The sequence below is a fragment of the Xenopus laevis genome, chromosome 1L (genome assembly GCF_017654675.1).
Source record: "Xenopus laevis strain J_2021 chromosome 1L, Xenopus_laevis_v10.1, whole genome shotgun sequence".
In the NCBI taxonomy this organism is placed as follows: domain Eukaryota; kingdom Metazoa; phylum Chordata; class Amphibia; order Anura; family Pipidae; genus Xenopus; species Xenopus laevis.
In genome coordinates this window covers 23,021,164-23,136,186 of record NC_054371.1, presented here as the reverse complement: position 1 = coordinate 23,136,186, position 115,023 = coordinate 23,021,164, and the positions used below count along the sequence as shown (strand labels likewise).

Here is a 115,023-nt window from a genome sequence, read left to right as displayed (position 1 = left end):
CTGAACAAACAAAAATACGTTCAAAAAACATAGTTGATTCACAAATATAAAGAGTTAGTGGTGTCATCAGCCTTGTGTCTTTATATGGTCACAGAACCCCTCAGTGACTTCTAATATCCTTATCATTTACAGTAGGGGGTACATTATACCTTATAATACATGAGGGATACTCAGAGTTCCCTGTATAACTCAGCCTGCAGCCTTGTGCCTTTATATGGTCACAGAACAACCCCTCAGTGACTTCTAATATCCTTATCATTTACAGTAGGGGGTACATTATCCCTTATAATACATGAGGGATACTCAGAGTTCCCTGTATAACTCAGCCTGCAGCCTTGTGTCTTTATATGGTCACAGAATCCCTCAGTAACTTCTAATATCCTTATCATTTACAGTAGGGGGTACATTATCCCTTACTCAGAGTTCCCTGTATAACTCCTGCCTTTTTGATTTTCTGTTTATTTTTGTGCCCCTGATGAAGACCCTTAAGGTCTCATTATGATTTTGTTTTGTGTATTTTTTTCTGTTAGATATTTTTCTTTTTTGTAATAAATTAATTTTGGCTTTTTCAAATCGGGTGTGCTATCCATTCCTTGCAGCAGTTATACATTACATGGAGACCCTTATGGGTAGTCACCTATGGATTAGCACCCTGTAATTTAATTTAAATGGGTGTGCGCCTTCTTTCTCTATTTATGTTCACTGTATAACTCAGCCTGCAGCCTTGTGCCTTTATATGGTCATAGAACAACCCCTCAGTGACTTCTAATATCCTTATCATTTACAGTAGGGGGTACATTATCCCTTATAATACATGAGTGATACTCAGAGTTCCCTGTATAACTCAGCCTGCAGCCGTGTGTCTTTATATGGTCATAGAACCCCTCAGTGACTTCTAATATCCTTATCATTTACAGTAGGGGGTACATTATCCCTTATAATACATGAGTGATACTCAGAGTTCCCTGTATAACTCAGCCTGCAGCCTTGTGCCTTTATATGGTCACAGACCCCCTCAGTGACTTCTAATATCCTTATCATTTACAGTAGGGGGTACATTATCCCTTATAATACATGAGTGATACTCCGAGTTCCCTGTATAACTCAGCCTGCAGCCTCCTGCCTTTAAATGGTCACAGAGCAACCCCTCAGTGACGTCTAATATCCTTATCATTTACAGTAGGGGGTACATTATCCCTTACTCAGAGTTCCCTGTATAACTCAGCCAGCAGCCTTGTGCCTTTATATGGTCACAGAACAACCCCTCAGTGACTTCTAATATCCTTATCATTTACAGTAGGGGGTACATTATCCCTTATAATACATGAGTGATACTCCGAGTTCCCTGTATAACTCAGCCTGCAGCCTCCTGCCTTTAAATGGTCACAGAGCAACCCCTCAGTGACGTCTAATATCCTTATCATTTACAGTAGGGGGTACATTATCCCTTACTCAGAGTTCCCTGTATAACTCAGCCTGCAGCCTTGTGTCTTTATATGGTCACAGAACAACCCCTCAGTGACTTCTAATATCCTTATCATTTACTTGCATATTAATTGCATGAAACTGCAGGAGAAGGACGAGTTTCCAGGGTGGCCCAATGAACGGGTATTGTTGGGAGCTCAGTCACCAATAGGAAAGACAACTTCCTGCACGTGCCAAAGCTTTGTCCTTAAAGGGATTCCATCATGATTTTTATGATGTCGTTTTTATTTCTAAATTACACGAACACTGCAAATAATTCACTCTACAATATAAAATTCAATTCCTGAAGTGTATTTAGTTGTAATATTGGTGTGTAGGTGCATCTCAGGTCATTTTGCCTGGTCATGTGATTTCAGAAAGAGCCAGCACTTTAGGATGGAACTGCTTTCTGGCAGGCTGTTGTTTCTCCTACTCAATGTAACTGAATGTGTCACAGTGGGACCTGGATTTTACTATTGAGTGTTGTTCTTAGATCTACCAGGCAGCTTTTTTCTTGTGTTAGGGAGCTGTTATCTGGTTACCTTCCTATTGTTCTGTTGTTAGGCTGCTGGGGGGGGGTGATATCACTCCAACTTGCAGTACAGCAGTAAAGAGTGACTGAAGTTTATCAGAGCACAAGTCACATGACTGGGGGCAGCTGGGAAATTGACAATATGTCTAGCCCCATGTCAGATTTCAAAATTAAATATAAAAAAATCTGTTTTCTCTTTTGAGAAATGGATGTCAGTACAGAATTCTGCTGGAGCAGCACTATTAACTGATTCATTTTGAAAAAAACATGTTTTCCGATGATAGTATCCCTTTAAAGGATCTGTTGACTTTTAAGTTAACTTTTAGTATGATATACAATGGCTAATGCTAAACTAATTTTCAATTGCCCTTTGTTTTTTCTTTTTTATAGTTTGAATTATTTGCCATCTTCTTTTGACTCTTTCCAGCTTTCAAGTGAGGGTCACTGACCCCATCTATAAAACAAATGCTCTTCAAGGCTACACATTTATTGTTATTGCTACTTTTTATTTCTCATCTTTCTATTCACCTCTCCTATTCATATTCCAGTCTCTTATTCAAATCCATGCATGGTTACTAGGGTAATTTGGAGCCTAGCAACCAGATGGCTGAAATTGCAAACTGAAGAGCTGCTGAATAAAAAGCTAAATAACTCAAAAACCACAAAAAATAAAAAATGAAAACCAATTGGAAATTGTTTCAGAATATCACTGTCTACATCATACTAAAAGTTAACCCAAAGGTGAACAACGATTTTAAGCAAAGCAACGGGTTTAGTGGAGGAGATTTCCGCTAGTCAGCACCGATCCTGAGACGGCTCCTGCAATGCCGCCGCCCCCCCCTCGCCGGCTTACCTGTTGGGAGGGGAGGCAGGAACTCTAGTGTGGAGAGCGCAATTGCACTCTCTCCCAATAGTACAGCCGAATTTCCGGTTTAAAAAAATGCAAATTCAGCTCTTAAAGGTGCAGGAACGGCTTTTTGCCGCCCCTGGAATCCTCTCTGGCGCTGCCTCATTGGCGGAGCGCCCCTGCCGCTAGTTGTACCGTGAGCTGCGCGACACAAATGAAGGATTTACAATTGTAAGAAAAGAAAATCATCGGAATCCAGTGGGAAAGTTGAAAGGATTTTATTTGTGAGTAAAGTAACAGTACAGTAAGGTAAGAAAGGGCAAATAATAACAAGAAGAATATACTGTGTAACCTTTTGTATATCCATACTTGACTATACTTCATACAAAGACCTGAAACAAATAAAGAGAAATCATTGAATAAGCAGCAACAAGAGAATAAAGGGCAAATCTGCCGATGAAAAACCAAGCAAAGATTCAGAACGTCCGTGACAAAAAGCATTGAAAGGAATATTGAAAGGAATATTGAAAGGAATATTGGAAGGAATATTGAAAGGAATATTGAAAGGAATATTGAAAGGAATATTGGAAGGAATATTGGAAGAAACAATGGAGTGTTGCTGGGCAGAATGTGAGTGCTGATAGCTGCATGCAGCTCAATGTAGTGATCACTAGTGATGAGCCGTACAATACTCAGGCTACACTACATGGACAACGGGTGACAGTTGCATTGGGCAGAGATATAAGAATTGCCCCGTCATTCACCTTAAGGCATTGGTTAGAATGATGTAGCTCTGTGACATCACAGTTAAAGCAGTAACGATCGCGAAGTGCATAACTGCCGGCCAACCATAACCATTCCTCTACTGTGGGACATACACTGGGCCCAAAGCTCACAATCTAATGTACAATGTGCATGCTGCCATAGCGTAAGTTAGTAATGTAGCCCCGCGCATTTCATACATTAAAGCACAAAGAATGGCCATGGGAAGGGGGCCTCACTTTGTTCCACAATATCTTATTAAAATATCTGACAGCGGTAACAAATAAAACACGGCTGTTATTGCCTTTATATTCTCCTCCCTCCTTTCCATTTTCTCCCGACTCATTCACTGCAAGTGGAAAGTGTTCTGAGGCTCACGCAGCTGCTTTATATACAAACTTCACATTTGTCCTCAGAGGAGGAGGAGGCTACAAAGTGCCAATGGTGTCCCCGTGCCAATGATTGTGTGCATGCAAGGGCCTGTGTAATAGAATAGGAAAATAGAGTGCAAGCTCACGTGTGTGTGTGTAGCCAACACATGGATGTACAACTTCCAGTTAGTGAAGGCAATAGAGATTCCATTAGAGAGATGAATTCACCGGTCACATTTACACTATAGGATTTCCTTGTGTCTGTGTGTGTGTCTGTCTGTGTGTGTGTCTGTCTGTGTGTGTGTCTGTCTGTGTGTGTGTCTGTCTGTGTGTGTGTCTGTCTGTGTGTGTGTCTGTCTGTGTGTGTGTGTGTCTGTCTGTGTGTGTGTCTGTCTGTGTGTGTCTGTCTGTCTGTCTGTAGTCAGAGATGTAATGGTGCAAATAGTGGTCACATGCCCCTCTGTAGAATAAAAGCTGCTGCTATTGGAGGGATTCTGGGCACAGTCACAATATCATTCAGTATACAAATAAAGAGACGTCTATTCTGTGCTGCTGCCCCGGGGTACATACAATATATTGTCAGGCCACCGCCATAAAAAGAGCTGTGATTGGGGGGTAGAAAACAACTGTATCCAATCAGGCCCCCAGTTATCCCTGGCTTGGCACTGTAAATCCATGGAGCAGCCAGGACAGAAAATCAGGAAATAAAACCAAATTATATGTATATGTATAATACACAAAAGCCATGAATATCTTTTATATCCTTATAAATGGTTCTAGTGATGTCATTTCTGTCACACGACTCAGTGAAACTTGTGTATTATAATAAATAAAGTACCCCCTGTTGTAAAATATGAGGATATTAGAAGTTACGTCGGAGTTCCATGACCTTCGGCCTCATGTTTTTATATGGTCATGGAACTCCTCGGTAACTTATAATATCCTTATATTTTACAATAGGGGGTACAGGCAAGTTGGCAACACAGACCCATAACACTGCGGATTATTAAGAGTTAAACCATAAACTGGAGGAAAGTTTCTGATTTGATGAGAATTTGCTCCAATTGTTTCCCATACAAGTTTCTTTGTTCCCAAAGCTTCCCAGAATTCAGCAGGAGTGCTGGTCCCATGCAACAAACAATTCAGCACAAAAGAATACATGGTAGAATTCTGAGATATCGGATTAAAATCATCTTTGCTTGACTGGATTACACAGGCGCCTCATGCTCCTCCCCCAGAGCGGTGGTGGGCAGGGCTAGAAGACTCCACTGTTGCACCCAACTCTGATTGGCCAGTGAAGCCATTGATACAGTGATAAGTGTAACACAGGATCTAATGGGGGAGGGACATTAGTACTAAAGCTTGTCTAGCACAGGGTGAAGCAGAGAGATGTATATACAAGACAGGAGTGTGAGGGATCAGTATATATATATATATATATATATATATATATATATATATATATATATATATATATATATATATATATATATATATATATATATATATATATATAGCATGTGATGGTTTATTGGTCAGTCAGGTACATGATTAAAACAAGGGGTTGGGGCTATAGGCTTACACTGAGCATGTGCAGTTACGTGACCCCACATTATCAGCTGAACTCATCAGTTAGCACCTAAAATGCGAGTGGATTTCCCGGATTAACCAGGAGAACGAAGCGCTGACTAACGAGGAGGTTCAGTTGCATTCCTTTATATAATGAGAGATACAATGGGGTACAATGTAGCGGCTACGAGCAGACCCTCAGAAACATGACAGTGCGCCTGCACATCCTCACGACTCGCTCTTCTTTTTGTTCTTTTTCAGGAAGGAAGGGGTACGGAATTTCTTTTTCTTTTTGGAAGGAGATTTGCCTGGGGATTCATCGCTACCGGCATCTACTAGGGATGCATCCGCAGGGGCGGGGTCTGCCTGCACAGGCTCCTCAGTGGGTGTGTCTTTGGGCTGGGGCTCCGCCTCTTCCTTCTCTTCAGGGGCGGATTCTGTAGGGAGCTTAGTTATGTCTCTGTCACAAGGAACACTTTGTTCATCCCCTTCTTTTGCTGAAATTGGGGTGGCCAGTTCCTCAGATGGCTCGTCTGGGGTGAGGTCTGGGAGCGTTTGCTTGAACGTTGCAGCATCACTGTCATCTTTGTAGGTTTGCTCCTGCTGCGATTCTGTGGGAGGGGCGGAAAGACAAGGGTAAGTGAACAGTGTCTGGTCTTACCACATTCTCACATAATAATATTACACACTTGTTACACCAACAAACACCGCCATGTTTAATACACTCCTCCAGTCGTCAATGGACTGTGGGCGGAGCCATTCCCAGATGGGCGGGATCAGTAACATCTATGTAACTCTGTATCTAGCCAAAAGTATTCTGGGACACCACAGAGAGAGCACAGAAGTGATCACCTGCACAAGTGTGTAATATATTCACGTGAGATTAACCCTGGTATGAGGGGCGGCGGTTTATATGTTTAAGGAAAAAGCAGGCGGAAATTGAAGTTAAAAAGCAGTCAAACACTCAGAGACTCGTCAAAGGCTGAACAGCTTCAAATAATAATAATAATTATAAAAAAAAAAAATGATGACGACATATTGAATATTAGAATGTTGTCAGATGACATTGAATCGTTAGCAATGTACTAAACTTTCCAAATGAGTCGTATCCCCACCAGCAATGAACTGATTTGCCCTCACCAATATTTAATTTCCTCTTAAAGGGGTTGTTCACTGTTGAGTTAATTTTTAGTATGATGAAGAGAGTGATATTCTGAGGCAATTTGCAATTGGTCTTGTGGCTTTTGAGTTATTTAGCTTTTTATTCAGCAGCTCTCCAACTTGCCATTTCAGCCATCTGGTTGCTAGGGTCCCAGTTACGCTAGCAACCACACACTGATTTGAATAAGAGACTGGAATATGAATAGGAGAGGCCTGAATAGAAAGATGCAATAAAAAGTAGCAATAACAATATATTTGTAGCCTCACAGAGGATTTGAAATCTGGAAAAAGTCAGAAGAAAGAGGCAAATAATCAGGGTCAGACCAACGGGACACCGGGAAAAAACCTGGTGTGCCACCTCCGGCCCAGACCCCCTCCACCGATATGCCGGGCCCCCCCCCCCACCGAGAAAACATACTGAGGCGGCATGCACCAGCATTTGTGCATGGAGGGCCCGGAGTTGGCGCATGGGCGCGGGTGCCCTGGAGTTCACGCATGTGTGCTGGGGGCCCCTAGAGGTTTGGAACCCGGTGGGCCCCTAATGTCCAATCTGACCCTACAAATAATTATAAAACTATGAAAAATAAATAATGAAGACCAACTGGAAAGTTACTTAGAATTGCCATTCTAGAACATACTAAAAGTTAACAAAGGTGAACCACCCCTTTAAGTACAGCTGCATTACCGTTGTGTGTTACCAACAACTATTATTTAAACGTATGGGCAGGGCTTCTGAGCATTAATCATTTAACCTACTGATTACTAGGGGGTAAAACAGCCGGAGCAGCTACGTTTGTCAGCAGCATAAAGAGAGGGAAGAAAACTGGGTATGAGGAAGAAACGGTAAGAGGAATAAATGAGAGGAGAAAAGTTTGAAAGCAGGAGAAAAGACAGTTCAGGAAGGAGGAGAGAAAGATCAGCACAAAACAGTTCATAAAAAGAGAAATAGAGAAGAGAGAGAAGTAGAAGAGTAGAACAAATTAGAGAAGAGAGAGAAGAAGAAGAGTAGAACAAATTAGAGAAGAGAGAGAAGTAGAACAAATATTCAAACAGTAATAGGATATAGGATCCCACCTGGTTGGGAGGAGGCAAGAGCTTTGCTTTATATGTACCTCCCCTCTCTATGAAGTAGGACAGAACCTTTCAGCAATATTCTAGTTTGCTCCATGTCTTCCAGAATGTTCTATACGTATCTATACAACGGGGCAGATCTATTACACACCCAACCACAGTTGGCAGTTAAATCTATTTTTCCAATTATGAAAAATTTTCTGAAAGTTATCCATATAGGTTATTAGTGCTTGGTGCAGCTCAGTGGCAGCATTGAGCACTTACACCCTTTCAAATCATTAATCGCTGCTAATCCCACGTGGGGATGAACCATCTGGACAAATTATTTTGCACGTTGCAGCAAATTGTTCCAATGCAGAAGGTAAATGTTTGTGTAGAACTACTCATCTGTACGGCTTGTCAAACAAAACGACGGCTGATAAATCAATCCATATTTATTTTTTTGCCAGTACTGGAGATAAAATGGAAATCACAGTCTGATTTTGTAAAAGATCTGTCTGATGTGACCCTCAAAAGTATTTCTAATGGCCCACTGTCTACCTATAGGCTCCATGTGCATCCTCATTTCAATATAATCTGGCTAACAAATATATATATATATATATGTAATCTTGATAAAGACCCCATTGAGGGTCGAAACATCAATTCTGAATAAAGTTTTTTAATGTTTAAGTCCCTAGAGTGCAACAGCACTCTCTCTCTTATCAGTTATAAAGGATGAGTAGTGATGTAATTTCTGTCACACGACTCACTGAAACGTGTGTATTATAATAAATAAAGTACCCCCTGTTGCAAAATATGAGGATATTAGAAGTTACCTCAGAGTTCCATGACCTGTATAAAAAACACTCAGCCTTCAGCCTCATGTTTTTATATGGTCATGAAATTCCTTGGTGACTTATAATTATTATTTATTCACTATATAATACACAAAAGCCATGAATATCCTGTAAATTATATCCTTATAAACGGTGACTAGTGATGTCATCAGTTATAAACGGTGAGTAGTGATGTAATTTCTGTCACATGACTCACTGAAACTTGTGTATTATAATAAATAAAGTACCCCCTATTGTAAAATATAAGGATATTAGAAGTAACCTCGGAGTTCCATGACCTGTAACCTCGGAGTTCCGGCCTTGTGCTTTTATATGGTCATGAAACTCCTTGGTGACTTATAATATCCTTATATTTTACAATAAGGGGTACTTTATTCACTATATAAAGCTCTGGTTATAATCAGAGCTTAGTAAAGTCATTTTGGTCACATGACTCACTAAAACGTGTCTATTATAATAAATAAAGTACCCCCTGTTTCAAAATATGAGGATATTAGAAGTAACCTCGGAGTTCCGTGACCTGTATAAAAACACTCGGCCGATATGGTCATGGAACTCCTTGGTAACTTATAATATCCTTATATTTTACACGAGGAGGTACTATATATATATATATATATATATATATATATATATATATATATATATATATATATATATATATATATATATATATATATATATATATATATATATATATATATATATATTTATATGTATAAATATATATATTTGGGCAAATATATATATATATATATATATATATATATATATATATATATATTTTTATATTTGCCCACTACATGGGAAAATTGGAAGGAAACAATCGTATCGTAAGGTATGTGCAGAGACAAGAATGATTTTGTCTATTTATCATCACCACCAAGTACTAAACAAAATAGAGCTGTGGAATCTGCAAAGGATAATAATGAAATGTAACTCCCAATTAAGCCCTATTGGATGTTGAATGCCATGGCTACACAGGAACTTGTTTATAATAAGTATATAAGTATAAGTATATAAGTATATCAACTTGGTACATGTGACAAGGCAGAGGTTTCCATTTAAGGGCCCACTCTAATAAAGTATAGGGCTGACCTCTGCAATTTCAATTTCCCACTCTCTGTCGAACCCAGGAGAAAAAAGCCTGGATTGCTGTGGTTAGTAAAACTGAAATAAAGATGTGATAGAATGAAGCAAAGCACAGAAGGATTCGGGGATAAAATAAAGGAAGCGGAGAATGAAATGCTACTTACTATGGTAACAGGTATTCTTTAGCATATCCGTCTCCTGTTTGCAAGGCAGCCACAAGAAGAAAAAAAGCACAAGTGGAAAAAAAAATCGAATGCATTCATCGAAGTTGTTGGGCTAAATGTCAGCTGAATGGCTGGTGCCACTCAGGAGATGACAGCGAGACACGTGATTGTCAGTATGAGGAAGGGAAATAGAAACACAACAGAGCTGAGAGCATAGGCAGCTGAGCCAGAAATAAAACAGATGGCGAACTGTAGGGTCACTATTCACGCCTAACGCTAAATATTCTAATAGAGAAGTTCACACACACACAGGGGCAATTTGTATGAACACGGGGCTTGCACCTTCAACATGGGACAAACTGGCGGTACAATTCTTAGGGACAGATGGCAGTTGGATACTAGAACATTCCATGCATAGTTTCTGGCCAGTTTTTGGCCTTATTGCACAATATTAGTTTCTCAGACGTTACCCCAAACCAGGATCAATGAAAACGTGTTAGCTGCCCTGCTACGATTTTACACACTACAAGTAAATACATTGCGTTCAAGTAGAAACACGGTATCGCTTTAAAGGGAAAGATGTTACATTTATAGGAAAGAGGCTTATCAAAATCCCTGACTACAGGGTATAGGATCTGTTATCTGTAAACCTGTTATCCAGAAAGCTTCGAATTACAGAAAGGCTGTCTCATATAGACTCTAATTAATCCAAATTTTAAAAAAAATTATTTGCTTTTTCTCTGTAATAATAAAACAGCAACTTGTACTTTATTAAAACTAAGATTTAATTAGTCATTATTGGAAGTAAAAGCAGCCTATTGGGTTTATTTAATGTTTATATGATTTTCTAGTGGACTTAAAGTATGAAGATCCAAATTACGGAAAGATCCATTATCCAGAAAGCCACAGCATTCTGAATAACAGGTCCCATGTACTAAGATATAATCCTTATTAGTCCCCCCCCCCGGGGAAATGCCCCATACTTTATACTTACCCCTCGGCACAAATTCAGGCATCACAGTTCCACGCAGCCATCTTCCGGGTCTTCGTCTTCTTCCAGCGCTTTGGCAATTCTCGCGAGTTTCAGCGCATGTGCAGTTGTTGGTAACCGCCAAATTGCTCCAACTGTGTATGTGCCGACATGCCGATCTCCCACTCCGCTTGCCGAAGACCCGGAGGATGGACGTGTGGAACTCGGATGCCAGAAACTGCGCTGAGGGGTTAGTATAAGTATGGGGCATTTTCCCGGGGGGCAGTTAGGCTGGAGGGAGGAGGGTCTACGTGGGGTAGGGGGTGCGGGTTTATTTCTTAAAGGGTTGAATTTTCCTTTAAGGTATGATGGTCAAAATTACGGAAAGATCCATTATCCTGAAAACCCCAGGTCCCAAGCCTTCTGGATAACAGGTCCCATACCTGTATTCCCTACTCCTTTATTCCAGATAGGAAGCACTTGCTCTGAAGGGGGATGTTCTGCTCAATCTAAATGAGCACTAAAAGAAATCATATGAATAATGACATTTAAAGCCTAGAATGCATTATATGGGCAAAGGCTGGACAACCAGTGGCTAAATGGGGCACCATTAACTTGTATGGCTATGGAAATGCAACAAGTCTTCCCAGGTGATTTTATTTACAGGGATACATGTAGCCAAACATACTGGTCACTTGGCACCGTATTACACACCAAGGTACAATAACGATTCAGTTGTTAAGAGAATAGAAAAGAACAATGGAAGAAGAATATAAAGCTACTTTGGGGCATGTGTATCAATAACAAAAGAACACTGGGCGGCTCCAGTATGAGTCTCTTGTGCAGTGGGAGAAACATTCAGTTTAAAATGTCCTTACTGTATATGATATATAGCTTTGTATGACAAGTACTTTTCCATTATCCAAACCTACCAACAGCAGCACATGTACCCAGGCCTGAGTGTGTGTAACATTTAGTGCAACACCTACAGTTAAACACCAACGTACCTTCTGGTTTAATGGGTGTGCTTGGGGGTGTGCGAATGTGTTCAGCTGGCGCTTCCTTCTCATCTGCCGGCTCTTCTAATTGTTCTGCACAATTAAACATAAAAGAAGACCATCAGAATGCAATTATAGATGTATTTGTGGTAGGGATGCACCGAATCCAGGATTCGGGTTCAGGATTCTGCCAGGATTCAGCCATTTTCAGCAAGATTCGGCCGAATCCTTCGGCCCGGGTGAACCGATTCCAAATTTGCAAAGGCAAATAAGGGGCGGGGAGGGAAAGGGTGTGACTTTTTGTCACAAAACAAGGAAGTAAAAAATGTTTTCCCATTCCCACCCCTAATTTGCATATGCAAATTAGGATTCGGTACAGTATTCAGCTGAATCCAAATCAGTGGATTTGGTGCATCCCTAATTTCTGGTGCTACTACTGTAAGGGGCAGATTTATCAAAGGTCGAATGTTAGAGTTTTTTTAATTCGAATGAACCTAGAAATACGAATAGTATCATATTTAAGAAAAAAAACTTGAATGTCTAAAACCTGTAAGAAACTTACCGAAAACTCGAATCGAATTTGATTAAACCAGAATTGAGTTTTTTCTCCAAAAAAACTTGAATGTCAGGAAGGCTATTAACATCTTCAAATGGGTCAATCGAATTCTGCCACTTACTCCTACATGAACTCGGCAGGTTTTAGGTGGAGAATAGTCAAATTCGAGTTGTTCCCAGGGTCGAGGTATGATAAATCTCGAATTCGAATTAGAGTTTGGATTATCCCCAACTCAAATTTGCCAAAAATCCAACTCAAAAATGTACATTTCCAATTCGAATTCAAATATCCAATTCGAACCTTAATAAATCTGCCCCTAAATGTGTGTTACTCCTCCCAAAAGAATTTAAATACAATCAGAAAGTCTAAAGCCTGCCCAATCATTAACCAACGTTATAAAAGTTGTCTGCACCAATCAATGCTAGCTTTACCCCAAGAACCACCTGTGAGGTATCTTTGTTCAACAGTTGGATTTTAAACCAGAAGCCCTGTGTTAGAACAGCACCACAACACCATACGAGCAGGAAGAGAGATTTCCAGAGAACCTTATATATAAGAGTGATCATAGAGGTAAGAAAGAGACAGAGCTGATTAAGGAAGGATGGTGGAAGGCTTGATTGTGGAGGTTTCTCATTGGTTGGAGGGTACCTGTGGTACTAGCTATGAAGTCAGAGCTGAAGTTAAGGGCACGGATGACGGCTGAATGGAATTCCTTATGGGGTGAAAGAATCTCTTCTGGCTTTACTTCTGCATTTAAGACCCCTGTAATAGGTAACTCAGAGTGATCGTGTTCTGACGCAGCTATAGGTTCCTCACCATTGACTTCAGCTAGAGATGTTTGTATCTGCTCAGTGCCTTCTGCCTCACTTTGGGACTTTACAGCTTCTCCATTTGGCCCGTGAATGGAAACTTCTTGTAGGGACGTCTTCTGCACAGCAGTCTGGGACAAGTCATCTAGGTGGGACACATGTTGCACAGTTGTACACACGAGCAGATATGCAAACGCACCAGGTGATTAGTGCAAGAGGAAGAATGCTCTGATGTTTCACTAACAGCTTTGTAACATACAGGATACTTACCCAATAAGCTGCTAGTAATAAATGTTACAAGAGAACACAAATGCAGGACAGAGTGTAATCTGCAGGATATTACAATGTTTACTAGATACTCTATGTTGCCCTGCATTAGCTAAGGGAAATCACAGCTCCGTGTCAATGGGAGAGACAATTAAGTCCAACTAGAGGGTGAATGCATATATGACAAATGATGATTATCACTAACTATAACAGGCCGATTTAAGACCACATCACTGTTATCTAATGGTTTAGTGCCCCTTTAAAGGAGAAAGTCTAGGATGGGGTTAAAGAATAACTGAATAAATTAGGCTAGGTTATATTTAAAGGATTAGGAAAGTTAAACTAAAGAAGTAGCTAGAAATGTTGTACATTATGTTTTGTGCTTCTGTACCAACCCAAGGCAATCACAGCCTTAAACAACGTTTACTACGAGCTAAATTACTAATCTGACCCAAATCTGAATTGCCCTGGAACAGAGAGGTGCCACTTGTCTGACCCCAATCGTTTTTTACCTCTCTAATCCTCTCACACAGGCTCTTTCTGATGAGACTATTTGGTCCATTTCTTTCAATGCAGCAGGACAGCCAATAGAGTAAGTGCTAATGTCACTGTGTAGGTATTGGAGGATTATGACTACGATCTATTAACATAAAGGCAACAAACCTTCAGTGTCCTTCTGTTTCCGTTCAATTTCCTTGCGATACTCTTCCAGTTCTCGGTCTGAGAATTTGTTGAATGGGTTTGGGCCAGTGGTGCTGACAATCATTTTGGGCTGATATTCCTTCTCAATGATAGCTTTGGATGCAGTCACCAGCTCTCCCTTTTTAAAGGAAAACAAAAACAAAACACAGGTATTGTGTAAGCGTTCTATACAAATACACACAAAGGCATTGTGCATTAGTCACCATGAAAGAATAGCAGTTTTTATATTATATTTATGTTATATATATTTATAGTTTTGTTTACAGAAGCCTGTGGAAATGCTTCCCCTTTACAACCCTTTAGTGGACATGACCCACTTACAATTTGTTTTTTTCCCCTCAAATATGAACAGTTTTAATATGGTAAAATGCTGAAAAATAAGGCTGCAAATGTAGAACCTACAGCAAGGTGGATTTATCTTGCATATGATTTACCCATTGAAACTGCAGAGCTACAACAGCTTGATAGCAACAGCTCTGAGTCAAAGGTCACAACCTTAACAGGCTATTTTGTGTATACGCCGAGAAGTGGTGTATTTTGTAAATGTTTTCCCCCAGGTATGTGGGGATCCCAGTGCACAAACTGATCTAACGACTAAGTAAGTGTTTTCAAAACAGACAGCACAGGCCTGTTGTTACTATACCAGGGGTGAAGTTGTAATGATAATATGGAAAATAAGGGTTCAAAAATTCTGGGAAAAGGACACAACCCAAACCAGACAAATTCCCACAAATTTGCAAGATTAAGGGTAGAGACACACGGTCAGATTTGGGGAGATTAGTCGCCCGCCGACAAATCTCCTCTTCTTCAGGGCGACTAATCTCCTCAAACTGCCTTCCCACCGGCTAGAATTAAAATCACAGTAAGGATGGCACTCTGAGCGATTCGTTTTCCGAAATCGCCCGAAGTGTCCTCGAGAGGCGAGAATGCCATCCCGCCGGTGATCTTCATTCTAGCCGGAGGGAAGGCAGTTCGGGGAGATTAGTCGCCCTGAAGAAGAGGAGATTTGTCGCCGGGCAACTAATCTCCCCGAATCTGACCATGTGTTTCTGCCCTAAAGGGAATGTAAACTCAAAACTTGGGACAGGCCTAGACCTAGTCCATTCCTTCTTTTAGTCCATACCAACACCTTTATGGGGTTAGAGGTATTCTTCCCCTTCCTTTGAGATGCAGAGGCTTGCCAGAGAGAAGGTTATCAATTAAACAGGTGAAAGCAACCAGTTCTCCCTAAATCAGTTAATTTTTTGTGGAAATGATCAGTTTAAACCCTGTGTTAAGGCCCGAAATTTGTCCAGGGCTCCCTTTGGCAATGCCATAGACACAGGACAAGCCATTTCCTAGCATTTTTCCAAGAACTTTTAGGTTCATTGCTGCCATACGAACTGGACCTTCCACTTGCCTCTACTCTTCATTGCTCCCCCCTGGGAATCCAGGCACCCCTAAAGCTGCTGCAGTAGGAAAAAGCCCTAGGTTCCTTATAGAGAAAACAACCTGTCTAGGACAGCAAGTATGTGTTCACCCCTAAATCTCACTGACACTTCAGTCAGGCTTCCACGAGTATCTAGGAGAGCAAATTATTTGCCCATTATTTACCACAAATCTCAATACACGGCCTCTCCAACAGACCCAGAGTCTGGGAACACTGCTCCATTGCTGTTGGACTGCACTTTCCTGGGATGGTGAGAGTTGGGCTACATATACTCCCAGAAAAAAACACCCACCCACCCACATTCTTGTGCAACAAAACCTGCATATCCTTCTGTATAAACCTGAAGCAGCACATAATGAAGCATTCAAGACACTTCCCAGTAAGGAGTTAATAATGTGCAATTAAAGACAGATGGGAGTCGTTATGCAAATAAGACTGAGAACGTCGTTTGTTCGTCTGCTTTCCATCACTGTCAGTAGGGTTGCTCCACACCTTTGATCACTTCAGCAGAATAAGGCTGTTATTTATCACATGGCAAAGCTAGGGAACCTTGAAATCCCATTTACACTTTCTCCCACTCACTGTAATGGGAGCCTCCTGACACTGCTGGTACAGGCTCTGACAACTGCCTGTAGTAGTGCTCTAGTGAGGAGGAGGAGGGGGAGTGCCCACTGAAGTCAATGGGAGGTGGTACATCTGGTCTTGAGCATTTCAATGGCTGAAATTGTCCTCCATTCCAAAATCAGCTTATTGGGCAGTGTATGGGGCCCTCAGACAGGTTTCCCCAATACATATCTGGCCAGGTCGATCAGGTGGGTTTAAAAATCCCGTTGGATCAAGGACTGTGTCTGTTTGTTGATGTGGTTCTTAATTCAACCACCCATATTCTCCTTGTTGTGATCCGATCCGTCCACGAATGGATAAGCCCAATATCGCCCACTTCCAAGCGGATCTCCATATGTATGGCCAGCTTTAGGGGCAGATTTACTAACACTGGGGAAATATTCTCAATCTTTATCATTCCCCCTGACCTGCTAAAACAAAATTCACCTCCCATTTTTTCCCCAGCAAGGAAAATTAAAAATATTTTCAGGCAATTACTACTCTACCAGGTGTGATTTCCCTACACATGGCCATTATAAGAAACTTAAGCTGATGTGGGAAAAAAATGTCAGACTTTGCCAAAGTGATATTGTGACAATTTAGGCAACAGATTATAATATTTTTAGCCATTATTTCCTTATACTACTGTGATATGAAGATCAGATGATAGATAGATAGATAAACAGATACAGGCAGACAGATAGATAGATAAACAGATAGATATATTGATAGATGATAGATAGATAGATAGATAGATAGATAGATAGAGATGATATTCCTTATACTACAGTAATATGATGATAGATATATAGATCGATGATAGATAATATCTCTGCTTAAATCCTCAGCCTTGTAACCCAGAATCCCTACTGTGCTTTCAGGATTGCCATAGAAACCAGAATGTGTAGGCGAAAGCAAGGAGAAGAAAAGCAGGAATAGTGCTGGGGAGCAGCTCCTCTTTTTTTGTAACTGGATACGGGTGGGTCTTGCTGAAGAGACCATTAGCTAATACACAGAGAATGCCTGCCAGGGAGCTGCTGCAGACTCTATATCTCTTTCTTACATTTTACAATATATATATATATATTTTTTTTTTTCATCTGAAAATTAAGACTCTGAAGTCTCTATTTTATTTCAAGTCAGGGATCAGTATATGTCATTAGCATACAAACACAGTGTCCTAGGGCTGCCACGTCTCAAATATTTTTTCTTTACCTCATTTTAACCCCCAAACGGGATTTAATATTCACTTCATCTCTAGATTCTTTCAATACCAATTTTGTACACGTCACCCCCAGCAGTCATTGAATCCCTCCTTTACCTTGTTCCATGTTGAAGTGATGGATTTTGGGATTCTGCCCATTGTAGAAAGCTGAATCTATTTCTCAAGACTTTTCATCAATGGGGGGAGCTTTTTCCCCATCAAGACCAGTGTGTTTTGGAAGCTGCATACTCTTAGAAGTAGCTGCTTTAAAGGGTGGTTCACCATTAAGTTAACTTGTATTTTGTTATAGAATGGCCAATTCTAAGTAATTTTACAGCTGGTCTTAATTATTTATATCTTATAGTTTTTGAACTATTTGCCCTCTTTCCAGCTTTAAAATGGGGATTACTGACCCCATTTAAAAAACAAATGCTCTGAAAAGCTAAAAATGTATTGTTATTGCTACTTTTTATTACTCGTCTTTCTATTAAAGTCCTCTCCTATTTATATTCCAGTCTTTTTATTCAAATCAGTGCATGGTTGCTAGGGTAACTAGCACCCAGATTGCTGAAGCTGCAAACTGGAGAGCTGCTGAATAAAAAGTCAAATAACTCAAAAACCACAAATCATAAAAAATAAAAATCAACCACAAATGGTCTCAGAATATGACACTCTACATCACACTAAAAGCTAATAAAAAATATTTGGGCACCCCCATGGGACATGCACAAGGACTACAGTTGAACTAAGCATAAACTCCCCCCCCCCTATGATCTGTGTACCTTGAGTCAGTTTGTTTTTTTAAATAAAAACATTGAGTAAAAACAAAACCAAACACACACCGTTCCTATAGAAACAAAGATGAGCAAATGTTTCTGGAAACATCCAGAAGTGATTATTTACATTCAACAGCAGGCCAATTCTAAATGGGGATATTACACAGGCGACACTTTGCCCGAGAATATATAAGGCATGAATAGCCGGTAAAATATATAGTGAATAATGTACCCCCTCTTGTAAAATATAAGGATATTATAAGTTACCGAGGAGTTTCATGACCATATAAAAACACGAGGCCGAAGGTCGAGTGTTTTTATACAGGTCATGGAACTCTGAGGTAACTTCTAATATCCTCATATTTTGCAACTGGGGGTACTTTATTTATTATAATACACAAGTTTCAGTGAGTCATATAACAGAAATGACATCAGAACTCACCATTTATAACTGATGACATCAGAACTAACCGTTTATAAGGATATAATTTACAGGATATTCATGGCTTTTGTGTATTGTATTGAAAGACTTACAAAAAGAAAAATACATACATCTATAATGTACACACGTTGAAAGACAAGACACCGGCTGAAAGAGATTTCATGCTGGGCAGATGATACACTATATTCTACTATAACAGGGAGCACAGCAAGAACACTTCAATGCTGGAATAGATCTGTATAAGCCACAACAGGAAACACATTAAACTTTTAAAGCAGCAGTGACAAGGGCCCTGCCAGCCAAATATAGGCAGTAACGATTTAGGTCACTGAAAATGACATTTTTAGATCCTCCTCTTTCTGTGCCGAACGTGATCCCGTGTTACAATCCGTTTTTGTCAGTAGTAACGTATCACAGAATAGCAGATCTGATGCGGTATATCTGGTGGCCATAGATGCACCGATAATATTGTACAAAACTAATTTTCGTACGATATTCGGTGCAAGACGTTTATCAAAGAAGACTTGGATATCGGTTGGCTCATTAATCGGGCTTCCCGGAAAATTATGATCGGGGGCCTTTGAAGGTACATCGCAAATTGTTAGTGCGGAATCATCAGATACAGGTAAAATTCTATTGTTTCTAATAAACATATAGACAATGGTGTGTGGCTCTGTCTTAGAGCAAAAAAGAAAAAAAAGAGACATTAAAAAGAAAGTTATAAAGTGGTCTCTTAACAGGGAAACCCCCAGTCCAAGGGTTGGCAATCATTTTTTTACAGTATGCAGAAAATTCAAAAATAGGAAGAGACCAACTACTATTAAAGCAGTAGCCCAAGTATTTCTAAAGTTAAAGGGGACCCGTCAACCAAAAAAATGCTATGTTATCATGTTAGTCAAGCAAATTTAACTTAAATTATACTGTATAAATTATTTGAATCTTGTTTCCATCAGTCTGGGAATTCATAATTATTACAAGCAGGCAGGAGCCATTTTGTGGACACTGTTATTAAGACAAGTCTTGTATCATCTCAGAATCTGTTTGTGCACCAGAATGAGGGACCTGATGTCCATCCCCATGTCCTGTTACACAATTAAATGGTTAAGAGAACTGGGGGAATGTGGGAAGAGCAGTGACATGTAGGAAGTGCTGAATGGAAAGTGAAAGTAATTGCTTGCCCCGCCTCTATGCCTAAGGCATAGAGGAGTGGCATGCAATAGTTGATTGACAGCTAAGATTTTTAATTGCATTAACAACAACTATGAATGCTATAATAAAAAAAGAATTTGGATTTCATGTTTAATTTGAAAAGGACTTTTATGATACAGCTTTTTATGTTTGGGTGACAGGTCCCCTTTAAAAAGACTTTATTAGGACATACATAAGCCTAACGCGTTTCATGTCTAAAGTGAGCACTTACTCATAGGCTTTAAGAATTCTATTCTGTTGTTTCTACCTGTACATCTGACTATTCAGCTCTACACATGTGTATTGAAACCAACAATATTTCTTGGAAAGATCGTAATTGTCGTGTGTATGGCCAGCAGTCACAGACCTCAGGAGGTAGAGGGCATCATGCCACCGCTGCTTTAGTGCTACCAAGATACAAACAGAAATGACATGGCTGTATGTACCTTTCTAACTGAGAGGGTTTTAGCAGGACTAAAGGTCTGCTCTGTAAGATCGAGCCCTTCAATAGTTTCCGAACAGTCTGAAAGAGGCGCATCCTGTAACAGTAAATGGAGTAAACAGAGCAAACTGACCTCACATTGTTATGAGCTGGATAGAAACATGCAGATATGTGGGCATGACAAGAGATGGGTGAGGCATGCATATAACACAGCGAAAATGAGGACTACTTGTAACGGCTTGTGTATTAAAGGAGAAGGAAAGCTACCAAAGCATTTTATTGCCAATGGATTAACCACAATAGTGCAAGCTATAACACTATATTTTTTCACAGAATACTTTACCATACCTGAGTAAACAGCTCTAGTAGCTCTGTTTGTTTAGGATACAGCTGCCATATTAGCTTGCTGTGACTTCACTTGCTGCCCAAGTCTCTTCCTCTTCTGAGCTATGGGCTCAGATTACTGGAGGGAGGGGGAAAAGGGAGGGGGAGAGGAGCAAACTGAGCATGCTCAAGCCCTAGCCCTAGAGATTTAAGCTGAAAACAGGAAGTCTGATACAGAAGCCCATGTGTACACAATAGAAGGAAAGAAATGCTGTGTTTCTTTTGACAGAGGAGCAGCATTACTGGTATATTTATATAGACCTTTCTGATAAAGCTTACTTAGCTTTAGCCTTTCCTTCTCCTTTAAGCGTAGAAGGTGGCTCCCTTGCATGGATAATTGTGTGTTATAAGGGTAGGCAGCATGTCAGGATGGAAATGAGCAGCTAACATATAGTATTGACTTTATCGGAGGGGGATATATTTGTATGGAAGCCTTTTACTTGCTGAATATACATTAGAGCAGAACAAATTCAGTAAATACTATAATAATAAGAAACACAAGTATATAGAGCAAAGACAAAAGCAATGTAATATATTAAATATTTGTTCTATCGTGAGAAGTGTAAAAGTTCAGTTCCAAATGACCACAAGGGTTCAATTATGAACACTGGGCAAATTTGCACCTAGGCAGTAACCCATAGCAACCAGAGATTTTTTTTTGCCCAGGTGCAAACTTGCCCAGTGTTTATAAATGCGCCCAACAGTGTTTAAAGCAAGTCGCCATATAGAAAGAAAAGGGGTACCGTTGGATCATAGTATGATAAATGGTAAATAGCAGGATAATCATTATTTTAGTAGTCCAAGATATGGAAGTGTTCTAGTGTAAGGCTACGGAGTAGTTCAACCACTGCCCAATTTAAAGGGGTAGTTCACCTTTAAAGTAACTTTTAGTATGATGTGTAGAGTGATATTATGAGATCATTTGCAATTGGTTTTCGTTTTTTTATTACTTGTGGGTTTTGAGTTATTTAGCTTTTTATTCAGCAGCTCACCAGTTTGCAATTTCAGCAATCTGATTGCTAGGGTTCAAATGCATTGATTTGAATAAGACACTGAAATATGAATAGAAGACTGAATAGAAAGAGGAGTACAGGTATGGGATGCGTTATTTGGAAACCAGTTATCCAAAAAGCTCCATTACAGAAAGGCAGCCTCTCATAGACTCCATTTTATCCAAATAATCTTTATGGGATGCACCGAATCCACTATTTTGGATTCAGCCAAACCCCTGAATCCTTTGGGAAGGATTCGGCCGAATACCGAACCAAATCCTAATTTGCATATGCAAATTAGGGGTGGGAGGGGGAAAACATTTTTCTTCCTTGTTTTGTGACAAAAAATCATTCAATTTCCCTCCCTGCCCCTAATTTGCATATGAAAATTAGGATTCGGTTTGGCCGGGCTTAAGGATTCGGCCAAATCCGAATCCTGCTGAAAAAGCCCGAACCGAATGCTAGATTCTGTGCATCCCTAAAATTTTTAGAAATAATTTGCTTTTTCTCTGTAATAATAAAAAGGAAATCGTGTACTTGTTCCAAACTAAGATATAACAAGATAACAATCCTTGTTGCAGGCAAAACCAGCCTATTGGGTTTTATTTAATGTTTACATGATTTTCTAATAGAATTAAGGTATGAAGATCCTTCAGAGTCAGAAGAAGAAGGCAAATAATTAAAAAAATATAATATAAGAAAAAATGAAGACCAATTGAAAAGTTGCTTATAATTAGTAATTCTATAACATACTAAAAGTTGACTTGAATGTGAACCACCCCTTTAAAGATAATGACTGTCCTAACACACATAGAAATCCAGGCTACAGCTAAACAAATGAAACAGAGCAAGACACTATTCCTCTGAGAATATATAAGCAGTTTGTGCTTCCCGTCGACACTTCCTTTTATGAATCATGACAGCTGGCTTCCTACCCACCTAAAGAATACCCATATCAGAGTATACATTGTCCATGTGCAACTATGTGTACGTTTGGATACTTGTGATACTTTAAACCAAAACAGCTCGCTGAATATTTGCAAATGAACATATTTTTGGTTGATACAGTTTGTTTTGATCAGTTAACACTGTACATTTCCAGCTCACTTCTATACTGAACAAGAATTATGGAGCTTAGTGATGATGGAAAGGTGTGATCCCAACTAGACAAATATCATGGAGACACAAAATCATTAGGGAAAAAGTTAATTTACACAGGTCATAAATCTATTAGGTTGACTGCACTGCACACAGAGCTTTTTGACAGAGAGTACAGCAAAATTCAACTCCCTCTTCCTGGCATTCAGTGTGAACGAAAAAGACTCTGCCTATGGCAGCAGCTGGCACAGTCAAGCTGAGATCACCCGGAAACGCACGATTAAATGGGAAATGACTGCAGGCATGGAAGGGCTTTCTGACGGACTCTGTTCTCCCAGAAAGTACTGCAGTGGTCAAAAATCCTGTTGTGCAGTAACCCGTACATTTTAAAGGAACAGTTCAGTGTAAAAATAAAAACTGTGTAAATAGATAGACTGTGCAAAATAAAAAAATATAGTTAGTATAAAATGTAATGTATAAAGGCTGGAGTGACTGGATGTCTAACATAACAGAACAGAACACTACTTCCTGCTTTTCTAACTCTGAGTTAGTCAGTGACTTCAAGGGGGCCCACATGGGACATTTCTGTTCAGTGAGTTTGCAATTGATCCTCAGCACTCAGCTCAGATTCTAAAGCAACAGTTATGCCCCATGTGCCCCCTCTCAAGTCACTGATTGGTTACTGCCTGGTAACCAATCAATGGAAACCAAGAGAGCTGAAAAGCAGGAAGTAGTTTTCTGGATAATATGTTACACATCCAGTCACTCCAGCCTTTATACATTACATTTTTTGGCTAACTAACTAACTAAATTAGAAACATTTTTTATTTTGCACAGCCTATCTACCCAGTTTTTATTTTTACACTGAACAATTCCTTTAAAGAAAATGCTGAAGTATGAATTAAAAACAAGTTTCTTTGTGAGCAGGAATTCACACATGTCCAGATGGGACTGCACCTTTAGAAGCCAAAGCAATGTTTAAAATTCCCAAATTCTACAGATTTCTGGTGGAGTTCTAGCCAGATAGAAAAGAACTGCATTTTTTTTAATAAAAAAAAAAAAAAAAAAGATCTTTGCATTTAGTGTGGAGGTACATTTAGAATGACTGTTATTGCGCCCAGAAGCTTACCTAGCCTGCTGCATAGAGAAGCATTGTCATGCAGAACATTCAGAGATGGAGCAGGGAGCGTCTGTAACTAACATGCGTGTACCACACACTAAAGCCTCTTTCTGCCAATTGTTAATACCTGGGCAAATCTGCACAGGCACAGAAGCTGCCTTAAAAACTTACCTTATACACAGACAATCTCTGTCAATTAAAGAATACGATTAGTGAAACAGAACAAAAAAAAACTAACAGACTGTAATTAAATGAATGAAGGCACTGTCCACTGACCTGCACAACGCTCCTGTCCACAACAACTCCACACAAAACTTGCGACTGAGGTCCAGCAGTTTTAATGTCTTGCAAATTCTGGTCCCTTATCTATGGCATAAGGAAGAAAGATCAGTGTATAGAATCCTTTCCAGTCTGATGCACCATTTGCAGGGAGTGTTTTCGTTGTTTAGCTACAGTTTTGATAGCAACCATTTTCTATCATGGTACCAATCGTCCCAAGACTCCATGCTGCCAACCGGTTTGCCAGTGTTTTCTGTTTAACAATGTACACACACCAAATCAAATCTTATTACCCACAATTTATAAGTTTTGCAGCAATTAACCACAAAATAGCCCAACCTTTAAAGCCTAGCCTATGGGTGACTTATTGAGTTTCACCTGTACTGACAAATTCCTGCATTAGCTCATCAGAATGGGGCCATGACAGGTATAACCTGTATGATCAGAGCTCAGCAAGTTATAAACTTCTGTCCTAATTCTTGGTAATTCCCCCTGACTCTATAAATGTGGAATGTAAACACACGACGTGTTACTGTTAACGTTAAATGGCACCAACTCAAGACTAATAGGATGATGAAGGTAAAAGCAGCTGTTCAGTGTGTCCTTCCAGTACACCTGCATAATGCTATAAAACTTAATACCATGTTAAATATATAGTGAATAAAGTACCCCCTCTTGTAAAATATAAGAATATAATAAGTTACAGAGGAGTTCAAAGACCATATAAAAAACACAAGGCCGAAGGCAGAGTGTTTTTATACAGCCACTCCAAGGTGACTTCTAATATCCTTATATTTCGTAACATGGGTACTTTTTTTTATTATAATACACAAGTTTTAATGAGTCATGTGACAGAAATGACACTACTAAGCTCTGATTATAACCAATGGCATCATTAAGCACAGTTTATAAGAATATAATTTACAGGATATTCATAGCTCTTTTGAAGTATATACTGTACCTATATGATTATTAGATGTGGTATAACTAAGCACCGACATATTTTTCTTACCTATTCTATAAAAAAAAAAACAAAAAAAAAAAACAGGTGATCCAAAAAAGCAGCTGCACTCATGTTTCCCAACTGTTGGGCTGGCACAGAGGGAGCCACAAAAACATAAGGATGGGGCTATAAGAATGACTTATAATATGATCTTGGACATTCCAACAAGGATAGGAATTTGTATTATGACTATATAATTCTATTACTGTAGTATTATCGTTCTGAAGCCACAAAAGTCTGTATGCTCTTGAGCCTGTCACAAGTATCTCCTGTAGAACTATTACATGCAGAGGTGGTCTTGTGCTAGATATTGTGCTAGATTATTTCAGAAACGGTACAGAATTTTTAATCAATTGTATTTAGAAAGTTTCGTATTTCAGTATGCTGAAGCTTGTATTAAATTTTCATTTTCAAGATAGTTACCCTTAAAGGAGAACCAAACCCATTATATTAAAATCCCCTACCCTACATAGACCCCCTCCCTGCTCCCCCCAGCCTAGGTGTTACCCTCGGTAAATGCCCCAAACTTGGTGTTCAAGGGCGCAAACTTCTTCTCTTCGGTAATCTTTGGGTCTTCTTCCGGTGCTTCGGCAATTTCGGCGCATGCGCAGTTGTCAGAAACCTGAAGACTGCTCCAACTGGGCATGCAGCGATACGGCACTTTAAAGAAGATGACCGAAGAGAAGAAGATGGCGCCCATGAACTAAAGAGTTAAGGGCATTTACAGAGGGTAACACCTAGGCTGGGGTCTATGTAGGGTAGGGGATTTTAATATAAAGGGTTTGGTTCTCCTTTAAAAGACCAGTAACAATTTTTTTTTTAAAATTCGTTTCTACTTAACAAAAAAAACCCCACCAAGGCAGTTTTAACTTTCAATTCGCGAAGTATTTATTAAGAAATTACTTACCGATTCTCTGCCAACGATCCATTGTGCGGCACTCAGTTTCTCCTCCCTGCCTTTTATAGGAGATGGCCAGGGAGGAGAAAACGAGCGTCACACAATGTCGCCGTTTCTGAAGAGGAGAGCAAGCAGAGAATCGGTAAGTAATTTCTTAATAAAGACTTTGTGAATTGAAAGTTAAAACTACCTTGTTTTTTTTTTCCGTAAGTGGAAACTAGTTTTTGTAAAAAAAATTTTTATGTTACTGGTCCTTTAAGCATTTTTAGTTCACAATTTGAACAGAGCTAGATTTTCCCAACACAAAAACAGATTAAATGCAGAGCAGTACCTTGTTCCTCATCTCTTGGACTTCCTTGGGGTCTGTGTTCAATGGAACAAACATGTTTGGGACTGCAGAGGTGGCAGATTTCATTCCATCCTCTTTAGTCCACTGCAACCAAGAACAATCAGAGGGTTACATTAAAATCATCAGTACAAAAACAACAGATATGCAATGTACAATCATGCATGTTACATAGGGAAATGAACCAATGAATATTCTGCAACGATTTCCTTCTGCAAATCTGCAGCTGAACCTTTGTATTGCTACTGTAAGTTATAACAGGTAAAAACAAGGTCATGCCGATGGTTCCATTATTATGAATATTACTGTAATAGACAAGCTTAATATATCTACATACAATAAAAGCCATTGTACATGGACAATACAGAGCAAAACCCTTCTGAATAAATGATTGAGGCAGTTGAAAAGAACATAACAAAAAGAAGTCTGAAAATAGACCGGGAATTCTGTACTGGTACGACAGAACTGGCATTAATATAAGAGGGTTGTCTTTAAACAGATATCATTGATTCAATCCTCCTAGGAAAACACCAAAGCAAATATGAAAAAGCGGCTTTATGCATATATTAACACACTCACCAGACTTTAGCCAACCCTTTTGCACCTGCAGGGGGCTGCAAGCAAAGCCCTCTTGGCCACAAAAGGGTATAGCCAGGGATTATTTGCAGTGAGTGGGCATAACCAAAGTTTTTCATAGAAACAAAATTAAAGAAGCTACAAAAACAAAAAAACAGCAACGGGTATTGGCTTTTGGCGGGAATACAGCCAGAGTAGAGCAACTGAAAGGAAATTTGAGCTGAGTCAAATTTACAGCCTTAGCTTTAAATTAAAATAAAAATGGAAGGTTAAAAATGGGGGGGGGGGTCAAAAAAAAAATATCAAAAGGGCATAGTAAGCAGCAGCAGATTGCAGCAAGGAGTTATTATTCCATCAATGGAATCATCTCCCGGCAGCAGTTGCTTTGAAGCTTTCTGTAGTGGCGCTGAGCATTAAAACAAATGGGGAGACCAGAAGCAATGATTCATTCATTCCCTCCGTCGGAGCTTCCCAAGGTTATGTACATGGACGGAGTCATATTCAGCACAAGGGAAAATGCTGGCCAGAGGCGAGAGGAAACAGACCAATGCAAAATGGATTATGGTAATACTCACTGTAAAGTCTTCAAAAAAATATTACTGTGTCCTAATTTTTTGTGTTTGTGTAAAAAGACAGACAAATAAGCAACTCTGGGTACTCTCAGATATCGATTGCCTTCAAGCCAACAGCTTCTCGATTGATTTGACTCATAAAAAAACCTAACCAAGAATATTTGCTCAAATCCTGCAACGGTGGATTTGAAGCATCCATAGAATACAGACATATGCATCTCAGAATGCAAATATTATTGTACAGGAGAAAGCCTAAGGACAGGCTTGAGGTGAGAAACATGGGCAAATACCAAGTGAGCCACTTCTACATAAATCAAGGGGCTGTTAAGTCTCCAAAAATACATATTTATCTCGTGTGTGTGCTATAGTACTACAAGCCCAGCAGGGATATATCAGGTTTGTTTTATTCAGCCAGAGGTAATTCAACTGCATAGAGTTATTTTAACATTTTTGGTAACATGTCTATGAAAATTTTCATTTATCAGGGTCATGGTGTATCTAGTAGAAGTGAATCTAGAGGAACGGGTAATGGTTCAGATTGCTGCTGTCCTATTAAAGGGGTTGTTCTCCTTCCAAAACACTTTTTCAGTTCAATTGTTTTCAGATAGTTCTTGAGAAATAAAGACTTTTTTTCAATTACTTTCTAAATTTAAAGTCCTCTATCTGGCAGCTCAGTAATTCAGATGCAGATTGTGTTACTATTTTGCAACATTAGTCAATACATTTCTCAGCAGCATCTCTGAAGTATTAGCAACTATTGTATCAATTCTAACAGCTGCCTTTAATGAAATGCAGGGATTCTGCTCAGCAGGGACAAAGATAACAAATGTATCAACTAAATGTATCAATTCAGAACAAATTACAGGGTCAGTGACCCCCCTCCCAGAGCTGCTGTAGAAGGTGAAAGATGACACATTACACTTTAATATTAAAAAACGGTTGCACATAAAAAATAGAAAGTAATTGGAAAAAGTCTAATTCTGGTGAACTATCTAAAAACAAATTGGTGTTTGAAGGTGAAAACCCCCTTTAAAAAGAATGGCAATAAATAAATAATAATATAATAATAATTTGAATATGCAAATTAGGGGCGGGAAGGGGAAAACATTTTTTTACTTCCATTTTTTGTGACAAAAAGTCACGCATTTCCCTCCCCGCCCATAATTTGCACATGCAAATTAGGGTTTGGTTCGGCTTGGCAGATGGATTCGGCCAAAATCCTGCTGAAAAAGGCAGAATCCTGGCCAAATCCCGAACCGAATCCTGGATTGGGTGCATCCCTAGTTTCATTAAATGCAGCTGTATACAATAACTGCCAATATCCCACAGATGCTGCTGAGAAATGTAACAACTAGCACAGCAAATTATAAAAGTTCAGAATCTGAACGTGAACTACTGAGCTGCCAGACTCAAACACCAGACATTTTAAACTTTAATTTTGGAAAAACTGTGAAAAATAAAAGATGGAAAGCAATTGGGGAAAAAAGTCTATTTATGATCAACAATCTGAAAACAACTGAACTGAAAAAAAAAAAGTGTTTGGAGGGTGAACAACCCCTTTAAACATTCTAGCTCTGAGAGTGCCATCAAAATCCTTTGCAGGATAAGACTAGGGCGGGAGGTAACTAATGATCAACAACAATGCCGCACTAATCCCATCATGCATTGCTTGGTATATAAAATGCTTTTACATGCGTCTCTGCAGGGAAGGTTTACCACAATCGATGTCCCACAATATACCCATGACTATTATGCAGGCTTATTGCGCTTGGTTGAATCAAAAGAATCCTGGAGCTCCCCAGGGGATGTCCTACCATTCCAGCATTTTCTTATCCTTTAACAAAGGTGATTTTCCCATTCTTTCTAGAATACTGATCTCTTCTAATTCAGCTAAAAAGATATTGCTGGTACAGTATCACTCATACGCAGTAAGTAATGCATCTGTTCATATATGATAAATATTCACAAGCCTGATACGCAAGGGCATATTCAAGGGCAAGCAAACTTATTTAATGTGTCCACTAAAATAAAATGCAGTTACAACCACTGTATATTGTGGCTTAGATTTGGGTCTGTAAATTGCCCACCCGCTTAGATTGTAAGCTCTACGGGGCAGGGACCTTGTCTCTTAAACACTTAAATCTTTAATGTAGCTATGCTTTGTATTTATTAATGCAAGGTCTGTTCTATTGAAGGTGTGTTCTACTGTAGATATATATATATATATATAGCTCTATACAACCAAAAATATACATACGTGTTCATAATACAGCACACATAAGTCTCTTACTATAAAAGCATTGCACCTGATGTAATATTAGCAATGTTGTTCTTTTTCAGTATTTAAAATCTCAGGTACATTTCTTCCAATACTTTTTGCAGTTCTGTTGGTTTCAGACAGTTCACCAGAAATAAAGACTTTTTCCTATTACTTTCTATGTTTTTCTAATATTGAAGTGTAAAGTCTAATTTTTCACCTCTAAAGCAGCTCTGGGAGGGGGAGGGGGGTTGTCGCCAACGTTATAAACTGTTCTAAATTCATCCATTAAGGGGGTTATTTACTAAACTCTGAATGCAAAAATCACAAAATATTTGTGTTTTTTATAAAATCTGATTTTAAAAAAATCTGGAATTTTTCAGAATTTATTAAACCCTGAGGATGAAAAAGTCAGAATCTGAAAATACAGCATCTCAGGCCTGTCGGGGTTGCATATAAGTCAATGGGAGCAGTCCCAATGATTTTTTGACGTGTGCTGGGTTTTGTGCAATACCCTGAATTTTTCAGAGTTTTCAGGTGAAAACTCGGAAAAAATCTTAAAAAAACGTGAAAATCCGGTGGAAAAATCCGAAACAATCGTGAAAAATAAATAAGCGTAAAAAACCCGAGCGGATTTGATCGGAGTTTGTAGCAGAAAATATTGAGATAAATTCGGACTTTGATAAATAACCTCCTAAATTGATACACTGCTTATATTTGTCCCTGCTGAGCACAGTCCCTAAGTTTCATTAAAGGCAGCTGTTAGAATTGATACAATAGTTGCTAATATTCCACAGATTCTGCTAAGAAATGTAGCAAAATTGTCACAAAATCTGCACCAGAATTACTGAGCTGCCAGACTGAAACACCAGAGACAGGAACATTAAACTTTAAACTTACGAGTTCAGAAAAACATTAAAAAATGGAAAGCAATTGAAAAAAGTCTATTTCTGGAGAATAATCTGAAAACAACTCACAAAAGTGTCTGGAAAGTGAACAACCCCTTTAAACAACAGCACTCATTATAATTGGTATTTAGTTCATTTTTCTAATTATAATCTGATTTTGGCAAGTGTGATTCATCTACAAAAGGCAATGTGCCAAAACTTACCTGGAAAAAAAAGGAAAAGACAGTATTTACATCAGAATGCTGATACAAATGATAAGTGGAATGGGAAGGGTCAAAGTGGATGGCCAAGTTAATAGAGAAAACACATCAAAGGGCAGCAATTCTGTTGTGAGCTTAATTGGCAACAAATTACATTACCTGGTCGTATAAATATTTTAGGGGCATAAAACAATGTTCTAAAAACTGTATTCGCTGAGCAAAATGAGGAAAAAGTAGAAGAGATAAAGGGCATGTTCAAGCTATCAAGAAAAACAGCAATTGCTGGAAAAGACGAAGATTAATTATTACTAAAATAATTCATTGTGTGTAAAGTAACACATATCAATTGTGACAAAGAAGCCCATCTTCCCTCAGCAAGAAGTACAAGAGGGGCCAATTAAGGACACCAAGACAATACAGACTGAATGGAAAAAAGCGACAGCCTAATGGAAGTACTAGAGCGATAACAAGGAAAAGCTAAACTGACTTTTTACTTGGGCAGAGTCAAGTTATTAAAGCCTATATATTATTAATCTGCTGTGTTAAAGCAGGTTATAGAAATCATACATTTTCTAGGGCAGGCGAATGTGGTGCAGATTATATACCAGAAGGAAAAACAGTACAAAAGTGATATTTTTATGGCATCCTACAAAGCAGATATTTTGCAAGGAGTGAAACCCAAGTTACGTTACTTTTTATGGGCGACACATTTTCCAGCGTTATTAAATTGTAGCTGCTACTAGAGCAACAAATAGCTCAAAGCACACGGTGCTCACACTATAAACTGCACATGAGACATCAGTATGGTCTAACAAGTTACAGATGCAACACAAGCACCTTTCTACTGAAGGGGGTAATACACAACAGAATTTAACACAAGGGGAATCTATGGGACTTGTATGGGATGTTGATTCTGCCTATTCTTTTAAAGGGGAACTATCTTGAAAATGAAAATGTAATACTAGCTTCAGCATACTGAAATAAGAAACTTTCTATATACAATAGATTAAATATTCTGTACGGTTTCTGAAATAATCAAGTTTATCTTCACTATCCCTCTCTCAGCATCTCTCTCCTTATTCTGCCTTCATTCAGGAGTTGGGTGTCAGATGAATGATCCAATGTATCTTATAGGGGGGCTCCTTTTGCCTAGAAGATGTATTAGAGCTCACTCTATTAAAAATACCAGATATCCTGTCTCTCTACATGCAGGATTTGTGCAAAAGGCAGTTGTTTTGTTAGACTTTGTGTTTGTATTGGAATCAGTTATGTGAGTGAACTCTAATACATCTGCTACTAAAGGAAGCCCCCCCTATAAGATATATTGCATCATTCATCTGACACCCAACTGCTGCATGAAGACAGAATGAAGATAAACAGATGCTGAGAGAGGGATCGTGCAAATAAACGTGATTATTTCAGAAACAATGCAGAATATTCAATTGATTGTATTTAGAAAGTTTCTCATTTCAGTACCAGGAAGCTTATATTAAATTTTCATGTTTGCAATAGTTCCCATTTAATGAAAAATATATATGTATTTGTTACTACTTTTACTAAACAGTGCACAAAAATTACATTTTCTGTAAACCTGACAAAGACTACTGCTGGGGAAAGGGCGACTTGTTTATACAGAACCTATTAGCCGATTGCACAGGCACAAGGGAGCTAGCAAGCATCCTAACAAGATCATAGTAAGATGAACTAATAAAAATATGTATTTTTTTCATTAACAGAATAGGCAGAACACATTTTCAGGTCAAGTCCTTTTTAGCTCGTGCTGAATTTTCTACACCTTTCATACATGTGCGGTAACTAATATTGCACAAACACACAGCTCCATCTGTACGCTGCTAAATAAGAAATGCTTTAACCACTCCTTCATCCTCACCTTTACACAAGAAACAAACACAAAAGCAGTATCTATTAGTTAGTGCCAGCTGAGGGCTTGAGCTGCACTTTAGTCATGCCACACCCAAGTCGTACTGATATCATTTATGGCCATCTACTGGCATGCAACAATCCATGCATTAGGAAACTGACTTTTAAAGCTTAAAGGCTTTGGGAAGTTGAATTGTATAGATAGAACGGAAAAATAATCAGCACTAGCAAAGCAAACTGCTTAAGAGGTGAAGTGCGAACATACAGGTTATTATTACTAGAGATTTGAAGGACCTGCAGTATATTCTAGAAGGGAAGAAATATTTTCTAAACGGGTTACATTAGCAAATTATTAGTACTCTAGTGGGCAGATTTATCAAGGGTTGAGGTGAAAATACGATTTTTATTTTTTTATGGCCAAAACTGTCAAACTTGACTAGGGAATTGTTAAAATTCAATTTGAGGTTTTTTTAAAAAAAAATTCTAATTACATTTTCCAGATTAATCCTCTGGCCCTTTAAGAACTCGCATTAGATTATTCGCCACCTAAAACCTGCCAAATTGCTGTTTTAGTCAATGGGAGACATTCTACAAAAAAAAAAAAAAGTAGCAAGTATGGAGAGCTCAAACTCCCAAAAGAACACCCAAATTGTGGGATCAGGTGGTGTACTGGAAGGCCCATTACCTTGTACCAAAAAGAATTACCAGCAGCACACTGTGTGAGTTGTAGCTGTGCAAAATCAATTGATTTAGCCCAAAAACATACAAAAAGTCAACGTTTCCGGCCCTCAATACTCTTTATCAAGCATGGGAGATGTCCTGGGATCAATTTGGAGTTGTTTGCTGCCTTCCGAAGTTTTTAAAATTTGATTTGAGTTTTCGGGCCGATCCTATTAACTTGAGTTTAGAAAATTAGATTTTTTTAATGGATTTTGATTTTGTTGATTTTCGAGTTCATGGGAGTTTATGAGAGATTTTTTAAAAAAAAAAACCTCCCATGAATTCGAAAATCGACCCTTGATAAATCTGCCCCTTAGGTGTTGTAACTAGTGTTAGGCTTAAGCAGTTTCAAGCAAAGTAGAATCATTTTTTCTACAGATTTTCTAGTGTAGAAAGAATAAGCAGAAGCTTTTTAGGGGACAGCAAAAGCAAAGATTACAGGCAGAGATTGTGAAACTTTCCCAAAGCCTCCAAGTGCCAGCTACCTGGGGTTGCTCTATATCAACTATGAACAGTAAGGTAGGCACAGACCAAGCAGTTGGTAATACAGCTTGGCACGCAGACACCGGACGAGAGAGACTGCAGCAAGGGTTTCACGTGATCGTGTGTAATGTTCGTCCACACCTTAGTCTTCGACTTTGGGCTGCCACCGTTCTGCCCATCTTCTGATGTATCATCTGCTCTACCAGAGTTCAGCCACTTGGTCTTCTCACGCTGCTGTTTCTGAAAACTGTGCCTGAGAGGTGAACAAGTGCCTGAGCCACCATCATTTCCTAAGGAGTATCCAGTAACACTAGCAGGGATTTCAACATCACTGTACTTTTTGGCCTTCTCTCGCAGGGCTGGACATCGGTAGGGATAGCCAGTTCTGTAACCCTGTAAAAACAAAATGTGTAAGGTGTAAACATTACTTGTATGTAGAACATGCTGGTGACTAATCATTGCTGCTGGTGACCTGCAGAAAAGGGTTCAAGAAGATTGATGTAGCATAGCCTCATTTATACATCTAGTCAAAGCAAAAGTGACAACACATTCGAGCTTGATAAAGGGCCATTGTTTGGCTTGAAACGTTGTAACTGTCCTGATCATTAAGCCTAGGAAAAGCAAAATAAAGGCTTTCTAAACAGATATTTCTGTTGGTGCTGTCTGCTACAGTGTGTGTGTGGATTTTCAGAGTGGGTTGGAGTGGACACCGAATTACATGCACCTAACTACTAAATGAGACATTTGAGTTCCTGGTGAGTGCTGGCTGAATAGTATTTTGCTTGCAAAGATGTTTAACATAGTTACAAGATGATGATCCCCTGCGACCAAATTTGAAAGCATAAATCATTTGTTTTATTAGGCTTCTGGTGCACTAAGTTCATGTTTATGTTTAGTATACAAAATACAGCATTTGCAGCATTATTCTATTTTAAACTTTAGTTCCCCTTTAATCACTTAGAATTCCTTCTCCTCCTCTAACCCACTCTACCCTCCCTTAGGATTTCACTTTGGCTGTTGGCTAATGAGCATGCTCAGTTCTTCTCAGCAAAGATTACTAAATACACCCTCCAGTCTAACAGCCAATGAAAAGATAGCAGCACTGGTTCCCAAAGAAACTCTAGCTGTTTGATCCTATTTTTTTCTCCTAACCACCTCTCCTGAGCTCAGCTTAAACATTACAGTGCTCAACCTCAGCAGAACTTTTTATCAAAGTATGTTGTGCCTGTGTAAACCTGCATTCTGCATTACATGAACTTTACAGCATACATGTACTGTTTGCTGATGTCAATCTTACTGATGATGTGTCAGAGGGAAAATGGCCACCTGGTGACAGCTGCTATTTATTTTAGGAAAATGTGATGGCGCTAACAAATGGAGGGGGTATTTGCAGTACAAATGATGTAGATTGGGTGGGGAAGACATGCCCAACTTATATACAATGTCGGTTTTACATGTCCTTTAAGGACATCCTAAGGTTGCTGTCAAAGGAAAGCTAAATCTTACCAAGTTATCCAGCATTCGCATGAGTGCCTCAAATTCCTGTTCCCCAACAAGCCACTTTGGATGAAGTCCACTTCCTTCCCCACTTGGAGCTTCTGGTGAACGAGATTTTTTATATTTTGCAGGGTCTAACAGTACCAAATTGTCTGGGCCTCCTGCACTGGCTAGTGTGCGTACCTGAAATATTTAACACAAATATGGAATAAAATACAATTTTATTTCGGCTGTAACAGCTATATACAGAGCACAAATCACATGTGCTTTTACAGGTAAAGCTTACAAGTGTAAAGTAGAATATTTTCACAGAGCAAAAATAATTTAGCTTCCCTATAAATGTTCATGCAAGCTATTAATTACCTGAATTTCACAAGCAGACATCAGATTGTGTATATAATAAAATGCTTCCTCTACAGTTTCACCCATTGTCACCAAACCATGATTTCGTAGAATGAGCACCTACATGGAATGAAAACATATTGCTATAAAAAACACTTATTAACTCTTAGCAAAGAAACAGAAAAATATAAAGAAGAAATACTCACTTTGCTTTTTGGTCCCAAGTTTTTTTGAATTAGTACTTTTTCTTCTTCATCTACCAAAATGCCATGGTAGTCATGATAAGCTACTTCACCCAACAAAAGGGCTTCTGGAGAAAGTGGCAACAGACCACATTTCATTGCAGACACCTATACAAAGCTCACAAAAATTAGCTTAAGAAACCAACTGGAATAAAATACAAGCATTTTAATGGACTAGAAGTCAAAATGTGGTAATGCACATAACCAACATAGAAACAAAAAAATAACTCTCTGGTCCATCTGGTCTACCTAATAAATGACTGGTGTTTAAAATCATCAACATCATCATCATCCCAGGCACATTTGAATTCCAACACTAAATTTGTCTCCATCACTTCTGCTGGGAGGCTGTTGTATATTTATAAAAGTGTTTCCTCGTGTTAACCTTTCCAGTTATCTTCTCTCCAACTTCAAGGGTTAGAAAGTGTTAAAGAAGATTTTGAAAGGGTAAAAAAACAGCACATACTTATGGCATGAGCTGAATGCAGATCTACAAACAATTCTACAGAGCTATGGTAAAAACGACAAAATCATAAGAATAAAACTTTTATTAGCATATCTCAATTAGACAATTATAAAAAAGAAACAATGTTCTGGAAGGCTGTGCCTTCCAGAAGAAGGGGCTTGGCATTGTCAATTCCAAATGATTTTAAAAAAAAACAAAAAACACAAAACCAATCTGTATGCCTTAGACAAGGACATGGATAGACATCAACAAACATAACAAAAGTACAATACTCACTGCTGCCCCAGCTGGTGTATGTATATGTACAATACATTTTACATCAGGCCGTGCCGCGTAAATTGCAGAGTGCAACGTAAAGCCAGCTTTATTTACTCCCAGGTTTGTGCTGCCACGATCTACCAACTCTCCTTGCAGATTGATCTTCACCTACATATTAACAAACATATGTTTAATAGAATTATTGCCGATACAAAATGATATCCCATGGGTGGCAATGGCAAGACTTTTACCCAGAATGAAACAGCACCAATGCTAAAGTTTCATAGAAATAACAATATTTTACTTAAAGGGGTTGTTCACCTTTGAGATAACTTTTAGTATGATGTAGCGAGTGAGATTCTGAGACAATTTGCAATTGGTCATCATTTTTTATTATCTGTGTTTTTTTGTTATTTAGCTTTTTAGTCAGCAGCTCTCCATTTTGCAGTTTCAGCAATCTGGTTGCTATGGTGCAAATTACCCTATCAACCATGCACTGATTTGAACAAGAGATTGGAGTATGAATAGGTGAGGCCTGAATAGAAAGATGAGTAATAAAAAGTACCAATAACAAAAAAACTGTAGCTTTACAGCAGGGATCCCCAACCTTTTGAACCCATGAGCAACATTCAGAAGTAAAAGGAGTTGGGGAGCAACACAAGAATGAAAAATGTTCTTGGGGTGCCACATGAGTGCTGTAATTGGCAATTTGGTAGCCCCTATGTGGCTTGTCAACCTACATTGAGGCTCTGTTTGGCAGTGCAGCTGGTTTTTATACAACCAAAACTTGCCTCCAAGCCAGGAATTCAAAAATAAGCACCAGCTTTGAGGACACTGGAAGCAACATCCAAGGGATTGGAGAGCAACATGTTGCTCATTATCTACTGGTTGGGGATCACTGCTTTACAGAGCATTTGTTTTTAGAATTAGTCTATGACCCCCATTTGAAAGCTGGAAAGAGTCAGAAGAAAAAGGTAAATAATTTAAATAATTTAAAAAAAACAAAAAAAAAACGAAGACCAAATAATTATAATTTACCATTCTATAACATACCAAAAGTCAACTTAAAGGTGAATCACCCCTTTAACATGACAAGTTATCCGGGTAACTGCTAGCTTGGTTCTAAGGCTACTGTAGAGAGGATAAATCATGACTCGAAATAGGTTAAAACCAGCAAACAGTAACAGTTACCAGACTTGATGCAGTCACTTCACTGTACAGTAGTCCAAAGGGAACAATCAAGAAGTGTTCCTGTTCTGAATTTACTCTGACCTACACATAGAAACAGAACGGAATGTTAACACAGTTTACAATTACAATCAATTGATCAAACTACACACACACACACACACTGTTTAAGAGGTATGGCTTGAAAGAGTTAATATAGATAGAGTAGCTATAGTTCACAATGAATATATTTGAACAAGGACTGTGCTAGGCAGCTATAGAGTGCACTGAAATATGTTCATTGGGCTTGAAAAAAGAATTCCTACATGGAACATTGAAAGAAAAACTTGGGACCTATCTCCTCTATAAATCAAGCATGGGAGTTTTTGCCATGAGGCAAGAATTGACACAGCAATCAAACGCTTCACAGAACCTTCAGTGATGCTGCAGGCAATAAACTGGCCTTCACATTCTACTAAACTGCAACCGCTGCTGACTTTTACACTTCTTTATACACTATATATGATAATATCCTTTTGAATACATTTTAAAAAATAGTAAAAATACAATAAATGAACACTCACTGTAATATGATTGTAGATTAGCTGTGACCATCCAAACAAATCTGCTAATCTATAAAATGCTGCAAGTTTACAGCGCAGGAGCTTTTCTCCCTTTTCGTAAGCAATAGAATCCGAACCCCTAAGGTCATTCACAGGCGTCACCATTCCAAGGCCTTAGAAAAGAACACAACAGAAGAAGAGATACTGTGTTAAGGCATAATAAGCATTACCTATTCTGCTGCTCACACAAATATAGTAATACAGATAAGAGTAAGTTTTTGTTGATGTATCTGTAAAGATATCCGTTAACAAGCAACATACCGCAGGGGGAATTTAACCTACTCTTGGACAAACTGCTAACTATCCAAATGCCTTCCCCTTGCATATTTATTCTAAGCTTTACTGTTGCTCTAAAAAAGCAACTTCATATTTTGACATACATTAGCAGTTAAAAAAAAGTGCTTTTTGGCCTATGTCCATTTTTTCCCCTATACCAATACGGACGGCACTCATTATGCACATTATCTGGTGTTTTAGTAGAGAAGCCGCCAGATCCACCACTACTGATTCCCATTCACTTGAAAAATATGTGTGAGTATTGATATCTAGCACAATTTAGCGCATAGATGCTAAAACAAGGGATTTTTGTTTTGAACAAGTCAATTCCTGACCAAAAGAAATGTCTGAAGACAGTGAAGACTCAATTCATGAAGATCATAGAATTATTAGTAGAGACGACCCCATAACTTGCCATACATGCTTGGGAATCATGGTCAAAATCTACTAAACTGCTTAACCAAATATGGGAATGAAGGGTCAGTATATAAAAGTTGTATACTCTCCCTTTAGGCATTTTGATTTAAACTGCCATCAATCTACCACCACTGGCATCTACAGGAAGCATGAAAAAAGGCTGGAAGGATTAAGTTTTCACATTATACTTAAAAAACCTTAGTTATTGTAGTCCCCCCCCCCCCCAACTACTTACTCAGGTTTAGAGCTGCCATTCCACCTTGAGGAGCTGAAGGGTAGACATTTGGTACACCTGTGGTCATAATATCAGCAATCTGCTGTAATGCTAATAAACCCGTAGGATTTTTGCCTTTCTTAAATTGGTCCTGGATCAAAGTTTCAAGTTCATCACAAAATGCCTGTGAAAAAAATTAAACAGTTGAATTTACGTTTCCCTTTTGTTTTATGGAGTCTTATATGAAGTTGAAGGATTTACCGCATTTCGTTCGTTCGAACGATCGAACGATCAAATCCTTCGAATCGAACGATTCGAAGGATTTTAATTCATCGATTGAACGATTTTCCTTCGATCAAAAAATGCTTAGAAAGCTTATGGGGAAGGTCCCCATAGGCTAACATTGGTGCTCGGTAGGTTTTAGCTGGCGAAGTAGGTAGTCTTTTTAAAGAGACAGTACTTCGACTATCGAATAGTCTAACTATTTTTAATTTGAATCGCTGGATTTGAAGTCGTAGTCCAAGGTCGAAGTAGCCAATTCGATGGTCGAAGTAGCCAAAAAAAAAAAACTTAGTTTTTTTTCATTCGAATCCTTCACTCGAGCTTAGTAAATGTGCCCCTTAGTATGTTATAGACTGCCCAATTCTTAGGAACATTTCAATTGGTCTTCATTTTTTATAGTTTATGAATGAATGCTTTCAAATGGGGGTCACTGACCCCATCTAAAAAAAACAAATGCTCTATAAGGCTACAAATACATGATCATTGCTATTTTTTATTGCTCATCTTTCTGTTCAGGCCTCTCCTATTCATATTCCAGTCTCTTATTCAAACCAATAAATGGTTGCTAGGGTAATTTATACCCTAGCAACTGGATCACTGAAACTGCAAACTGGAAAGCTGCTGAATAAAAATGCTAAATTACTCAAAAAAACACAAATAATAAAAAATTTAAACCAATTGCAAATTGTTTTAGAATATCACTCTCTACCTCATACTAAAAGTTAATTTCAAGGTGAACAACCCCTGTAAGTGCGAGATGACACTGGTATGGGTTGGGTGCGGGTCCTACAATGGCAACATATTGTGGTTAGGGTTGGGTGCAGGTTGAGGTTTTGTGGGTTGAGTTTTTCCTGAAGTGAACAGACAGCAATTTTCAAAGACAATTTGTGATTTTGTGCTGCTATTATGTGTTTAATTAATGTTAGCAACCAGGCAAAGGTTTAGAAGTAATGAACATTAACAGGAGAGGGGCCTGAAAGTAAAGACAAGCACTTAAAAATAGCAACAGCAATAAAGCTGAACTCTCACGCTCAATCCAATTTGTTGCTGGGGTCAGATTCTGGCTGGAAATAGACAGAAAATGATCCCTACTATATGCTGCTGTTTGGACAGGGTCCTCTTTACCTCTTGTGTTGGATGTTGTTTTGTTTTTGTATGTCATCTGTATGTTAATTTTTTCCACTCAAAGTGCTGGTGAGCTTATCAAGTGGAAAAACAACGACACCTGCACTTAGGAAGCAGTCACAGGCATTCCACTGCAGGAGGCAAATCTGTATGTTTTAAGCAAAAACATACACAATAAAAAATGAAACCAATCCGAAGTGTTTCAAATCGAATCCAAATTTGCATATGCAAATAAGGGCCAGGAAGGGAAATCACTTAACTTTTTGCCACAAAACATGGAAGTAAAAATGTTTACCACTTTTTCCCTTCCCACCACTAATTTGCATATGCAAATTAGGATTCAGACAAATGATAACGGCCGTTCGATCGCGGGACTGCATCAACGAACAGATGCGGCCGCGATCCGACGGGATTTTTACTCCCATCCGATCGAAATCTGGCCGAAAGTCGGGGAAGCCCATCGGGGGGCCCCATACACGGGCCAATAAGCTGCCGACTCGGTCTGTCTGCAGCTTTTATTGGTCCGTGTATGGCCACCTTTAGTCTGTCTACAATAGGGATGTACCGAATACAGGATTCAGTTTCGGAGCCAGGATTCTGACTTTTTCAGCAGGATTTGGATCCGGCCGAATCATTCGGCCCAGCCGAACCAAATATGAATCCTAATTTGCATATGTAAATTAGGGGCGGGAGGGAAGTCACATGACTTTGTCACAAAACAAGGAAGTAAAAAATGTTTCCCCTTCCCACCCCTAATTTGCATATGCAAATTAGGATCCGGTATTCGGCCAAATCTTTCGCGAATGATTCAGGGATTCTATGCATCCCTGGTCTACAATATACAAAAATGTAATTTAAGTGTGAGCATCCCCTTTAAGACCATAACAACAATGTAGAGCTTCTAGTATACAGCCAGTCAAATCACCTACAGCCATATTAAACTTTTTTTTTATTATGAAGTTGAACACGATTTAAAAGACATTTGTCAGATCAGGACCAGGAGAAGAAGAGACCCCGGTTGTGCTTTTTCCACCTCCATTACAATCTATATAATCAATCCAGAGCCTGTTGGCATCTTTCAGCAGAGGCAGCACTATGTATATTGCCAGTGATCCAAGCCTATTTATTTTCTGTCCTTAGTAGCAGCATGCTGCCAACTTAACAACATTTAAAGGGACAATTTATATAAATCCCTCAACACCCCCAAAAAAACCTGCAGCACTGACTGATATTGCATGACACCTGATAGTCCAGTATTTCAAAGTGCAGTACAGTTACATTTAGCTTTGGAAAATATGAACAATGTTGGGTGGGTGAACCAAGGGCTTCTGAGTGTGGTCAGGGCGAACGTGGCCATGCCATTTTGTGTAGGGATGCACCGAATCCCCTATTTTGGGTTCAGCCGAATCCTTCACAAAAGATTCGGCCAAATACCAAACATATCCGAATCCTAATTTGCATATGCTAATTAGGGGTGGGAAGGGGAAACCATTTTTTACTTCCTTGTTTTGTGACATAAAGTCACGTAATTTCCCTCCTCGCGATTCGGATTCAGTTCGCTGGGCAGATGGATTCAGCCGAATCTGAATCCTGCTGAAAAAGGTTGAATCCTGGCTAAATCCTGAACCAAATCTTGGATTTGGTGCATCCCTAGGTTTTGTGGAATTCAAGGTTGAGGGTTTAGATATTCTAATACACAAATACTGAAGACCAATATTAGTCTTATAAAAGACTGCACAGGAGAGGATGATATTTGGTTCCAGAGAAGGACTAACTCTCAAATTTCCAATTTTTGGAGCTCCCCATAGAGCCTCTCTGGTTGTTGTCTGTTACATACTTGTGTATGTTACACAACTGTCCTTGCCCAGAAGTCCTGTAGGATGCAGGTAGCCAATCATGGTCCTGCTTTAGGGAAGATAGATTAGTAGACTAGAGTACCCTGTCAGATCCATTATGTTGCTGATTGGCTGGCAGCCTACAGTGCAAATTGCAAAATGAAGAGTACTGCTGGCTCTCCTGAACAGCCTGGGAAATAATAGCACCATACAGTCACTTCAGTTCTGGCTTTGCTTATTTGCTTAAGTTTTCTGGGAACTTTTTATTGAAACGCTACAAAAAGCAACTTGTACAAGGCTAGTTCTATTTTGGAGGTGTATAATACAATGGTAAATACGTTTTTTATGGACACCTCATTTCCATAATCAACATAAATCTGAATGAATTAAGAACAGAATACTGCATCATCACTGGTTACCCTGTACGAATATAATAGGGGAAAACCATAATAAATAATTGGGGTGTCTCGACCAGCATTTGGCCTCTGTGCAAATTCCAACAGGCCCCCCAATGTAACCTGCTTATCTCTGAGCAGGAGTACCTGGGGGGCTGTAGTCCACCCCTGAATAAAGGGAGAAGAACAGCATTTTAGGAAATCATCATAAAAAGAATAACACAAACATTTTTGGAAAAGCAACGTTAAACAAAATGGGGGGGGGGGATTCTAATCAGTAAACTGCTGTATCAGTTTTGCTAATTAAAAAGCTACTCACAAATTCAGTTTAGATCAAATGTAAAAGTACAGCCTCTATTTTTTTCCCCATTTCCAGTAGGAACTTGTTCCAAGCAATTACCCTGCTGAATGGACAAAGAAGCAGCTTGCAGAATGTTTGAGCACTAAATTAAGGTGAACAGAAGCTAGCCAAAGCCAAATTAGTAATGCTTGGAAGTGAAATATTAATAGACTAACATCACGTACTATTTCACATTGTTAAGTAAAGGAATAGAAGAAACTAAAAGTAATAAAATAAAATAGGGATGAACCAAATCCAGGATTCGGTTCAGGATTCGGCCAGGATTCGGCCTTTTTCAGCAGGATTCGGATTTGGCCGAATCCTTGTGCCTGGCCGAACCGAATCCGAATTTGCAAATGTAAATGAGGGGCGGGTAGGGAAATCACATGCCTTTTTCATCACAAAAGAATAATTTTTTCCACTTTTTCCTTTCCTGACCCTAATTTGCATATGTAAATTCGGATTCGGTTCGGTATTCGGCCGATTCTTTTACCAAGGATTCGGGGATTTGGCCGAATCCCAAATAGTGGATTCGGTGCATTTCAGTCATCTGAAATTAGCACAGTTAATATTCCTGCATCTTCATGTACGAATAGACACATTCTACCTAGAACACATTATGTGACAAATTTTGGGAGTCCATACTTAAAGGGGAACTATCTCCAAAATGAAAATTTAACATAAATTTCATCATACTGAAATAAGAAGTTTTCTAAATATAATCAATTAAGAATTATGTACTGTTTCTGAAATAATCATGTTGATTTTCAATCCCCCTCTCAGCATCTTTATCACTTTATTCTCTCATCATGCAGGAGTTTGGAGTCTCATTTTGAATGTCAGTTAAATCAATATATCTTTTGGGGGGCTCCTTTTGCCTAGAAGATGTATTAAGAGCTCACTTTATTAAAACCAGAAATCCTGTCTCTCTACATCCAGAATGTGTGCCAAAGTCAGTTATTTTGTTTGTACTTGAATCGGTTATTTGTGTTAGCTCTAAGGGTAAGGTCACACTGGGAGATTTGGGGAGATGCATGGCACTTGCGGTGCTGCGTTTTCCGAAGTCGCACGAAGTTTCCTCGTGAGGCAACTTCGGAAAACGAAGCGCCGCGAGTGCCATGCCACAGGCGTTTTTTCATTCTAGCAGGCGGAAGACAGGGGGTAGCAGTTTGGGGAGATTAGTCTCCCCAAAGAAGAGGCGATTAGTTGCCAGGCGACTAAATCTCCCAGTGTGAGCTTACATCTGCTAGGAAAGAGAGCCGCCCCCATAAGCGATATTGGATCTAACTGTCAATGATAATCTGACACCCAACTGCTGCATGAAGACAAAATAAAGAAAAACAGATGCTGAGAGGGGAATAGTGAAGACTTATTATCTAAGGTACAACAATACATTTTGAATTCATCGTATTAACAGAGTTTCTTATTTCAGCATTTTCATTTTTATAATAGTTCCTCTTTAAAAAAGGCAGAGAGCAACAATAATAAACCCTGGGAGTTAAAATCAGTTGAGGAGCACAGGCTGATGATCCATACTTTAGGTTCTAAAGCTACTTATGCAACGGGCTATTATACCAGATCCTCCAAGTAAACGGCTCTTTCTATCTTTACTGCTGGATCCAGAGAGAAAGCTTTGATTAGATCAGTGTCTCCCGTGACATTCAATGCTTGTCATGTGGTTCCTGACTTTTGCAAGAAGTCAATGGGACTGTATTAGAGAGAGAAGCTACACACAAATACACATTATGCTAGATCTTACAGTGCAGAGAAAAACATCTCAAAAGCACGGGATAGCACTATAAAAGCCACAAGCACTTACAGGACTTTGCAGTATCATGGAGACCCTTTTCTTTTGCTCCATCATGTTGAAATCCTGGCGAAGGTCTGGAGCCATGTTCCTCTCTCGCAGATACTCAGGGCTGTTTTCATCAACTCTGTCAAAGTATTTCTCCTTGTGAGGGGGATTGGTTGGGGGTGGTGTGGTCACCACCTCTGCACTGGAATCACCATTCATAGCAGGATGCTAATCTGCCCTTTGGAATAGATGGGAGAAAAATAAATAGATATAACTTTGATGAAGATAATGCAGTGGAACACATTAGCTGTCAAACAATGTTGAAGGGAATAGTGTAAAACAAAACAAACACCTTATCAGCAAGGTTTTTAAAATGCAGAAATGTCTAAATGGTCACCCTGTGCTTAAAGGAACAGTAACACCAAAAGAATGAAAGTGTTTTAAAGTAAATCAAAATGTAGTGTAGTGTTGCCCTGCACTGGTAAAACTGGTGTGTTTGCTTCAGAAACACTACTATAGTTCATATAAACAAGCTGCTGAAAAGCAATGGCGGAAAAGTTAAATAGTGGATAACGGATAACACCATTATGTTCTATAGAGCTTATCTGCTGTGTAACCGGAGCCATTTCTCCTTTGAATGGCTGCCCCCATGGCTACACAGCAGCTTGTTTATATAAACTATAGTAGTACTTATCTGTTATCTACTGTGTATCCTGTGCTTGAATGGCTGCCCCCATGGCTACACAGCAGCTTGTTTATATAAACTATAGTAGTACTTATCTGTTATCTACTGTGTATTCTGTGCTTGAATGGCTGTATATAAACTACAGTAGTGTTTCTGGGCAACACCATTATATTTTTATTACTTTAAAACACTTTAATTTTTTGATGTTCCTTTAACCAAGACAGAGAAGGTTACATCAGTTCCTCCTTCCGTTCTTAGGCCGTTACATTGCCCAAATTATTTTAACCAACTTTTTATCTTCTTTTTCAGATATGCATGTCCACAGTTAAAGGCATACACTCCAGCAGAATTCTGCACTGAAATCAGTTTCTCAAACAGGGCAAACAGAATTTTTTTTATATTTAATTTTGAAATCTGACATGGGGCTAGACATATTGCCAGTTTCCCATCTGCCCCTGTCATGTGACTTTTGCTCTGATAAACTTCAGTCACTCTGTACTGCTGTACTGCAAATTGGAGTGATGTCACCTCCTCCCTCCCCCCAGTAGCCTAACAACAGAACAATAGGAAGGTAACCAGATAGCAGGTCCCTAACACAAGATAACAGCTGCCTCGTAGATAATGAACAGCACTCAATAGTAAAATCCAGGTCCCACTGAGACAGATTCAGTTACATTAGAAGGAGAAATAACAGCCTGCCAGACAGCAGTTCCATCCTAAAGTGCTGGCTCTTTCTGAAAGCACATGACCAGGCAAAATCACCTGAGATGCACCTACACACCAATATTACAGCTAAAAAAAATACACTTGTTTTGTTCAGGAATGACATTTTATATTGTAGAGTGAATTATTTTCAGTGTAAAGTGTAATTTAGAAATATAAACTGCACCATAAAAATCATGACTAATAAAAATCCCTTTAAGGACTGGAGCCCAAAACTGCACTGCATACTCAGTTGTGTAGTGTGTTAAGGATGGGTGTGGCAGAAAATAAAAACACATTTCTACTTTCTAAGCCTCTTCACAAACTTCCTGCAAGTCTTAAGCAAACTGCAGAGCTGAGTTTACTGCAGAGACATAGATGATATTCCCCTAAAAGAGAGTAATCTCTCTCAATTGCAAAATAAAAGCCTCAAAATCCAATGAAAGCAGCTTGACTGCCTAAGAACGCTTGTGGATCAATATAGTTTGTGGACGAGGGAATAGAAAATAACAGCACACATGTATATAGTGATAACACTATGATGCATGGGAAGGCTATCAGCCTGCTCAGTAGAGGCGGGAAGTCTTCCCCCACACCAATGAATCTGATGAGTTCTTCCAACAGTTATCAAAGGGCCCTTTGCAAGTATTGCGTCCTGAAAAGCACATTTGGAATTATTATTAGCATTGAATGAATGGAACGCTCATTGAAAGCAGCTGCGCTCAGTGACAAGTGCCGTGTGCCAGCTTCATCCAAAGATTCTCCCACTCTGCACACAAATTCATGGTCTGATCCATGCTTTATGTCTGCCATAAAACACATCTACAGTATCACTTCTCCATTTACCTCTATGCTATATAACAGTCAATATTCTATTACAACACTGCAAACCTGAGCTAGGGCAACAAAGTAAAGATGGCCACACGGAACAAATGGATAGAAAATTAGTGCAATTCCATAATCAGAAAAGCCGGTGTACAGGGGAAGTTGCTCAGAGCGAAAATACATGCCCCCAAGTTCCAGCAACTGACTTTTATGCCCCCTTCTACTTGCCCCCCCCCCCCCGGCAGTTTGCACCTTCTACTTTCCCCTCCCCCCGGCAGTTTGCACCTTCTACTTTCCCCTCCCCCCAGCAGCTTGCGCCTTCTACTTGCCATCCCGCCAGCTTGCGCATTCTACTCCCCCCCCCCCCCGGCAGTTTTAGCCTTTTACTTCCCCCCCACCCCGCAGCTTGCACCTTCTACTTGCCCCCCGGCAGCTTGCGCCTTCTACTTGCCTCCAGCTGGTTTGAGAGCATTGTCATGAACAACTTTTCACCAAATCCTCCGTCCCATTAGTTTAGAGTCCAGAGTCCAATAAAGAACACTAAGCTAAATCTAGGGGTTGATACTTCCCATTAAACTATCTCAGATATATCTACAGTCATTAAAACAATCTCTTGCTACATTCACCAGTGTCTAGCATTTTTGAAAAATATTGCCATTTAGTATTAATATCCTTGTTCAGTAAAGGAAAAACCACCACACCACATATTTATATTAAAACAGATCCTTCCTCCCTCATCAGTGTAACAGACACTGCAGAACATAAGTGTCACTACTGATCCTCCTTATCAGAAAAAAAAAAAAAAAAAAAGGATTTGGCCTGACTGACCTGGATGAAGCTCAAATACAACGTCTGAGAGAAAGAGTCAGAACAAAGCTATAATCATTGTCTAATGCAAACCAGACTATGCGCTGATCCATTTATTATGGATTATGCATTATGGACGCTAATGGGTTCCAGCAAGAGATGGGATCGCAGGCCCCCAGCCCAGCGTGACTGAAACAAGTATACAATTCTAAAGGGCAGATTTACCAAAGTGTGAGATATGAGCTCACCCACTTTCTATTCATTCCTATGGGATTTTTAGAAGAATTTTTTTCAATTGGTGAACTCTAAAATGTACCCATTGATAAATACGATCTCTCATCTCACACACTGATAAATCTGCCCCTAAGGGTAAGGCCACACTGGGCGTTTTGGGGAGATTTGGTCGCCTGGTGACTAATCGCCTCGTCTTTGCGGCGACCAATCTCCCCAAACGCCTTCACTCTGTGCCGGCTAAAATGAAAAAACCCTGGCGCTAATCACATGCGGCGGTTCGTTTTTTGAAGTCGCCTCACGAGGAAACTTTGGTCGACTTCGAAAACGAATCGCTGCGTGTGATTAGCAGAGTGAGGGGAGGCGTTTGGGGAGATTGGTCGCTGCAAAGACGAGGCGATTAGTCACCAGGCGACCAAATCTCCCCAAAACGCCCAGTGTGGCCTTACCCTAATGTAAATGTGAGTGTGAATACGTGCAAATTTCGAAATCCATGTAAACTTCTACCATTTGTACTCAACACAAGCCCTCCCTATCTCTTTAGCCATCATCAGTCTTTCACACGACCACAAAACCACGCTTCTCACCCAACTCAACTCTCTCCAACTAGACATCTCTAAAATTCCCTACTGCATAGTTAGAGAGAATTGTATGTACAGGCTGATGCTGTACAAACCAACAGGACTTTTAAATATGCTAAATCCCTAGCAGACAGACCAATGGTTTGGGCCCATGCACATTTGACCTGCTCTGGAGGGTAATATTAGCACACGTATGGCCAGCTTAATTAATAAATTTACTTAGGGGGTTATTTACCAAACTCGATTTGGGTTTTCGCTCAATTTAATCCAGTTTTTTCACGATCCATATAAATAGTTTTTTCATGAATAAATAAGGTAAAATCAAGTCAAGTTTTTTTTATCAATATTATGAGATAAATTAAGTTTTAGTAAGTAACCCCCTTAAAGTATCCCATTTTGGGACTCTATGGTTCTGATTTGGTAAACTGGCACTTGAGAAACATCATTTACCCTTACTAACAACATATAACCCATACATATTACCAATATCCTTGCTGCTATCATTTTATGCCCCTTGTGCCAGTAAACTCCCCTCTACCACAGATAGTACCCACATAAAATCAGGGGTATAAGGAAGAAAGGGAGCTAAAGAAACAGAGGAGCTGGGATGTGTAGCAGATAAGATAAGGTAGAATGTGTTTTGCACAACCAGAAGGAAAACTGCACCATTGAGCAGATAATCAAGCCATTCCAATACTTTACTCGCTGCAGGTCTACAAATAGATTCAATACAATAAAGGTGGCCATAGAAGTAACAATTACGTTCTTTCTTGGAAAAGATGTTTCCAAGAATGATCGTTCATTTCAATAAACACGTGTAGAGCTGAATGGTCAGATATACAGATAGAAACAATAGAATTCTACCTGTATCTGATGATGAAGCACTAACAATGGCCGATGTTTGGGTTCCTTCAAAGGCACCCAATCAAAAATGTCCGTCCAGCCTGATCAACAAGCTGATAGATATCCAAGTTTTCGGTCGATACTGGTCGGCTCTTTTCCCACCATACACGCACCGAGTATTGTACGAAAATTCGTTTTGTACGATATTTACGGTGTCTATGGACTTACACAAGGCAGTTCAGTCATCTTGCCTTGGCTTTCAGTGAGCACAGAATGAGTATGTGGTGGGAATAGCTTACATTATCCTATTACATAACAGGACTTGGAAGTACTTTGAAAAGGACACAATAACAAAATAAATCTACTGTGCTCGACACAGGCAAGACCTGCAGAGAAGCATACAGCCAATGGAACAAGTCACCACATAGCATGGAAACAAAGCATTTGAAAAGCTCCATTGTTAGAAAACTGCTGGCCAAGGGACAGTTTCTACTCGTACCCTCTACAAACGGTCATCGAAGCTCGACAATATTTCCACTTCAATGCTGCATTGGCAGCCACAGTATATTATTTAACTGTTCAGCCCCAGAAAAGGGAATATTCACTCTTCTTTGCTAGCAATATCAGCGGCATCCAGAACTTCTCTGAAAGATGACTTCAGTTTCAGCAACAAAATGTGAAAATGTGGTATAAAAAAAATTGCTTTAATAATAGTTTCAGCATATAAATTCATTTTATTACCTTTTTTTTCTTTGAAGACTTGTGATAAATTATGCCATTTGGTTTTGTATAGAGGACAAAACAGCCCCCCCCCTCCCCAAAGTGCAGGAATGATTAGATTACAACTAATTTGATTGTCCAGACCTTATTTGTAATTCTTCTATTTGCTGTAATTCTATTGCAAAGAGTTGCATAACTTGCTGGCGCGGTATAAATAACTGTTAATGATGATCTCAGACATCTGGATTGCCTGTACTTTAGCTGGCCCCATGGGAAACAATGAACCTTCAAGCACACTACGGGGGATATTTATTATAATCTGACTGCTAAAAACGAGAAAAATTCAAGTTGTTCTTTATTATCAAATCCAAATTTTTTGTGGGAAAAAAACTTCTTATGCCCCAATGCTGCAAAACAAATCCAAAAATCCCCCATCTCAGACCTGCCGAGGTTGTATATAAGTCAATGGGAGAGGTCCTTATCTTATTTGGAAGATTCTGTGGTCTGTGCTGGAATAAGCCAAAAAAAATCCAACTATTTATATCATACAAATCAAGTTTTCGCTCGATCCGATTAAATACATTTTTTTAATAATAACTAAGGTCAAATCGTGGATTCTAGTTTGGGCAGACTTTTTTCATTTTAAAAAATCTGAAAAATTCGGATTTTGATAAATAACCCCCCAGAAGTTTTCCACCTACATATTACTCATGTAACTATATAGTCAAAGGATCCGATCGCTCAATTTAAAGGGGTTGTTTACCTTCAAACACTTGTTTTCAGTTCAGTTGTTTTCAGATAGTTCACCAGAATTAAAGGACCAGTAACATCAAAAAAAAAAATATTTTTTTAAACATTTGTTAGTATACATAAAAAAAAAACACCAAGAGAAATTAAATTATAAATCACAAAGCCTTTATAAAGAAATAACTTACTGAAACTCTGCTTCCGCTCCCCTTCAGAAAAGGCGACATGGCGACGATCAATCGTACCGCGCTCAATTTCTCCTCCCTCGCTATCTCCTATAAGGAAGGCAGGGAGGAGAAATCGAGCGCCGCACAATGAATCGCCCGATCACTTTCTGAAGAGGAGCACAAGCGAAGTTTCGATAAGTTATTTCTTAATAAAGACTTTGCGATTTTAAAGTTTAATTTGTTTTGGTGGTTTTTTTACGATCTATACTAAAGAATTTTTTAGAAATTTTTTTGATGTTACTGGTCCTTTTCCCAATTACTTTTTATTTTCTGTTTTCTATGTTTTTCTAATATTGAAGTGTAAATCAACATTTTCACATTTCTAAAGCAGCTCGGGGGGGTTGTCGACTCTCTAAATTGCTACATTTCGGGCAGGGGCACACGGGCAGATTCGGGGAGATTTAGTCTCCCGACGAGTAATCGCCTCTTCTTCGGGGGGACAATTTTCTCCGAACTGCCTTCCGCCTGCTATAATGAGAAAATGGCAGCACAATGGCACTCGTGGCGCTTCAATTTCCAAAGTCGCCTGAAGTTGCCTCATGAGGAAAATTTGGGCGACTTCAGAAATCGAAGCGCTGTGAGTGCATTGCTGCAGGCGATTTTTCATTTTAGCGGGCAGAAGGCAGTTTGGGGAGATTGTCGCCCCGAAAAAGAGGCGATTAGTTGCCAGACGACTAAAGGTGGCCATACACGGGCTGATAAAAGCTGCCGACAGACTGTGTGGGCAGCTTATTGGCCCGTGTATGGGGGCCCCCGACGGGCTTCCCCGATCGAGATCTGGCCGAAAGTCGGCCAGATCTCGATCGGATGGGACAGAAAATCCCGTCGGATCGCGGCCGCATCTGTTCGTTGATGCGGTCCCGCAATCCGACCGCCCGTTTGCCGAATGCTAGGATCCGATCGTTGGGCCCTAGGGCCCCCCTCAAGGTGGGCATATCGGAGGGAGATCCGCTCGTTTGGCGACATCGCCAAATGAGCGGATCTATCCATGTATGGCCACCTTTAATCTCCCCAAATCTGCCCGTGTACCCCTGCCCTTAGTTGATGCATTTCTTATCTTTGTCCCTGCTGAGCAGAATCTGAGTTTCATTAAAGGCAACTGTTAGAATTGATACAATAGTTGCTAATACTCCAGAGATGCTGCTGAGAAATGTATCAATGAAATGTTGCAAAATTATAACAGTTCAGAAAATGCACCTGAATCTGCCAGACTCAAAACACCAGAGACACAAAAATTCAACTTTAAACTTAGATTTTGTTAAAACGGTAAAAAATAAAAATCAGTTGAAAAAAAGTCTTTCTTTCTGGAGAACAATCTGAAAACAACTCAACTGAAAAAGTGTTTGGAAGGTGAACAACCCCTAAAAGTTACAGCCTTTCAACCCCATCTCATAGAAACAAATGCATATTTAAAATAATGAAGCCTGAACAAGCTGAGCAATAAAGAGACTTATAGATGCTGAGGAGATGTGAGAATCTGAAACTTGTATCGTTTCTAAGGGGAGTGAAGGTGAAAGCTCTGAAGCTTTGGCTCTGATGGATCGCTTGTTCCAGAGCTCCAGCTGTGCCCTGTGCTTTACACAACGCATTTCAACCTATGTGATTTGTCACAAGAGAACTAGGGCAAGGAAGGGCTAAGAGAAGAAGCTAAGTCTGAACCTCAGAGAGAAGACAAACATCATATTTTTTTGGGATGGGGTATTCATATAAAAGGTAAATTTGAAGTGGTGCTTAAATAGACATTGATAATTGTATTATTTTAACAAAAGGAAAATATATCTAATCTAGTAAAACGTGTAGACATATTCCAACACAGACAAGAGTACAGATGGCCTGCCTAAAGACTAATGCAATACAACAGATGTAGGAGTCTTAACTAGATAAGTATCAGCCCAAATTCCTTGCATTACAAGTAGCAGTATAATTAGCCCAGCAGATAGAAATCTTCTAACATAGACTCTTCCCACACCAGTCAGGAGTGTGAGATCAACATGGAAAATGCCGGAACACCGTGGGGCACATTTACCTAGGGTCGAATATCGAGGGTTAATTAACCCTCGATATTTGACCGTCGAAGTAAAATCCTTCGACCTAGAATATCGAAGTCAAAGGATTGTGCGCTATTCCTACTATCGAACGAATAATCATTCGATCGAACGATTAAATCCTTCGATTCGAAGGATTTTAATCCATCGATCGAAGGATATTCCTTCGATGAGGAAATTGTTAGGAAGCCTATGGGGACCTTCCCCATAGGCTAACATTGGCCTCGGTAGGTTTTAGGTGGCGAACTAGGGGGTCGAAGAAAAAATCGAATGATCGAACGATTTTTAGTTTGAATCGTTCGATTCGAAGTCGAAGGTCGTAGTAGCCCATTCGATGGTCGAAGTAGCCATATTCGACCATTCGAAATTTGAACTATTTTTCCTCTATTCCTTCACTCGAACTAAATAAATGGGCCCCTGTATGTGCTTGGGCTGATGATGAACACAGGTTCGTATGGTGGCCAGTGGAGAAATGCCCAAAGTAGCCTTTTTATTTACTTGCACAAGAAACATCGGACGCAGCCAGTGCTTTTTAACCACAAGGTGCTCTGGTGAGCGTTTTGTCTCGAAATGTCAAAAATGTCCCATTTAAGTGAGGGGCACAGAGTTTTGAGTACTTCACTAGTGGTGGAGAAAATTCCCAGGATGCCAACAAAACATCTGACAAACTCTTCAGTCAAGGGGCTAAAATAATTTAGTCGATAAATAAAAAAAATATATAGTATAGTTTGTAGACGCCAAAAAAAAATTTTTTAATGCTTGTATGTGCTCCCTAACTCTTTTTACATCTGAATGTGGCTTACGGGTACAATGGGGTGGAGATCCCCTTTAGAATAATTGGGTTGAACCCAGTCAGAAAATTGGAATTAAAGGGGTTGTTCACCTTTGAGATAACTTTTAGTATGATGTAGAGAGTGATATTCTGAGACAATTGGTTTTCATTTTTTACTATTGAAGGTTTTTGAGTTATTTAGCTTTTTATTGAGCAGTTCAATTTGCATTTTAATTGATCTGGTAGGGCCCAAATTCCACTAGCAACCATGCATTGATTTGATTAAGAGACTGGAATATGAATAGGAGAGAATCTGAATAGAAGGATCAGTAATAAAAAGTAGCAATAACAATACATTTGTAGCCTTACAGAGCATTTGGTTTTTTTTTTAGAAGGGGACAGAGACGCCCATTTGAAAGCTGCTAAGGACCAGAAGAAAAAGACAAATCACTATAAAACACAAATAATGAAAACCAATTGAAAAGTTGCTTAGAATTGGTTGTTCTATAACATAATAAAAGTTACCTTAAAGGTGAACCACCGTAAGGGGCTATGTAATAAAAGGCATTACGTTTGCTCAGGAGCAGTAACCCATAGCAACCAAGCAGCAGAAAAAATGTATTGGTCACCTTTTTAAAAGTGAACATCTTATTGGTTTCTATGGGTTACTGATCCTGGGCAAACCTAGTGTATTTTATTACATGTGGGAGTTACTACCTTAAAGGAGAAATAAACCCTAAAAACTAATGTGGCTAAAAATGCCATATTTTACATACGGAACTTATTGCATCAGCCTAAAGCTTGAGCTTGTCAATAGCAGCAATGATCAGTGGGCTCTGAGCAGCTGTTGAAAAGCTAAGCTTAGGGCTCGTCACTAATTATCCAGCAGAAAATGAGCTTCCCCTGTAATATAAGCTGATGCTACAGGTTTGCCGATTATTAAATTCTGATGCTAATTGCACTGGTTTCTGTGCTGCCATGTAGTAATTATCTGTATTAATTACTAATCAGCCTTATAGTGTGCTATTTCTATTCTATGTGTACTGTATTTTGTGAGTGGGCCCCTAAGCTCAGTAAGTGACAGCAGCACAAAGCATGCTACTGGGGCATCTTTAAAGACACAGATCTTTACTGCTAATGGGCTGTGATTGCCTTGGACTGGTACAGAAGCACAAAACATAATGTACAACATTTCTAGCTACTTCTTTAGTTAAGCTTTAGTTCTCCTTTAATTCCAAACATAATGTAAACCAGCAATCATTGTACTTTGGTTATATTTACCACATTCTACCACACTGGTATGACTTTATTAAAGGTAAACTGGCTGACACGGGACACGGTACTCACATTTATCATGTTATCCCTAGGAACAATGTCAATTTCAAACAAAACAATAAATACCGTAATAAAGTGATTTAAAATTAAGCTATTTAGATCATTGCTGACTAAACCTCTGTCTGTGACAGCACTGAGGAGAAGTGGGATGGAATGCATCAATAAAGGATTTTCCAGCCCAGGAGAATAAATATATCAGAAAAAAAACAGTTTGTGTGCGAACAACAAGGAAGGAAGGAAGCTCCTTAAATCTTGTAGTTCACATCCTCTCTTGACATGATCACTTTTGTTTTCCAAATTCTTGTTTTCCTTCCAGCAGGCTTTTCATACTGATAAATGGACAGAGAGGCAACAATGGAAAGAATATCTAGCACAATAGATAGTACAGGGATCGTATTCACAGAGATAACACTAACACGCACATTCCTGTATTTTTTACGAACACTACGCTATTTTTATTGAAACAACTACACCCCATATGACCACTTCAAGCAAATGGAAATATTTATAGTGAAGAATGTTAACACTCTCATGAAATGTTAATGGCTTACGGGGAACACAAAGACAAAATTTAATGCACTGTAAATGAAAATTCTGAGGTTACAGTTAGATGGTTTGCTTTTAGCTCTCTAGTCCTTCTTAGAGAAGTCAAGTCTCTGAGTCAGATACAAGTATAGGACCTGTTATTCAGAATGCTTGGGAGCTGGGGCTTTCCGTAATTTGGATCTTCATACATGAATACCACAAGTCTACTAGAAAATTATGTAAACATTAAATAAGCTCAATAGGCTGGTTTTGCTTCCAATAAGGATTAATTATATCTTAGTTGGGATCAAGGAAAAGCTACTTTTTTATTATTACAGAGAAAAAGAAATCATTTTTAAAAATTTGGATTATTTGATTATAATGAAGTCTATGGGAGAGGGCCTTTCTGCAGTTCTGAGCTTTCTGGATAACAGGTTTCCGGATATCAGATCCCATACCTGTACTTGGATTTTGAGTCATAACACAGTGCTGCTCTCTGGTGAGCTTGCTTTGTGCTTACCAGCATACTCAATAACCAAAGCATAAAAAAAAAAAAAAATCAAAACAATTTATTATGTTTAAGGCACTTTGTTTTAACCTAATTAAATGTCACATATCCAATCAATAGCTAAAGTCCCTGTTGAATATTTCTAAGATAAGGGTATAGTATCCATTATTCGGAATTCATGGGACCTTTAACTTGGATCTCAAAACCTTAAAACAAAAAATTCCTAGCACTTGATGCTGCTATCTACTATAAAACTATATTGGTGACAAATCAATGTTATTTAATGTTTTATTATTATTACAGAGAAAAAGGAAATCATTTAAAAAAATCTGAAATATTTGCTTAAAATGGATTCTGTGGAAATGCGACCCCATTTCTATTTTACCATTAGTAGCATTCTACGGGGGGTTCATTTAATGTTTAGATGATTTTCTAGTTGAAAGATCCAAATTATGGAAAAACCAGTTATAGTGAAAACCCAAGGTCCTGAGCATTCTGGATAACAGGTCCCATACCTGTGGGTAGGGATTTATAAACATGTTGTTACCGCAACTGGCAGGCGATGCATAAACAAGATGCATCATTTTATTTCAGATCAAATGAAGAAGGTTCCATCAGAAAAGATGCCTTGCTCAAACTCATTCCATACAAACTGTAGCACAAATCATTGGTGCTGTTCTGTTGAAGAACTCGGGAAGAATTTGGCTAGCTGCTGCAACTGGTGGAGCAAGTCCTTCCACAGCTAATAAATACTTCTACCCTAATTTTGAAAAAAATAAATAAATGGAATACCACCTTATCTTGCCTTCTTTTGCTCAGCAGAAATAAGCCTGCAATATTCTATTTCATAAAATATACATTTTGGATAAGATTCTATGGAACCCCAACCCCTTTAAAGTGGTTGTTCAACTAATATTCACTTTAAGTATGATGTAGAGAGTGATATTCTGAGACAATTTGCATTGGTTTTAATTTTTTACTTGAGGTTTATGGAGATATTTAGCTTTTTATTCAGCAGGTTTTCAGTTTGCAATTTCAGCAATCTGGTCGCTAGGGTCCTAATGACCCTAGCAACCATGCACTGATATGAATAAGAGACTGGAATAGATAACAATACATTTGTAGCCATACAGAGCATTTATTTTTTTTAGATGGAGACAGTGACCCCCATTTTGAAAGCTGAAAAGAGTCAGAAGAAGGCACATATTTAAAAAATAAATAATGAAGTTCAGTAGAAAAGTTACTTAGAATTAGCCATTCTATAACATACTAAAAGGTAACTTTAAAGTGAACTACCGCTTTAAGTATTAAAAAAAAAAGCAGGCAAACAATACACCTTACAATAAGAAAAAATTACACAAAGTTGCGCAATATTTCACAAGAGCACAGAAGCATTTATACTTGTGAGCTGAAAGCAGTTATTTGAACACTGCCAGCTAGTTATCACATTTCGATAAACACAAAAACAGGATTATACCACGCAACAAGGAATGTGGGAGGTTTATACCAGATTACATTTACACCCCAGGAACTATGTATATTTATGGCAACAGAATAACGGCTATTACTACAGGGAAAAAGGACTATAGTTTCATTACCAGAATAGCAACTTGTAAACAAGTCACATCCTACAGAGTTTCCTCAGCACAATGAGATTTATGGGGACTCGTTAAAATAAAAATAACTATCATCATGTAGGGGAAAGAAAAAAAAGACGACTGCAATACAGATACAATAATATCAGTTATTTTCTCAATCACACCCAGTAAAGTACACATTTCTCATAACATACAGAAGGTTCAAAGAATGAGCAGTAAGGAGATAAAATAACTTGCCCAAGGCAATAAGCTACTGACACTGGAACTGCGACCTGAGCCTCGCCAAATCATTTTCACACTCCATGGGTGCAGGTTGTAGCTCACAGCTGGGGGAAGTGCTATGCCCTAGTGCAGTGATCCCCAACCAGTAACTCGCGAGCAACATTTTGCTCTCCGAACCCTTGGATGTTGCTCTCGGTGTCCTCAAAGCAGGTGATTATTTTTGAATTTCTGGCTTGGAGGCAAGTTTTAATTGCATAAAGACTATGTATAGTGCCAAGTAGAGCCTCCTGTAGGCTTCCAGTCCACATAGGGGCTACCAAATAGCCAATCACAGCCTTTATTTGGCATGCCACAGGACTTTTACATGCTTTTGTTGCTCCCCAACTCTTTTTACATTTGCATGTGGCTCACGGGTAAAAAAGGTTGGGGACCCCTGCCCTAGTGGCAGGTACCACTGGTATTTGGCCATCAATGAGGAAAAATTAATAAAAATACCAAATGAAGCAAACCCAACACCCAACAGGTGTTTTTCTGCCAGCAAAGAACAAACCCATGCACTATGTGTTTTATAATCTAGATTAAAGGAGAAGGAAAGCTCCAAGACAATTTATTGGCAACAGATTAGCCACAATAGTGCAAGCTAGAATGCTTTATTTATTCTGCAGAATGCTTTACCATACCTGAGTAAACAGCAGTAGACACTGTCTCTTTTTGTTTAGGATAGAAGCTGCCATATAAACTTGGTGTGACATCACTTCCTGTTTGAGTCTCTCCCTGCTTACTTACAGCTCTGAGCTCAGATTACAGCAGGGATGGGAGGAGGGAGGGGGAGAGGAGCAAACTGAGCATGCTCAAGCCCTGCCCTGGAGGTTTAAGATGAAAACAGGAAGTCAGATACAGAAGCCCATGAGTACACAATAGAAGGAAAGAAATACTGTGTTTCTTTTGACAGAGGACTCAGAGCAGCATTACTTTGAGGGTTTACTGGTGTATTTATATAGACCTTTCTGATAAAGCTTACTTAATTTTAGCCTTTCCTTCTCCTTTAATCTAGAATAATATACTTATTAAAGAGTTACAAAGAAGCTGAAGATAAAATATAGATGTCTATCAAAGTTACTTGGACAAAGTTAAACCTTTGTCCAAGTAAAACCTATTGAACATCTAGCTGAGAGGAGGGTCAAAATTATTAAATCTTAACTAAAGAAGGAGCTAGAAATGTTGTACGTTATGTTTTGGGCTTCTGTACCAACCACAGCCCTTTAGCAGTAAAGATCTGTGTCTCCAAAGATGCCCCAGTAGCTCTCCATCTTCTTTTCTGCCTATTCACTGCACATGCTCTGTGCTGCTGTCACTTACTGCAGCTTCGGGTGTCTTCGGAAAACAAATTGCTGCATGTGATTAGCGCCGGCGATTTTTCATTTTAGCCAGCGCAGAGTGAGGGAAGGCGTTTGGGAGATTGGTCGCCGCAAAGACGAGGCGATTAGCCGACAGGCGACTAAATCTCCCCAAAACACCCAGTGTGACCTTACCCTAAAATTAGCAAACGGTGCACCCTTGGATCAAGAAGGATCATCAGCTTTCCACTGATCAATTCATCCCACACCAGGTGAGCAGGAGTCACAGAGCTTATGTCGGTCAGGCTATTATCTATGATTTTATCAAAGCACTCAAGGGTGTATCCCATCAGGCCCCACAGGCTTGGCCAGATCATATCTGAAATATTCTTCACAGGGAGGATTGCAGTGAGGAAACAATCATACATTTGCATATTCAGGTTCAAACCCACCCCATGTGTGCAGCGAGAGATGGATCATATTCACTCCTGTCACTACACACGTGGATCGGATCTGCTTTTTCTTCTTTAGCGTTTTTACACTGGGGGAGAAAACCAGATGGGAGCGGATCGGCCCTCCATTTCTGTCTTTGCAAGTGCTGCAATTCATCCTTTTCTATTTTTTGCCTTTTTGATTGTTGCTTTACAACACTTGTAATATTTATAGCCCTAAATGTTGTTGTGTCTATCCCTCTGACTAGCGGATTTCAAATGCTTTCTTCTTCTTCCTATTAACTTCCCAGCCTCTAACTTAAGCCACATACATTGGTCCTTAATGCTTTTACATTGCTCTCCCAAGTGAATAAACTGAGAACAGTAATGGTTTAATGGGTTTTAAAAATCATCCCTATGCATTTCCCAAGACCATCTTTCCAGGGGATGGCAAAAGAGTCTATTTTGGGAGGTCCAGCTGTCCTGTCAGAAAACACTGTGTAGGGAGGAAACAGCTACTCCAAGCCACAGATTGACAGACTGATGGAGGTTGTTTATTATTATAGGTCACTTATTCCTAAATAACCTAACTTGCCTACTGTCTAAACTAGGGATCCTCAACCTTTTTTACCCATAAGCCACATTCAAATGTAAAAATAAAGTTGGAGAGCAACACAAGCATACAAACAAATTCCTGGAGGTGTCAAATAAGAACTGGCCATTTGGTAGCCCCTATGAGGACTGACAGCCGACAGTAGGCTCTGTTTGGCAGTACACCTGTTTTTACGCAACCAAAACTTGCCTCTAAGCCTGGAATTCAAAAATAAGCACCTGCTTTGAGGCCACTGGGAGCAAAATCTAAGGGGTTGGCGAACACCGATTAGTGTGTTTCACAAAGTAGTGTATTTGCACATCAAGTTCTGAGGCAGTCGCATGACAGCAGATCAGACAAAACAGCAGAGGTAGTGATTGCTCCCCCGCGTCATATAAAACATTATGCCGGTATATGACAAGGATGTCGTTTAGCATAAAATCCTAAAACTGCCCAGAAGGCTGATAAACTGGATGAATGAGTTTGCTTACCTGAAACTGAAGTACAGAATATCTTCTTCTATGTACAACCAGTTTTCGTTACATTTGGATACAAATCCTTTCCTCAATTTTTATCTCTGGATTAGTGATACGTTGGTCAGGAAAACCTTAACCTGCAAAAGCTTAACCCACTCCCAACCCTAACCTGCACAACAACCGTAACCTGCAAAATCTTAACCAAAGCCTGACCCTAACCTGCAAAAGCTTAACCCACAAAAGCTTAACCCACGCCCAACCCTAACCTGCAACCATTAACCCACTCCCAACCCTAACCTGCAAAATCTTCACCAAAGCCTGACCCTAACCTGCAAAAGCTTAACCCACACCTGACCCCAACCTGCAAAACATTACCATTGTAGGACCCACACCCAACCCGTTCCCATGTTTATCCACATTACTTCTGCGTGTGCCTCTGTTTCCAAAACAGGGAATCTTCAGGAGCAGAGGAGGAGTGTACTTCCTCAGTCGAACCTAAACTCACAACATTTGCCCAAATTTCACCCTATGGGTTCAACCAGCACATCACTACTATGGATGGTGGGTTATTTTAGCCGCCAAACAAGTGATGGCAAAACAAGACCAACTCCAGTTTTCAGAATTTTTGCATACTTATCCATGGGAAAAATCACATAACAAAACTCCAGAATAAGGTCCCTATGCCATTACATTGATGTCCCAAATTCAAAGAACCCTGAAACAGCCCTGTTGCCTCCCATTCACTTGAATAGGAAACGGCTGATCAGTACAGGCCTTTCACATTCAAGTAAATGGGGGCTTTTTTTTAGAACTCCCTGTATGCTTTCAGCCTCAGTAACTGTGGTTGCAGGTGGTTGTTAAGCACACTATGTACGAAGCATATAAATTAAATACACGTTATATATTTGGTGCAAGTTTTTAGATGAATTCAGAGTCTATATAAAACACAGAAAAAAAAATGCAGCAGGACATACCAAGCAAAGCGTCGGATTGCAATACTAATCACATCTTACCCAGAAACCCCTGCTTCTGTCAATCAGCACCTCTTATCTAGCGACCCCCATATTGCCAAGAATGGCTTTGCAAACATAGTATATGGGAAGGGCAGAGACACCCGTCAGTTTACTCTCCGTCACGCAGTGTCCATGCCAACCAGATATACGAATGACAGACGCACCCACAGCAGTGGCCCACTCATGAATTTTCAGCCCACTTACTATTACTGTATTATTCTGTCAGGGTGGGGGATTCTGTCACCTCAATCCTATTACTGCTGCAGAGCAACAGGTTGTAAATCAGGCATATGGCCCTCCAGCTGTTATGGAATTCAAAGCAACAAATGGTAATCTGGTGTTTGCTGAACTACAACTCACAGCAAGGTGGAATGCAAGGGGCAAAATCTAAAGGACCCTAGGTTGGCAACAGTAGGATTCTGGGAGCTGTAGTCCAACATTTGAAGAGTTGCAGGTTGAGAAGATGGACCCCTAGCATTACAAAATGACTAGGGTCCACATGGGGGGCTGCAGGGAATACATTCAGTAGATCATCAAACCTGCAGCAATTCCATATGTTTCATTGCAACTCCCAGCATCCCACAGGCAGCCAAAAGCTGGTGCCACTGAAAAGCAGCAGCAGGAGGGCAGCAGGTTGGAGTTGAGCAATGTATGCAGTAACAACTTTACACATGTATGCAGTAACAACGTCTCACATGTATGCAGTAACAACGTCTCACATGTATGCAGTAACAACGTCTCACATGTATGCAGTAACAACGTCTCACATGTATGCAGTAACAACTTTACACTTGTATGCAGTAACAACGTCTCACATGTATGCAGTAACAACTTTACACATGTATGCAGTAACAACGTCTCACATGTATGCAGTAACAACGTCTCACATGTATGCAGTAACAACTTTACACTTGTATGCAGTAACGTCTCACATGTATGCAGTAACAACGTCTCACATGTATGCAATAACAACGTCTCACATGTATGCAGTAACAACCTCTCACATGTATGCAGTAATAATGTCTCACATGTATGCAGTAATAATGTCTCACATGTATGCAGTAATAATGTCTCACATGTATGCAGTAATAATGTCTCACATGTATGCAGTAACAACGTCTCACATGTATGCAATAACAACATCTCACATGTATGCAGTAACAACCTCTCACATGTATGCAGTAACAACGTCTCACATGTATGCAGTAACGTCTCACATGTATGCAGTAACAACCTCTCACATGTATGCAGTAACAACGTCTCACATGTATGCAGTAACAACCTCTCACATGTATGCAGTAACAACCTCTCACATGTATGCAGTAATAACGTCTCACATGTATGCAGTAATGTCTCACATGTATGCAGTAATAATGTCTCACATGAATGCAGTAACAACGTCTCACATGTATGCAGTAACAACGTCTCATGTAACAGTGTCTCACATGTAACAGTGTCTCACATGTATGCAGTAATAATGTCTCACATGTATGCAGTAATAATGTCTCACATGTATGCAGTAATAATGTCTCACATGTATGCAGTAATAATGTCTCACATGTATGCAGTAATAATGTCTCACATGTATGCAGTAATAATGTCTCACATGTATGCAGTAATAATGTCTCACATGTATGCAGTAACAACGTCTCATGTAACAGTGTCTCACATGTAACAGTGTCTCACATGTATGCAGTAACAGTGTCTCACATGCAGTAAAGGATGAAAGCCCTCTCTGGTGAAGCCTATAGCCGGCCCTGGGCCCACAGGCGGGATGCTGGCAATACGTAGAGCAATATAAAGTGCTACACGAAGATGTACAACACATTGTCGCTGCAAATCGCTGATGTTTAACCCCCTGCCCCACAAGGCTCCCCAGCTGCACGTACCAGATCAGTCCCAAGGCTGCAGCGATGCTCCGGCACTGAGATGCCCAAATAATGTTTCTATCAGGCGCTCCCCTAATGCGTCCGCTCCTCTGGCCTCCGCTCCTGTGAGATTGTCCGGGACTCCCACCCGATGCGCATGGACACCTCCCCGGCTCCTCCTTCCAAGCCCTTCGCTATCTCTCTCCAGGGTCACCCTCCGCTCTCACGCCTCTTCCAGGCCCTTCATGTAAATACACCCGCCCCCTCAGCTCCGGCCCTGACAGCTCGGCCCAACAGCGCCTCCTTCTCTCCTCACAGGAACATACACCGCCTCACTATGTCGTACCAACACCAGCCCTCCTCACTCCCTCAGCCAAAGGCGCGGCTTTGCGGGGAAACAACAAGCAAGTCGCTGATTGGTAAACGTATAGGAAAGAGGGAAGTAAGGCATTATTTCATTGGTTACTGTACAAGAGCGAGGAAAGTAGGCGGGGCGAGACAGAAGCTGAAAAGGCGGGATGTTTGAATAGGGACTTGTGGCGTATTAGTAGCAGAAGAGTAAAGCTTGCTTGCGCGGTACATTTCTTTAGGGCCCCACTGGGCCGTGTCTGTTTTGAGAGGGAAACCAATAAAACGCTTTGTTTTGTCTTCTGAGCCACTGCGGGGACTTGTGTGTAAATTATGTCCGAGTGTCCTAATGAATAGAAGAGACAGACTTGTCCCCACAGGAATGTGCAGTCAGGAAAGAGACAGTGAGGGAAGGATTCTGGGAGCTAATGGCAAGGCCTGTAATGGCGGCAGTAACAAAGCCTCTGCCCTTATGTTTATGTACAGATATGATTTCTGGTTTCAGAAGGAGACCTGGCAATGTTGTGAAAGTTACACAAACGCCGTAAGTTACATATAAAATTACATTTAAATCCTTTAACTGCCAAGAACGTAAGCACAGGTATAGGATCTGTCATCTGGAAACCCATTATCCAGAAAGTTCTGAATTACGGAAAGGCTGTCTCCCATAGACTCCATTTTATACATGTAAACTAAATCTTTAAAAATTATTTCCTTTTTCTCTGTAATAATATAACAGTCAGGGTCGGACTGGGAGGCATGGGGCCCACCGGGGCTACTGCCCCAGGGCCCCCTCCAGCCGCCACTGCCGCTCCGGAGTGCTGCAGGCGGCTAGTGCGCATGCGCGCGGCGCCGCGTTTGTGCGCATGCGCGCGGCGCCGCGTTTGTGCGCATGCGCGCGGCGCCGCGTTTGTGCGCATGCGCAGCCCTTCTATTCTACCGCGACCCCAAACAAAGTGGGGTCGCGCCGCCCCACTAAGTAGCGGATCTGGGCCGGCCCAGTCCGACACTGATAACAGTGTATCTCCAAACTGAGATATAATTAATCCTTATTGGAAGTAAAAACCAGCCTATTGGGTTTATTTCATGTTTACATGGTTTTGTAGCAGACTTAAGGTATGAAGATCCAAATGACAGAAAGATCCGTTATCCGGAAAGCCCCAGGTCCCGAGCATTCTGGATAACAGGTCCCATACCTGTACTATGTTCTGGCAGGAAAATGCTCAAACTGCCAAACACATAGTACCTAGGTTTTTTGCAGTAAATTTGGATTCAGGGGAATGTGTACTTTACGAAAATATATGGTTATCTGGGGTGAACCTACTTTTTTTCTACCTTTGCCCCCCAAAAATTGCTGTAAATGTATTGATTTTGCAGTATAGGCAGGGCCGCCATCAGAAATCACGGGGCCCCACACAACAAAATTTTCGGGGGCCCCCCCTCACGACACCTCCCCTAACCACGCCCCTAACCACGCCCTCGCCTTAACCACGCCCCCTCACCACAAAGGTCACATTCACAAACCGTATGGTGGCCCTGCAGTATGGGGCTCAGGGGCCCTGCAGTATGGGGCTCTGGGGCCCTGCAGTATGGCGCTCTGGGGCCCTGCAGTATGGCGCTCTGGGGCCCTGCAGTATGGGGCTCTGGGGCCCTGCAGTATGGGGTTCAGGGGCCCTGCAGTATGGGGTTCAGGGGCCCTGCAGTATGGGGTTCAGGGGCCCTGCACTATGGGGTTCAGGGGCCCTGCAGTATGGGGCTATGGGGCCCTGCAGTATGGGGCCCTGCAGTATGGGGTTCAGGGGCCCTGCAGTATGGGGTTCAGGGGCCCTGCAGTATGGGGCTCAGGGGCTACATTGCTGGTTCAGGGGCTACATTGGTGGCTCAGGGGCTACATTGGTGGCTCAGGGGCTACATTGCTGGTTCAGGGGCTACATTGCTGGTTCAGGGGCTACATTGGTGGCTCAGGGGCTACATTGGTGGCTCAGGGGCTACATTGCTGGTTCAGGGGCTACATTGGTCGCTCAGGGGCTACATTGGTGGCTCAGGGGCTACATTGGTGGCTCAGGGGCTACATTGCTGGTTCAGGGGCTACATTGGTGGCTCAGGGGCTACATTGGTGGCTCAGGGGCTACATTGCTGGTTCAGGGGCTACATTGGTGGCTCAGGGGACTTACCTGCTTGTGCTGGCGTCTTCTTCTTCCTCCAGGAGGGTCTTCTTCGTCGTCTTCACCGGCCGTTCGCTGTCTCCAGGAAGCACGTCCTCCTGCAGCGAAGTCCTCGATCTTCTGACTGCAGGCGGCGGCGGCTTAAACAGAGTTGCGCCCGTGCGTACTGACGTCACGCGTACGCAAGGGACGCAGCTCTGTGAGGAAAAATGCAGGGCAGAGTCAGGTCGCGGCCGGGCCCCCTGGAAGCGGGGAAATCCACCGGGCCCGGGAGGACTGTCCCCCCAGTGACCCCCTGATGGCGGCCCTGAGTATAGGTATGGGATCTGTTATCTGGAAACCCGTTATCTAGAAAGCTCCAAATTACAAAAAGGCCGTCTCCATTTTATCCAAATTTTTAAAAACAATTTCCTTTTTCTCTGTGATAATAACAGATTGATTATGTTAATAGTGGCAACACACGCTGCTACATAATTTGAAGATTACACTACCCCAATTATGGATGGTGCATGAGATAAGTAAATTCAAAATTGTACCATAAAAAGTATCTATTTCTCGCACACGGTAATTTTTCTTCAATCGTATTTCGATTTTATTTTTGCTTATTTCTTATTCATACCTATTGTTTAGGATCTCCTAAAATTCATGTATATTACACTAATCACAATAATAAATAGAATATTATATGGCACATTTAGATGTCTCTGTTGTGTGAGCAGAGTACACTATTAAATATTAATTCATGATGTGTGGAAATTAATTATCACAATTCATGTATTATAAAATTAATGTGAAATCACAAATCATGTGATACAATCCAATTAATTACTATTAAAAAACATCTCATGGAGGTATATATTAGCCTGATCTATATCCACTGTGACCTTATATATTCCAACTTAGAGCAGTGGAATACATAACGTCACAGTGGATATATATGTATATTTCACACATCATGAATTAATATTAATAAGTGTACTCTGCTCACACAACAGAGACATCTAAATGTGCAATATAATATGCTATTTATTATTGTGATTAGTGAGATCTCAAACAATAGGAATAAATAAGAAATGCGAGAAATATAATTGAAGGAAAATTACAGTGTGCGAGAAAGAGATACAATATCTATGATAATAAAACAGCGCCTTGTACTTGATCCAAAATAAGCTATAATTAATCCTTATTGGAAGCAAAAATTATTTCCTTTTTCTCTGTAATAATAAAACATTATATCTCCCAAGTAAGATATAATTAATCCTTATTGGAAGCAAAACCAGCCTATTGGGTTTATTTCATGTTAACATGATTTTCTAGTAGACTTAAGGTATGAAGATCCAAATGTGTCACTGAGGGAACGTCTGACAGGGGCCTCGGGAGAAACGCTGCAGGCTCTGACAGGAATCTATTCCCTCTCCTCCAACCAGCGACAGCGACACAAACCGGACCCTCCTCAGGCCGCTCTTTTCCCCCTCAGAACTCTCAGTGGCTGGTTCCTAGGGCCGATTAGTTCCCCATGATGTCACGGGGACCAGGGTCGGTCTGGGACTCCAAAAGAGCCGGGGCCCACCTGTTTTTTTCCCGGTGTCCCCCCAGCCCAGTCCGACCCTGCGCCATTACACCTTGGGCATCAAACTGTTCAGTGGACTCCTGGCTTTCATATTAAGGGTGTTTTACCTTGGGAGCTTATGAAATATGGGAGACATGATGCTGTAGACTGGAAGCTTTGAGGTAATTTTTCAAAATTCACAATTTTTTATAAAAAATGATAACTTTAGGAAAGAATTGCAACTTGGTAGTTTTGAGTACATAAATATATTAACCCATTTCGGATTCGCCAGAATCTGTACTTTCTACTAATGTGACGTTTTCTAGGATAAACCTACTGTTAGTGGAATGTCTGGCCTTGAAGCCGTTTTGTGGAGCGTTGCTTTGGAAATCTGTTAGTGTACTGCTTGAAGTTTTTGATCTATACAAGTGAGAAATCTCCATATAACTATATAGATTTGGTATTGGTGCCTTCAGGAGACATAGAACTTTCCAAATCTGTTGTGTTCTTGTACATAAAATAAATGACGCTTCTGATATTTGTGTTTGTATTAAGGGAAACAAGGTTTCTTTTTTAAATTTTTAGGCACTTAGAAGCCTATATCTTTTTACAGCAGTGGAATTACATCTACATCTAACATATTTTGAAAGCTTAGGTTGTCCTGAAAAAAACAATATATTGTTTAACTGGGTAAACTAAAAGACCCTCCCAGGACCCTCCCAGGACCCTCCCAAGGCTCTTAAAGTGAAAGAGTGCAAAATGTTCAAAAATGGTCTGGCGATAAAAGTACCAAATCGATTGTCGGTGAAAGGGTTAAAGGGGTGGTTAACCTTCAAGTTAACTTTTGGTGTGTTATAGAATGGCAAATTCGAAGCAACTTTTTAATTGGTCTTCCTTATTTATTTTTTATAGCCTTTTTTCTTCTGACTCTTTCTGGCTTTCAAATGGGGGTCACTGACCCCTTCTATAAACAAATACTCTGTTAAGCTACTTAATGTTATTGATACTTTTTATTGCTCACCTTTCTATTCAGACCCTCTCCTATTCATGCACCAATCTCTTATTCAAATCAATGCATGGTTGCTAGGGTAATGTGTGCCCTAGCTACCCGATCGCTGAAACGGCAAACTAGAAAGTTGCTGAATAAAAAGCGAAATAACTCAAAAACCACAAATAATAAAAAATGAGGACCAACTGCAAATTGTCTCAGAATATCACTCTTTACATCATACTAAAAATTAACTCAAAGGTGAACAACCCCTTTAATTAATTTATGTAATTTCCAAGTTCCTGACTTGCCTAGGAACGTAACGCAACTTACAGAGCGGCCTACATAATTTGCGTATTAAGCACAGACAGTGCAGAGAACGGCAGCAGGAGCATCAAGTAATGACAGCGCAGATATTTGTTATTATGTAGTCGGATATCTCTGCTAATTTGCTGCTCGTCAGATATGGAGCTTCTGTCTTTAATGAAAAACAAAGCCCACTTGTACTTTCTCAGATTCCTTTCCCATAGAGAAGAAAGCATCATGGGAGTCATGACGTGGGATTCTGACTGCTGCCCCACAGAAGCTATAATATTTGGGAGCTATCCTAAGTTCAACCACAACTGCACAAACGCCAATGGTACCGCTTCTCCTTTCTATAAACTTTATATATATATATACACAGGTATATAGGTGCATTCCACATACAGAGTGTAGGACCTTTGTGCCAAGTAACAAATATGTAAAGCAAAATATAAAGACTGGCACATTCATGGTTTTTATATTATGCAAAAAAACGAGAGTTTATTCAACGTTTCAGGTCCTAAGCCAGGACCTTAGTCAGGAACAGCAAACAAACCTTTGTTGTTTTTTTGCTGTTCCTGCGGAAGGTCCTGGTTTAACTAATGGAACTATTTATATGAACTAGTTATTGGGCCCCTAAAAATTGGCAATAAGACATTTTCCATGAACATATGTGGCAACTGCTTATCAGTTCCATGGGACCCCCCTATATTTCCTGGGTCCCCAACAGGGGTCTGTTTCCTCTACAGTTACACCCCTGCTTTTCAGTAAAATGTTTGGTTGCTTTGTATCTCAGTAGCTGTGGTGAAAAAAAAATTCATCCAACAATTTCAACCTGCTAGTTGATCATTTGTGTTGCACGGGCAAAAATGTTAGTGCTGCACGCTTGTGTTCATGGGGCCTCCATATAAATAACTTGTATGGGGATGATTTTTAGCCAAAAGCCACAAGCAATCTTACAGTTTTCTTTTATATAAAGTGTAAATGTAATATATGTGTGTTACACACTCCACATGCATTTTTAACTGCACAAAAAGTGCTGTGTATAAGAAATAACTGTACAAGAACATGAGTGTAATATATACAAAGAGGAAATAAACTGACATTATAACATTATGAGCCATTGACTAATAAAGTGTTTTTGCAGGCAGTGAATCTGGAGGTGGAAGTCCTGTGGACATTGTGTGAGACATGGACAACATTGTGCTGGGGAGGATAAGCTTAGGCCAGGAATCCATGCTGTGTGGGACTAAGCTGCGCTGCACATGTAGACCGTTACCCATTGGAATGTTTCTTGGTGCACAAGTATCATGAGTAAACTGTACTGATCCTGACCAAAGCATCTGAGTGTTCCATTCTGAAGTTTTCCAGGCCTACCTACATGATGTGTAGACACTGTACCAGGCTGAGCTTGGGGAGAGGAGAAGGAAGACATCAAGCTACTCAGGCCTTCTGAGTGCAAAGGAGCTCATTGGCCAACACACACAGTAACATTGGGTGGGAGAGACCAGCAGAGGTCCCCATGCAGAGGTGGTGCAGAGCTGAAATACATAATTTTCTATAAAATATTATAGTTCAATTAAAAGAGAAGGAAAGCCATGCTATACTAGGGGGTGCCAAAAGTTAGGCACCCCCAAGTGATTATATCTACTTACCTGACACACCAGGCTGGTGCTCCTATCACTGGCCCGGGGTTATACCAGCGAGCACCACGGAGCAATAGTCTTCCTGCTTCTTCTTTCTTCTCCCGGCTGCCTGTGTGCAGTAGAGTTCAGTAAAGCTGAATGTTAATGAAAAAGTCAGCTATTTTGTTCTACTGCGCATGCATCTGCCCCGGGAAATTTGAAGAAAGAAGAAGCAGGAAGACCATTTCACTGCTATCCCTTGTACTTAAGCTAAATTGGTTTAAAGGAGAACAAAACCCTAAACGACTAAACATACTGAGGCTCATTTATAAACACTGGGCAAATTTGCACCTGGGCAGTAACTCATAGCAACCAATCAGTGATTAGCTTTTTACTGTCAGCTGCAGGGTGAACACTAAAAGCAATCATCTGATTGGTTGCTATGGGTAACTGCCCAGGTGCAAATTTGCCCAGTGTTTATAAATGAGCCTCAGTGAGGCTCATTTATAAACACTGGGCAAATTTGCACCTGGGCAGTTACCCATAGCAACCAATCAGATGATTGCTTTTAGTGTTCACCCTGCAGCTGACAGTAAAAAGCTAATCACTGATTGGTTGCTATGAGTTACTGCCCAGGTGCAAATTTGCCCAGTGTTTATAAATGAGCCCCAGTTGTATTTTATATACTGAACTTCACAGGGCTAGGTGTTCAGCAACCCCATAGTTATATTTAGGCTTTCATAGTTATGTACAGGAGCTCACTAACTTGGATTTTGTTATGTCATTTTATGCCAGTGGCACCGTAGTTAAGCATAGGGGTCGTCATAAGTCATCAAGCAGAAAATGAGGTCTGTCATAGAAACTGATGCTACTTAATGCACCAACCCCATAAGTTGCGTATGTTAAACTTAGAGAACCGTATCAGAGATGGAGAAATTCCAAAATGTAGGGCTCAGACCAGAAATGAATGAACAATAAATAGTAAAATCCATACTATTCAAATAAACACATACAAAGGCCACTGCAGTGAGAAACATACGCATGTTTATGGCAGAGAGAGGTGTGTTATTACAGCTTCCACCCTTAATCTGGCCATAGACGCAAACATCCGTTCGTACGAACCCTCGATTCGTGCGATTTTCGGACCGTGTGTGGAGAGTCCCGACATTTTACGTGTCACGCCGATCGATCGTTCAGTTAATCGGAGAGGTTAGAAGATTTCTGTCAACTGCCGATAATATCTCTGCGTGTATTGCTAATTGTACGATTTTCAGTGGGAGACTTTCAGTACGATTGCTGTCAGGGGCAGAACATCGGTTGATCTGTTCTTTTACTACTTTTTTATTACTTTATTTAAACTGAAGGTTAGTGGAAGGTCGGGAGATGGGGAAGTCCGACCGTTCGTCTGATATTGCAGGTAAACCAGCACATCTATGGCCACCTTTATACGTAAATACAAGTTATGGCCTGTCAGCAGGAGAACTATGGCAGCTCCCACTTCTATTATAAATATAAAGAGATGGAATGTTTTGTGTGCATAGTAGCTGTAACTTTATTACTATATTGTCTAAGGGAAACACTATGGCAACTCCAACTAACCTGTATTAATACAAATAAATAGCCAAGGGGTGTTTCACGCTTTGTAATAGAATTTATCAGAAAGCTGTTGGGCACAGAGTAATAAATAATTACACATGTATGGAAAATCATTTTTAGGTATAAAAAACAGGAAATGAATTAAAAATGGAAGTTAAAAGCACAGATAAACTCCTATATAAAGGCAGAAAAACACAGGGAATGAGGACTGATATGGTCGTGTTTAAACTGATGTGGCCCTCAAGCCTCCCTTATTTTCTGCTGATATCGTCCGTTTTGTATGTGTAACAGTCAGTATTTAATAAGAGAAAAACATTTGAGCTCATTAGAAGCATCAGGGTAATTTATATGATGTGCAGTTAAACAGCTGTTTGCAGCTTTGGGAAGCTGGACATCAAGTCACATGATGCGCCATTATGACATCACCAGCCACCGTGTGATGTGAGTAAATAAAACACACACATTAGGGGATGAGTTTTCCTGTAGCTTCAAACTGTATTTGTCTTGTTTCTTTCTTTTCTCTTTTTATTGAGCAACGTGATCTTTGCACAGTAATAACTCTCCTTGCACAGTTTATTAAAAATTCAAATTGAATCCACAGTGAATTACATTCAGTTGCCTTACAGCAGTCCCACTGTGAGGTCATCAGTTAGCAAGTAAACACTATCAGAAAGTAGGTCAGTGTCATTGTGACATCACCAGCCACCCTGTGATGTCGGTTAAAAACATAATAGGAATCAGTTTTCCTGTGACTTCACATCGTGTTGCATCGCAGGAAAGCTTTCCCCTAGTTTTCCCCATTTTTTTCAGATTTTTACTCTTTTTACGAACTAGGTAAGTGAATAAATCTTAAATTTTAATACATTTGAACATTTTTCAATAATGAGACCGAAGAAAAATATTTTTTTAAGCGTTAAAAGGATTTTCCACTTAGACTCACTTTCCTGTTTGTTCGTTTGCTTTTTAGTATATTAAGATGAATCAAAAAACAACATCAATGGAAAAAGTCCAAGCTACGCTTGAGTATTCATTACATCTAGAGCAATTCCAGAATCCGATTTCTCTGCGAAGTGGGTAAGTGTGTCTTTAAAGAGTCCCATTAGGTTAAATTTATGAGTTTAGATGAAACCAAATCTTCCAAAAAAATCCTAGGACTGAGCTGAATCTTAGATTTGGAGCATACTTCAATATGGCAGCTTCTAAGGCATTGCTCTTAGATACTTAGGGGCAGATTTATCAAGGGCCGAAGTGAATTAGAGGGAATTTTCAAAGTAAAAATACGAAATTCGAAGTAATTTTTTGGATACTTAGACTATCAAATGGGATACTACGGGGCCCATTTACTTAGTTCGAGTGAAGGAATAGAATAAAAAAAACTTGAATTTCAAATGTTTTTTTTGCCTAATTCGACCATCGAATTGGCTACTTCAATCCTTCGACTACGACTTCGACTTTGAATCGAACGATTCGAATTAAAAATCGTTCGACTATTCGACCATTCGATAGTCAAAGTACTGTCTCTTTAAAAAAAACTTCGACCCCCTAGTTCGCCACCTAAAACCTACCGAAGTGAATGTTAGCCTATGGGGAAGGTCCCCATAGGCTTAGCAATCTTTTTTGGGTCGAAGAAAAATCGTTCGATCGATGGATTAAAATTTGCGGTAAATCCTTCGATATATGAAGTCGAAGGATTTCCATTCGGCAGTCGAATATCGAGGGTTAATAAAAACCCTCGATATTTGACCATAAGTAAATTTGCCCCTACGACTTCGAATTCGGTTCGAAGTAATATAGTTTGAATATTCGACCATTCGATAATCGAAGTACTGTCTCTTTAAAAAAACTTCGACTTCAATACTTCGCCCAATAAAACCTGCCAAAGTGCTATGTTAGCATATGGGGACCTTCTAGAGCAGCCTTCTAAGTTTTTGGAAGTCGAAGAAAAATCATTAGATCAATCGATGAAATCCTTCGAATCGTTCGATTAGAAGGATTTAATCGTTCCATCGAACGATTTTACTTCGACCGCAAATGGCCAAATTCGATGAAAAAAAACTTCGATTTCGATATTCCAAGTCGAAGTAATTCAATTCGATGGTTGAATTTCGAAGTATTTTCAACTTCGAAATTTGACCCTTGATAAATCTGCCCCTTAGAATATCCATTGATATATAAAAGCATTCAGGCAAATCAATGTCCAGCGATGGATGAATTTGTCCCGTTTCACTGAAAAATTTGTGAATTTACAGCGAAATTGGCGAACATCAAAAAGTTTGCGAAACGCATTGAAGAAATTTATTTTGACCCCATCAATTTTGACGCCCGCGACAATTTTTATATACCCGCCTATTGTGTCCAAATGTATTAAAGTCAATAGGCGGCCAAATAATTTTGATGCGCAATCATTTATATCCACGCGACTATTCTGACGCGCACCCATGTTTTTTGACACTGCGAATTGCACCTGGCGAATTTATTCGCCCATCACTAGTCCCCTTTAACAGAACGTATTTATGAGGCTCAGAGAGAGTTGCATTTTAATGTCACATTTTAAATATTGATATTGAAAACTTTGTTTTTGTTTGTAGATGTTGGCAGATTAAGACATCCTTTGAGGTTCAGACGATCATCCCTCACACAATTGAAGCAAGGATTTTTCATACTAAAGGTACTTGTTACTTATTCCCTCGTTACCTAGTTCTGCATATGGAGTTTACAGGTCCCGTTCAATGGATTCAGGTGCTTCATACGGAAAGATTTATGTTCCTCTTTCCAGGCACTGATTCTGATCAACATTTAGACCCAGTTTTCCTAAAACAATGACTATCCCGAGTGTTGTTTTCACAAATATTATGCTTTGGGGCAGATTTATAATGGGTCGAATTGAAAATGTAAGTTTTTCTATGGTCAAAACTATAAAATTCGACTAGGGAATTATCCAAACTCGATTTGAGTTTTTTTAAGAAATTCAGATTCGATTTTCGATCTTTATCGCCCAGGGATCAATTTGGAGATGTCTGTAGCCTTCCCAATCCTGACATTCGAGTTTTGTTTCGGAGAATTAAGTTTGGTGGTATTTTATTCAAGTTTTTCAGTCTGTAAAATTCATCTGAGTTTTACATATTCAATTCTAATAATAACTAGTCGAATATTCAAATTTTGAGTCAAATCGAATTTATATAAGTTAAAAAAAACACATGAATTTGAAATTCGACCCTTGATAAATGCGTTTTTATTGTTGACATGCGTTATTATGTTGTGTAATCATTTGGTAATTGTGCAAAACTATTCTGTTTTAGATGATCTGGCATATCCGGCTACAGTCGACGGCAGTGTCCTCTCCAGCAGTGAGTTTAAAATATTTACGACCAAACACGCTGTTACAATTGACGACGTTGTGATCTACAGAGTTAATATCCTCCTGGATGAGAGTAAAGTAAGTGATAAAAAGTCTTTTAGATCAGGTTTGTGTTTCTGGGTTCCCTATACCGTATCTTACGTTTCTTTTATTTTCTCTGCAATGACAGATTGAAGAGACTCTGAATTCCCTGGAGAGCAAGATGAAATTTGACATATACTATGCAGAGTAAGTAACTCCTTTCTTTCCCATCGCTCTAATGTTTTTGCTTTTCTGGAAAATGTTTAGATTACTCCTTGCTAAATGATGGGACTTCACCCAACCACCCTTGTATTAGCCAGTTAGACTTACATATAGAAATAGGTTTTCTACCTGAGCCGTTAAAGGGTTGTTCACCTTTAAGTTAACTTTTAGTTTGTTATAGAATGGCTAATTCTAAGCAACTTTTCAATTAGTCTTTATTATTTATTTTTAATTTGTTTTTTTAATCATTTGCCCTTTTCTTCTGATACTTTCCAGCTTTCAAATGGGAGGTCACTGATCCCATCTAAAAAAAACAAATGCTCTGTAAGGCTTCAAATGTATTGTTTTACAATTTTTTATCACTGGTCTTTCTATTCAGGCCTCTCCTATTCATATTTCTTATTCAAATGCATGGTTGCTAGGGGAATTTGGACCCTAGCAACCAAATTGCTGAAATTGCATACTGGAGAGCTGCTGAATAAAAAGCCAAATAACTCAAAAACAACAAATAATAAAAAATTAAAACCAATTATAAATTGTTTCAGAATATCACTCTCTAAATCATACTAAAAGTTTATTTAATTGGCATGAATGATTTTTTTGTCCTGACACAAGGACAACAGAGAACAGATTATATAGTTACATAATTAATTTGGTTAAAAAAAATACAATAGTTCCTAAGTTTAACCCTATTTAGTGATCCTCAGGGCATATATGTATATTCATACACACGTATATAGATCTAGCAATAGACTTGGTTAAGTGGCAATACTGTTCCATAAATTAGGATATAATTCATTCTAATACAAGAAAGCTAACAAGACTGATGGGTTAGTCAAATCTGATTTGTGTTTAATACTTCGATCTTCTGATTTTATCTGAACAGATTAAACGAACGTAAGAATTTGACACCAATCTGCAGCGAGGACATGACACTGCACTTTAACCTGCATCGAGGGATTCATGGCCACATGAATATAGTATTTAAGACACTTTCAAAGCTCTCCGTCAATGTTCATGGCCTGTTGGTTGTATTACAACCCCCACTGAAGAAGTAAGTACACGGATTGTTATTGTCAGATATAGATGATGACATTTTTTACTATTCGATTAAGAAATCATATCAAATTCAAGATAATACATCCATCTATATTTGTTATTTTTATAGCTTTCCCGAGAAAAGCTCAGTATTCACAAGGCTTCTTCCTAACCGGTGGACAAAGGCTAAAATACCCACGTTGGAAAGTGTCATTTTTGGCAAAGACTTCAAAACGAAATTGGCAGCAGACGTAAGTAAAAAACATGAATTTGTATTTGAAACTTCCAGGGGGTAAAAACAATTATGTGAGTGAAATTTTAAATAAGAACAAAAGCTCACAATCAACCCCAGGCCCCTCTAACAGCCAGGGCCGGAACTAGGGGTAGGCAGAGTAGGCACGTGCCTAGGGGGCAAAGCTGAGGGGGCACCAGGCACGTACCTGCTCTTTCGCCTACCCCGTGTCCGGTCCTGTGTCTCCCTGGCTGCCGCTGGTAATTTGCATTTAAATGCGAATGTGCGTCGTTTCACGCATGCGCGCTGGCGCGTACTTTTGCGCATGCGCGATTCAGCACACACTAAGCCGGCTCTGCTAACAGCATTCCTCCCTCCTCCTGAACCCCAGCACTTTGCACTTATGTCTGTAACTGGCAAAAGAAAGCAGAGTAGTGCTGTGGGGTAATAGGGCACCATATTGTACTGCTTTGTGTCCTCTGCTTTCTTTCTTGCTTCATGCCTCTGTTTCTCTATTTTAGGGTAAAAGCTTCGTGATCGAAGAGAAATACTTGCAGCATGCATACCGTTTCCTCTCAACGCTACGATCCTGCTTGCTGCTTTCCTATGATGGACTGTACAGTTATTTCACCTCCATATCAGAAACGCTGCCTTCCTCACTCAAGCTGGAGCTCGGTATGTGATTGCTTCTACTTTGTGCCATGTATTTGGCCTGTTAGGTTTTTTTCAACTTAGTTCATTTAAACATTGATCTTTCTCTGACCGCCCGACATCCCAAATTTATAATAGATATTGATGAGTCAATTAACACATTCTTTCCTCTTGGAAGTTTAAAGATTATGGGTATTAACATACAAAGTGCACATTAAGGTGTCCCAAAGTGACTGTTAATTTACACACTGGCCTTTCTAGTATCTTCAATATTAGATCAGTGGTGAATGGGGCATTTTGGTTGTAAAACTCATCTCAGGTAACTCACCATCATTAGGAAGCACTGCGAGTAGCTGGGCACCTACAATTATTGCCTACAAATCTAACAAGACACTTCTTATTCATTTTATTGAGCTGTTTCCTGTGGTGGGCAACAGGTGGTTACATTGCTGCTACAAGTAGTAGTGATCATGACTCACAGTATGCCGCAGCCTTTAAAGGCAAAGGTAAAGAATTATTACTTGTAGAAAGACGTTTGGGTTAATATAATAAAAGATGCTCATTTTGAACCATGTCTGGTAACCTAAGTGATCACAGGCTTGTTTTTAAACCGGTGACCAGTGAATTGTACCTTTTCATTGGTTACTATGGCTTAGTAGACCCGGTGGCACAAGTTTTATTGCATTAACCCTTTGCTTTCTAAATCCCCCTTGGAGAATTACATTGGTCATCTGGACAATTCCCAAGAAGTCTCAGCATGTTGTGTCCTTCTTCTGTCACACCATTGTTATATCCTAAGGGCTCTTAGTCCTTTCCAGTCTGATCCACTAAATTTTTTTCATCACAGCAGCAAAGTAACCCACGAGGGAAAGGGAATATGAACAGCTTCTATTCTTAGATATAAAAAACATTATAGTGAATTGTAATATAAAGCCGTTGATTCACTGCTCATTTGTATTGTCTTTGTTTCCTCCTCAGAAAAACTTGATATGAAAGCCCGGCTCAGTGAGTTATCTGACAAAGTGACGGTAAGTTTGCTTTCCATATTGGGGTAATAAAAAATGGCTTTACATACTGTATTCTCCATGTTTGCACAATGTTTTGATTATTGAATATTTTAACCATAGGAAATAGAAGACACCAATGATCTGCCAGAAGCAATAAATGGCAGCCTAATAGAACTGTCATCTCAACTTCTCAATCTATGGGGAATATTTCTTCAATCCTCCTTGGAGAGTAAACCAGAAAAGCAGCAAATAAAGGTAAGGAGCAGACTGAATTGGATTTAGGGCAGATGCAGCTTTCCTCTTGTGCCCTTCATTCGTCAGTGTGGCTGCATTTATTGTTTTATACTGTTGTTTTCTCTCAAGATTGTGCTTATGAACTGTGTCTATCTTTATTGTTTTATAGGAAGAAAAGTTCAAGAAGTTCTTCTTTTCTGCTGACCATCCCCGAGAAGAAGCAATTTTATTTGATGAGAAGATGTGAGTACAATGGGTTTTCTTCAAATATTTAAATTTAGAGAAGTCAGTTGTTCTCTGATTGGGGAATATTGCATTTACACACTTTTATGGACATTGGAATAATTTACTAAACAAAAAAAATTATGATTTTTTTTTTTTTATAAAAACAGACTTTTACAAAAATTATGAATTTTCAGAATTTATTAAACCCTGAGGATGGAAAAGTCAGAATCTAAAAAAATCTGGCATCTCAGACCTGTCGAGGTTACATATAAGTCAATGGGAGAAGTCCCAATGATTTTTTGATGTGCACTGTGTTTTCGGGTGAAAATTCAAAAGAAATTGTGAAAATCGGATGGAAAAATCATGAATATCTGATTTTTTTTTCCCCACAAAGCAAATTTTCGGGAAAATGTAATGAGAAATAAACGTAAAAAACCAGAGCGGATTTGATTATTAAGATAAATTTGGACTTATAAATAACCCCCTGAATGTCCTTTACAGTTTTACCTCTAAGAGATACTTTTATATGAAAATGTCATACTTTTGTCATGCTAATGTAATAAATGGTACAAATTTACTACAAGTCTGGTATCCTTAGCAACCAAACAGCAGATATTATTGGTCTGATTATTAGGTGTTTAAAATCATGTGATTGGTTGCTTTTGGATACTACAGCTTTTTTGCGATAATTAAGATAATAAAGATTATTAAGATAAGATAATTATTTATAAGAACCCGTTTCCAATTGCAGCGCTCAAAGGCATAAAGAAATTTATGAAGAAGTAAAAAAATCTCCAAAAGTCAGTAGTTCTCTCGAGTGCCTGGACATGGACATTGTATCGAAATCTGCTCCAGTGATCTTTGAAGACCGGTACTTAGAGCCTGACGCAATTGGTACGTATGGAAAGAATCCACGGGTGTTCATCCAGAACTCCTTCCATCCACTATCTTTTGAATACGTATTTCTAAAGTGCCAACATTTTCCTGCTAACATTAAACATTTTGATTTTATAGATTGTTCAGAAGATGTTAAATCTTCCCCTGTTGCCTGTACTAAAGATCCGCGCAAGAAACTTAAGTCATTCCGTACTATCATGGCAACAGATGGAAATCCTGATTTAAGTGCCTCCTTTCATGACATGCCATATCCTCTGAGGAAGGGGTAAGTGTTTTCATCCGGAATTTTAGATTTCCCCCAGTGGTGTTAGTTCTACAGATATTCGTATTAATCTAAAAATATATCTTTTGGTTTTGTTTTTTAGATTGTTTGAGGCTAAAAAAGAACTGAGAGAATGGATAAGTCGGTTCTTTTCCAACAACCGTTCCAAGAAGTTGACTCTGAGCATGGAGCTAGTCAACGACTCAAACGAAGGAATATCTGTGCAAATCAGGATGAGACCTATTTATTGTAATTACCTTTTTACTATATATTCTCCTTTGGGAAATATGAATATAACATATATTTTACCTTAACTTGAACAATAACCATGGACTTATTTCTACCCTAGGTACAACAGATGAGCAAGTAATAACTACCTTTGTATATGGATGTCGCGGTGGAAGAAATGCTGTCATCGGACATCTAGGAAACAAGGTACAGTATGTTGCCGGCACTTGGAACAAGATCAATAACTGAGGGAGAAATGATTATGGGATATATTGTCCGCTTGCCCCTTGCTATTTCCTGCATAGCTGGTTCTGACTATTGAAACAATAAAAATGTTGAAGTCATATGATTATAGGAAATCTAATCAGGGGGAGTCATGAAAGAGAGTTTAAATTGTTTTATTCAATTCAGCCCCAAAAGGGGAAAGGGGCCTTAAAAATATAGTCCTTAGAATGCCCAAGGAATTAAGTTTCTGTTGCTCTTCTGATTACTTTACTAGTTTTCAAGGCAATGCTGTATTTATTTCAAATCACTTATAATATTTTTTTGTTTTGCTTATAGGATGAAACTCTGGCTGAATATGATTCTTTGGCAAATCGTCTATTGAGCCAAATTGTAAAACTCATAGAATCGAAAAGTCTGACAATATCCAGGATCAGGTAAAGAATGTGATATTGTACATATAGAAATACATACAGCAGTCAGGGCACTTACTATGCACAATATTACATAGAAATAGAAGTTGTACATCTTCCACCAGTACCAGTGACTTTGAGTAACCAATCAGCATTTGACGGTCTGTTGCTTGTTGGAAAGGGAGAATCTCATTGGTTGCTATTGATAACCGGGGCTGGTACAGTAGTATTCACCCCACTGCTGCTTTGTACAGATCATTATTCTTAAATAAAATGAATGTTCTTTGATGCAAACTCATAAAATTAAATGCAAATACTGCATATCTATATGGGTCTTCCAACAAACCATGAAACTATTGACATCAGGCATCATATACTCTAAATATGTCTAATTATATAGTGAATAAAGTACCCCCTCTTGTAAAATATAAGGATATTATAAGTTACCGAGGAGTTTCATGACCATATAAAAACACGAGGCCGAAGGCCGAGTATTTTTATACAGGTCATGGAACTCTGAGGTAACTTATAATATCCTCATATTTTACAACTGGGGGTACTTTTTTAATTATAATACACAAATTTTAGTTATTTAATTTTTAGTAATTTGAGTCATGGGACAGAAATTACATCACTACTACGTTTATAACTGATGATATCACTACTCACTGTTTATAAGGATATAATTTACAAGATATTCATGGCTTTTGTGTATGATATCATTATATGTAACAAAGATGAAGATATTAACTTTTCTTCTTTAGTGGGTTAAAAGTGAGCTACAGTTAAAAAATGTACATCAAGCAATGCGAGACCCAACAGTCTTATAGGGCAGGGCCTACGTTACCCCTTGTGTTTAACGAGGATGTATATTTAATACACATAAATGCATCATATAATTTTCTTATAATATTAGCTCATAGAGTAAAATAGCAACAACACCCCCAGTGAGCAAAAATAAATGCGAATATTGCTGCTGTTATTTTGTGTTTCAATGGACAGTTTTACTTGACCCAACATTGTGTGTTCTTATTGTGTAGATTATTATCCAAAGAAAAGAAACTCCTTTGGGAGCAACTTGTACCTAAGCGAAAAGTCAGAGAAAATCAGAGCAGTTCTACTGGTAAGATAAACATTGATTTTTCCATTACATTATGAAGGAAAGATGGGCATTACTTTGATTACATTGACTTATTCGATGTTATTTTATTGTAGGTTCCAAAGACAACGCCAGTAGTGAAGATGACGGAACACATCTAGTAGTCTGCGTACATGGCAGAGCTGGTAAGTAAAAAATATTTTAAGATTAAATTCTGACACCAACACGTGCGGGTGTTTTGTCATATGCTATACCATTGCCTTGCCCTGTTAATAAAACAGCTTTATTTCTACTCTAGGTTCCGAATATGATCTTGTATTTGTAAGACCTTACATCGAGTGTGGAGTGACACATGGAAAGACCGACTTCCTAATGTCTATGTACAACAAGGTACGTACGCTGACATGTCTGTGCATCAAGTTCTCAGGGGGATATCGCTATTCCTATATGAAATTGTTCAAACATTATATCCATCTCAGCTCAATGTAAACTAATAGACAATGATGATAAAATGTAACTATCTTGAGAAGTATATCATTTTATTATTAGCTTTTAGTTTACTGATGATTAATATGAAACGATCAGTTGCAGTGGGGGCCCATAAAGATCATTTTGATATTTAAATGAAACAATTAACAAATTAACCCTGTTATTGATCGATCAGAAGACAAAAACGTCTTCTGTGGGATTTGATATCCCAAGATATATAGAAAAATATGATCACATTTCATGGAAAATGTTGCAGCGACAAGACAGGAAGTGGATAGGTCTTAGAAGATTATTGTTGCTGGTTGTTAGCAGATAGGCCCTTTATTATTGCTATTTTATACGCCGTTAAATAATTGTGGCGACTACAATGTTTTCATTAGTGCTGGTCTCTATGCATGTCTTTTTTACTTCTCGTATTTTCTTTACAGGACTCCACCTCTGAAGATATTGATTATTTGGCCAGCGGTCTCCTAATTGAAATATTAGATCACATAACAAGCAAAAAGCTCATTATTACCAGAATCAGGTACAGTAATTAGCAACAACCTCTATACTTATTAATTAATATGTATGAATTTTCTTATAGTAATGTTACTTTTCTCTCCCCGCAGCTTTATTGGCTTCTCTCTGGGCGCTGTGGTAATACGCGCAGCTCTGTGGAGACCTGAATTTGAAGCCTACCTTGGAAACCTGCACACTTTCCTCTCCTTTGGTGGACCACATATGGGTCTTATGTGCCACAGCAGTAATCTGTTTAAAACTGGTAGGGATTTACTGGCTACATTGTTTTATTATTGACACGTAACTGACTGATTAGAAACAACAAGAAATATATGTAAATGGATTTAACCATGCTTAATTTACATTAAGTACAATGTAATATATCATTATGACAGGACAAAAGTCAAAAATATAAAATATTATTTTTAGGAAAGTTGCTGTATTTTGAAAACTTTTAAGATGCAGTGTGTTTCCTGATAATATAACTCCGTACCTTTACTTACATTTCAATTAACTTTAGCATGTTCTTATACAATACAATTAATAAATATGTGCATGTCTTTTGTTATAGGCCTGTGGCTTGAGCAGCTGTTCGATAAATCTGTCTCCGTATCACAGATGGCATTCACAGATCACAAAGACCCAAGACAAACGTTCCTGTACCAACTTAGCCAGAAAACAGGTAAGACATTGGGCCCGTCTTTTGTATGGATTTCATCTGTATATTAAATTGTACAAAATCCCAAAATAAAGCTTCAGTTATTTGATAGTTTTATTAGAAACGTTTGCAAACTATTTTATCCATTACCAGCGAGGTAGTATTTTAAGATATTTGCAGGCCTTAAAGTGCAGCCACCATGGACCTGATATGAACCCAATACTCTTGAGTAACTTACATTGCAAAATAGTGATTTCAAATTTATCTTTCTGAAAGTATCATCCCTTCATTTCATGGCATGTCTGTATTGATGCTTTAAACTTGTTCTGGAATCTCATGGTGAATATTATTGTATTACAGGCTTGGAGCACTTCAAGAATGTGATTCTAGTGAGCGCGTTACAAGATCACATTGTTCCCTATCACTCCACTCGTATTGAAATGTGCAAAGCTGCTCTGAAGGGAGATGAGATAGGTAAGGGTCTCACTTTTAAACATATGTCTACTGAATGGAGTACATGCACCATTGAAGCAGGAGCCAGTTCTCCACCAGCCAAGACTCCCACAATGCCTTGCACACTGCTGTGATTCTTTACAAGCTTGTTTATCACAGAACATACAACAGACTAAGGAATGTAGGCCTCTTGGCTGGAGGAGAGTTGACCCCTGCTAAATAGTTCTAGCTGTACATTTTTTTTAAAACATTTCCACCACATAAAGAAGGTGCACAAGTCTTTGCTGGATAAGTTTGTTGCTGTAACGGAAAGGCTCCCGTATATTTATTAATCATGTTTTCCTTTTCAGGAACTGTTTATACTGAGATGCTCCGAAACACCCTTGAGCCTATTCTAAACAACAAGAACTGTAACTTTGTGAGATACGACGTTAGTTTCGATATGCCCAAATCATTCAACTCTTTCATTGGACGTACGGGCCACTGCGCATTCGTTTCATCTTGGCAATTTTTGGAGAACTTCTTTCACAATGCTGGCCTGAAATATTTTGAATAGAAGAAATGTGATGCCCGAAATGTTTAATGCTATTGAAGTGCCAGAGACATCGAGTTGCAGAATCCTTACAACGCTGACTTCTCTTCTACACTGTACGAGTCTACACTATACGAGCTGACACCAAAGGCAAAAGAAGAAGAAGATTCCAGAAACATCTTTAACTTACAGCGCTGCATATACTGAATCCATGTATATTTGCTTATACTGTATATACCTTTGTATGTAGCACTTTGTATATAAACATCTGTAAAATTTATATATTCTTTGTTACTGACACCAATAAAATAAACTTTATTTAAAAATGTTTTGATTTTGTTATCATTACCAGGTGGGTCATATTTGCCCATGCCCAGCACATTAGACATTGATGAAAGCTGCTGAGAACTTCAACAAGTTTTTAACTGGCCATAGACTGGCCCTTGCCTTCCCACCAGGCTTCTACCCCAGAAACATGCCACCCACATGCACATTTATCTGTGTAATTAACCTTGGATAATTTACCAACAACAGCGTTAGATTATTTTATTGCGATAAACAGTTACAACCAATCCGTACACTATAAGTTAAAAAATGAAATCAGAGCTTTTAGTGAATAACCAATTTTATTGGTAAATCAGCCCCATGACCAGTGTAAGACAATGAGTCATATGATCAGTGCCTTTTAGAGGTAAAGCAGAGAACCAAACCTGGTTAGGATGAGATGGGCTAAAAGGAACCAAAAAGCCCTTCACTTACAAGTAGGGTTGCCCCCTGGCCAGTATTTTACCGGCTAGGCCAGTAAAAATGATGGTTGATCCCAATGTTATTAATAGGGAAAAAAGATAAATATAGGAAGGCCGGTATTTTTTTCCAGAAAAAGTTGGCAACCCTAGTCCTAAATAATACTTTACCTACTGTTCTGTCTGTAGATGCAGGCCTCCGAATAAAGCCGACAAATATGTAATTTATTGTATCACCTGAGAGTTTCTTGTAAGAGCACCTGTAGGGTGAGTGTGAGGTGTATAATCCTAGAAATAAGGACACCTTTAGTATGGGGAACAGCAGGAGGGCCCACACTATACTAATGCCATGTTTTTTGTGTACTTCAACTAGGGAATAGTCAAAATAGAAAAAAATTGGAATATAGCAATTTATCATGTACTGTCTCTTTAAAAATTCGACTTTGACCATTCGTCATCTAAAACCTGCCGAATTGCTGTTTTAATTGGGAGCCAATTGGTGGACTTTGAAACATCTAAGTTAAACTTCGATTCAAATTCGGTCGATTCGTATGATTCAAATTCGGCCTGAAAACCAACCTATTCTATCTAAAACGGACCTATTCGGAAAAAAAAACAAAACACTTTGACTTAATTTCGGTTGGTCTTTTTGAATTCAAATTTAGGAGTATTTCAAATTCGAAATTCGACCCTTGATAAATATGCCCCTAAATATGTGAATGAAAATAAGAGGTGATTTAGACAAGCTATTTGTTGACAGTGTCTTGAGATCTACTGGTCACCAGCTAAAGATCTACTGGGAGATCCCCATCTACCTTTTGGGCACCCCTGATGTAACGAGTGATATTCTGAGACAATTTGGATTTTTTATTAGTTTTTTCTAGTTATTTAGCTTTTTATTCAGCTGCTCTCTCGTTTGCAGTTGCATCAATCTGAGTCCAAATTCCCTTAGCAACCATGCACTGATTTGAATAAGAGACTGGAATATGAATAGGAGAGAGTCTGAATAGAAAGAGGAGCAATAAAAAGCAGCAATAACAATACATTTGTAGCATTACAGAGCATTTGTTTTTTAGATGGGGTCAGTGGCCCCCATCTGAAAGCTGGAAAGAGTCAGAAGAAGATGGCAGATTAAACAAACTATGAAAAAATGAAGACAGTTGGTGGCTTAGAATTAACCATTCTAAAAAGTTAATGTAAAGATGAACTACCTCTTTAAATCCATGCTGGCTGCTGTAGTATACATATTTAAAGGGAAATGAATGCCTGTAAATGTTATAACGAACCACAGTGTGAATGTGAAAACCCCCAGAACCCCTAATCTGGGCTGTGGGTAAACCACCTTCTTTTTTTTATATCTATATACATGGCCTACAACAGTTATTGGTAACACTGGTAATTGCCAGGTTGCCCCCAAGCTTGTAAAGTTTTTTTTATCTGATCACCAGAAATGAGGGTTGGGAATAAATAAAACCATGAATGCAACCCTCATTGAGGTCTGCCTAGCCCCCCCCCCCCATAGTAATCCACATGTTGGCCCCATATGGCCCTTGACGTTGGATTCCTATGTGTTGGGATGCTTCAGACAACTACCTTAAAGGGTAGTTAAAGGACCAGTAACATGAAAAAAAGTTAAAAACAATTTGCTTGTGCATTTAACTTTAAATTCGCAAAGTCTTTATTATGAAAAAACTTGGCGACATCATGTGGTGCATGATTCCTCCTCCCTGCCTTCTATAGGAGATAACCAGGGAGGGGAAATCAAGCGCTGCACGATGGATCATCGCCCTGACGCCGTTTCTGAAGAGGAGCGCAAGCGGAGAATCGGTAACTTATTTCTTAATAAAGACTTTGTGAATTTAAATGTGTCTTAGTGGGGTTTTTTTTCGTTAAGTACAATCACATTTTTTAATATTACTGGTCCTTTAACCGTTAAGTTAACTTTTAGTATGTTATAGAATTGATAATTGTTAGCAACTTTTCAATTGGCCTTCATTGTTTATTTTGGATAGTTTTTAGAATTATCTACCTTATTGACTCTTCCCAGATTTCAAATGGGGGTCACTGACCCCATCTAAAAAAACAAATGCTCTGTGAGGCTACAAATGTATTGTTTTTACTACTTTTTATTACTCATCTTTCTATACAGGCCTCTCCTATTCATATTCAAATCTCTTATTCTCTTATTAAAATCATTGCATGGTTGCTAAGGTAATTTGACCCTAGCAACCAGATTGCTGAAATTGCAAACTGGAGAGCTGCTGAATAAAAAGCTAAATAACTCAAACCACAAATAATAAAAAACTAATTGTCTCAGAATATTAGTCTCTACATCATACTACAAGTTAGCTCAAAGGTGAACAACCCATATGCATTGAAACCTCAGTTTTCCATAACCTGGTTTTAAATTTTCTTTTTTTGGAGGTTCCACCAATATTTAATATATAACGCATTTCCCTGATTATACATTTTCCTGGATTTTAAACCATTTTTCTGGTCCCCTGAAAAACATACAACTACATCTACTGAAGCATCTACATCTATTTGAAGCTCTAGTATGAACAGAGTACAAGACAATAACAATGTAATCTAACTTTATGTGAGGTTTTAAAGCAGGTGTGCCCAAAAGGTAGATCGGGATCTACCAATAGACTTTTAGCTGGTGGTCAGTAGATCTCAAACTGTCAACAAACAACTTGTCTAAATCACCCCTTATTTTATGCTTTTATTCAGATATTTATTATGTTTAAAGGGATACTGTCATGGGAAAAACTTTTGTTTTTTTTCAAAACATATCAGTTAATAGTGCTGCTCCAGCAGAATTCTGCACTGAAATCCATTTTTCAAAAGAGCAAGCAGATTTTTTTACATTCAATTTTGAAATCTGTCATGGGACTAGACATTTTGTCAGTTTCCCTGCTGCCCCCAGTCATGTGACTTGTGCTCTGATAAACTTCAGTCACTCTTTACTGCTGTACTACAAGTTGGAGTGATATCGCCCCTCCCCCCAGCAGCCTAACAAAAGAACAATGGGAAGGTAACCAGATAGCAGCTCCCTAAGGGTAGGGGCACACGGCGCGATTTCGCCGCGATTCTGCGCTAAGCGAGTTGTCGCTGCGTTTTTTAAGCCGAAATAGCTTTGCTAACTTTGGCGCTGGCGTCAATGCAAATCGCGGCGAAATCGCTGCGCTAATTCACACGCGACGATTCGTTTTCTATTGTCGTCCGAAGTTGCCTCGCTGGGCGTTTCCGGGCGACAGTAGAAAAAGAATCGCCGCGTGTGAATTAGCGCAGCGATTTCGCCGCGATTTGCATTGACGCCAGCGCCAAAGTTAGCAAAGCTATTTCGGCTTAAAAAAACGCAGCGACAACTCGCCCAGCGCAGAATCGCGGCGAAATCGCGCCGTGTGCCCCTAGCCTAACACAAGATAGCTGTCTGGTAGATCTAAGAACAACACTCAGTAGTAAAAGTCTCACTGAGACTGATTCAGTTACATAAAGAAGTTCCATCCTAAAGTGCAGGCACAAGTCACACGACTGGGGGCAGCTGGAAAACTAACAATATGTCTAGCCCCATGTCACATTTCAAAATTGAATATAAAAAAAATCTGTTTGCTCTTTTGATAGGATTTCAGTGGAGAATTCTGCTGGAGTATCACTATTAACTGATGTGTTTTGAAATAAACATGTTTTCCCATTACAGTATCCCTTTAAGGTTACAAAGAAATAGTTGTTTATTAAATATAATAATATACATTTTCCTATAAATCAATATTTAAGTAATATTTCCATGGAATAGAATGCTAACAATGGTTTTATGGATGTATATCATAATGGGACCACGTCACTAAAAGTAGATTTTGCATTAGTAAAGTATGTGCACTCCTGTTTTAAAGTCTGAAATTCTTCTTGCATCACTAGCCCAAATGCTGACTAGTCACATGACATCTTGCTTCCACTTCACTCTGGCTGCACTGCTTAGTTAGCTATGGGTAATAGAAGCCAAGTTAGGCATGAGATGATGTACAGGAATGGTATCCATTATTATATTAAAAGCAAAATCAGTCTATTGGGGTTATTAAGGGGCAGATTTATCAAGGGTCGAATTTTGAATTCAAAAAACTTCGAAATTCGAATGAAAAAAGACCAACCGAAATTGAATCTAAAGGTGGCCATACACGGATAGATCCGCTCGTTTGGCGATGTCGCCAAACGAGCGGATCTCCCTCCGATATGCCCACCTTGAGGTGGGCAATATCGGGCTGGTCTGATCGTGGGCCCTAGGGCCCAACGATCGGATCCTTCACGTTCGCAAACGGGCGGTCGGATCGCGGGACCGCATCAACGAACAGATGCGGCCGCGATCCGACGGGATTTTTAACCCCATCCGATTGAGATCTGGCCGACTTTCGGCCAGATCTCGATCGGGGAAGCCCGTCGGGGGCCCCCATACACGGGCCAATAAGCTGCCGACTCGGTCTGTCGGCAGCTTTTATCGGCCCGTGTATGGCCACCTTTAGTTTTTTTGGCCGAATAGGTCTGTTTTCAATCATCTGGTCCGTTTTTGATCGAATTTTTATCATACGAATTTAAGTAATAGGAATAGCGCATTTGATCAAATTAAATTATTTTTCAAAGTCCACCAATTGATTCAAAATAGGTTCTAGGAGGTCCCCTATAGGCTAAAACAGCAATTTGTCAGGCTTTAGATGGCGAATGGTCGAAGTCGAATTTTTAAAGAGACCGTACCTGATTAATTTAGAAATTCGAATTTTCTAAATTTTTTCAAATTCGGATCGAATTTGGACTATTCGAAGTACACAAAAAAATAGCTTGAAATTCGAATTTTCACTTCGACCTTTGATAAATCTGCCCCTTAATGTTAAAATGATTATTTAGTCGACTTAAGATATGTAGATCCAAATTATGGAAAGACTCCTTATCCGGAAAACCTCTGGTCCCAAGCATTCTGGATAACAGATCCCATACCTGTACAATCAAGTTAGTAAGGATGGGCATCAAAAACACTCCACTTTTTTTTCTACACTGCCAGCAGTAGACAAATTAGAGCAGATGGGGCTTTTAGTCATGTCCCGAAATAGTCTGAGCAGCTGCGGAGAAGCACTGGTTTCCTCACTGTTATTAGGCTTTTCACTTTATAATTAGTGCAATTTGGTGTGGTGGGGGGGGATATCTATTTAAAATACGCCTAAACGAGCCAAAAACTATTTTTTTAATAGTATTTTTTTTAGTAATGAATTTTATATTGGCAACTAGTCTGGGAGTTATTTCCTTTGGAAAGTATCTGGGGTTGTGCTAGAGACCCATAGAACCGGGCGCAGAATTTACTGCAGGACTCCTCCCCTATTTACTGTCCCTCTATGACATTTTTGATGAACATCTTCATACTACATTTTTTTCTTGTGAAAAATCTCATTATTTCAGACCCGAGGACCCAGCCTGGTCAAAATCCCTTTAAGAACAACTCTTAAAAAACTAAAGGGCAGCTTGTTAAAGGGGAACTATCGCGAAAATGAAAATTAAACATAAGCTTGCTCATACTGAAATAAGAAAATTTTAAATACAATCAATTAAATATTCTGCATTGTTTCTGAAATAATCAAGTTTATCTTCACTATCCCTCTCTCAGCATCTGTTTCTCTTCATTCTGTCTTCATGCAGCAGTTGGGTGTCAGATATTCATTGACAGTTAAGGAACCCATACACGGGCCGAGTCGGCAGATTATTGGCCGATGTGTAGGGCCATCTGACGGGCGTCCCTTATCGATATCTGCGTGAAAGTCGGCCAGATGTAAAAAATCCCGTCGGATCGCAGCCGCATGTGTTGGTTGATGCGGTCCCACAATCCGACTGCCTGTATCACCTCCATTCTGATCCGAGCATTGGGCCACGATCGGATCAGCCCGATATTGCCCAGCTCAATGTGGGCATATTGGGGAGAGATCCGCTCTCCACCTTTAGATCCAATATAGGGGGGCTTCTTTTCCTAGCAGATGAAGTAGAGCTCACTCAAATAACTGATTCCATTACAAACAAAATCTAAGAAAATAACTGCCTTTTGCACAAATCCTGCATGTAGAGAGACATAATGTCTGGTAATTTTAATAGATTGAGCTCTAATACATCTTCTAGGCAAAAGGAGCCCCCCTATAACATATATTGGATCTAACTGTCAATTACTATCTGACACCCAGATGAACTTGAAATTGCTAAGTCTTTATTAAGAAATAACTTACCGAAACTCCACTTGCGCTCCTCTTCAAAAAAGGCGATCCGGCGATCCATCGTGCAGCGCTCGATTTCTCCTCCCTGCCTTCCTTATAGGAGATAGCCAGGGAGGAGAAATCGAGCGCCGCACGATGGAACGTCGCCCTGACGCCTTTTCTGAAGAGGAGTGCAAGTTATTTCTTAATAAAGACTTAAAAAAGACAAAAGTTGAATTTGTCTTTGTGGTTTTTTTTCGTTGTATACTAACAAATTTTAAAAAAAAAATGTGATGTTGCTGGTCCAAATAATTATAAATCAGTCCATGCATTTTTGAGAGGAGCTTATGTTCATTTTGCTTTCATCAGAAAAAAAGGAGTTGACACTGAGGGGCATATTTATCAAGGGTTGAATTTCGAATTGAAAAATAAGTTGAAATTCGAATTTAAAAAGACCAACCGAAATTAAGTCGAAGTTGTTTTTGCTCGAATAGGTCAGTTTTTGATCGAATAGGTCAGTATTTGGCCGAATTTGAATCGTAGGACATTCAATCGAATCCGATTTGAAGTTTTTCCCCAAAAAAGCTTTGATTTTTCAAATTCCACCAATTCCACCAATTGAGGTCCCCCATAGGCTAAAACAGCAATTCGACAGGTTTTAGATGGCGAATGGTCGATGTCAAATTTTTAAAGAGACAGTAAATTTCGATATTTGAATTTTCAATTTTATTTCAAATTCGAGTCAAATTTGGACTATTACCTAGTCGAAGTACACAAAAAAATAGCTTGAAATTAAATTTTTTTCCCTTCGAAAAATTCACTTTGACCTTTGACAAATCTGCCCCTGAATGTAAATACATTGCCAGGCAAACGAAATCCTGAATCCACTGAGCCTCCTTTTTTTAGGATTAGTTCTTATCTGACTAGATGTACTATCTTGTGCAATGAAGTGATCCCACTATCTACATAATATTTTGCAACTAGGGTTCTAAACCTGTGGGACCGAAACCAAAAATGAACCTCCTCAATACATCCCAATTTCTACTCGCAACTGACAGTATTAATTAAAAGGCAAACTTTACCTCTAAATTAAATCTTGGGTTACATAGCTAACTTTTAAGGTGGCCATAGACGCAAAGATCTGCTCGTTTGGCAACATCGCCAAACGAGCGGATCTTTCCCCGATATGCCATTAACGAGCATGGCTATATCGGGGGTAATCTGATTGTTCGGCCGTAAGGCCGAACGATTCGATTACAATGCGCAATGGGCTCTGGCGGGATCGGTCGGGTCAAAATCAACCCTGACCGATCGACCAAAGACCAATGTCCGCCGGACGAAAGATGTCGGCACACGCCACACATGATCTGAAAATCGTACGAATCCACGATTCGTACGATAGGATCTGTGTGTCTATGGCCACCTTTAGACTCAGATCCTTTTGGCTGGCTGGAGGGTTATGATTTATTTTTATCATGTAGTTGGTGCATCTTAAATAGTGTTTCTGCCTCTGTATGCATTAAAGTACTTTAAGCCCAATTCCAATTTTAAAAGGGGGTGCAACATTAAAAGCACTTGGGGTGTTGTCCGGTGGGGGCTGGCCTCTCCCGTCTGGTGGATCCCTATTTACATCTCATTATAACAGGGTAGGTGCATTATTGTTATTGCTTACATTATGTAGATATGACAGTTTATGTGAATAATAACATGCTGGTATTTAACTCCTAGACTCGGAGACTCCTATCTATTTATGCTACGCCCTGTGCGAGAGATATTCATATTTGCTAGAAGATTTCTTTCTATCTTTTCCCTTTTTCTTTTCTCATTCTTCTTCCTTTTCTTACCCTTCTCCTCTCCCCTCTACGACAATTGTCTCATGTTGTCGTCAGCGGCTCTTATTATACTCAGGGATGTCAGGTCGCTCCCTCGATATTATTGTGATTCTATGTGATGTTTGACTAAATGGATGCATTCTCCTGTTTTTTGGCTTCCTTGAGTGTATTACCCCCTTTTCTTCTTTCTGTACCCTATTGAAAATTTCTAATAAATCAGAATTTAAAAAAAAAAAAAGCACTTGGGGTGGCCAGTTGTTAGCCCCTCCAAAGTGATTCTAATTACTAGGGATGGGCGAATTTTTTTGCCTTGTTTCGCCGAAAAAATTACGCCCGTAGACTTGTATGGCACTGTGTGTCAAAATAAAAAGACACGCGTCAAAAATTTACACATTTTTTTTGATGCCCACAGACTTTAATGGGAGTCAGCGACATTTCGCCGGTGGCAAATTTTTGGCAAAACGAAACGGGTCAAATTCACCCATCCCTACTAATTACTTAACTTTTCCCCCTGGTTTCCAATCCTTTTAAAAAAATGCACCAGCCCAGTTTACTGTTTGAGGAGTGCAGGGCTGCCATGTTGTTTTTGTATCTCAAGCATGCTGATTTTGTCTAGGCCGGCGGAGAAACTAAACCAGCTCAGTCTTTTTTCATGTGCAAGTTAAACTGTCATCATGACTGTCAGTAGAACCTCACCACACATCCCTTTAAAAATTTTAACTGCTGTAAAAACATATACACTTGATTCACGTAAGGGAGACTTTAAGTTATACCATATGGACTCGTTGATTTCAAAATTGCCAGCCCTTCAAGGCACATCTTCATCACATGTCCCACCAATCACCCCTTTCTGTCTCCCCCAAACCCTCAGAGGTCTCCATTTAACAAAATTATTGCCCAGTGTTTGCATGTAAGCGCCAAATGCAGGTGGGACGCAGCATGTTGCATTTCACCTGCGTTCAGCGCATACATGCGCCTGTGTGAGTACAGCCCCCTTCACAATCATTAAGTGCTTCTACTCCTGCGTCCCCCTGCGGCTGAACGGAAGAATGCGAAATGCAGGGGAGCACATGCAAAAACGACCGTGTGTAAGAGCCCTAAATCATCTGAGAAGCTATGTGTGTGGGATGCACCTGCTTTTAATATACTTTCTATGCTTGATTTACTCGAGTGTTTTCTTTCCTTTAGTAGTGAAGGGATATTATGCGGATAATCTACAACAGATGAGCTGCAATGGTATGAATGACGTGTCCGTGCTGGTGTGCAGAGGATAAATGAAATCCTGGAAAATTGATCTTAGTCTGCAGTCTCTGTGAGAAAAACAGGGGAGGTGAGAGAGTGAATCTGCCAGGTAATGTAGGACACAAGTTTGTTTGCTGACTTTCAATGATTTTGTTTCTGCAACTGCAGGTAGATTTCCTTAGCTGCTTTACACTTAAATGGATTGTTCATCTTCAAACAACTCGTTGTTTTCAGATAGATCACCAGAAATAACGACATTTTCCAATTACTTTCTAGTTTCTATTTGTGACCGTTTTTCTAATATTGAAGTGTAAAGTGTCATTTTTCACCTTCTAAAGCAGCTCTGGCAGGGGGGTCGCCGACCCCCCAAACTGTTCTAAATTGATACATTTAGTTGATCCATTTCTTATCTTTGTCCCTGCTGTGCAGAATCTCTGAGTTTCATTACAGGCAGCCAGTGGCGTAACTAGATATTACTGGGCCCCACTGCAAATTATTTTTCAGGCCCCCAAAATGTTTAGAGGTTGACTTGTTTCTCCAATATTTATTGAAATTGTATATGAATTAGGGCCTCGTGGGGCCCCTATACCTCCTGGGCCCCCCTGCAGCCACAGGGTCTGCTTCCTCTGTAGTTACGCCCCTGCAGGCAGCTGTTAGAATTGATACAACATTTGCTGATACTCCAGAGATGCTGCTGAGAAATGTATCAACTAATGTAGCAAAATTGTAACAGTTCAGAGTCTGTACCTGAATTACTGAGCTGCCAGACTCAAACACCAGAGACACCAACATTCAACTTTAAACTTCGATTTTTGGAAAAACAGTAAAAAATAATGGAAGGTAATTGAAAAAAAAGTCTTTATTTCTGGGGAACAATCTGAAAACAAATGAACTGAAAAAAGTGTTTGGAAGGTGAACAACCCCTTTAAATAAAGGAGTGGTTCACCTTTAAGTAAACGTTTAGTATATTATAGAATGGCTAATTCTATGAAACTTTTCAATCTGCCTCAGTTTTTTCTTTTTATAGTTTTTGAATTATTTGCCTTCTTCAGGCTCTTTCCAGCTTTCACTGACCCCCATCTAAAAAACAAATACTCTGTTAGGGCTCTTACTCACTGGCGTTCTGAAGCACCAACATATGCTGCAGCACTGTACAGTAAATGGGTGTATACACTGAACATACAGATTTTCATACATCAACCAATAATGCATAGAAGTGATAAAGAGGGACCTAAAATGGGGCCCTATGCATGTATAACTTTATATATAAATCATTACTAGGATACACAGTGCTATAAAGTGTTCAATATAGAAAAGTACAAACAGGGAGGACTAACATTATGATAAATAATTATAAATATATAGAGATTAGGTGTCATGTGGTAAGTGATACTGTAGGAAGGAGGTCCTTGCCCAGTAGAGCTTACAGTCTAAGCAGGTGGATAACATGCAGTGATATAAGGGGGTATATATATATATATATATATATATATATATATATATATATATATATATATATATATATATATATCTCAAAGAGTGAAGTTAGAGATCACCACAGTCCTCTAGAGTGAAATTCCGCTCTGAACATTCATTTCTATGGGATTTTTAAAAGAGTATTTATCAATGGTTGAAAGTTCTTCCTTTGATAAATACGCCTTTCAAATTCCCATAGAAATGAATGGAGAGTGGCGGAATTTCACTTTAGACGACTGTGGCGATATCTAACTTCACTCCTTGATAAATATACCCCATTGTCTCTTACAGAGAGAGTGCACATTGAGAACAGCAGTGGGCCTAGGCACCCCCACACTAAGCTGAACTGGGCAAGAGGATTTGTTTGCAAAAGCAACAGAGAAGGGTTATTTAGAAACGCAGAAAGATACTAAAAGAATAGAGAATTTACAACAGAATGGCGTGGTCAATATTATCAAAAGCAAAGGAAAATTAGAATAGGGTAGAAACCAAACAGGGTCTTAATTGGATAAGTTGAATGTGTTCCATGTAGCCTTTTTTTAAAGGAGAACTAAAGCTTAACTAAAGACGTAGCTAGAAATGTTGTACATTATGTTTTGTGCTTCTGTACCAGCCCAAGGCAACCACAGCCCTTTAGCATTAAAGATCTGGGTCTCCAAAGATGCCCCAGTAGCTCCCCATCTTCTTTTCTGCTGATTCACTGCACCTGCTCTGTGCTGCTGTCACTTACTGAGCTTAGGGACCCACTCACAATATACAGTACACATAGAATAGAAATGTCACAATATAAGGCTGATTAGTAATTAATACAGATAATTACTACATGGCAGCACAGAAACCAGTGCAATTAGCATCAGAATTTAATAATCAGCAAACCTGTAGCATCAGCTTATATTACAGCCAGGGAAGCTCATTTTCTGCTGGATAATTAGTGACGAGCCCTAAGCTTAGCTTCTCAACAGCTGCTCAGAGCCCACTGAGCATGTGAGTGTCACAGACACTTGTCACCCCCTGTGACAAATTTGAAGTCCTGGATCATTGTTGCTATGCAATAAGCTGGTGCAATAAGTTCAGTATATATAAAAGATGGCATTTTTAGCCATATTTATTTTTAGGGTTTAGTTCTCCTTTAAGAATAGGCTTTACAAGACCTGTTTCATTAAAGAGGGGAAAGAACCAGAAGCTAAGGAAGGATATCTGCAAATGGGCTAGAGACAGGATTCGAGAAGGTTGAGATTATTGGCGTTTAGTGGTGTCTGGTCTGGGTAGTATTTAGAAATTTGTGCGATTATGTTTGTGAGGTATAAAGAAGGGGATTGAATATCAAAAGTTCTGTCGATTTGTTTATGGGTGTACTAAAGTAATCCTGCTTCACCCGAGAGAGAGCGCAGAATTGTGTCACGACAACAGAAATGTAATGGATCGAATGGGGTGGGGGGTGTCACCAAATGTGGCCAAAGAGATAGAAGGGTATTGGCAGGTGCAAGTGAGTGTATGTTGTGTATTTCAGACAATTTGGCCAACCATCTGTGCACAAACTAGACAACCAGATCCCAAGGGAATCTGCATGTGTGTGGTGATTGTCCATGTATTTTTTAGTTACTAGAACTACACATTCTTGTTGGTGGAATACTGTCCAATCAAATTCAGCCATACAGCATGTGAAACACAAGTTAAGACTAATGCTTTTATCAGAGCTCCTGAAAAATCATCCCATAGAGGGGTCAGGGGGCCTATCAGCTCCTAGTGGGAGTAGCTGGACCAAGGAGGAAGCTTAGGGTAAAAGTCCAAGTTTGCGTATCAATAAGGGATCAGGAGTAATCGTCGTCAGTTCCAGGCGAAAGATCAATAGGCAGCAGAAGTGTAGCAAAGTTCTAGTTCAGGCAGGGTCAAAAAGGTTCAGGAATCATTCAGCAGTAAATATGGATGTACCCAGAAACCACACAGGAAATCCTATATTCGGGCATTGAACCAGTGACCTTGGCGTCTTTTTTTTTTGTATAAACTGTTTTATTATTCAAAAGAATAACAAGAAACAAAACAGACAAATATTACAGAAGTGATATATCAAATAGCCATGCAGAATGTATGCATTATGGTACTGTAAATATGTATATAATATAAAAGCTCTCATTGAATATGTTGCATTAGCCGCAGATCCACGAATTGTTTTGCGCGTCCAAAATGCATGGCATCCTGTATTCCTCTTAAGATAACTAGAGTTAGAAAGAATGAAGAAGGGGATAGAGTGGGGATAGGGGGAAAGGTGGGGGGGAGGCGGAGGTCTTTCCAGTGTCTGTCATATGCCGCACAGGGCGAATTTCTTTGTGCAGGGTTTGAGCGATGCAGGAGGAGGGGGAGGCGAGTTTCGGACCTTGGCGTCTTTTTATTACAAATCTTCGTACCAGACGGGCGACATCATCGCGCCGGCGACGAGACACCAGCGCCGCTACTCACGTGGTGGCCGTGGGCGCCGTCATCTTGGGAGATGCCGGAGACTGGTGTGCCATCGGGCGCTCCTGACAAGAGGAACGCATCCATAGTCTTCCTCAGCAAAACACCCCTGACTTGTGCATTTGTTCCCCACCCATTTTTGTTTGTCTTCCTTCTCTTCCATAATATGAATATGCCGTACAGTTTTGGTCTCTATCACTCAAACAGGACATTATTGTATTAGAGAGGGTACAGAGAAGGGCAACTAAGCTGGTAAAAGGTATGGAAAATCTTAGCTATGAGGAAAGACTGGTCAAGTTGGGGATGTTCACGCTGGAGAAGAGGCGCTTAAGGGGTGATATGATAACTATGTATAAATATATAAGTATATATAAATATATATAAATATATAAGGGGATCATATAATAATCTCTCTAATGCTTTATTTACCAGTAGGTCTTTCCAGCTGACACAAGGTCACCCATTCCGATTAGAAGAAAAGAGGTTCCGTCTAAACATTTGGAAAATTTTCATGAAAACCAAAGATGAGAACTTCTAATGGGGTGAATACTTGGATCCATAGTTCTGCTTTAGTCATACCAGTTTGACGCTGCACTAAATGTATTTTTTATCAAGCAAAAAACATGCACCGCGCCTACAGACAGAATAACAATAGATGACTGATATTTCCCTTTCGTTCTGTGGAACCTCTTGATTAATCAGAGGAAGCAGGATACAAGTGGTAAAGACAATGTATACAAATACATAATCAGTCATACTATTTTAAATTGGGACTTCCTGTTTAATGCTCTAATGTAGTATTGTATAGTATTGTATATAAACAGAGGTATATACTGTATACTTGAACTGCACAGACAGAAAAAGGCTTCAGAACTCATTTGCGTAGTAAGCACATTTCTTATCTTTGATCAGTGCACGTTTCAAACATCATAAATCAACATACTTCTCTCTGGTGTTTTGGAACAGAATGAAAGAACGGAACCTTTTCAATGTTTCATCCTACTCTGAACAAACTGATTCATACTTGGTCATTGTACAGGTATGGGACCTAATATCCAGAATGCTCTGGACCCAGGGTTTTCTAGTATAACTTTGCATCATTTCGTACCTTAAGTCTACTAGAAAATCATGTAAACATTAAATAAACCCAATAGGCTGGTTTTGCTTCCAATAAGGATTAATTATATCTTAGTTGGGATCAAGTACAAGCTAATGTTTTATTATTACAGAGAAAAAGGAAATCATTTTTAAAAATTTGGATAAAATTGGGTCTATGGGAGACGGCTAGGGATGGGCGAATTTGACCCGTTTCGTTTGGCCAAAAATTCGCCGCCGGCGAAATGTGGCAGACGCCCATTAAAGTCTATGGGCGTCAAAACAATTTTTTTGACACGCTTCTTTTTTTTTGATGCACAACCCCATACAAGTCTATGGGCGTCATTTTTTAGGCAAAACAAGGCGAAAAAATTCGCCCATCCCTAGAGACGGCCTTTCCGTAATTCAGAGCTTTCTGTATAATGGGTTTCCGGATAATGGATCCCATACCTAATAAAAATTAGCAATAACAATACATTTGTAGCTTTACAGAGCATTTGTTTTGTTTTTTAGATGGGGTCAGTGACCCCCCATTTGAAAGCTGTAAATAGTTAAAAGAAGGCAAATAATTCAAAGACTATAAAAACTAAATAATAAAGACCAATTTAAAAGTTGCTTAGAATTAGCCATTCTATCAAATAGTAAAAGTTAAGTTAAAGGTGAACCACCCCTTTAAGTTAATCATAGGGAGCTGGTTCATGGATTTCTGAGGCAGTCCATTCTAGAATTAGGGACAATGGAAAATTGAGCTTGAGGACAAAAGGACTGGATTTGCAACTACTCTTTGTAAAAAAAAAAAGTCGGGGGGGGACACTTATCAACTGTGTGTTAAACAGGATGTGTTTGAATCTTGCATCTGTTGTATCCTCATACTATCTAACATGTAAATCACACAACATCCCCAGACACAAATCACAATGTATACATAAAATATACACTAAGGGGGTTATTTACTAAACTCCGAATGCAAAAATCATGAACAATTTGTGATTTTTGTTTTTTATAAAATTACGAATTTTTTGGAATTTATTAAACCCCGAGGATGGAAAAGTCAGAATCTGAAAATCAAAATCTCAGACCTGTTGAGGTTGCATATAAGTCAATGGGAGAAGTGCCAATGATTTGTTGATGTACGCTGGGTTTCGGGCAATACCCCACAGTTTTCGGAATAATTACGGTAAAATCATGAAAATTGGATGAAAAATACCGAAAAATTTGTGAAAATCTGATTTTTTTTCCCACAAAGCTAATTTTCGGGAAAATGTTGTAATAAATAAGCGTATAAAAACCCGAGCGGATTTGATCGGAGTTTGTAGCAAAAAATATTAAGATAATTTCGGACTTTGATAAATAACCCCCCTAAGGGGGATATTTATCAAAACTCAAATTTATCTCATTATTTTAAAAATAGAAATTTGACCTAACTCAAAATTGTACGTGCGGGAAAAGTCTCTACAAAATTGTGCGACAATTCGAATCATACTACTTTTTCAAATTGTCGCCCGAAGTCAAAATGCCTGAAACTCTTGAAGATCATGAAGGTAAGAAACATCTTCTGATTGTAAAAGGGACCTCTGCCATTGACTTCTACAGGTTTGAGATGGAGTATTTTCGCATTCGTATTTTTAGTAACTTTGGAGCATAATAAATCTTGAAAAATGTGAGGTGTTTTTTTTTCCCTCTAAAAATTCAGATTTTTCCCCTTAAAAACTTGACCATAAAAACTGAAAGGTTAATTATTATGTCCCTCAAGATAACAGAAGCTTCCAGCACCTTCTCTGAGACAAGCGATCAAACAAAATACCCACAGCTGGAATTTTGAGTAGATAATACATATAATAAAACATACCTCCATATCAAACTGCTTTTTTTTGAAGTTCTTCAATTTTGTACAGTAAGGACGTCAGAAGATACAGGATTAGAAATGTGATTGGACTTCTAAGCTTCTGTAACATGATGCACATCTATGATAAATATAATATAGCTTGAGATGAATTAAGAAATTTTAATAAACTCCCATGGAACAATAATTCTGTTTAATTCACGTATAATGACACTTTGGAATGTTAATTGCTGCTTAGACACAGCCTTATATTGTGCGGAGTCCAATTTATTCATATTAGCTTCAAAGAGCCACAGGTGGTTAGGCAATTTGGAATTTCACTTTATGATTCATAAAAACTCTTGAGCCAACTTGAGCTTGATCATACTGAACCCAATTACCCTTTCCAGGTCACGTAGCTACATAGAAATGAGCTGAGAAGCAGCATTCAGCTGAACTTTCATTGTACAGGTATGGGATCCGTTATTCTGAAACCTGTTATCCAGAAAGCTCCGAATTATGGAAAGGCCGTCTCCCATAGACTCAAACTTTTTTTAAAAAAAATTCTCTTTTATAATAAAACCATACTTTGTACTTAATCCAAACTATCATATAATTAATCCTTATTGGAAGCAAAACCTGCCTATTGGGTTTATTTAATGTATACATGATTTTCTAGTAGTATTAAGGTATGGAGATCCAAATTACAGAAAGGTCAGTTTTCCAGAAAACCCCAGGTCCCAAGCATTGTGGATAACAGGGTTCATACCTGCATTACGATATTGGTCTGATCCTGCTCAAACTGATTAAATGTTTCCAACGCCAGCCTGGGGTGCTTTGTTTTCATGCCTCGTAGCTCTTCATCTTTTTAAAGGGGTTGTAATTTCAGCAATCTATTGTTATTGCTACTTTTTATCACTCGTCGTTCTATTGAATGCCTCTCCTATTCATATTCCTGTCTCTTATTCAAATCAATGCATGGTTGCTAGGGTAATTTGGACCCTAGCAACCATGCATTGATATGAATAAGAGACTGGAATATGAATAGGAGAGGCATTCAATAGAAAGACGAGTGATAAAAAGTAGAAGTAACAATATATTTGTAGACTATTTTAGTCAAATTGGAGGTAGAAGCCAGTAAACATTCATTGTAAGCATGCTGGAGACCTCTAGTGACCAATCAGAGGTATAACCATATACTTAACAAATTCTCCAAAGCCTGCTAGTAAGTAAAAAAATATACTTTATTAACATCAGTTATTAAAATACATAGGAAATAACCCCTCTAGCGCCTAACGCGTTTCATGCTTACCCAGCACTTAGTCATAGGCAGAATCTGCCTATGACTAAGTGCTGGGTAAGCATGAAACGCGTTAGGCGCTAGAGGGGTTATTTCCTATGTATTTTAATAACTGATGTAAATAAAGTATATTGTTTTACTTACTAGCATGCTTTGGAGAATTTAAGTATACAATATATTTGTAGCCTAACAGAGCATTTGTTTTTTAGATGGGGGTCAGTGACCCCCCATTTGAAAGCTGGAAAGAGTCAGAAGAAGAAGGCAAATAATTAAAAACCTATAAAAAAGAAAAAATGAAGTCCAATTAGAAAGTTGCTTAGAATTAGCCATTTTATAACATACTAAAAGTTAAAGGGAGACCCTGCATCATTAATGTAAATTCTACACTAAAGCAAAGGCTACGCTGAAGACACTGTTCCTCCATTGTTACAATAGGTAAGTCTTCATGGTTGCCCCACTTTTGCATCAGTTGCCTGACCCTCAAGCACAGTATAGTGCAGTCTATAAATCTACTATACAGGTATGGGAACTGTTATTCAGATCTGGCCTTTTCAGGATAAGTGATCTTTCAGTAATTTGGATCTCAATACTTTACGTCTACTAGAAAATCATGTAAACATTAAATAAACCCAATTGGCTGGTTCTGCTTCCAATAAGGATTAATTATATCTTAGTTTGGACCAAGCAGAAGGTACTGTTTTATTATAACAGAAAAAAAGGAAATCTTTTTTAAAAATTCAGATTATTTGGATAAAATGGAGTCTAAGGGAGGCAGCCCTTCTGTAATTCGAGCTTTCTGTATAACAAATTTCCGGATAGCAATGGGGGCAGCCATTCAAAGGAGAAGAGGCTCAGGTTACACAGCAGATAATCTCTGTAGAACATAATGGTGTTATCTGTTATCCACTATTTAACCTGTGCCATATAGTCTTTTTTCAATTTCCGCCATTGTTAAACAGCAACTTGTTTATATGAACTATAGTAGTACTTATCTGTTATCTACTATGTATCCTGTGCTTGAATGGCTGCCCCCATGGCTACACAGCAGCTTGTTTATATAAACTATAGTAGTACTTATCTGTTATCTACTTTGTATCCTGTGCTTGAATGGCTGCCCCAATGGCTACACAGCAGCTTGTTTATATAAACTATAGTAGTACTTATCTGTTATCTACTGTGTATCCTGTGCTTGAATGGCTGCCCCCATGGCTACACAGCAGCTTGTTTATATAAACTATAGTAGTACTTATCTGTTATCTACTTTGTATCCTGTGCTTGAATGGCTGCCCCAATGGCTACACAGCAGCTTGTTTATATAAACTATAATAGTACTTATCTGTTATCTACTGTGTATCCTGTGCTTGAATGGCTGCCCCAATGGCTACACAGCAGCTTGTTTATATAAACTATTGTAGTACTTATCTGTTATCTACTGTGTATCCTGTGCTTGAATGACTGCCCCCATGGCTACACAGCAGCTTGTTTATATAAACTATAGTAGTACTTATCTGTTATCTACTGTGTATCCTGTGCTTGAATGGCTGCCCCCATGGCTACACAGCAGCTTGTTTATATAAACTATAGTAGTACTTATCTGTTATCTACTGTGTATCCTGTGCTTGAATGGCTGCCCCCATGGCTACACAGCAGCTTGTTTATATAAACTATAGTAGTGTTTCGGAAGCAAACAGATTAGTTTTACCAGTGCATCGCAACACTACATGATATTTTCATTACTTTAAAACATGTTTTGATGTTACTGTTTAAAGACAGAGCCTTTGTTACAGATAAGTTTAAACATTATGAAACGGGACCACAAAGAGAGAGAGAGAGTTTTTTGTTTAAAGGATGGAAATATTTAGGCCCTCTGCCCTGACAATAACAAATATCCTGTATCTCTCTCTGAAAAGGGAACTTCATTGTGGAAAGGAGCCAGGGGAACAACCGCTCCAAACCAACAGCAAGAAGCAATGTCAGTTGCACTTGAAACTTCAAAGCTCAGCTGTGTGTGTTACTGGATTGCTCAGCCTGCGCTACATACAGCAGGGACATGACTTACGTTTTGTATAATTAAGCAGAAATTATATTTTCTGTGCACTTTATGTGCTTTTCTTCAACTTCAATATGTGGGGAACAAAAAAGAGCTTGATTAAAGGGGTGGTTCACCTGTATATTAACTTTTAGTATCTTATATAGATAATTATTTGCCTTCTTCTTCTGACTTTTTCCAGCTTTCAAATGGGGGTCACTGACCCCATCTAAAAAACAAAACACGTGCTCTCTAAGGCTACAAATGTATTTGCTAAATTTTATTACTCCTGTTTCTATTCAGACCCTCTCCTATTCATATTCCAGCCTCTTATTAAAATCAATACATGGTTTCTAGGGTAATTTGGATCCTAGCAACCAGACTCCTGAAATTGCAAACTGGAGAGCTGCTGAATAAAAAGCTAAATAATTATATAAATGAAGACCAATTGCAAAGTGCTTTAGAAAATCACTTTCTACATCATACTAAGCGTTAACTCGAAGGTGAACAACCCTTTTAAAGGAAGCATGGATCAATCACTTTATAAAGTCCCATGATGTAAACATACAAAGAAGCATGTTGGGTTGAAGGCACATGGGGTGTAATTTTCTCTGACAGTGGAGAATCCGCAATGACTGCAGCAAGCCAGTCACTTGAATAGGAAATTAAAAACCGCGCAGGCTCCAGTGCTTATCAGTCTGAAAACTAAGCACTTGGTGCTGTGACGCCATATCTCTTTAAAGGGGTGGTTCACCTTTACGTTCATTTTTATTATGTTATAGAATAGTCTTTATTATTTATAGTTGTTAAATAATTTGCCTTTTTCTTCTAACTCTTTCCAGCTTTCAGAAGGGGGTCACTGACCCCATCTAAAAACAAATGCTCTGTAAGGCTAAACATTTATTGTTATTGCTACTTTTTATTACTCACCTTTCTATTCTGTAGTGATGAGCGAACTTATTCGCCAGCCATGGATTTGCGGCGAAATTCTTAATTTCGCCATGTGAAATTTTTTTTGGGAACATGTGGTGTAAATTTGGCGAGAGAAAATGCATTAGGACAAAAAAAGTCACCATAAGAAAAAAACGCCCATTGACTTTAATGCACTTGGAGAAAAAAGTCGCTATATAAAAAAAAAATGCAGATTAACTTTAAGGCCAAAGACGCGGCAATTCGGGGAGATTAGTCACCTGACGACAATTCACCTCTTCTTCGGGGCGACTAATCCGCGAGCTGCCTCCCCTGGCTTCCCTTCAATTTCCGAAGTCTTCCGAAGTTTCCATGTGAGGCAACTAATCTCCCCCCGAATTGCTGCGTGTCTCTGCCTTTATGCACTTGGAGAAAAAAAGTCGCCATATGAAAAAACGACCATTGACTTTAATGCAGTTGGAGAGAGAAAAATTGTTGTGCGTAAAAAAGCCTATTGACATCTATTTCGAAAATGTTTCCACAATTTTGTGAAATGGGACAGTTTAGCTCATTACTACTATTCACGTCATCTCCTACTCATATTCCAGTCTCGTATTTAAATCAATGCATGGTTGCTAGGGTAATTTGGACACTAGCAACCGGATCGCGGGAATTGCAAACTGGAGAGCTGCTGAATAAAAAACTAAACTCTCAAAAACCAGAAATAATAAAATATGAAAACGAATTGCAAATTATCTCAGAATATCACTTTCTACATCATACAGGTATGAACTCCGTTATCCAGAAAGCTCAGAATTATGGAAGGGCCATCTCCCATAGTCTCCATTTTATCCAAATATTCAATTTTTTTTAATTACTGTATTTCCTTTTTCTCTGTAATAATAAAACAGTACCTTGTGCTAAGATATATTATTAGAGGCAAAACCAGCCTATCGGGTTTATTTAATGTTTACATGATTTTCTAGTAGACGTAAGGTATGAAGGTCAAAATTACAGAAAGATCCGTTATCTGTAAAACCCCAGGTCCCAAGCATTCTGGATAACAGGTCCAATACCTTTACTAAAGGTTAACTAAGAGGTGAACAACCCATTTAAGTGAGTGTGGTGCCATCCTCTCCCTGTATGCTACACTTTTTGTGAATAAGGAGTTTGACTGGAAAGCAGAGATTTTTATTCGTCTTTTCCCAGCATAAATTTGGTGTAAATCTGTGCGTTTAATCCCAAACACAAATAGCAAGAAACAACTTCAGCTCAAGTGGAAGACATAAGACCATTTTTGCCACTAGGTGTCATTGTGACCCTGATTAATTTTGATTCCTTTCTATGCCGTTTTATCCGTCCCAGCTTATTCACCCACTATAAAGTAGTCCCCCAAATAAAAACTTCCTTGACTTGTTCCTGGGCAATGGTAATGCCAAAAAAAAGTTTGTAAATCCCATAAACTCTGATAACCTACAACAATAAACTCATGGACGTGACTGACTTCTCTAGTATGGAGGCACAGCTGTTAGTGCTGCTGCCTTGTATTACTGGGGTTTGATTCTATCTGCAAGGAGTTTGTATATTCTCCCTGTGCAGGGAGAGGTTTATTTTGAGTGCTCCAGTTTACTCCCACGCTCCAAAAACATAAAGGCAGGATAACCCTGATAAAATGTGATAGGGACCTAAGATTCAGACGCAGTCTTTGTGGAAAAATGAGACGCTATATGACCATTGTGCCTATAAACTCACAAATGTATTGTTTGGGGAATATACTTCTCACAGGTTGTACTGGAAAAAAACCTGAGGATGTCTGAACAAAAGAACTAAGGTTTAATCAAGTTTTGGATCCCTTTGAAGAATTGCTGTACTTCAGAATCTTCTCTTTCCCTCTTAGGGCAGAGACACACATGGAGATTCGGGAAGATTTAATCGCCCGGCACTTTTGCCTCTTCAGACAACTAATCTTCCTGAACTGCCTAAATCCCCGGTGGGATGGCACTCGGATCACTTAGTTTCCTGAAGTTGCCCAAAGTTGCCTCACATTGTAGCCAGCGGGAAGGCAGTTCAGGGAGATTAGTCGCCCGAAGTAGAGGTGATTTGTTGCCGGGCGACTAATCTCCCCGAATCTCCACTTGTGTCTCTGCCCTTAATAAACAAGAGGGACCCCCCCACCTGTGGTTTGTAACATGCATTATTTTGGGTAAGGGTATAAAGGCAGCAGCAGAGCCTGGATCTATTGGGTGCCTCAGGGTATTAAGGGTTAAGAGGGGAGCCTGACTGACACCCACTTGGCCGTACCTAATCCGAATTTGCATATGCAAATTAGGGGCAGGGAGGGAAATCGCATGACTTTTTGTCACAAAACAAGTCAATTTTTCCCCCTTCCCACCCCTAATTTGTATAGGCAAATTAGGATCCGGATTTGGTTCGGTATACGGCCAAATCTTTCGCAAAGGATTCGGGTTTTGGCCGCATCCAAAATTGTGGATTCGGTGCATCCCTAGTGTGTGCCAAACATGTCTCTGTGGGGCAAAACTGTGTTCTAGTTGAAGCCTTCACCTGCCTCATAATTTCCCTACTGGTCCTGAAGGCACATAAAACAGAACACAAAATAGATGATCTCCGCCATTGTATTACTACCCATAGTATTTTATTTGCACTTCTCAGCCTGGAGTGTTTTATTTTACTCCCACAGTGTAAGCGATGCAAGAAATATGCCAAATCCAATAAAGAATAAAAGAATCGGAGTGATAACTGAAAAACAGAAAAGTGTAGCAGATGAAAAAAAATGAGCCCAAAAAGAGTGCCCAATATCATTTTGATTAAAGGAGAAGGAAAGTCGTTTAGCACTTGCCGGTGCCAAATAATAGGCACCGCCAAGTGATTGTATTTATTTACCTGAAACCCCGGGCTGGTGCTCCTATCAGCAGAAAACTGCACCGTCCCAGGGTTATACCAGCGAGCACCATGGAACGCTCCTCTTCCAGCTTCTTCTTTCTTCAAATTTCCTGAGGCAGACGCACGCACAGTAGAACGAAATAGGCGACTTTTTAGCTAAAGTTTGGCTTTTCCCTCTAATGCGAAAGAAGCCGGAAGAGGATCGCTCCATGGTGCTCACTGGTATAAGCACCAGCCTGGAGTTTCAGGTAAGTAAATACATTCACTTGGGGGTGCCGAACATTTGGCACCCCCAAGTGCTTAACTACTTTCCTTCTCCTTTACAATCAGTCCCCGATCCTTGAATCTCATTACCTGCGATTATATTTGTTTATTGGATCTTCTTTATGTTATGTGTTTCTTTTAGCAAAACCTGGAATAAGATTGTTCCATTGCTGGAAACACGGACAGCCACTGTTGCTCTTATCATATAAAGAGCAGTCTGAATATGGACTCCAAGGCATTTTATGGCCCCCCAGTTTGCTTATTGTGCCGCCATGTATTTCCTTGCACATCATTATCATCGCCCATGAACTCTCATAATCCACCCATTGCCCCAAACTATTGCAGGTTCCCTTTAAAACATAGAAGTATCCTGTCAATTTAATTATTTTTAACTACAAAACAGGACTGTCATTGATTCTCATAATTTTTTCAGTGGTCTGCACCGGAGCTATAGTCCTACAGTTCTGATTGGCTGCCAGCTCCTCAGTCATACATATAAACTCTGCAAATACAGACCACAACAAGGCTGAGCTGGGAAATGAAAGAACCTGATTGAAGTCTGTAAAATTATTTTAAATTCTGCTCTGTTTCTTTGGTATTCACCACTATTAACTAATGGCATAAACAGCTACAGGGATGGGATTTGAACCATAGCAACCAGATTGCTGAAACTGGAAAGCTGCTGAATAAAAAATGACTAAGAAAACCCCACACATAGGGGCAAATTTACTAATGGTTAATTAACCCTCGATATACGACTGTCGAAGTTAAATCCTTCGACTTTGAAGTCGAAGGATTTAGCGCTAAACGAAAAATCGTTTGATCGAACAATTAAATCCTTCGAATCATTCGATTCGAAGGATTTTAATCCATCGATCGAACGATTTTTGTTCGACCTTCCCCATAGGCTAACTGACTTCGGTAGCTTTTAGGTGGCGAACTAGGGGGTCAAAGTTTTTTTTTTTAAAGAGACAGTACTTCGACTATCGAATGGTCGAATAGTCAAACTATTTTTAGTTTGAATCGTTCGATTCGAAGTCGTAGTCGAAGGTCGAAGTAGCCCATTCGATGGTCAAAATAGCCAAAAAAACATTCGAAATTAGAAGTTTTTTTTCCTCTATTCCTTCACTCGAGCTAAGTAAATGGGCCCCATAATGTAAAATGAAAACCAATTGCAAATTGTCTCAGAATATCACTCTCTACATCATACTAAAAGAATAGGAAACCCTGCATGTGTCTTTATGTGATTTAATTGTTGGCCCAATGGGTTAATATTTGAGGGAACCTTCATGTATGTTGTCAGCTACAGCTTTATTTACTGGACTGTGAACAAGATTCCAGCAAAACATCAACATGAAACACATCCTATATACTGTATAATATAAAAGTAAAAACAGACAATCGCATCACGCTGTACACTGGTTAACAATATCAATCAATTCAACATAAAGTGCAAATTTATTGGTGATATACACATCATCACATGAACACTGATCCACTAGAGAATATCCTTATCAGTGCATGTTTCTGCACATAGAAAACTTGTAGTGTATGTAACCAACACATTAAAGGCACAGTCATCCCAAGCACAAAAATACTCTTTCCCCTTAAGCTCTACCATTTTTCTTAACCAAACACATTTATTGGAGCAGAGGGTAATGGAGCCATTACTTTGCATTGATTGTGTCAGTCAGCTGGGAACACAGCAACGAAAGCACTAAAACCTTTTAAATCCTACAATTAGTCAAGTGATAATCCAGAAGCTGCTTCACAATATCACTTGTACTTATCACTCACTCATGTCCGCTCCAGAAACCTACTGAAAAAACATTTTTACATGGCTCGTCAGTGATTTGTTTTGGTCCTTTCACCTAGGAATATCAATGATGTTGGGTACACTAGGGGGCAGATTTATCAGAGGTCGAATATTAGAGGTTTTTCTAATTCTAATAAACTTGAATGACCTCGAAATTTGAATAGTATCTTACATAAAAAAAAAATCAAATATTTTAAACTCTAACAAATATTTTTGACCCAAAAACTCGAACTGAATTAGACTAAATTTGAATCGAGTTTTTTTTCTACGCAAAAAAAACTTGAATATCAGGAAGGCTATTAAAGGAGAAGGAAAGGCTTGCAGCACTTGGGGGTGCCAAATATTAGGCACCCCCAAGTGATTGTATTTACTTACCTGAAACCCCGGGCCAGTGCTCCTATCAGCAGAAAACTGCAACGGCCCAGGGTTAGGGAACCCCAAGTGCTGCAAGAATTTCCTTCTCCTTTAAGATCTTCAAGTGGATCACTGGTTCTGTACCATTGACTTCTACATGAATTCAGCAGGTTTAAGGTGGCGAATAGTGAAATTTGAATTGTTCCCAGGGACCAGGTACGATAAATCTCAAATTAGAATTCAAGTTTGGATTATTCCCAACTCAAATTTGTGAGTTTTGACCAAAAATCCAACTTGAAAATTTGAATTGAAATTTGAATTTCCAATTCGAACCTTAATAAATCTGCTAGGTTTGAGTACCCCTAGAAATACAAGGGAAACTGTCAATGACTAGAGGAAAACATGAAGGGGAAGCCTGGCATTTAGTCTAACATGCATCTTGTTGGTCTTATTGTACTAGAATCATCGTCAAAAATATTGTGGGATTGATGAAAAACAACAATTAACAAAGGTCTCAGTGTCATTGCAAGTGTCTACATAAAATAACAAATGCAGAAGTTTTAAGGGTTTCCAAATGTAATCGGAACAAAGCTGGCATCATGCCAACCCAGTGGTGGCCCAGTTGGGCTGATCTGATCATAACGGTGGTCTATATCTGCTAATGTGGAAGGGACTGCATTACGAGGGTGAGGTGTTTCTTCCCTGATGATGGCTTCTAACCAAACTGATCGATATCCGGGACTATCCCCAGTCATGAAGAGCAGGCAGTTTGTCGCCCAAATACTGGAACAAATAAGCTAATGACTCGGTCGGGAGTGGTGGAGTCTGCAGCTAAAATTGTCCCATGTATAACCAGTTTATTGATCTTTTCTACATGTTTCCCAAGTCCATTATCTATTATTCAGTAGCCAATGCCCACATATTCAACTGAGTTGAGTAAAGGATGATGCTTATGTGATATTCACCGGTGATCCTTCAAGCAATGAAATGGTTCAGTTGGAAAGCAACACGCAAGCTAGGAAACTCCATGAAGCTGTTGATTCTTTTTCTTGCACCTAAGAACTTCCTCAGGACACAGCAGTTCATTCAGCAATACCCCTGCCGTATTAAACTCAATAGCTTTCCTTATTGAGAAAAGGCAATTGGTTCCAGATCTCATTATACTGCCATTTGGCATCTACAGTACATTGCTGTTAGATCTGAGGTATTTTCTTTGAATGTCAGTGTACCTTTAACAACCAGTATATTTCCATTTATTCTAAACATGTAACAGAATGTGTGCTGTTTGAATGTTCTGTTATACAATCGCATGTCTATTCTACATCTAAGAAGATTTTCGAAACAGTACAAGAGTGAGTACTTTAATGAAATATTCTTCATAGGGGTAACCGACATTGTTTTGTTTTGAAGAGTTCTAAGCTGTCTAGTTGGGTCACATTCAATACATGAGCCAACAGATCATGTCCGGGACTTGATTCATGGGAACTCTGGGCTGATGAATAGGTGCTCCAGCCATCACCCCTCTCGCATAGTCACTGTAGTCTGTTCTTCGAACGATAGTAGGCTGAATTTTGTCTAGAACTTTACTACTGGGAAATGGAACACTTGGACTAATGAGTATCTGCTTTCATCAAGATACAATGGTGTCTTTGCCTCAGACTTCCTTACTAACGGTCATAAAACGCTAGAGTGTTGAGTAGCCTTCATCACTGTGACTACCAAATGTGCCCCAGCCATCACCCTCTTGCACAGTCACTGTGGTCTGCTCTTCTAGCCATGGTAGGCTAGATTTTGTCTAGAACTTTATTATTATGGGCTTTCACCTAGATGTTGGGGTGTCTTTGCCTCAGACTTCCTTACTAACTGTCATAAAACGATAGTGTTGAGTAGACTTCATCACTGTGACTCCTACCAAATGTGCCCCAGCCATCTCCCTCTTGCACAGTCACTGTGGTCTGCTCTTCTAGCCATGGTAGGCTAGATTTTTCTAGAACTTTATTATTATGGGCTTTCACCTAGATGTTGGGGTGTCTTTGCCTCAGACTTCCTTACTAACGCAAGAATGTTCCTTAAAACGCAAGAATGTTGCATAGCCTTCATTACTGCGACTCCTACCAAATGTGCCCCAGTCACCTCTCTCTCACTGTGGTCTGTTCTAGCCACAGTGACCTTGATTTTGTAACTTTATGCAACTCTAGGATCATACATTTGTGCATTAAGCAAGATCTCATGGTGTCTTTTCCACAGACTTTCTTGCAAATGGCTTGTCATGATAGGCTACAATGTTGAGTAGTCTACATCACAGTTTCTACTGCCAAATGTGACTGTGGTCTATTCTTCTAGCTAAGGTAGACAAAATATTGAGCAAGTGGACCTGGCCAGACCTTATACACGATGAGAAGCAAACTCATAACCGTTTGCAAAACCTCACCTGGGTGGAAGCTCCTGCTTTCTTGCACCTCATATACCCAAGACCTGCCTACAGTACTGAGGCCCATTTATCAAAGGTTGAATTTCAAATTCATGTGAATGTTTTTTTTAATTCGAATATACTCAAAAGTAAGCCAAAATTTGAATATCTAATATTTGATAGAATGGTTACGACCCAAAAAATTTGAATCATATTCGATTCGTATTCGATTCGTACGAATCAACTTTTTTCTCCTGAAAAAAACCTTAAGGGGCCGATTCATCAAGGGTCGAATATCGAGGGTTAATTAACCCTCGATATTCGACTAGGAACTAAAATCCTTCGACTTCGAATATAATCGAACGATTCGAAGGATTTTAATCCAACGATCGAAGGAATATCCTTCGATCAAAAAAACTCAGGCAAGCCTATGGGGACCTTCCCCATAGGCTAACATTGAGTTCGGTAGCTTTTAGCTGCCGAACTAGGGGGTCGAA

At 39.3% G+C, this 115,023-nt stretch overlaps 3 protein-coding genes across 21 annotated transcripts; 2 read left to right on the top strand and 1 right to left on the bottom strand.

Moving 5' to 3' along the window:
* Positions 1–5,676: 5,676 nt before the first annotated feature.
* add1.L (adducin 1 L homeolog) lies at positions 5,677–64,700 on the bottom strand. 19 transcript variants are annotated; one of them, XM_041587647.1, is made up of 19 exons: positions 64,361–64,700; positions 45,274–45,487; positions 39,499–39,661; positions 38,532–38,683; positions 37,972–38,052; positions 36,799–36,948; positions 36,021–36,164; positions 35,836–35,934; positions 35,482–35,655; positions 34,024–34,368; positions 26,364–26,465; positions 24,129–24,218; positions 24,024–24,041; positions 20,263–20,355; positions 14,136–14,292; positions 13,213–13,350; positions 11,850–11,933; positions 9,873–9,906; positions 5,988–6,156 (listed from the first exon to the last, which is right to left on the bottom strand). In XM_041587647.1, coding segments are annotated over exons 2-19 (2,220 nt in total). In that variant the 5' UTR covers positions 45,469–45,487; positions 64,361–64,700; the 3' UTR covers positions 5,988–6,155. The 19 variants fall into 19 exon arrangements, with proteins under 19 accessions (XP_041443558.1, XP_041443556.1, XP_041443563.1 ...); XM_041587624.1 differs by lacking the exon at positions 9,873–9,906 and having other exon boundaries at positions 5,677–6,156; positions 13,045–13,350; positions 45,274–45,482; positions 64,361–64,699; XM_041587622.1 differs by lacking the exon at positions 9,873–9,906 and having other exon boundaries at positions 5,677–6,156; positions 13,045–13,350; positions 64,361–64,698.
* An 8,404-nt stretch (positions 64,701–73,104) lies between these two features.
* LOC108696343 (protein FAM135A-like) lies at positions 73,105–77,928 on the top strand. Its single transcript, XM_018225621.2, has 6 exons — positions 73,105–73,987; positions 75,502–75,581; positions 76,213–76,349; positions 76,441–76,499; positions 77,401–77,568; positions 77,683–77,928. The coding sequence occupies exons 1-6, from the start codon at positions 73,890–73,892 to the stop codon at positions 77,846–77,848; spliced, it is 708 nt and encodes a 235-aa protein (XP_018081110.2). The 5' UTR covers positions 73,105–73,889; the 3' UTR covers positions 77,849–77,928.
* Positions 77,929–84,507: 6,579 nt separating this feature from the next.
* Positions 84,508–85,840, top strand: LOC108697762 (protein FAM135A-like). Its single transcript, XM_018228113.2, has 3 exons — positions 84,508–84,694; positions 85,031–85,144; positions 85,474–85,840. The coding sequence occupies exons 1-3, from the start codon at positions 84,562–84,564 to the stop codon at positions 85,677–85,679; spliced, it is 453 nt and encodes a 150-aa protein (XP_018083602.2). The 5' UTR covers positions 84,508–84,561; the 3' UTR covers positions 85,680–85,840.
* Positions 85,841–115,023: the final 29,183 nt, after the last annotated feature.

Coding starts and splice junctions, on each gene's coding strand:
- LOC108696343 (XM_018225621.2), top strand. CDS start 73,890: ATGAATCAAAAAACAACATCAATGGAAAAAGTCCAAGCTACGCTTGAG. Junction 73,988..75,501: donor CCGATTTCTCTGCGAAGTGG/GTAAGTGTGTCT, acceptor TTTTGTTTGTAG/ATGTTGGCAGATTAAGACAT. Junction 76,500..77,400: donor TTTGACATATACTATGCAGA/GTAAGTAACTCC, acceptor TTATCTGAACAG/ATTAAACGAACGTAAGAATT.
- LOC108697762 (XM_018228113.2), top strand. CDS start 84,562: ATGTGCATGTCTTTTGTTATAGGCCTGTGGCTTGAGCAGCTGTTCGAT. Junction 84,695..85,030: donor CCAACTTAGCCAGAAAACAG/GTAAGACATTGG, acceptor ATTGTATTACAG/GCTTGGAGCACTTCAAGAAT. Junction 85,145..85,473: donor TCTGAAGGGAGATGAGATAG/GTAAGGGTCTCA, acceptor TTTCCTTTTCAG/GAACTGTTTATACTGAGATG.
- add1.L (XM_041587624.1), bottom strand. CDS start 45,468: ATGAATGGTGATTCCAGTGCAGAGGTGGTGACCACACCACCCCCAACC. Junction 34,369..35,481: donor TGCGAATGCTGGATAACTTG/GTAAGATTTAGC, acceptor TTGTTTTTACAG/GGTTACAGAACTGGCTATCC. Junction 11,934..13,044: donor CTTCATAGCTAGTACCACAG/GTACCCTCCAAC, acceptor TTAATTGTGCAG/AACAATTAGAAGAGCCGGCA.